Source organism: Macrotis lagotis, chromosome 1, assembly GCF_037893015.1.
Source record: "Macrotis lagotis isolate mMagLag1 chromosome 1, bilby.v1.9.chrom.fasta, whole genome shotgun sequence".
Lineage (NCBI taxonomy): Eukaryota > Metazoa > Chordata > Mammalia > Peramelemorphia > Peramelidae > Macrotis > Macrotis lagotis.
Window position 1 is genome coordinate 490,474,987 of NC_133658.1, and position 144,179 is coordinate 490,619,165.

General features: G+C 34.1%; 1 protein-coding gene across 2 annotated transcripts; it reads right to left on the reverse strand.

Moving 5' to 3' along the window:
* Positions 1-37,400: 37,400 nt before the first annotated feature.
* SAMSN1 (SAM domain, SH3 domain and nuclear localization signals 1) lies at positions 37,401-99,301 on the reverse strand. Of its 2 annotated transcripts, none has more exons than XM_074213821.1 (8): positions 99,150-99,301; positions 66,587-66,658; positions 60,595-60,750; positions 58,699-58,828; positions 56,267-56,418; positions 49,957-50,163; positions 44,437-44,587; positions 37,401-38,424 (listed from the first exon to the last, which is right to left on the reverse strand). In XM_074213821.1, the coding sequence occupies exons 1-8, from the start codon at positions 99,204-99,206 to the stop codon at positions 38,234-38,236; spliced, it is 1,116 nt and encodes a 371-aa protein (XP_074069922.1). In that variant the 5' UTR covers positions 99,207-99,301; the 3' UTR covers positions 37,401-38,233. The 2 variants fall into 2 exon arrangements, with proteins under 2 accessions (XP_074069922.1, XP_074069923.1); XM_074213822.1 differs by having other exon boundaries at positions 38,360-38,424; positions 44,399-44,587.
* Between the last annotated feature and the right edge of the window lie 44,878 nt (positions 99,302-144,179).

A 144,179-nucleotide genomic window follows, 5' to 3' on the forward strand; every position in this document is an offset into this window, starting at 1 on the left:
TGCTTTAATTTCTTCGTTTGAAAACTATTCATTTGCTTTGACCATTTATCAATTGGGGAATGATTTGCAACCTTATAAATTTGATGTAGTTCCCTTTATATTTTAGAAATGAGACCTTTATCAGAACTCCTAGTTGTGAAGATTGTTTCCCAGCTTTTTGCTTTCCTTCTAATTTTAGCAGCATTGATTATTTTAGGGCAAAATCTTTTCAATTTAATGTAGTTCAAAATCGTTTGTTTATATTGTACTCTGTTTCTTGTTTGGCCATAAATTTGTCTCTTTTCTGTAGATGGATAGATAGATAGATAGATAGATAGATAGATAGATAGATATAGATAGACAGATAAATAGACAGAGTCTATTGATTTATGTATGGTATCACCTTTATGACTAAATCTTGTACCCATTTTGACCTTATTTTGGATTAGGGTGTGAAATGTAAATCTCAGCCTAATATTTGCCATGCTATTTTCCATTTTCCCCAATAAATTTTGTCAAATAGTGAGTTCTTATCCCAGAAGCTAATGTCTTTGGGTTTGTCAAATAGTAAATTACTGTATTCATTTATTACTGTTGCTTTTAAACCTATACTAATTCACTGGTCTTTTACTCTATTTCTTAATCAATGCCAGGCAATTTTAATGACTGACACTGTATAGTATAGTTTTAGATCTGGTAGGGATAGGCTATCTTCTTTTACATTTTTTTCATAAGTTCCCTTGCTTTCTTGACTTTTTGTTGCTCCAGATGAACTTTGTTAATGATTTTTCAAGCTCAGTAAAATAGCTATCTGGTAGTTTGATTGTATGGCATTCAATATGTAATTTAATTTGAGCAGAATTGTCATTTTTAATATATTAGCTTGACCTAACCATGAGCATTTGACATTTTCCCAATTATTTAGATCTGACTTTATTTGGGTGAAGAGTGCTTTATAAATGTGTTCATACAGTTTCTGGATTTGTCTTGGTAGGTAGATGCCCAAGATTTTAAATGGAATGTCTCTTTCTATCTCTTGCTCTTGGGCTTTGTTGTTCATATATAGAAATACTGATAATTTATGTGGGTTTATTTCATAACCTCCTACTTTGCTGAATTTGTTAATTGTTTCAAGGAATTTTTAAGATGATTTTCTTGGGTTCTCTAAGTATACCATCATATCATCTGCAAAGAGTGAAAGCATTATTTCTTCATTGCCAATTCTGATTCCTTTAATTTCTTTTTTCTTCTCTTATTGCTAAAGATATTTCTAAAAGTACACTGAATAGTAATGGTGATAATGGGCATTCTTGTTTCACCCTGATTGTATTGGAAATGCTCTGAGTTTATCTCCATTACATATATTTGTTGATAGTTTTAGATAGATACTATTTATTATTTTAAGGAAAACTCCATTTATTCCTAAACTTTCGTGGATGTTGTATTTTATCATGGACTTTTTCAGCATCTATTGAGATAATCATCTGATTTCTGTTGGTTTCAATTATTTTGAGTATAAATCCTTCCTGATCATGGTGTATTATCCTACTAATAACTTGACGTAATCTCATTACTAAAATTATATGTTAAGATCTTTGCATCAATGTTCATTAGAGAGATTGATCTATAATTTTCTTTGTTTTGGATCTTCCTGCTTTAGGTATCAGCACAATTTTGGTGTCATAAAAGGAATTTGGCAAAAATCCTTCTTCTATTTTTTAATAGTTTAGAATTAACTATTCCTTAAATGCTTGGTAGAATTCACCTGTAAATCAATCTCGGCCAGGAGACTTTTCCTTAGGGAGTTATTTATGGTTTCTTCAATTTCTTTTTCTGAAATGGGATTATTTAAATATGTTATTTTCTCTTATGTTAATCTGGGCTATTTTTATTTTTGTAAATATTGATACATTTCATTCATGTTATCAGATTTATTGGCATACAGTTGGGCAAAGTAGCTCTGAATTATCTCTTTAATTCCCTTCTTATTGGTGGTTAGTTCACCCTTTTTATTTATGATACTGGTAATTTGGTTATCTTCTTTCTTTTTTAAATCTATTTTATTGCCTTTTTCATAAAATCAACTCAGTTTTATTTTATTAGATCAATGATTTTCTTGCTTTCAATTTTATTTTTCAAATGTGGAATTTAATTGAAGATCTTTAATTTGTTCTTTTCCTACCTTCATATAAACATTTAGAGATATAAAGTTTCCCCTCAAAATTACTTTGACTACATCCCATAAATTTTGGTATGATATCTCATTATTATCATTTTATTGAATATAATTATTGATTATTTCAATTATTTGATTGACTCATTATTTAAAATTAAGTCATTCAATTTCCAATTAGTTTTTGTTTTATCTTTCCATGACCCTTTATTAATGTATTTTTTATTGTATGGTGGTCTAAGAAGTGTGAATTTTTTATTTCTGTTTTTTTTACATTTGATTAGTACATGGTCAATTTGGTATAGGTGCCATGTACTTCCAAGAAAAAGGTATATTCTTTTCTATCCCCATTAAGTTTTCTCCAGAGGTTTATCATATCTAGCTTTTAAAAGATTTCATTCATCTTCTTATCTTCCTTCTTGTTCATTTTATGTTAGATTTATATAGTTCTAGGAGAAGGAAGTTGAGGTTTCCCATTATTATAGTTTTGCTGTCTATGTTTCCTTGTAATTCACTCAAATTTTTCTCTAGGTATTTGGATGTTATACCACTAGGTGCATACATGTTTAATTATGTGGTGCCTTTTAAGAAGAAGTAGTTTCTACACCCAAAGGGCATATGCAAAAATCTGCATACCCTTTGATCTAACAATACCACTACTGGGTCTATACCCTGAAGAGATGAGGAAAAAGGGTAAAAACATCACTTGTACAAAAATATTCCTAGCAGCCCTGTTTGTGGTGGCAAAGAATTGGAAATCAAGTAAATGTCCTTCAATTGGGGAATGGCTTAGCAAACTGTGGTATATGTATGTCATGGAACACTATTGTTCTATTAGAAACTAGGAGGGATGGGAATTCAGGGAAGCCTGGAGGGATTTGCATGAACTGATACTGAATGAGATGAGCAGAATCAGTAAAACATTGTACACCCTAACAGCAACATAGGGGTGATGATCAACCTTGATAGACTTGCTCATTCCATCACTGCAACAATCAGGGACAATTTGGGGCTGTCTGCGATGAAGAATACCATCTGTATACAGAGAAAGAATTGTGGAGTTTGAACAAAGACCAAGGACTATTACCTTAAATTAAAAAAAAACAACTGAAATCTTATTGTCTGATCTTGCTATCTCTTATACTTTATGTTTCTTCCTTAAGGATATGATTTCTCTCTTTCATCACATTCAATTTGGATCAATGTATACCATGGAAACAATGTAAAGACTGGCATTGTGGGGAGGTAGGGGGAGGAAAGCAAGATTGGAGAAAAGTTGTAAAACTCAAAATAAATAAAATCTTTAATTTATAAAGAAAGTAGTTTCCTTCCTTAGCCCTTTTAATGATAACTCTTTTTGCTTTTACTTTATCTGAGATCAGGATTGCTACCCCTGATTTTTCTATTTCACCTCAATTATAGTATATTTTGATCCATCCTTTACCCTGTGTGTATCATTCTGCTTCCAATATGTTTCTTGTAAACAACATATTGTAAGATTCTGGTTTTTAATCCATTCTACTATCTGCTTCTGTTTTATGGGACTACTCATCCCATTCACATTTACAATTAAGATTATTAATTCTGTATTTCTCTTCATACTATCTTTTTCCATTTATATTTTTCTCCTTTCTTTTCTCTTATTCCTTCTTACCAAAATTTTACTATCTTTTCCCTTTGACTTTTTTTTAGGTTTTTGCAAGGCAAATGGGGTTAAGTGGCTTGCCCAAGGCCACACAGCTAGGTAATTACTAAGTGTCTGAGACTGGATTTGAACCCAGGTACTCCTGACTACAAGGCCAGTGCTTTATCCATTATGCCACCTAGCCACCCCTCCCTTTGACTTTTCTTTTAAAATTTTAGCTTTCACTTTATTTTCACTTATACTTTTACCTTCCCCTTTATCAGTCCCTTCTTCCCTTATCTTTCTCTATGCTTGCTCCCCTGCCCTTCCCTATAGAAGATGATATATTTTTTAAGTGGGAATGTATATCATTCCCTCTCTGGGTCAAATCTATTGAATAGCATTTACTCAGTGTTCACACCCTCCCTTCTTTCCCTCTACAATTATAAATCTTTGTACCTCTTCACTTATTATTTATCACTCTGGTACTGCTAATCAGGTATAATCACATATTGCTTGATTAATTTATTGATAAGATCATAGTGTTATCAAAGTATCATCAGATATTGATTGATTGATTACTTGATTGTTTGATAAGCAGCATTGCCTCAAAGTCACTAAGTACCCTCCTCTCTTCTCTCAATAGAATTTCAAAAGTCTTGAATTCTGTTAAATTATAATAATTTTTTTCCTTACCCCCTTTTCAAGTACCCTCAAGGACACATAATTCTCATAAACCAAAATATAATCCAAAGTCAAATCATTTCATGAACTATTTGTCCCTTTCCCCTAAGCATACTTTCTTCCACACTTCCCCCGCTTCCCCTCCCAGGGTACTTAACCCTTTGTTAAGTAAAGTATGAATTAAGTCCAACCATGATTTAATTATTATTTTTTTTAATTTTAGAAAGGTTTTATTTATTTTGAGTTTTACAATTTACCCCCAATCTTGCTCCCCTCCCCCCACTCCCCACAGAAGGCACTTTGTTAGTATTTACATTGTTCCCATAGTATGCATTGATCTAAATTGAATGTGATGAGAGAGAAATCATATCCTTAAGGAAGAAACATATGGTATGAGATATAACAGAATTGCATAATAAGAAAACTTTTTTTTTTTAAAACTAAAGGTCATAATCTTTGGTCTTTGTTCAAATTCCACAATTCTTTCTCAGGATACAGATGGCACTCTCCAACACAGATATCCCAAAATTGTGCCTGATTTTTGCTCTGTTGGTATGAGCAAGTCCATTAAGGTTGATCATCACTCCCATGTTGCTGTAGGGTGTACAATGTTCTTCTGGTTCTGCTCATTTGGCTCAGCATCAGTTCTTGCAAATCCTTCCAGGCTTCCCTGAATTCCCATCCTTCCTGGTTTCTAATAGAAGCATGCAGCTTCCTCTCCCTTCCCATTCAGGGTACTTAACCCTTTGTTAAAATAATTTTATTACTATATTTAATTAACTATAAGAATCTCAAAGGGCTCTAAAGGTACTTGGTCTCTCTTAATATCTCACTTAAGAACCTTACAATTGATAGTATGTTATGGGAGACACTGCCTCAGGACTAACCAGCTTATTATGCCTTTATCAGAGAAAGTGCTAAACTTTGTGAGCACAGCAGAATTAGAGTAGATCAAAGGAAGCTGAGATACAAGTTTAAATACCCCTGCTTTTCATCAGGGTTTTTTGACTCAAGCATAATGGTGCCATATTGGTCCTCTTCAATAGAGAGACAAGATCCAAGTATGCCCTTATCCTTTAAGTCCAATCTTTTCAATTATATTCTACCTTTTAGTTATCCTAACAGAAGTACAATTTTCAAGAGTTACAAATGTTATATCTTCCCTTTTAGGTACAATACAAATTAATGGTCTTAACTAACTTGTTTTATTTTCTCCTTCCCATTTCCATTTAACTTTTTATGTATCTCTTGGGTTGTGTATTTGGCAATTGAATTCTTTGATCAGTTCTAGGATTTTGGCAGTAAATTTTGGCAGTCCTCCATTTTATTGAATATCCAATTTTTCCCTTGATGGTATATGCTGAATTTTGCAGGATAGTAAATTCTTAGTTGTAATCCTGGGTCATTTACTCTCTGATATATGGTTTTCCAGATCCTCTAGTCCTTCAGTGTTGAGGCTGATAAATCCTGTGTGAGTCTAATTTGTTACCTTTGTATTTAAATTGTTTCCTTTTTTTTTCTGTTTACAGTATTTTCTCCTTTATTTGAGAGTTCTGGAATTTGACAATCACAAACTCTTGGAGTTTTTTCCCTGGGGTCTCTTTCTGGAGGGGTTCTATATATTCTTTCAAAGGTTATATTGTATTATTCTTGCAGATTTGTACAGTTTCCCCCTGATAATTTCTTTTCTTGATCTAGGCTTTCTAGTAGTACAATGATTCATAAATTATCTCTTCTGGATCTATTTTCTGAATCATTTGTTTTTCCTAAAAGGTACTTTACATTTTCTTAAATTTTTTCAGCCTTTTAATTTTGTTTGATGGAATCTTATCGTATCCTATATTCATTGGTATCTATTTGTTCAATTCTAATTTTTCCAGTTTTATTTTCATTCATTAGTTTTTGTGTTTCTTTTTCCAATTGAATATTTTTAGTTTTAATGGAGTTGATTCCTTGGCCAATTTTTCATAATTTTCCTGCGTGGTTCTCATTTCTGTTTTCCTTTTTTTCCTTCCTCTCTTCTTTGATTTAAAAATTTTTTTTTAATCTATTCTATGAGCTTTTGGATTTGAGTTCAATTCATAGACTCGTTTGAGACTTTCCCTATGAGTAATTTTTCACTGATTTCTTCTTCCAAAATAGCACTGTTATCATCTTTGTGTGGAATAAAAATCCATTGTAAAAAATATACAGGACTTCAGGCCAAGATGGCGGAGAGAAGACAGGCACAGTTCTAAAGTCTCCTGATCTGTTCCCCATCTATCACATGAAACAAACCTCTTAAAAGAAATCCGAACCAGGAAACCCAGAAAGAAAAGCAAGGAGAGGAAAATCTAGCTCAGGATTTGTCTACCGCAGCAACCTTGGTGGAGTACCAGCAGGTGAGTTTGAGCTCCAAGGGAAGTTCAGGCCAGGATAAGCCAGATGAACAGCTGAATTGGAATCAGGAGTCTGAGGGCCCGAGAGCCAGACCTGCTGGATCAACAGTAGGTTTGTATGAAGGGAGCTTGGGTCTGTGGGGAAGCAGAGGCTCTGGTGTAGGTGCTGTCCCCCTGGAGCTTGGGGAAGGGGCTACAGGGAGAGGTCTGGTGCAGGAGAGCTGTGGACACCATCCCTGGGCTCCTCAGGTGTGAGAAACTCTGACCCCACACCTCCCTTGCACTGAGGCCTCCTCTCAAACAAATACAAATTACTTCTGCCTCAGGCCCAGGTGTGTGAGCAAAAGAACCAGCCCAGCTGAGGAATGACCTCAGGCCAGGGTAAAGCCCACCATTGATTGAAGGCAAAAGAACTCAATAGCTCCAATTCCCTCCCTCAAGCAAAGGGAGAAGTCCTCCCAACCAAGGTCAAAGACACTCCAGAGAAAGCAACCAGCACCTCCTACTGGCCATCCAGAGAAACTGCACTCAGTAAAGCCTTTAGAGATTGCAAGCTCAGGTGAACCAGCCCCACCCAACTCAAGCTCTTAGCATAATGAAGAAGGGTCAGCAGAAAGGTGGATCCATAGAAAAATTCCTGGAAAGGAAAGACCCCAACCCAGAGAGACCTGGAACATCTGAGGAGAATACAATCTGGTCTCTAGCACAGAAAGACTTCCTTGAAGAAATAAGGAAGGAGTTTAAAAATCAACTGGAAAATTTGGGGGAGACAATTAATACCTTGCAACAAGAAAACAAAACCTTAGAAAGTAGAATTAGACAATTATAAAATGAGAATAATTCTCTCAGATCCTCAAATGAGCAAATGCAAAAAGAAATTAATTCTCTCAAAACCTCAATTGGTCAAATGGAAAGCTCTTTCAAAAGTAGAATTGACCAATTGGAAAAGGTTAATGAAGAAAACTCCTCCCGCCCAAAAATAATGGAGTATACAGAAACTAATGACTCCACAAGACACCAAGAGTCAGTTAAACAAAATCAAAAAATAGAAAAAATAGAAGCAAATGTGAAATACCTCATCAACAAAACCACTGACCTTGAGAATAGATCGAGGAGGGGCAACCTGAAAATTATAGGACTTCCTGAAAACATTGAAGAGGAAAAAAAGCCTGGACTTAATATCACAGGATCTAGTGATGGAAAACTGCCCTGACATCTTGGAATCGGAGGGCAAAGTAGTTACTGAAAGAGTACATCGATCCTGACCAGAAAAAGATGCTAAAATGAAAACACCAAGGAATGTTGTGGCCAAACTGCAGAACTATCAGATAAAAGAGAAAATCCTGCAAGCAGCCAGAAAGAAACAATTTAAATATCAAGGAGCCACAGTAGGGATCACGCAGGACCTGGCTGCATCAACTTTAAGGGATCAAAGGGCCTGGAACAAGATACTTCGAAGAGCACGGGAGCTTGGAATGCAGCCAAGAATCTACTTTCCTGCAAAGCTGAGCCTTCTCTTCCAGGGAAAAAGATGGACATTTATCGAAATGGAAGAATTCCAAAAATTTCTGATGAAAAGACCAGAGCTAAACAGAAAATTTGGATATCAAACAGGAGGTTCAAGAGACACATGAAAAGGTAAAAAAAAGGGGGGGGCGGTAAAAGGAAAAAAATGCAATCCACTAAGTTGAAACTGGCTATATCCCAGCATGGGGGGGGGAAAGAGACTCTCATAAATCCTGAGAAATGTAACTCTAACAGAGAGAATATACCTAGCCAGAAATGATGGACATCCATGACCTATCCATGAGACTGATATCTAATGGGATATAACTGGCTTTAACTCCACTGGGGAGAAAGACTCTAATAAGTGTCAGGAATTTTGACTCTATTGAACAGAATATACTGAACTAGAAGGGAAAGACACTCAGAATTTTCTATGACTTAGATAGAATGATCTAAAAAAAATACACTACCTCCCTAAAAAGGGGAACAGGAAAGAGACGGGAGGAGGGAGGGGGACTGAATGGGGGTAAATCGCATTACACTAAGAGGTACCAAAAAACCTATGGTAATAGAGGGGAAGAAGGGAGCAGAGGCGGAAACACCTCTTCTCATCAGATTTGGCTTAAAGTCAACCTACACATACTCAGTTAACGTATAAAACATCTAACCTTTCAAGTATTAAAAGGGGAAAAGGGGAGGGGGGACAGAGAAAGGAAAGGGGAGTAGAGGAAATAAGGGGAAATAACAAAAGGAAGGGAAGGGAACAGGGAAAGGGGAAAGAAACGGGAGGGTGTGATATAGGAGGGCAAACACACTGAAGGGGGTGGTATTCAAAAAAAATACTAGGGAATATGGATAAAAGGGGGAGAAGGGGAAAAAATACAAACAGAGGGAAGACAGCACAGAGGGCAATAAAGAATTAGTAATCATAACCTTGAATGTGAATGGGATGAACTCTCCCTTAAAACGTAAGCAAATAGCAGAGTGGATTAAAAACCAGAATCCTACAATATGCTGCTTACAAGAAACTCATTTGAAGCAGAGAGATACATATAGAGTAAAGGTAAAAGGTTGGAGCAAAATATATTTTGCTTCAGCTGAAGTAAAAAAAGCAGGGGTAGCAATCCTTATCTCAGACAAAGCAGCAGCAAAAATCCATAGCTTTAAAAGAGATAAGGAATGAAACTTTATCCTCCTAAAAGGTACCATAGACAATAAAGTCATTTCAATATTGACTGTATATGCACCCAGTGGAACAGCACCCAAATTCTTAGAGGAGAAACTGAAAGAACTACAGGAAGACATAGACAGCAAGACTCTACTAGTAGGAGACCTCAAACTCCCACTATCAGATCTCAATAAATCAAATCATAAAACAAACAAGGAAAGAAATTAGGGAGGTAAATAGATTGTTAGAAAAATTAGATATGGTAGACTTATGGAGGAAACTGAATGGGGATAGAAAGGAAAATACCTTTTTCTCTTCAGTACATGAAACTTATACAAAAATTGACCATGTACTATGACATAAAAACCTAATGATCAACTGCAGAAAGGCAGAAATAGTGAATACATCTTTCTCAGCTCACAATGCAATAAAAGTCATATGCAATACTGGGCCAAGGTGATATAGACCCAGAGCAAATTGGAAACTGAATAACCTCATCTTAAAAAATGAGTGGACCAAAAAACAAATTATATAAAGAATTAACAATTTTATTCTAGGTAATGATAATAATGAAACAACATACCAAAACCTATGGGATTCATTCAAAGCAACTCTCAGGGGATATATTATAGCTCTAAATGCTTATATGAATAAATTGGAGAAAGAGGAAATCAATGAACTAAACATGCAACTAAAAAAATTAGAGAAAGAACAAATCAAAAATCCCCAATCAAATACCAAATTAGAAATTTTAAAAATTGAAGGAGAAATTAATAAAATCAAAACCAAAAGAACTATTGAATTAATAAATAAAACCAAAAGTTGGTATTATGAAAAAACCAATAAAATTGATAAACCTCTCATCAATTTGATTAAAAAAAGAAAGAAGAAACCCAAATTGCTAGTATTATAAATGAAAAAGGTGAACTCACCACCTATGAGGAGGAAATTAAAGTAATAATTTGAAATTATTTTTCCCAACTCTATTCCAATAAATTTGATAATCTAAGTGAAATGGATGAATATTTACAAAAATATAAGTTGCCCAGGTTAAATGAAGAATAGATTAAATACCTGAACAACCCTATATCAGAAAAAGAAGTTCAACAAGCCATTATTGAACTCCCTAAAAAAATATCTCCAAGGCCTGATGGATTCACAAGTAAATTCTACCAAACATTTAAGGAACAATTGGTTCCAATCCTACATAAACTCTGTGGAAAAATAGGGAAAGATGGAACTCTGACTAACTCTTTCTATGAAACCAGTATGGTTCTGTTACCTAAACCAGGAAGAGTTAATACAGACAAAGAAAATTATAGACCTATTTCCCTAATGAATATAGATGCAAAAATCCTAAATAAAATCTTAGCAAAATGACTACAACAAGTCATCACTAGGATAATACATTATGATCAAGTAGGCTTTATTCCAGGAATGCAGGGTTGGTTCAATATTAGGAAATCTGTTAGTATACTCAATTATATCAATAACAAACCTATCAGAAACCATATGATCATATCAATAGATGCTGAAAAAGCTTTTGACAAAATACAGCATCCATTCCTATTAAAAACACTAGAGAGTGTAGGAATAAATGGACTGTTCCTTAAAATAATTAGCAGTATCTATCTGAAACCATCAACAAGCATTATACTCAATGGGGAGAGGCTAGAGGCATTCCCAATAAGATCAGGGGTGAAACAAGAGTGCCCATTATTACCACTACTATTCAATATTGTATTAGAATTGTTAGCATCAGCAATTAGAGAAGAAAAAGAAATTGAAGGAATTAGAATTGGGAAGGAAGAGACAAAACTGTCACTCTTCACAGATGACATGATGGTCTACCTAGAGAATCCCAAGAAATCATCTAAAAAACTACTGGAAACAATTAGCAATTTTAGCAAAGTTGCAGGTTATAAAATAACCCCCCAGAAATCCTCAATTTTCCTATGTATGTCTAGCAAGAAACAGCAGGAAGAGGTAGAAAGAGAAATCCCATTCAAAGTGACCTCAGACAGTGTAAAATACTTGGGAGTCTGTTTGCCAAGACAGACTCAGAATCTTTTTGAAAATAATTATAAAACACTTCTCACACTAATTAAATCAGATTTAAATAACTGGGCAAATATCAACAGCTCATGGATAGGGAGAACTAATGTAATAAAAATGACAATTCTACCAAAACTAAACTAGTGCCCTACCAATCAAAATTCCAAAAAATTACTTTAAGGAGTTAGAAAAAATTGATATGGAGAAATAAAAAGTCAAGAATTGCCAGGAGCTTAATGAAAAAAATGCAAATGAAGGTGGCTTAGTACTACCCGATCTAAAATTATATTATAAAGCATCAGTCATCAAAACTGTTTGGTATTGGCTAAGAAATAGAGTGGTGGACCAGTGGAATAGAATAGGTGTAAAGGCAGGAGAGGATTATAGCAATCTGCTGTTTGAGAAACCCAAAGAGTCCAGCCAATGGGATAAAAACTCCCCCTTTGATAAAAACTGCTGGGATAATTGGAAGTTAGTATGGAAGAAACTTAGATTAGACCAACACCTCACACCCTTTACCAAGATAAGATCCAAATGGTTACAGGACATAGACATAAAAAACAATACTATAAGCAAATTAGAAGATCAAGGACTAGTCTACCTGTCAGATCTATGGAAAGGGGAACAGTTTATGACTAAGGAAGAGTTGGAGAACATCACTAAAAACCAATTAGATGATTTTGATTACATTAAATTAAAAAGCTTTTGCACAGATAAAACCAATGTAATCAAGATCAAAAGAAAAGTAGTAAATTGGGAAAAAATCTTTACAACTAATGATTCTGACAAAGGACTCATTTCTAAAATATACAGAAAACTGAGTCATATTCTTAAAACAAAAAGCCATTCCCCAATTGACAAATGGTCAAAGGATATGCAAAGGCAATTTACAGATGAGGAGATCAAAGCAATTCATAGCCATATGATAAAAAGCTCTAAATCATTAATTATTAGAGAAATGCAAATTAAAGCTTCACTGGGGTACCACCTCACACCTGTCAGATTGGCCAGTATGACCAGGAAAGATAATGATCATTGTTGGAAGGGATGTGGGAAATCTGGGACACTATTACACTGTTGGTGGAGCTGTGACCTCATCCAACCCTTCTGGAGAGCTATTTGGAACTATGCACAAAGGGCAACAAAAATGTGCATACCCTTTGACCCAGCAAATACCACTACTGAGTCTATACCCTGAAGAGATGAGGAAAAAGGGTAAAAACATTACTTTTAGAAAAATATTTATAGCAGCCCTGTTTGTGGTGGCAAAGAGTTAGAAATCCAGTAAATGTCCTTCAGTTGGGGAATGGTTTAGCAAACTGTGGTATATGTATGTCATGGAACACTATTGTTCTATTAGAAACCAGGAGGGATGGGATTTCAGGGAAATCTGGAGGGATGTGCATGAATTGATGCTGAGTGAGATGAGCAGAGCCAGAAAAACACTGTACACCCTAACAGCAACATGGGAGTGATGTTCAACCTTGAAGGACTTGCTCATTCCATCAGTGCAACAATTGGGAACAATTTTGTGCTGTCTGCAAAGGAGAGTACCATCTGTATCCAGATAAGGAGCTGTGGAGTTTGAACAAAGTACAAGGACTATTCCCTTTAATTTGGAAAAAAAAAACAGATGTCGTATTGTTTGATCTGGTTACCTCTGAGAATTCTGTTGTCTTTAAGGATATGATTTCTCTCTCATCACACCCAATTTGGATCAAGGCACAACATGGAAACAAAGTAAAGACTGAAGGAGTGGTATCTGTGGGGTGAGGGTGGGGGGAGGGAAGCAAGATTGGTGGAAAATTGTAAAACTCAAATAATATCTTTAATAAAAAAAAGAGTTAAAAAATAGAGAAAGAGAGTCCTCTGGGCAAAATGAAAGTTTATTTTGTCTTTTCTCAAGCAAAGGGCACACTCCAAGTTTCACAAAGGTAGTGAAAATCAAGGAGCTGCCCCTAATTGACAGTCAAGCAAGATTATATGGCCTAACTGAATCCTCTTCTCCTCCCTATTGTCCCTGTCTGTCGATTCATTGTTTAGTCTTTAGAGTTACATTCTACTTGTAAAAATCTACCCCAACAACAAAGGAAAGAATGAAAAGTTTTCATAAAATATTATCTCACCATCCAGGTGGTGAGAATAACCTTCAGGACTATAACTATCTTATTGAAGTAATGTTTCTTGTCTTGGAATGCAAGGTCTAGGAAGAGTTTACTTATCATCGATGGAAAGGAGTCTTATAAGCTTCTTTAGAATGCAAAATATTTCTCCTGGGAATATTCCATTCATCTTTATCTGCAAAGTAGTTTTCTCTAGTGTGTGTTCTTTTCGCTTTTTGGGTCATCGTTGTTTTAGTTCTGCTTCTTGGATTTAGGAAATATGGATCCAAGGTTTTTATGCTGGAACTTGCATCTGATCCTTGGCTTTTTGTTGATCACCATGTTGCCTATGCAGTCTAGGACTTGCCTTTGCAGAGGTTTATTTCCTCCTTTATGTCCAGGTTCTACCTATGCAGTGATTTATTCCCAAACAAATCCTGTCTTTTGCCATGGTGTTCCCAGGGTTCAGATTTTGTTGGGGTTGGGACCCTTCTTTCTGGCTTGCAATCTAGCTTCTGGGACTTCTGCTATAAACAAGCTCTTGGGAACTAGACTGCATTGTGGCTTAAAGCCTCCCTCTGGCTTCCCCTCACCTCTAGCTTCACTTGACTTTACTTATTCTTTTCCCCCAAAGAGACAGATTTTCACTCCTCCATGATGTCCACTGGTGAAAATTTCTTTGGAACTTCTCTTTTTCTTGGTAGAATCTGTAGCTTTAAAGTCTGTGCAGAGGTTTCATTTATCTTTGGTAGGAAAAAACTCTGGGAGCATATTAGTTTCCTGCTGTCATCTTGGCTCCAACTCAGAAGTCCAATCCAATAATTCTTAAATTATTTCTTCTGGTTCTATTTTCCAGGTCATATTTCTTTTTCCAATGAAGTATTTTACATAATCTTGCATTTTTTCATTCTTTTGAATTAGTTTGTCAGATTCTTGATGTTTCATAGAGTCATTAACTTCTACTTGTCCAATTATAATTTTTAAGGAATTATTTTCTTCAGTTATCTTTTGTACTTCCATTTCCATTCAATTATATTTTAAGGAGTTTTCTTGATTTGATTTTTCACCCCATTTGGCCAATTGTATTATTTTAAGGAATTGTTTTCAGTAAATATTTGCCCAAGCTATTGACTCTCTCTTGTATTACTTTCTTTCCTTTTCCTAATTTTTCTTTTACCACTCTAACTTGATATTTGAAATCCTTTTTTAGTTCTTCTAATAAAGCTTCTTGGGTTTGAGATCAATTCATATTTCCCTTTGACATTTCACAGGTAAGCATTTGACATTGTTGTCCTCTTTTGAATTCTTGTTTTTATTTTTCCTCTTGCCATAATGTCAGGGTTCTTTTCTGTTATTTGCTCATTTTTAGCCTATTTCAAGACTTTTAAAGTTGAGGTATGCTGCTGTGGCAGAGGCAGTACTGTACCAAACTTCTTGCACTGGGGCTGAGAGAACCAGTCACTGGATTTTTGTGCCAGGGCCTGTAGAACTCATGGTTTATTTACTCCACTGGGGTAGCCTGGCTAGTCACACCTTTTTGGATGGGGTTCTGTGACTTTTTCACTGGGATTGGAAGCCTCACAGGTGGTCTGGTGTGTCATTAGCTTGCTGAGCTAGGATGAGGAGTCTTAGTTGCTGATCTGCACAGTGGCTAAGAACTTCCCACAAGATGGCCTGCACACCTTCTGGGCTGAGCTGTGCTATCCTTTTACTAAAGTGAGACAGACCTTTTCTGAAGTCCTTCTAAGTTATCATAAGCTGTAAAATTGTTTCACTCTGATTTTTTTTGTGATTTCTTTCCCTACAGAATCCATTTAGAGACTTGATTTAATATTGTTTCCAAGGGAAATTGGACAGAATTCAGAAAACTTCCTGGTTTCTCTCTGTCATCTTGATTCTACTTCTAGAATTCATTACCTGATGCATTGTTCATCTGACCATTCTGGAAAGCAATTTGAAATATTACCCCAATAGTCAAGGTATCAGTAGGTTAATGACAATTGCAGTAATATTTCTTTGAGGTAGATTTTATAATATATGTCAAAAAGATGAATTTGGATAAAACTGGAGAGACTTTATGAAATAAAACTGAGTGAAATAAGTAGGGCAAGGAGAACAATATATACAATGACTATAATAAAGTAAGGGGAAATAATTTCAAAGGACTTAAGAATTCTGATTAATGAAATGACCAATTATGAGCGAAAAAACTGACAATCAAACTTTCCACTTTTTTAGCAAAGAGATGATGGATTAGAGGTGCAGAATTAGTTATATATTGTCAGACATAGAAAATGTGTAAATCTGTTTTGCTTGACTAAATTCATTTATTTATTTTATGAAGGATAACTTCTCTTGGGGGAAGAAGCTATTAGAGAGTAGTAATAGTGACAAAAAAGGAGCAAAGGGTTAAAAACATCAATGAGATATTAAAAATAAACAGAAGTGAACTAAGGAAGTTCAGAATGGTACAGAAAACAGGACTGATTTGATGCTACAATGTTAATATGAAATATACTTTACTTTTAAAACTCAGTATGGGGGCAGCTAGGTGGCACAATGGATAGAGCACCAGCCCTGGAGTCAGGAGTACCTGAGTTCAAATCCAACCTCAGGCACTTAATAATTACCTAGCTGTGTGGCCTTGGGCAAGCCACCTAACCCCATTTGCCTTGCAAAAACCTAAAAAAAACCCTCAGTATGCAATAGGACTTCATAGTTTCATATATAATCATCTTTTTCTGTTCTTTGTATATTGAAATGTTCATGTTTATCAAATTCACAATAAAAAAGAAAAAGTTTCAATTGATAATATAGTCTTTCATGGATTGTAATTATAATACATTAGCAGTGTAATATAGCAGCCAGAAAAGCCAATAAGATCTTGGACTTCATAAAGAGATGAATAGATTTCAAGAATAAGGAGGTAATCGCTCTCTTTGCTCTGCTCCAAGCAGACTACAATAGGAGTGTTGTGCTCATTTCTGGTTACCACAGTTTAAGAAAGATATTTATAAGCTGGAAACTGTCCAAAAAGCTACAACCAGAATAATGAAGTACATTCTATTTTCCATATCCATAATTTTGCAACCATTCTAGTGATACACTCTCAAATAACTTTTGCCTTATGGAATCCTTAGCCTCTTTCAAAGTTCAAGTCAAGTGCCATCCTCCATAGACAACCCATCCTGATCTGCTCAGCTATAATATATGTCAAAAAGATGAATTTGGAGAAAACTGGAGAGCTCAGTTTAGCTGCTAATTACCATTTCCTAGTCCCCAGAAACTGGTATTTATTGTGTGTGTATATATCTATATTTATTTATCTAAATAGATATACATCTTTCTATTCATCTATCTATATATCTATCTACCTATCTATCTATCTATCTATCTATCTATCTATCTATCTATATCTATATTGCTTTCCCTCAATAAAATTAAGCATAACAATAGAATGGATGAGAAAGGGGCTCTCTTGTTTTTCTCTGCATTCTTAGCACTGAGCTAAATGATTGATTCACAGTAAAGTACTTAATAAATGCATATTGAATGAACACCAATTGTTGGTTATTTTCATCAAAAAATATTACTGGCTGTCTGTGCTTCATTTGTTTTGATATTGCTTGGATTTATCCCACAGAGAAAAGAAACTCATTTTCAGCAAGTGTTTCTAGGTTCTCCCACCCATGAATGTGATTAAGAGAGGAGATTGATAATGGAGCAGCCCTCATTCTAATAAATGTTGTACTAATAGACAGAACAGAAGTCTTTAATGATGTTACTTACTTCCCTTCCATTCCCCAGTCTGCAGAGATGCTCCATGTGGCTCCATTTCTGAATGGCTTAGAAAATAGCTTCCACTCTAGGTCATGGAAATAAATTAATATGGATAAGCAGAAAGGACTATTTTTGGACAAATTTTCTATTTCACTTTACTAGAGGGTTGTCTCTTGAAGGAAAGTAATTTTGTTCACAAATTCAGGTGGCTCATGAAGCAGTTATAACCATTAAGAATTTTCTATTAAGTTTGAGTTTAATTTGAAGACAGAAAGTTAGAACATTTTTTAGGCCCTATGCATTTTTTAATTATAAGTGATCCAGGATTAGAGTTTAATTTTTTAAAAACACAAGAGGATTTAGAAGGTACATAAATGTCCTCCAGCACAGTCAGTGCTCTGAGTATTAATGTACTGTGTAACACATTCATTAGTCATTCTAATAGTCTTCTAACTTCTATCAGGAAATGTACTGAATGCTAACATCTTCAGTGTTTGATATTCTAAAACATTTCCATCAATCTTGGAAATTATTTGGGCACACAATTTTCTAACAAATTCTTTAGAGAGTAAAGAGTTAAAGGATTATGCAGCAAGGACAACTATTAGAACATTCTACATATTTGAGAGATTTGAGCATAAAGATTTAGGATCAGAAATTCAAAGAACTTTAGAGCTGGACAAAAAGAACACACACACAGGAGTCATGTTGCCAAATCCACATGTCTACAAGATGGCAAATAGCTAGGAAAAAAGGTCAGTCAATATTCTTATTTTCACAGCCAAGAAGAGAAAGGAGCAGTTGAAGTATTTGTTTCTATTGGCCTGGGTGTCATTGCAATGTAAGTATCATGAGCACCAGCTGGCAGGGGTACAGGCTTTGAAGACAGTAGAGAAAGACAATAAAACTTATTTTTTTCTTTTTCTTTTGCATCAGATAGAGTGGAGCTATGCAGTCTGAGTGTGGATCTGCAATAAATTAGATCAACCTGATTTTCAGCCCTTTTTCCCCCCTTACTCAGCATAGGAGCAAAGTAAGTAAAAAATGGGGATGATACATGGCTGGACATATGAAATTGAAAGCTAGGAAAATAAAGAATTTCAGGAGATAATATTAATAGGTGTGACGTTACATAAAATGATAGACTTTGGAGTTTGTCCTAGATGGGAAATCTTGAAACCAAGGAAAAGAAGTCTATGAGACCTCTTGATACCAGAGATTGTGATAGACATAGGACTATAGGTAATGGGGCAAGAAATCTTAATTCTTAATGACAAGATCTTTTTTTCTAAAGGTCAGAGGTTTCTGACAGTAACTAATTAAATTTTGGAGTATCCTTGTTCTCATATTTATGCCTGTTTTTCTCTTCTAGTGTTTTTTCTTTTTTTTCTTTTTAGGTTTTTTTTGCTAGGCAATGGGGTTAAGTGTCTTGCCCAAGGCCACGCAGCTAGGTAATTATTAAGTGTCTGAGGCTGGATTTGAACTCAGGTTCTCCTGACTCCAGGGCCAGTGCTCTATCCACTGCACCACCCAGCTGCCCTTTCTAGTGCTTTTGCAAGCAAATAAGTCTTCATTCCCTCAGTAGTTTTCTTAATGTTGGCCCCTATACAGCTAGATTGACTTTCTGTCATTGCCACATTCCTTCTCTTAAAGAAACATTGTCTAATATCACTTGGATTCTCCATTTTGATATCAACTGATAGAACATTATACCTTTAATAGGCCATAGGTCATAATAACAAAAACAGCAATGAAGTCCTTGCTTTTCCAAATTGTTTTCCATTTAATTACTTGTTCAAGGTAAGAGATGTGATTTCTAGAAACATATTTTTTTAAAGTGCAAAGTATAAAAAATTATATTTGTTGATAGAAATGAAATCAGAAATAGAAATTTCTTTTGTAGGAGTAAATGATTTAAGATTTCAAGAATCAATGGTTGCGAAATATCAGCAGTACATTAAGTCCATAATATCTCCCTCCTATAAAAATCTTTACCTCTCCTTTTGAAGAGTTCTCTCCAACTCTTTTTTCTTTCTCTGTCTCTGTCTCTGTCTATCTCTCTCTGTTTCTGTCTGTCTCCTATGTCTGTCTGTCTGTCTCTCTCTCTTTCTATTTCACGCTTTCTAGTAATATGGATATTGAGGGGGGGAAAACCTGTCCTCTTTTCAGCTGATTCTATCATACTTTTGAGCTGAGCATAATTATGGAGCTAGGAGAAGATGATCATTTACATTGCATATGGACATAAAAGAAGGAAGAAGTGATGAATTGCAAACAAGTATAATTTATATGGACACAGAGAGCCAGAAGTGCTTTCCCCTCTGTTTTACATTGCAAATGGAATGATTCTAGCCCACTCACTTGGCCTAGAGCCTAAGAACTGAAGGGAGAAGCTATTCTATTAGCTTTATGAATCAGCCTTCCTTCCACCTGTTCCCCGTATAGAAATTGTGCCTCACACAGTAGCACACTAGAGGTCTCTGAAGGCCATAAAGGTTACTGACTACACTAAAACAGACACTATATTCAGATTCCAACAACATAGCTTCTTACTATATAAATTTCAGTACACAGTTATACTGACATCTTAAATAGTGTAGCCCAAATGCATGAAAGGAGGGGAAAATAAAAAGGAGATTCTATACAGCTAATATCAATCACTTTGTTTTTCCTGTATCTCTTTAGATTTTTTTCTGTATAAATCTTTTAAAGATGTAAGAATCCACATAAAATATTTCTGTACCCTAAAGTCCCTCAGTTGCTTATGATTTTGAAAGGATTAGACCTGGATGAAATATCGGATCAGTTTAATTCAGTGTTACAGTGATGATTGGCCCAAGGAATGGTAGACCTCACTGAGACCTTTGATCAAAGGTCTCAGTTGGTTTCATTTTCATGCTTTCTGAATAACTGAGGCAGGTTTTACTTTAAGAAACCATTTGTCAAATTGGATTACTCTAAACTGAAATTCAGATAGTCTTTCTTCTATAATATGAGCACAAATATACTGTTAACAATTTTTGTTTGAAAGGATTAGGTAAAGTACTGAGAAATGCAGTACAGGTTTTTTTATTCGGTCCTATCATCTAAGTAGTTGGCAAAAGAAGAATGTGTCTGAATTTCTTATTTCAGAATCTAATACCCCAGATGAAAACTAGGAAATCTCATCTCATTTTGATTTTGTTATTAAAAACAAAAAAATAAAAAGGACATACATTTGACTTTTCAAAGAATATTGCAAAAGACCTGAGTATATGACTAGTGAATTTGACACTACTTTGCAGCCTCTGTTTCTCCACTCTAGACATTTTCTCTGGCTGGCCCTGGAAAGTTCTCTACTCTGACTACTGAACTCCCCAGCATGCTCTAAATCCCAACTGAAATCCCACCTCCTACAAGAAACCTTCCCCAGAGCCTCTTAATTCCAGTTCTTTCCCTCTGTTAATTATTTCTTATTTACTCTGCATATAGTTTACTTTTATATATCTGTGAATATTTGCTTGAATGTTGACTCCCAGATTAGATTGTAAGCTTCTTGAGGGTGGGGACTGTCTTGCCTCTTATTTATAACCTCAGAGCTTAGCATTATGCCTGGCAAACACTAAGACTACTGAGCATTAATAAATGCTTATTTAATTGAATTTATTGAAAATTTTGACTATATAATTAGGAGTGCATAGATATATAATACAAAAATACATCAATATTCAATACATAAATATGTGTAAATAAATATTTGCAAATAAATATAAATATATATGCATTCATATGTATGTATTGGTTTCTAGTGTGCCCCAAAATTCTTAGTTTAGTTTTAAACCTGAATAACTTAGTAAAATTTCACTAAGACTTGATGTTCACACTTGTTTATGCATAGAGAGAATGAGAAAAATTATAGGTACTTTTTCAGGTATTTCTTCTTTTCCTCTCTAACTTTCCTGATGGTGTAATCTACAAAAATACACAAATGTGTGGATTTACATTTAACACACACACACACACACACACACACACATATAAATATACTCACATATACATGAATACATTTGTTTATATAAATTGCCCCCTAAATTTTAATGCAGTTTTAAGTAATAGTAGCTTAATTGATTAATACTACACTAAGACTTAAGGTATACCCTTTATAAGCATAGAGAATTAGAGGAAGAGCATTTAGCTTTTGAATTATTTCTGGTTTTCCCATCTATGGTTTTTAGGTGTTTTTTTTTTTTTGTAATATAGCATATTAAAAAAATAAGTCCAGAGAGACTTTTGGGACAGCTTGGGAGAGGAACCCCATTTTGACTTGAAAAACACTGAAATTAATTCTTTCCTGTAAGAAATTAGAGGAGAAATAGGAAAATCCCTGTATTCTTTCAAGAAAGAAACAGCATACAAATATAAACAATCATGCCTTACAATACTTAGAAAGACTATTAAAGCAATTATTAACCCATATAGGGAAAAAATCACTCTCAGGTTGAATACTGGAAGTTTTGGCACTGAAGATGCTAAAACTGGTTTCCGTTTTTAACCTTGCCTCAGATTCTATATATTTTTGGTGTCTGACCTGAGTGATCGGTGGTGGTGATAGTGTTGGTGCTACGCATCTGGCTTTTAGTTAAGAATTTTAAGTTTGCTTAGTAATAGTTTTATATGTGGACTTTATCCTTGGGAATTAATTTTTGAAATATTATCCTTTCTGAAAACTCCATTTTTCTCTTTTTTTGGAACTGATTGCTATTTTATATATATATATATATGTATATATATATATATATATATATACATATTTATATGTATATATGCGTGTGTGTATATGTAAAGATAGATCACTAGAGCTATCTAGCTAGAGATAAATATTTTATATTTTTGAATTTAAAATTGATTTTTAATCTAATTTTTGTTGCTCACATTTAAATGATTGTGTTTATCTACTGACTTTTCAATTATTGTATTGTTTTATATTTTACTTTGTTTTATTTTTCAGGTGATTTCTTTTTTCTCTTGTTTTAGTAATTTCATTTGGTTTTGTGTGTATTTTTTAGATCTGCATTGAAGATTATTATTTCAGCACCTTTTGAATGCATTTTCTATCTTTTTGCTTTCATATTTTTATATACACTTTTTAGTCTATCTCATATTTTATAGATTTTATCTCAGAAAAGGCTTTTATTTTTTTTGACTTCCAGCCAAGATGGCGGAGAGAAGACAGGCACAGTTCTAAAGTCTCCTGATCTCTTCCCCATCTATCACATAAAACAAAATCTCTTAAAAGAATTCCGAACCAGGAAACCCAGAAAGAAAAGCCAGGAGAGGAAAATCTACCTCAGGATTTGTCTCCTGCAGCAGCCTTGGCTGAGTGCCGGCAGGTGAGTCTGGGCTCCGCGGGAAGATCAGCCCGGGATCAGCCAGATTAACAGCTGAATTGGAACCAGGAGTCTGAGGGCTGGAGAGCCGGACCTGTTGGATCAGTGGTAGGGCTGTATGAACAGGGCTTGGGTCCATGGGGAAGCAGAGGCGCTGGTGTTGGTGCTGTCCCCCTGGAGATTGGGGAAGGGACTGAAGGGAGAGGTCTGGTGCAGGACAGCTGTGGACACCATCCCTGGGCTCCTCGGGTCTGAGAAACTCTGAGACCACGCCTCCATTGCAAGGAAGCCTCCTCCAAAACAAACAATTGCAAACTATTTCTGCCTCAGGCCCGGGTGTGTGAGCAGAAGAACCAGCCCAGCTGAGGAATGACCTCAGGCCAGGGTAAAGCCCACCATTTATTGAAGGCAAAAGAATTAGTTCCAACTTCTCCCTTCCTGCAAAGGGAGAAGGCCTCCCAACCAAGGTCACAGATACTCCAGAGAGGGCAACCACCACCTCCTACTGGCCAGCCAGAGAAAGTGCATTCAGTAAAGCCTTCAGCGATCCCAAGCCCAGGTGAACCAGCCCCCCCCCCCCCAACTCAAGGTCTTAGCATAATGAAGAAGGGTCAGCAGAAAGGTGAATCCATAGAAAAATTCCTGGAAGGGAAAGACCCCAACTCAGAGATACCTGGAACCTCTGAGGAAAATACAATCTGGTCTCCAGCACAGAAAGACTTCCTTGAAGAAATAAGGAAGGAGCTTAAAAATTTGGGAGAGGCAATTAATACCTTGCAACAAGAAAACAAAACCTTAGAAAGTACAATTGGACAAACACAAAAGGAGAATAAATTTCTCAGATCCTCAAATGAGCAAATGCAAAAAGAAATTAATTCTCTCAAAACCTCAATTGGTCAAATGGAAAGCTCTTTCAAAAGTTGAATTGACCAATTGGAAAAGGAGTTGCAAAAGGTTAATGAAAACTCCTCCCCCAAAAAAAGAACAGAGTCTACTGAAACTAATGACTCCACAAGACAGCAAGAGTCAGTTAAACAAAATCAAAAAATAGAAAAAATAGAAGCAAATGTGAAATACCTCATCAACAAAACCACTGACCTTCAGAATAGATCAAGAAGGGGCAACCTGAAAATTATAAGACTTCCTGAAAACATTGAAGAGAAAAAAGCCTGGACTTAATATCACAGGATCTAGTGATAGAAAACTGCCCTGATATCATGGAATCGGAGGGCAAATTAGTCATTGAAAGAGTACATTGATCCCCACCAGAAAAAGATCCTAAAATGAAAACACCAAGGAATGTTGTGGCCAAACTGCAGAACTATCAGATAAAAGAGAAAATCCTGCAAGCAGCCAGAAAGAAGGAATTTAAATATTGACAGTAAGGATCACGTAGGACCTGGCTGCATCAACTTTAAAGGGTTGTAGGGCCTGGAACGAGATATTTCTAAGAGCATGGGAGCTTGGAATGCAGCGAAGAATCTACTTTCCTGCAAAGCTGAGCCTTCTCTTCCAGGGGAAAAAGATGGACATTTAACAAAATGGAAGAGTTCCAAAAATGTCTGATGAAAAGACAAGAGCTAAACAGAAAATTTGGATATCAAACAGGAGGTTCAAGAGACATATAAAAAGGTTAAAAAAAGGGGGGGGTAAAAGGAAAAAAATGCAATCCAGTAACTTGAAACTGGCTATATTCCAGCGTGGGGGGGAAGAGAATATCATAAATCCTGAGAAATGTAACTCTAGCAGAGAGAATACACCTAGCCAGAAATGATGAACATCCATGACCTATCCATGAGACTGCTATCTAATGGGATATAACTGCTTTTAACCCCTCTTGGGAGAAAGACTCTAATAACTCTCAGGAATTTTGACTCTATCCAATAGAATATACTGAACTAGAAGGGAGAGACACTCAAAATTTTCTATGACCTAGATAGAATGATCTAAAAAAATACATTACCTCCCTTAAAAGGGGGACAGGAAAGAGATGGGAGGAGGGAGGGGATTGAATGGGGGTAAATTGCATTACACTAAGAGGTACAAAAAACCTATTGTAATAGAGGGGAAGAAGGGAGCAGAGGAGAAACACCTGAATCTTCTTGTCATCAGACTTGGCTTAAAGTCAACCTACACATACTCAGTTAATTTATAAAACACCTAACCTTTCAAGTATTGAAAGGGGAAAAGGGGAGGGGGGAAGAGAAAGGGAAGGGGAGTGGAGGAAATAAGGGGAAATAACAAAAGGAATGGAAGAGAAAAGGGAAAAAGGGGAAGGAGAAAGAAAGGGGAGGGTGTGATATAGGAGGGCAAACATACTGAAAGGGGTGGTATTCAAAAACAAAATACTGGGGAATATGGATAAATGTGGAGAAAGGGGGAAAAATAAAAAAAGAGGGAAGATGGCACAGAAGGCAATAAAGAATTAGTAATCATAACCTTGAATGTGAATGGGATGAACTCTCCCTTAAAACATAAGCAAATAGCAGAGTGGATTAAAAACCAGAATCCTACAATATGCTGCTTACAAGAAACTCATTTGAAGCAGAGAGATACATATAGAGTAAAGGTAAAAGGTTGGAGCAAAATATATTTTGCTTCAGCTGAAGTAAAAAAAGGAGGGGGTATCAATCCTTACCTCAGACAAAGCAGCAGCAAAAATAGATAGTGTTAAAAGAGATAAGGAACGAAACTTTATCCTCCTAAAAGGTACCGTAGACAATAAAGTCATTTGAATATTGACTATATATCCACCCAGTGGGACAGCACCCAAATTCTTAGAGGAGAAGCTGAAAGAATTACAGGAAGACAATAGACAGCAAAGCTCTACTATTAGGAGACCTCAACCTCCTGCTATCAGATCTCGATAAATCAAATCATAAAACAAACAAGAAAGAAATCAAGGAGGTAAATAGATTGTTAGAAAAATTAGATATGGTAGACTTATGGAGGATACTGAATGGGGATAGAAAGGAATATACCTTTTTCTCTGCAGTACATGGAACTTATACAAAAATTGACCATGTACTATGACATAAAAACCTAATGATCAACTGCAGAAAGGCAGAAATAGTGAATACATCTTTCTCAGATCACAATGCAAGGATAGAAATACCTCCCCTTTAAGGGAGGTAATGTATTTTTTTAGATCATTCTATCTAGGGCCAAGGAGATATAGACCCAGAGCAAATTGGAAACTGAATAACCTCATTTTAAAAAATGAGTGGAACAAAAAACAAATTATAGAAAGAATTAACCATTTTATCCTAGATAATGATAATAATGAAACAACATACCAAAACCTATGGGATTCATTCAAAGCAACTCTCAGGGGATATATTATAGCTCTAAATGCTTATGTGAATAAATTGGAGAAAGAGGAAATCAATGAACTAAACATGCTACTAAAAAAATTAGAGAAAGAGCAAATTAAAAATCCTCAATCAAATACCAAACTAGAAATTTATAAATTGAAGGAGAAATTAATAAAATCGAAACCAAAAAAACTATTGAATTAATAAATAACACCAAACATTGGTATTATGAAAAAATGAATAAAATTGAGAAACCTATGGTCAATTTGATTAAAAAAAGAAAGTAGAAAACCAAATTGCTAGCATTATGAATGAAAAAGGTGAACTCACTACCAATGAGGAGGAAATTAAAGTAATAATTTGAAATTATTTTTCCCAACTCTATTCCAATAAATTTGATAATCTAAGTGAAATGGATGAATATTTACAAAAATATAAATTGCCCAGGTTAAATGAAGAAGAGGTTTAAATACCTAAACAACCCTATCTCAGAAAAAGTAATTCAACAAGCCATTATTGAACTTCCTAAAAAAAAATCTCCAGGGCCTGATAGATTCACAAGGGAATTCTACCAAACATTTAAGGAACAATTGGTTCCAATCCTATATAAACTCTTTGGAAAAATAGGGAAAGATGGAACTCTGCCTAACTCTTTCTATGAAACCAATATGGTACTGTTACCTAAACCAGGAAGAGTTAAAACAGAGAAAGAAAATTATAGACCTATTTCCCTGATGAATATAGATGCAAAAATCCTAAATAAAATCTTAGCAAAACGACTACAACAAGTCATCACTAGGATAATACATTATGATCAAGTAGGATTTATTCCAGGAATGCAGGGATGGTTCAATATTAGGAAAACTGTTAGTATACTCAATTATATCAATAACAAATCTATCAGAAATCATATGATCATATCAATAGGTGATGAAAAATCTTTTGACAAAATACAGCATCCGTTCTTATTAAAAAACACTAGAGAGTGTAGGAATAAATGGACTGTTCCTTAAAATAATTAGCAGTATCTATCTGAAACCATCAACAAGCATTATATTCAATGGGGAGAGGCTAGAAGCATTCCCAATAAGAACAGGGGTCAAACAAGGGAGTCCATTATCACCACTACTATTCAATATTGTATTAGAATTGTTAGCATCAGCAATTAGAGAAGAAAAAGAAATTGAAAGAATTAGAATTGGGAAGGAAGAGACAAAACTCTCTTTGCAGATGGCATGATGGTCTACCTAGGGAATCCCAGGAAATCATCTAAAAAACTACTGGAAACAATTAGCAATTTTAGCAAAGTTGCAGGTTATAAAATAAACCCCCATAAATCCTCAACTTTTCTATATATGTCTAGCAAGAAACAGCAGGAAGAGGTAGAAAGAGAAATCCCATTCAAAGTAACCTCAGACTGTGTAAAATATTTGGGAGTCTATTTACCAAGACAGACTCAGAATCTTTTTTGAAACAATTATAAAACACTACTCACACAAATTAAATCAGATTTAAATAACTGGGCAAATATGAACTGCTCATGCATAGGGAGAGCTAATATAATAAAAATGACAATTCTACCAAAACTAAACTAGTGCCCTACCAATCAAAATTCCAAAAAATTACTTTAAGGAGTTAGAAAAAATTGTAAGTAAATTCATATGGAGAAATAAAAAGTCAAGAATTGCCAGGAGCTTAAAACAAAAAGCTAATCCCCAAGTGACAAATGGTCAAAGGATATGCAAAGGCAATTTACAGATGAGGAGATCAAAGCAATCCATAGCCATATGAAAAAAATGCTCTAAATCATTAATTATTAGAGAAATTCAAATTAAAGCTTCTCTGAGGTAACACCTCACACCTGTCAGATTGGCCAATATGACCAGGAAGGATAATGATCATTGTTGGAAGGGTTGTGGGAAATGTGGGACACTATTACACTGTTGGTGGAGCTGTGAACTCATCCAACCCTTCTGGAGAGCTATTTGGAACTATGCACAAAGGGCAACAAAAATGTGCATACTCTTTGACTCAGCAATACCACTACTGGGTCTATACCCTGAAGAGATGAGGAAAAAGGGTAAAAACATTACTTGTAGAAAAATATTTATAGCAGCCCTTTTTGTGGTGGCAAAGAATTGGAAATCCAGTAAATGTCCTTCAATTGGGGAATGGCTTAGCAAAATGTTTTATATGTATGTCATGGAACACTATTGTTCTATTAGAAAGCAGGAGGGACAGGATTTCAGGGAGACCTGGAGGGATTTGCATGAACTGATGCTGAGTGAGATGAGCAGAACCAGAAAAACACTGTACATCCTAACCGCAACATGGGAGTGATGTTCAAACTTGAAGGACTTGCTCATTCCATCAGTGCAACAATTGGGAACAATTTTGGGCTGTCTGCAAAGGAGAGTACCATCTGTATCCAGATAAGGAGCTGTGGAGTTTGAACAAAGTACAAGGACTATTCCCTTTAATTTGGGGAAAAAAACGGATATCTTATTGTCTGATCTGGTTACCTCTGAGAATTCTGTTCTCTTTAAGGATATGATTTCTCTCTCATCACACCCAATTTGGAACAAGGTACAACATGGAAACAAAGTAAAGACTGACAGAGTGCTATCTGTGGGGTGGTGGTGGGGGGAGGGAAGCAAGATTTGGAGAAAATTGTAAAACTCAAATAATATCTTTAATAAAAAGCACAACAAAAAAAGAAATGGCTTTTTTTAATTACAAATTTCATTTTAATTTAATTTTGTCCTGTTCTTATCTTCACAGAGAGTTCTTCATGCTATAATCCATCTATTCTTATATTGTTTATGTCCTTGGGCAAGTTATTTAACTCTGCCTTGCATTGAGGGCCATCTCCAGTCATCCTGATTCATATCTTGACCCCTGGACCCAGATGACTTTGGAGGAGAAAGTGAGGCTTGTGACTTAGTACAGCATCCCCTCACTCAAATCAAATTCATGTGCTTTTCATGGCATCACCTCCCTGATGTCATGGTCTTCTTTGGAATTGAAGTGCAAATATTATTCATGCTAAATATTTACTTTGATTCTTATATTGGTGAGGTCATGAGCATGAGTGAATGTTTTGATTTAAATGCATACTGTTTCATATTTACTTGCTACTTGAATAGTACATGGAGAGTAGTAAAACCTATTTCGTGATCTGAAAATTTTTATTTCTATAGCATTGGTAACAATTCACATATTTGTCTTTTGTATTAAAGAAGTATTAATTATTCAGAGATTTGCCTTCAATGGTACTATGGTTTAACTTTTCAACTTTAGTACTTATACTAAATTACTGGTTTGCTGAACATTTTACACAAATTTACTTCTTGATAAGTCATATGCTGCATTGATTGAAAAGTGTTGAAGTGTTATGGAAGTCAAAGTGCTTTGAGATCACCTTGTATTAGAATCAAATATTTTAAAAGTCATTTAAAATGATTTGGAGATTATAAAATGCTTAGTATAATCAAACTAGTGGAGATCTAGAAAGATTTTAATGGAAGACCTAAATGAAAAAAATATCTTAAAGAATTTCTGGAAATTGAGGGAATGCCCAACAATTGGGAAATGCCTGAACAAGTTGTGGTATATGAATATTATAGAATACTATTGTTCTATAAGAAATTAAAAGCAGGTAGATTTCAGAAAAAAAAACCAAGAAAGGCTTATTTGAATTGATGCTAAGTGAAATAAGCAGAACCAGGAGAGCATTGTACTCATTAATAGTAACACTATGTTATGATCAACTATAATAGACTTAGCTCTTCTCAACAATACAGTGATCAAAGAAAATTCCAAAAGATTTCTGATGGAAAATGCCATCCACATGCAGAGAAAGAACTATGGAGTCTAATTGCATACCAATGCATACTATTTTAACTTTTCAAATTTGTTGTTTTCTCTTTTCATGTTTTTTCCCCTTTTGTTCTGATTCTTCTTTCACAACATGACTAATATGGAAATATGTTTAATATGATTGTACATATATAACCTATATCAGATTATTTGCTATCTTGGAGAAAGGGAAAGGATGACAGAAAAGAGAAAAAGCAAGATGTGTGCTTTTCTCTCATGCTAGTTAGTACTTCCCAAAAGATCACTGGTCTGTCAAGTTGCCCTGGGCATCATAAATTCTCCTTACTGGCTAGTTGAGGTAATCCATTGTCTGGTTTCCCTGTGCAAAGGGGGAACTCTAGCATATTTAATTTGTTAGCATGCTTACACAACCCTCCCTGCAAATTGTCATATTTTTGCTACCTTGGGGAGAAATTGAGGTGCAAGGACTCAACCTCTATGTAGACTGTCTTAAAATTATCTATAAAAGCTGGTCCCATCTTGAAATCATTGCTGATCTTCAGTGATCAACCTGTTAATGTGTTGCTGCCATGACATGCTTATAATAAGCTCCTTTTAATTTTTGACTCCCCATTGACTTCAGAATCAAACATAAAATCCTGTTTCCTAGCCCAAGATGGCTAATTTTATAACCTAATTCCCATTCCCTACTTTTGCAGTCTTTTTTTTTACAACCTGTATTCCATCACCTTCTCTTTGATTCAATGTCATTGGCCTTCATGCTATTCCTTGGATAAGTTGCTCCATTTCCTGACTCCGGGCAGTTTTGCTGCTTGTCCTCCATGGTAAATGGGGTAATGAATCACTTTGGGATATATTAAAGAATTGAATTACTTCAGCAAAGGCTTAAGTTGAAATCACGTAACAAAAAAATGTGATGGACCAAGTCAGCATATTTTCAGACTCTCATTTCTAACTACCTTTCAAATATCTCATATTGTATATCTAGTAGACTTCTTAAAATTAGAATGTTCAAAATTTCATTCATTATCTTCCCTCCTTTCAAACTGCACTATTTCTGTCCATGTCATTACCATTCTTCCAGTCCCCCAGGCTTGTAATCTCTGTGTCATTCTCAACTCTTCACTTGCTCTCATTTTCCCCATATTCAATTTGATGAAAACCTGTCATTTTCACCTTTGTATCATTTTTTGGTAATACTTCCCCTCAAATCCCTTGATATTGTCAACATCCTGAGGCAGGCCCTTCCCCCCATTTTATTATTGAAATAGCTTGCTGGTAGTCTCCTTCCTTTTAAGAGTCCATCCTTCATTCAGTTGCCAAAGTGATTTTTTTTTCTAAAATATACTCTTTGTCCTCCTACTCAGTAAACTCCAGTAACTCTCCATTACCTTTGGGATCAAATATAATATTATCTGTTTGGATTCAGAGTCCTTCATAATGTAGGAGTGATCGAACTCATAGAGGAAGGAAAAAGAGTTCTGAAGGACTAGAATAGTTACCATAATCACAAGTGGATGGTAAAAATGGAATGAATGAACTTTAGAAGAGAAATTATTGAGTGATAGTGGATAAGGGTCAAAAAGTGGCAATTAGAAGCAAGAAATATTGCAATTCCTCTATTACAACCAGTGAATGAAAGGGTATGAACAAAAATGTGACTAGTGTTGAAAAAAGATTGTCAGGGATACTATTCTTTAAGAATATATCTCTCAATACCAGAATATGGAAGAAATGAGAAAAAAAAGTTTCATTATGAAAGCAGGTTTCTTAACTGAAAAGAAAGCCTTTCAGAGAGCATAATGAAAAGGATAGCTCTGAAATGAGGGGAGGTGAGTTATGAAGAACGGGAAGTAGAGAGCAATTAATGGGGGATAGGGAACAGAGTTCATACCAGGGTTAAGAATCACTGGAATTGGGGCAGCTAGGTGGCGCAGTGGGTAAAGCACCGGCCCTGGAGTCAGGAGTACCTGGGTTCAAATCCGGTCTCAGACACAATAATTACCTAGCCGTGTGGCCTTGGGCAAGCCACTTAACCCCATTTGCCTTGCAAAAACCTTAAAAAAAAAAGAATCACTGGAATGAAGAGAGCATTATAGAGTTGGAGTATGAGGAATGAATTCAGGCAAATTATTAGTGACAAGAAAGAGTAATAATTAGCATTGCCACTTCTAAAGGCATTGAGTTAGTTTGACTGAATCTTATAGTTGACCACTTGTCTGGAATTCTCCAAGCATTTTTATAACTCAGCTCTAAATTACATTTGCATAGACTCTGTTTACTTATGTATACTCTCCTTCTTGTCATTTACAATAACAGAAAAAAAGGTTAGAGTAGCTACCTCACATGAATTCAGATATATATATATATATATATATATATATGTTCTTTTACTTGAAAAGGCATTATGGATATTGCTCCTTACCTGTTTCCATACCTACTCTACAAAAAAAGCAAATCAACAACCAATCAGTCCCTGCCCTGCTACATACTTGTCCTCATCTGTGCTCAAAATATTTTTCTTTTTTTAACATTTAATTTTTTTCTCTTCCTGATTTAGATATCAGAATAATATTTGTGTCATTAAAGGAATTGGAAAGGATTCCTTTGCCTGTTTTTCTATATGGCTTATGTAATATTGTAATCAATTATTATTTTTTAATTATTTAATTATAATTAATTATTCTTAGCACTCTTTTACTTAGGGAATTCATTGATGGCTTTTTCAATTTTTTTTCCTAAGACAGGATTATTTAAGTGTTCTCTCTTCTATTAACCTGGGTATTTTATATTTTTTGTAATTATTCATCCTTTTCACTTAAATTATTAGATTTATTGGCATATAATTGGACAAAAATTTTCTAATAATTCCTTTAGCCTAATCTTCATTAGTGTTGAATTCTTCCTTTTTCATTTTTTTTTTTTTAGATTTTTCAAGGCAATGGGGTTAAGTGGCTTGCCCAAGGCCATACGGCTAGGTAATTATTAAGTGTCTGAGCTTTTTCATTTTTAATGCTGGCAATTTGGTTTTCTTTATTTTTCAAAATCATATTAAGAAAGGGTTTATCTATTTCATTATTTTTAGAAATTTCTTAGTTTTATTCATTAGTTCAAAAGGTTTTTAATTTTAATTTTATTAATATCTTCATTGATTTTCAGGATTTCCAATTTGGTGCTTAACTAGGAATTTTAAATTTTTTTCTAGTTTTTGTTTAGTTATATGCTCAATTTAATGATTTGTTCTTTTTCTTTGTTATTGATGTAAGCATTTGGAGATATAAATATTATTCAAGTACTCTGAATCCCCAAAATTATTCTTGTTGTCTCATTGTTGTCATTCTCTTTAGAAAAAGTATTGACTGTTTATATGATTTGCTCACTGGCCCACTTATTTTTAGGATTAGATTAATTTCCAATGAGTTTTTAATCTAAGCTTTCGTGGCCCTTTATGAAATGTAATCTTATTACATTATGGTCTGAAAAGAAGTACATTTAACAATTGTGCCTTTCTGCATTTGGTATGAAGTTTTTATGACCTAATACATATTCAAATTTTGTGAAGGTGCCATATACAACTGAGAAAAAGGTATACTCCTTTCATTTCCTATTCAATTTTCTCCAGATGCTAATCATATCTAACTTTTAAAAAATTCATCTCCTTGATTTGTTATTAATTTTATGATTAGATTTATCTAGCTTTGAGAAAAGAAAACTGAGGACCCCCACAAGTATAATTTTATTACCTGCTTCCTTCTGAAATTCATTTAACTTCTCCTGTGAGAATTTGAATTCTATGCCATTTGGTGCATATGTTTAATACTGATATGATTTCATTGTCTATAGTTACTTTTAGCAAGATGTAGCTTTCCTACTTGTCTGTTTTAAATAGGCCTATTTTTTGCTTTTGTTTTGTCTGAAATCATGATAGCTATCCCTCCATTTTTTTTTACCCTTCAGCTGATGCCTAATTGATTCTGCTCTTTTCCCCTCTTTTAACTCTCTCTCTTTCAAGAGTATTTCTTGGGTGGCTAGGTGGCATAGTGGAGGGTGGCTAGGTGGCACAGTGGATAAAGCACCGGCCCTGGAGTCAGGAGTACCTGGATTGAAATCCGGTCTCAGACATTTAATAATTACCTAGCTGTGTGGCCTTGGGCAAACCACTTAACCCTGTTTGCCTTGCAAAAACCTAAAAAAAAAAAGAGTATTTCTTATAAACAATACATTGTTGGATTCTTGCTTTTAATCTATTCTGCTCTCTCTTTCTATTTTATAGGTGAATTCATCACATTCCCATACATAGTTTTGATTCCTAACTGTACATTTCCCTCTGTCCTATTTTCTTCTATTTAACCCCTCTCTTTTTTATCCTGTCTCCTCTCTAAAGTCTGTTTTACTTCTAACCACTGCCTTCTTTTACTCACCCTCCCTTTTATCACTCTTCCCATCCCCTTCCCTTTCGATATCACTTTGGGTAAGAAAGATTTCTTTACTAGTTGAATATGTATGTGTCTGTGTATATACATATACAAATTCATACAAACACACACACACACACATTTTTCCTTTTTGAACCAATTTAGATCTGAGTGAAGTTCAAGCACTGACTGCCTCTCCCCCCGCCCCCAACAAAATTTTCTCTCTTTCTTGCATGGTTGTTTATTTCAAGAAAATTTTCCCCATTCTTCTTCTCCCTTCTCTTTTCTCCCAGGGAATTCTCACTTATTCATTTTTTCCATATTATCCCAAAATAACTACTCATTCTCACAACCTCTTTCTAGGTAGAATATTTCTAACTGTTCTAATAGTAATAAAATTCTTAAAAGATATATGTATCATTTTCCCTTATGGAAAAGTATGTAATTTTATGTTATTGAGTCCCTAAATGATAACTCTTTTATGTTTATTTGTTTATGCTTCTCTTGAATCTTGTTGTTGAAAGTTAAATTTTCTATTCAACTTGGATCTTTTCATTAAAAATAAAGTCTTCCATTTAATTCTTCATTGAGCTTTGTAATTCTTTTTCTATTTGACCAAATGTTTTTAAAGTGCTATTTTCTAAGCATTTTTGTGCTTCTTTTAACAATTCATTGTTTTTTTCATAATTTTCTTCCTTTTCTTTCATTACTTTACCCAATTTTTCCTCTACCACTCTTATTTGATTTTGAAACTCATATTTTAGCTCTTCCAGAAATGTTTGTTGGGGTTATGTCCAATACACAATTTTTTTTTCCTTTGACACTGCTTGTACTTGTTTTGACATTGTTGTCTTCTGAGTTTCTGTCTTGATCTTCCCTGTCACTATAGTAACTTTTTTGGTTAGGTTTTTTTGTTGTTGTTGATGATGATTCATTTTCCCATTCTATTTCTTGATTTGGAACTTTATGTTCCTGGTGGTGAGAGGTATGCTCACTGCTCTCTTGATCTGTACTCTGATACTTCTCCAGAAAGACCCCTGCCCCATCCCTTGGGATTGCATTCTACACAGCTCCACAAACCCCTCATCCCTTGAAGCCAGAAGTAATACTGACCTTTAGGACTTCTACTCTCTCCACTGAAAGTGCTCCACTTTTCTTTTGAATTGTGACCCAGGAGTGAGTATAGGCAATGGAGTTGTCAAACAACTTTGTCCTGAATTCAATGTTAACGCAGGTGTATATTATAATCTCTTTCTAATCAGTTCCCAGGTCTTTTTACCACCATCTCTGACTTGACATCCCCCAAAACTGCTTCTGCTTCTACCAACTGCAACTACCAACTAGTTCCATCACTAGTGTTTTATTCACATAGGTTGTGGGTCTGCCTACTCCTCCATGTTACAGACCTTTCTGAATTCATCATCTGGTGCTGGAAAAATGTCTCACTTTGAATTTTTGTTAACTCGGTCATTCTAGAATTTGAGATGAAGTGTTATTTTAAATATGTTTGGAAGGGAATATTAGAAGAGCTTGGCTAAGCACTTTTCCACTTCACTATCTTGGCGCCTTAAATATTTTAAAAGAAAAGAATTTCTTGAATAATAAATTTGCAGTTTTATCCTTTAATTTTCTTTGTTTCCTCTCTCATTTTTTTTCTTGTTAAATTCACTACTAACATGTGAAAGTATAATCTCCTTCAAGGCAAGAGTTTATTTTTTGTTTTCATACTTTGATGTTTTGTACATTGTAGGCAGTTAAAAGGTTTTTGAATTTAATCCTGATTATCTGGTTAATACTGGGGTGTAATGAAAGTAGAATAGGAAGCATAGCAGAGGTGGAGGAAAAGTAGTGAGTGTATTTTCCCTTCCCCTTTTGTACTTTAAGGATGGTCAAATCATTTTCTCTTTGTGAAAGGTACAAGAAAAAAGGTGCTATGTGTCCCATGTATACCTCCCAAAAATGTCTTTATAAGTGGTTAGTCCTATTTGCTTTTGAATAGATTATCAAAGCAGAACACAGGGAAATAATGTATCCTTTTGCCACCTTGGACTTAAAGGTTATGTTCTTTGGGACAGGAAAGCCTAGAATGACACCCAGGTACACTGAGTACTACCTAGGCACTCCTATGGCAAACACTTTGGAGCCATTCCCCAAGCACCACCCTTGTCCCACCCTCCATGGAAATGCAATTAAGCAAAGATCCACTGGGGATGGTAGTCTCTTCTCTGGATTTCTGGCAGGGCCCCCCCTCTTTCTCTCTCTCTTTAGGCTAGAACCAGGTGCTCCAGCCTCCACTGCTGGAACAATATGCCTCAGCTCCATTTGGTTGGATCTATCTTGAACTGAGCTTTTCTTCTCTTTTCCTCTCCCAGGCTCTCTGTCATTTCTTTTTCCCTTTTTTTCTTCTAAGTTTCTTCCCCAGACCTATGTTGATCTAAGTTTCTCTCTCTTTCTCTAATAAGACTACTTCTTTCCAGCTTGTAATTAACAATATGGGCCCAGCTGTAGGTTGGACTCACTTGATCTAAGTCCAGTGATTTTTTTCTGGAGGTTTTCCTTTCTTTTCTCTCTTTTCTTAAGGCAATCTTGTCTCAACCATAGTTATTCAGTCTGTCCTCAAGTAACTTGCTGTCTCCTCAGATGAATTAAATCTGTGAACTGCTTGTGGTCTGTAATATATGTGAACTTTGCAAGCCTGTGAGTTAAAAATCTGAGCTTTTACACCTCTGTGGTCAATTGTGATTTTTTTTCATTTGAAGAACCTTGATCAATATAGACCTTTTCAAAGGTCTTATTTTGATATATCTATATCTATATCTATATACATATATAGATGTATATATATATATATTATATATATATATATAAAACTTTCTACTAAATGTTGAAGGAAGTCTTGTGGAATCTTCTTATAGGATAAACACAATAGCTTAGATATTAAAGTAGAAATAAGAATGCATGACAGAAAACAATCACTAAATTGATTTCACACTCATATTACTATAAAAAAATCTCTCTGCATGTCTCAAAACATTATACAGCCTTTTATAAAGAACACAGCTAGGAAAGCACTACAAAGTTCTATTTATTATCAGCATTAAGACATTTTGAGACAAAAGTACATAATGTAAATATTTTAGGGCAAAATAAATGGTATTTACATTATAAAGTATTCTATTAAATGCTCACAAGACCTCTTTTAGTTCTTTTTAAAAAATAATGTTAAATATTTAACCATTAAAAAACACTAAAAATCATTTAAAAATATAAACCACACCTGATAAAATGCTTTAACAACTTGCTTGAGGTAGGGGTAGGGAAAGGGGAGATATTGACAAGAGATAATAGTTAAGTTAATGGACAGTTTTCTGAGACACAGCTATTCATCATTCTAATTGCTCACACAAATTTCTAACAAGTAGGCATGGAGGTTGTGCTGCTTTTTCTTAAGGGTCAAATATTAAGTGATGAACTTTCAATGCTTCTAAGTTTCATGTAAATTAGGGACATGAAGAGAATGAAATGAGTTATTAACATTTAGCATTTAAAATAATAAATACATTATTTACAACAATTAGGAATGCATAAAGGACAATAGCTTTTTCGTTTCAGAAGGTTTTTTACAAACACATATTTTTGTCTTATTTGTTCTTCCAAATATTATGTTCAAATAATTTAACAATGAAAATTTTGAAATAAGAATTTTGAAACATAAAGACAAGCAAATCTGTGTGCCATCAAGAATTATTAAATATAAAAATGTTGCAATTCCACTATTGCATTTCCATCTTGACTAGCTGACTACTAGTCTCATCTTTGAATCTGCTTATAATGTTGAAAAACATAGGCTCAATCATTTGGCTCTGTGATAGTAATTTTTTCCACCATGTTAGACAGATTTTCAGATTCCAGGTCTTCTTTGCTATTATCTGAACTTTCAGATGAGATATAACAACCAGAATCTCTTGGACAGTCATTACTTTTAAAAGTGATATCTGGTTTTAAAGATAGGGATACAGGTTCACTTTCTTCTTCTAAAGCTGTAAATAGAAGAGAAGACAAGAATTAGACAATGGTGAGCCTTTGGTGGAACTCAAGGATGAGTGATCATTATTTATTTTAACACTATTAAAAAGGGAAATTAGAGGTAGCTAGGTGGCCCAGTGGATAGAGTACCAGCCCTGGAGTCAGGAGTACCTGAGTTCAAATCCAACCTCAGACACTTAATAATTACCTAGCTGTGTGGCCTTGGGCAAGCCACTTAACCCCATTGACTTGCAAAAATCTAAAAAAAAAAGAGGGGAAATTATAGGAATCAAACAATGCATTTAATTAACACAATAAAAATGTTTGAGACCAAACTGTGAGAAGGTTTTTCTATAAAAAAAGGACAGATTTTTGTCCTTGTTCACACATTTACAATCCTGAATATGATACAAACTATATGAGTATTATTTGGGATTTTGTTTTTCATTATTACAAAACAGTAAAACTCTATGTAAATAGATGTTATCAAAGAGCTTTCAATGTCCTAACTCATTTAACAACTTTATAAAACAGTTACTACAAGTATTATTGTTGTTTTTATTTTGCAGATGAGGAAAGTGACATGCAGAAAGATTAAATGACTTGACCAGTATAATGCTAGAGGTCAAATTTGAATCTGAGTCTTCCTGACTTCAAATCCAACAAGGTAGCCCCTTAAGTCAAAGAAAGCAGATTATATACATTGCAATTAATTGCTTATCCAAATGCCTCTGCATACCACCAGAGAAAGGCATTTGTAATTTTACTGAACCTTGACAAAAATTCTATTGTTAATTCTTTAGCTCAAAAGCATATATATGGTACAAAAACTTTAAAATAGCAGGAGTTTTAAAAATAATATCTTCTAAAATTGAAAGATTACATATACTTCTCACAATTATCACTCAGAATCAAGCAATTCTAGGAAAGTTTGTTTCTTTTGCCTTTATGCCACAATGGAGAGAATCTCTTCAAGTTTATACAATAAGAAAATGTAAGTTGAATGTGGCATTGTTTTTTTTAAAATTTTTGCAAGGCAATGGGGTTAAGTGACTTGCCCAAGGCCACACAGTCAGGTAATTATTAAGTGTCTGAGGCTGGATTTGAACTCAGGTCCTCTGGACTCCAGAACCAGTGCACTATTCACTGCACCACCCTAGCTGCCCTTGAACATAGTGTTGTTATGTAATATCTTTTAGGTCAAATTTTGAGTTTTCTTTCCCAAAATCTTTCCCTCACATTAGTGTCCAGTACTTGGTAGCTATACATGTCACTACCAATTTTAAGACATGTGCTTTAGGAGATTTTTCCAGGAAAAGTGATGGTTTCACATGATTCTGTCCAAAGTTTTCTCTATATTTTTATTCTGGCTACCTGTGCTGGACACTGTTCCTTACCAACAATAGCAGCATACACTATATAACAGAAGCAGATATATAATGAATATAAGAAAATTTAACCAATGTAATTCAAAGTCCCCTAGTTACATATGAATATTGAAAATTTTTCTTTTTAATAATGTATAGACAGTTGTACTTTGAAAAAATATCAACTAAAATTTCAAAAATCTAATTTTTTCCTAACATCTACTAAAATTCTAAAATTAATTAAAGCATATATTGAATATTTCTTCTATATAAAGCATTATGCCAGGTCCTTAAAATAAAAAACTTAGAAGACTTCCAATTTTGTTAAGGAAACTGTTTCCAAAGGAAATTAGTTTTTGTATGCTTTAAGGTTTAGATTTAACTTTTTAAAATTGTATAAAATTATATAAAGATAATGAATTCTCTATGTATTTGTATTTGTATATACACATACACGTACATATATATGTAAATATATGAGTTCATAACTAAACAACAACACATATACTTGCACACATATTTGGAGAAAGCAGGCCAATAGAGACTACAGTGAAAGAAACACCACTCCTTACAAGTCTTCAGAGCATACCCATAAAATCTTGAGTGGGAAATCATAGGTACCTTTTGGTAAACAACCCTGCCACTGGTGTAGAATTTCAAGTTTATGCATATACTTATAAGTATATGTGTATATTTATATATATATATATATATGCATTCTTGTGTATATGTAATAAATAAATATATATTATATATTGGACCATCAGAGGGCATATTCAGAGAGGTAAAGGTTTCCTGTTTCAAGTCCCTCCATTTCCCTATTTATCCTCCCAACAGTTTGCCAAAGTGAATTTTTTTTCTAAACCATACACCTAACCATGTCATATCCCCACTCCAATTATTCTATCATGTCTAGGATCAAATATGAACTTTGTTTTTTTAATAATCTTAACATTCTTTCCAGTCTTCTTTCATATTACTCTGCTTCTCACATTCTATAGTCCAGTTATATTGACCTATTGACTTTTCCTTGTAATCCATTTCTGATTTTTGTGACTTTGTATTAAAGGTCTTCCATTCCTAGAATGGACTCTCTGCCTCTTAGAATCCCTGGCTTAGAGTCTTGACTCTACTCAAATATCCCTCTTCTTGGTCCCCAGAAACTACATATATTCTTCCCCTCTAAGGTTACTTTGTATCTTGGGCTTCTCTGGGTACCCAATTCTCCTAACTCAGGCACATCATTGAGGAGTCTTTTGACCATGCCCAGTTTGTCTAATGTTGCATCTCATACCACTATGAGGGGTGGGGAAGTATTACATGTCTGCATCTCTAAAACTAGAGAACCTGAGTCATTCCCTTTTCTACTAGACTCAGTCACTCTTATTGATTTGTGTGGAAGATAATGATCCCAGATATCAAATATTGAAAACTATGAACTGAATTGGTGGCAGTGAGTTCCCCAGAGGCAGGCAGTCAATCAAAGAAGGTTACCAAACCCGTAAGGAAAAACCCGCAACAGGTTTCATGTAAGGAAAACTGGGCATTCTCAGAAAATCCTGGGTAATATGACTTTTGATTTGTCTTGCATATGTCTATTTATGCACATTGTCTACCCCATTAGAATGTAAGCTCCTTAAAGTTAAGATCATTTTTGCATTTTCTTTGTATTCCTAATGCTCAGCATAAAACATGGCAAATATTGTTATTCCTACAGGAAGGACTTCTGTGACCCCATTTGGAGTTTTCTTGGCAAAAATAGTGGAGAGTTTGCTATTTTCTTCTTCTCCAGCTCATTTAACAGATGATGAAACTGGGGTAAACAGGGTTGAGTGACTAGACCAAGGTCATACAACTAGTAAGTACCTGAGGCTAGATTTGAATTCAGGAAGAGTCTTCCTGACTTCAAGCCTGGTACTCTATCCACTGATCCACCTAATGCTAAATAAATGCTGAGTGAATGGATTATCTTTGATCACATAATCAATAAGTGAAAAAACTAGAACTTAAACTTAGATCTCCTGCCTCTAAGTGTAGCTCTTTTTTTCCTGCCACATCATATTGCCTGAAAATAGCCCTAATTATAAAATGACAAGGATATTTATGAGATGCTTTTAGTGCTATCAAAGCAAGTGAATCATTCACCAGTTTAAATGAAAAACTGGTATTAGTGAGTAATATAAAATAAACCAGATCTCTACTAAATTTTGAGCATCATTTAATGCTCAAATTCTTTTTTGACCTTTCCTAGCTTCCTTGATGAGATAGACAATGAATAAAATGTGTTAATATTATTCAATACTGGAGCAAAATTCAGAATTTCACACAGTTAATCCTTTCTCCAGGAAGCTGACAGAAGTCTTCCTCTCTTGTAACTCTATCCTGCAATCAGCTCTAACACCATGTTAAATGCTCTTATCAACTAATATATAATCATCAGTTCTACCTGCCAAGCAATAACACCCCCCCAAAGTGTTCATCCTGCTTACATGCTCAAAGTTAAAGTGAAGGAGAGGTTTATTTATTTTAGCTGAGTAGGATAAGAAAAACGGATTATTCTGAATCTCAAATTTCCCTTTATTCTACCATACATGCATACACACACACACACACACACACACACACACACACACACACACACACACACCATAATCATCTTCCTTGCTAGTCATCTTAGCTGAGATCATTAATGAAATATTTTTCTACCCTTTCTGAAAGCTTCTACTATTATCGTTAAGGCTAAAAAGAAGGCTTTTCAGTTCTTTGTTTTGAATGAACCAAAGATGAACTTAACCAACAACAAAAGACGTATGTTCAGTAAGTATTACTCAACTGTCAGATAAAATAAATAAGCAAAATTTTGAGCCATGCTTCCCCAAATTCTTTATTTTTAGCTTTAAAAATGTCTTCTCAATTTTATGCAGTCATATATTCAGGACCCTTATCACTAGTCACACTGACAGTGTATATTTAAACTTTAGCATAGTAGCAGAAGATATATATACAGTAAAATAATAGATAAAAATAAACTACTGTTACATAGAGTACAATCATCAAATCTCAGCATCTTATCAGCAAATGAAAGTTATTCTTTATTTCTTAAGCAAAGTACAATTTTATATAAGACAAATGATATTTTATAGGAATGGTCTAATATATATAACATACTTTTTGACATGCATATTCTAAGACTCCAGATTATCTGATAAATGTCAAAGAAATGTTAGCTCATTGGCTTATATTTTGACCATAAATAGGAGTTACATCTGATTTTTTGCTTTATTTTTCCTCTTTAAGCTTGATTTCATGTATATTAGTATATTCATATACCAATTCATAGAGATAGTATATATTTAATAATAAGTGTTAGACTTCTTTTTACTGACTTCTCAAAGCAATTATTTAGGACTTTATAAATCAATGAAAGTTGGAATTTCCTATTTTCAGACATAGATAGTCACTATATTTTAGAAGGAGATACATTGCTGTTATTTACTATAAACAGAATCCTTGTTCAGGAATCAAAATAGAAACTACATGAAGAATGAAGGGAATAGTGGAAAGAAAACTGATTATATTGAATATATTATTTTGCACAAGAGTTATCATTATAAAACTTCAAGTAATTCATATTACAGTAGTGTATTTAGGTGAACACTGTTATAGCAATTAATTCAATTTAATATGTATATATTAAGCTCCCTGTTAGATTCTGAGGGAGATACAAAGTTGAGATAATAGCCTCTACCACTGAGGAATTTTAGGAGAAATAAGATACCAACATAGAAAGGCATAAAATATACTTTTACATGAGATGTGTGTTACAGAAGTCCAACATAAAGAATTATGTAAGGTTTCAGGTAGAAGTTCATTACCAAGTAAGAGTTTTATAATGGAAGGTTTCGAGTTGGATTTTAAAGGATGGATAGAAATTTAGCAAGTTAAAAACAAAAGGAAAAAGTCCATGGAAAAATGAGCAAAGGTATGGAGGTGATTTAAGCACAAGACATGTTTGTGAACCATTGTTGGACAAGTTAGAAAAGAAGATCTCATTTGTACTCATTTCTATACCACTGTGAATAAAGTTATCATAAAATTTAATTTCTGATGTGTATATTATTTAGTTGTGAAAAGACAGATCAGCATTTGAAAAACATCCCAAAGTAGAAGGAAACTATATTCTGATTATTTCTTAAACTGTATTATTTAATTTTATTTTTAATATATGAAAAAACAAGCATTTCCAAAACATAATATAATAAAAAGTTATTGCATGTAAAAATATCAATTGTATACAAATTGCTATTCCTTTTAAATATATAATAATGTTATTATGCAAATTTATTATTTTTCTTCCCTCCTCCCTTGCCCTGCCCTAAGGTTATCAATGGACTCAAATAGGTAAATATGTATATATTATATATATGTGTATATATGGGACACAGATAGAAGTATAATGGTAATAAGTTTTAGGGTATAATGAATTAGTGATATATCAGCAAAGACACAGTGATTTTTGCTATGAAATGTCTTTTTATGTTTGGATTTTAGGGGAAAGATTAATGTGTAATATTCTTGTGAAGATAATTATGACTTTATGTGTAATAATTTCCTCATTTACCTTGAAATGATTATCTTTTTCAGTTAAATGAAACTTACTGTCATCATCAAATAGGTTTTCAACTGCTGATAGCAACCTCATCCTGTCTTCTGGGTTTTCAATGTTCAGTTCAATCAAATGACTTTCCTTTAGATCTTTTAAATCTTCCAGTGTCTCATAACCATTTAGTAAAAGTGTTGAAGTATATTCCTAGATCAAAAAAGTAATAATTTAACTAAATGTTTACACTTCTGCATATGTGCACACTTCAATTATAAAGAGACATAGCTTTTAACATCCTAGAACCTGCAGAATCTGATTATAGGTTATATAAAAAATGATTTATTGGAGTTTGGTAAGAGTCATAAAACTGACATCCAAAAGAGTGTTTTTCCTCCTCAACTTATTCCAGAACCTCAAAGTATTATGTTTGTTCCTACCTCTAGAAGGGTAGTGGAAGAAAGTCAACTCCAGAAGAGGATCATTAGGTAGAAAAAATGGTCTAGTGGAAGTTAAAGGAAAGGGAGTGAGCTACAGGACTAATGAAGTCTTTCTAGGGACTTAAATTTTCAGTTCACTTCAATGAACATTTATTTAGTACCTACTATGTGCCAGAACTGTCCTAAGTTCTGAGATTCTTGGTTATAGCTCTCTAGTGGTCTCATAGCTTCATTTTCCAAAGTCAGATAAAGATCCATGGCCTCAGTAAGAAAGATGTCTATTTGCTTTTCATTCTTTTTATGTGAATGTTCCATTTGTAGATTTCATTTTATAAGAGAGTTGAGGTGAAAACATCTCATTTTATGATCTGTATAGTTTCCCAAGGGATAAACTCAATTACCTCATTTTGGATATCACTCTTTCAGATCAAGGATTGTTTAAAGTTAATAATATGAATGCTAGGCTAAAGAATTTGATTCTATATTTTTTGTACCAAAAGAGATTTTATAACTCCCCCCCCCCGACCATCTATGACACAAGGAGTATTTTATGATCAAAGGGAAATGGCAGAGATGGTAGATGCCAGTAGACTTATTAGAAACAATTATATATTGCAAAGAAAACAAACAAAATATGCATAAATTCATTAAATATATTGCAAATATCATTGAGATAAGGGGTGAGGTTGGCCTCTTTTAGTAATAATTAGTAAACTCTCAGCTTGTATTTGAATGAGCTTAAAGAATTTAAGAATTTTCTGTTATATTAGAAGAATTTTCTTTTAAGAGACATTAATAGTATCTGAAAAATCTATAAGTGAGAATGATATTTACAAGCTCTGGTAGACAAACTTTATTTAAAAAGAGAGCTAAAAATTCAAGAGAACAGAAAAAGAGTGAAAAGATGATATCTAAAATAAATATTTTAACTATTTATGCCTGTTATTTAATTTAAATAGTAAATACATGAAATTTAATATTAGAAAGTGTCAATTTATTTTTCTATTTTTGTTCAACATGGAGGGAAAAGTCCAGTATAAGATTAATCATGGAAGATTTTTACATTTGCAAGTTTATCTATATGAAGAATTTTTCTTGGTTTAGGGAACTAAGTGTAAAATTTACTCTCTCTTTCCATTTCATTTCTATTTGAATATTAATAGGAAAGAATATTTTATTCAATTTGAATTTGTTGAATTATAAATAGCATGGTGATAGGCATTTAATAAATGCTTGTTGACTGCCTTATTGACTAATTAGACAAAAATTGGAACCTTTGATATGTTTTTATTATAAACTATTTGATGATTAGAATAAGCCTGTGACCTTCCCTTCTAGGCAAGAAATTAGTAAGAGCAATAAAGAAGCTAAGTTTCAATCTAATAAATATACCTTGTTTAAATAGGACTAAACTCTGCTTCCAAACAGCAGAAGACTAGATCTTCTTGAGTGTGGTGATTAAAAAGGTTCAACAAGCATAATTTCTGGGTAATTTAATGATTTTATTAATAAGGTCAACATATTATTAATAAAAACATGGTTATTTGACTGCCTTTCTTAGTCTAAAGTCCCTCAATATCAGTGGACTCACAGTTTTTATGCCCTTTGAAGAATATGACTGGTTAATATAATGGGAGTTAGGTTATATCAAAATAAGGGTCTTGAGATTTTTGGTTTAGCTCACCCAAATCTTTGTCAGAGATATCAATCTCCATATAACTTTTTAGGACAATAGGAAGAATCAACATTTTCCCAGAAGTTTTTGAACCAACTCAATGAGTAGAAATATACTTATTAGCCCAAACTTAGAATTTCTTTTACTGTCTGAATAGATCTTAGTCTGGGTAAATGTTTAAAAGAGATTTTTCACACTGGCTGGCTTCTGGATGAGAAAGTAGGAAAGAGAAAAATCCTACTACAATAATTCTTCAACATAGGAGAAATATTCATTTCTCAAATGGGAAATTAATTAAAATAAAGACTGAACTCAATCAGAATTATACTTCCTTATGTGAGGATGATTTTTCTAGTAGTTTATCCAATAATAACTTTCATTGTTAAAGAAGCTTCAACTAGGGGAATTTTATTTAAAAGTCCTTTTAATATGGCACTTTCCTGAACAACAGCAACATAACTAGATTAAAAAGGTAACTGGTCATTATTTCCTTAAAAATAATGGAAGCTGGGATGGCTAGGTGGTGCAGTGGATAGAGAACCGGCCCTGGCATCAGGAGTACCTGAGTTCAAATCCAGCCTCCAACACTTAACAATTACCTAGCTGTGTGGCCTTGGGTAAGCCACTTAACCCTATTGCCTTGCAAAAACCTAAAAAAACCCAAAACAATGGAAGCTAAATATGTTTGTAAGCAACAGAGAAATAAAAAAGGAGAGAAAAGGTGGAATAAGGAAAAATGAGAATAAAAGTATCAGTACTGACCTGGAATGAGAGCAAGTTTTTAATAAAAAAACCAGGTATATGTGACTCAACCATGTGATTCCAGTATTGTACACAATGTACTTTCTCCCTCCCTTCCTTTCTCGCTCTCTCATTCTCTCTCTCTCTCTCTCTCTCTCTCTCTCTCTCTCTCTCTAGCACTCTCTCTCTCTCTCTCTCTAGCTCTCTTTCTCTCTCCGTTTAATTTTTGGACTCTACCTTCTGGTAGAACAGTGAATGAGTGAATGAAATTTTACCTAAAACTTTATGCTTAGCTGGTTGGTCTTACATCTTAGACTATACTTCCAACCAACCACCTTCCACGAACCATCCAACTATTCACTGGGAAATCAGGGTTTATGTGGACATTTTTGCCACCTGCTTTCATTTATTTTCCTTCCCTTTCTCACTTCTCCTTTCTATCTATTATTTTTTGGGGGGGCGGGGTAGAAGGCAATGGGATTAAATGACTTGTCCAAGGTCACACAACTAGGTAATTATTAAGTAGCTGAGGCTGGATTTGAACTCAGGTCCTCCTGACTCCAGGCCTAGTGCTTTATCCACTGTGCCACCTAGCTACCCCTCCACCTATTACTCTTGTTCTGGTAACAGTAATCAAATAAATAATACAGCCATTGTTACTGGGAAAGAGCATGAGTTTAATAACTTATTAGGATAAGAATTCCTTGAGATTAATGCCGTCTTACTTTTGAAGCACAAAATGGGTAAGAGTAGATGCTTTAAAAATTCTCTTCAGAGAAATGCTTATGATAAAGGCCATAAGTTTAGCTTTCTCTCTGCCTCTTTTAACTGAGTCAATTTTTACCATTTCCAAAATTACTTGGACTACCTACCTTCAAGAACTGAAGCAATAACTTTGTAAAACACAGTATACTATATATATGTAAGTAATAATTATTAGATTAATTTATGTTTTATTTAATTCAGAAGAATTTTTTAAGTATATAATATTTAAGCTCTTACATTAGAATTTGGGGATATAATGATAATATGAAGTTTCTGTACATTAACTTCCTTTAATTTCTTACTATTATTTGCTTTATAATTTCATAATAAGTAAAAGGAAGTACGGGGAATAAATTTGCTACCATCAGAAAAATCCCACATGAGAAAATGTAAAAATAAACAGAACTTCACAGTTTCAAAAAGAAAAAAAAAGTAGTTGAATCAAATTTAGAAAAGTAGTTCAAACAGCAGTATAAAAGTTAGTTTTCAAGAGAAAAATTTATCACCAGAACCTGAATGGTCAATAAAGGTCATTTCAGGGAATTTATTTTATAACTGAAAGAATAATAAAAGAGGGTTAGACTAAACTTGAATCAGACATTGTGGTCTAAGGCAAACTGTTTATTAGGACAATCTTCATTTGGAAGATAAAGTGATTTGACCAGATGAGTTTTAAGATCTCAATCAATTTCACATTCTAAGAGCTGCATTTTTCATATACTTGCTCTAATTTTAGTAACTTTTTGCTCAATAGATAACAAAGTATAAGGTTTACTCAATTCAGTGCTAGTTTCTCTCTTTAGGGAAAAATTGTGTAAATTAAGTAAACCTAAAAAATTAAAGTTTGAAGACAAAAGGTGAATACACAAGAAATCAACAAGAAAAATTTACTAATTTCTGGTTAAAACAATTGCAAAGGCTAGTAATTGCTATTATTGAATATTAAACACATTTGGTAGTTATAAGTTTATATATATCTAACATATAGAAAATACAATGATGTCTATATTTATTATCAAAAAGTTCAATGGATGTCTATCAAACAAGAATTCTGAAATTAACTTGGAAATATAGATAAAGCAATGGTTAACAGAAGGGATTACAATTGTTTCCATATGATGTCAAGAGTCCTAGAGAAGGTCCCCTACATTTTTGATGGACCCTGTTTGTAGAATTTACTGTAAGACATAGAGAAGAGTTACATAGAGAAGTAGATCGATTAAGACCTAGAAATTGGGGGGAAAATACCCATATTATTGAGAATATAGATGTATCAAAGAAATATCTATCTCAATCTATAAAAATTGAAATAAAGTATATATACAATATATATATATATATTTTATGTATGTACTTGTATTAAGTGTTTTGTAAATCTTAACCTAATCAAGAAATATCAGTTATTCTAAATAGCAATTGCCTTTATATATTTTGTGTTTTATTCTAAGTATTTATGATGTTCAGTAAGTCCTCTAGAATCATTTAGTATTATATCAATATTTAACTCAGAAACATCACATCAAGAGTCACTTATCTTTCCTTTGAATGTCTATTTTATCATATGATATCATTCTCTCTCTCTTTATATATATGCATATATATATATACAATTTATATATAAATATATATAAGCACACATACACACACACACACATATATATATACACATACATATATATATATATATCTGCCAAATTGAACCAATATTTAGAGTATGAATTTATAATGCTTTTATAAGTAGGGGTTTGAATTGACATGAATAGAATTTTCATGGCAATGTAATCATTAGGAAAATGAAAAAAAGTTGCTTTTTGTAGATTTTAGATATTATATTTGTCAGTAACTAAAATTGGGACCTAAATCACATGATTTTGATTACATTTAACAGTTACTTATAGATAAGGAACCCCCACATTACCAATAAAAAAAGAAAATTAAATGAAAATGTGTACACTGACCTGGAGTAGAATTCTTTCTAGCAATTCCTGCACAGTTTGTGGTTTGGTCCTCTCACTCTTTTGATGTGCCTTTATCTTCTTTGGTGTGGCTTCCTCTTCCAAAATTATATCGACATAAATAAATTTGAAATTACCCACTTTTTTATTCAGCATTCCTGTCCACATGCCCATTGGTGTTTTGCAGATAATGTCTATAATATCTCCTTTCTAGAAGTAAATAAAATTTCAAATAAGAATAAATAACTCTGGTTCTGAGTCAGAGTTTATTTCACTTTAGATTAGAAACTGAAGCAATAAAAATGAAATCTGAAGGAAGAGAACTAAGTTCTCTTCCAACAGTGACGGAAGAGAGCTAAAGGGAAATTTTGGGGAGTTGATGATAGTCAGGGTTGTATCATCCAATAAACATAGCTTTTTTTTTTAACTCCACAAGACCTATGAAAAAGTTTTGTTTTAAGAATGTTTATTCTAGCAATTAACAAAGACCAATCTTGAATATGTGTGTGTACATAAATGTGTTTTGTGTTTATGTGTGAGTTTGTCTGTATGCATAGTGCATACACTAAGGCACAGTGCATACAGTAAGAGGTAGAGTAATATCAATGGCTTTTTCTTTCATAAAGTGAAAGAAAACAATGAAGATTCATTTTTTGAATTTTTTTTCATTTCAAAAGTAAATTCCTATAAAAGCATATCCTATGAGGCAGAAAGACTTAGGACTCATTGATTACCTATAATGTCAGTCAGTGCAGAAAACTAAAATGGTTTTAACACATCTTCCTATGATCTAAATCACTGACTCTCAGTTTTCTCATCTGTAAAATAAAGATAATACTTTCAGTAATAATCTCACAGTGCTATTGTAAAGGTCAGATGAGATAATGTATGGAAGTGCTTTGTAAATCTTCAAGGCATTGTATATATCAGCTTTTATTACTACTGATCACCTTCTGATGTCTAATATTTATCTCCTTGCATACATAACAAAAATACCCATAGTGAAGGAAATATTGGACAGAGAAATATGATTTATAATTAATCTGTTTTCTTTGGACTGACCTTACATCTTACATTTAACATTGTTCAAGACAATACAAAGTCCCTATCCCCATGCCATTGTTCAAGTTATGAAGATGAGGACAATGAACTTTTAGTAAAGTACCTTGCCTCTTCCTGGCAAGGACAAGCCCTTCAACAAAACAATGGATCCCTGCTCAAGCCTGAAAGGATTAAATCTTTGAGTTACTACATCTCATTAAGATATCCCTCCTCTTAGGGGCAGCTAGGTGGCATAGTAGGGGCAGCTAGGTGGTGCAGTGGATAGAGCACTGGCCTTGGAGTCAGGAGTACCTGAGTTCAAATCTGGCCTCAGACACTTAATAATTACCTAGCCATGTGGCCTTGGGCAAGTCACTTGACCCCCTTGCCTTGCAAAAAAAAAAAGATATCCTTCCTCTTTATATCATCTCTACTCTCTGAGCAAAGGGCCCTCCCACCTACCCAGGATTTCAGCTAGTTTTTTACCAGTTCATTAGAACCAATATCTAATTTTATGTTCTGGGAATTGGTTGTTAAAATGGCACTCTCTTTAAGTTGGGTGCCTGGAAATCACAAATTTATATTCCTTACTCTTTTTTAATGTTTATGTGTGCAACAGTGTTTTCTAATTACCCATAGTAATGTTCATTCCATCATAAGTGAAAAGAAAATTGATGGAACTATGCTTACATTTATTTATTCATTTCTTAAAATTCATTATACATTTGATGGAATACTATATTTTAATTCCCTCATTTTTGTTACTTCAGTAAACAAACATAACATAAAGAGAAAAAGCGTTAAACAACCAGGGGGTGAGAAGTTGTCATTAGTTTCCCCTTTATGTTATGCTCAAAATTCCCCCAAGATATTATGAGTGAGCTGGTATTCCCTGAATGCTGAAAGCAATAGAAATATAGATGTCAATGGGTTATCTTATCACCCATTTTGGAAGTCGTGGAAGTAGAAGGAAAAAAAAGAGTTAGAATAGGTAAAATGAGTTCTGTTTCTGCATATGTTCCAACATTGACTGCTATAGTTGCATGGTTATTTTCACTCCATAAGGATATGTTTGCTTACTGCAAGTAATATAACATTATCTAGCTCTGTGTACCTCTTTTATTGTTCTTACTTGAGTTAAATGCATGAAATATTAAACTACTTTTCAATATACCTTTTTGTATATTTAAAATGGTCATTAGGGTGAGAACTGGTTAATTTATTTGATTCCCATCACTACACTTACATATAGGGTTCCCCATGTGTGACCCTTTAAAAACTCAGCCTCTACTCAGTTGAATTTCTCATCTTCCTGTGAAGCTAGCTCATTCCCAGATTACCTCTCATGCTTCTAATTTATCTTTCCTTTCATAATGGTTGATTTTGCTGTTCTTGCTGCTACTGCTAATCCCCTTAGGGGATCAGTGACTTCCAACTGCCTTTGCTCTTTCTCTCTCTTAGCTTCTGTTAAACACAATACTTAAATAGACTTTTGTCCTTAAATACATGTGGGATAGAGTTAGTACTTAATATGAATTCTTCACATTTGAACCCAAAACTACACTACCCTAAAATAATTTTTTAATGTTTTTTCCAAGGCAATGGGGTCAAGTGACTTGCTCAAGGTCACATAGTCAGGTAATTATTAAGTGCATGAGGCCAGATTTGATTTCAAGTCCTACTAACTCCAGGACTGATGCTCTATCCACTGTGCCACCTAGTTGTCCTTCCAAAATATTTTTTTAAACCTCATTTAAAATTTCTTCAATTGGTCGCTTCTTCATCACATTCAGTCATTCATATGAGGGTTCCTAATGAAGTAGGGGAAATTTTAAGAGAAATATGTTCTATAAATAATCTGTTCTCTCTACCACTGACCATATGCATTACATTAACACTGACTCCCCTCCCTCTATCACATTGTCCAAGTTAGGAGATGAGGTCATGAACTTTTAGTAAAGAGCCTTGCCCCTGCCTGGACTAGGACTCCAGAAATCCCTGCTCCCAGGCACAAAACAAGACTGTCAACAAAACAATGGATCCCAGCCTTAGCCTGGAAGGTTAAATCTTTGACCCACCACCTCTCATTTACATATCCCTAATTACCTCATCTCTTCTCTTGGAGTTACTGCCATCTACACATACCTAAACTGTCTTATCTTCCCATTTCTTTAAAAGCTCACTTAATTCTCGGTTGGATTGCTTCCTTTGGGAAGGCAACTCTCTCTTGGGGAGTGTGATTCCCCTAAATAACCTCTCACACCTTTTTACCCTTCCTTACAGCTTATCCCTAGTTGACCAGGCTTCTTTTGGGAGGGTAGTTCACTATTGGACTTCCCAGGTAATCTCTCATGCTTCTATACCTTTCCTGACTGCTTATCCTCTCATGGAGGTTTAGGGTGATTAAGTTATTTAGATTGCTTAGGGATCAGTAGCTTCCAACTGCCTTTATTTTTCCTTTCTCTTAGCTTGTGCTAACCACAGTGATACTTAAATAAACCTTTTGACTCTAAAATTTCTTCTGTGGGTCAAAGTCCATGTTTTACATGAATTCTTTTCATGTTTCACCCGAACTTTAAACCAACTACATGTTTCCCCAGCATCTCTCACTTTGTAGTATTGGGTTTCCCTTAAAGGAAAATTTCACTTGCTTCTTTTCAAGTTGCTCCCAACCATATGCATTTTTGGTGTTGAGAGGGGCATATGTAGTGGTGTTACGCTAGTGTTTCAAGTTCACCCAGTTCAATCTTTCCTAACTGCAAAAGAAAAATTCAAACTATCTAAACACTTTCAATTAGGCAGATGAAAATAGAATGGTTGCATGGGATGAATAAAGTATGTAAATAAAATTATGAGTATTAAATATCAGTCATTTAATTCAATACTTAATTTAGTATATATGGCATTAGAAACATTACAGTGAATATCAAGTTGATGTGTCAAATATTAAATGATGAAATTTATCCAGCTTTCAATCTGAATATGAAGGAAAACAAAACTTATGAGATTTTCATCTAGGAATCTGATTGATTTATAGTTAAAACTGATTAATAAGTGTGGCACACTTCACTGAAATAATTTTTTTTAAATTGTAAAGGGAATAAATTGCTATGCAAATATAGAGACAAATTTAGCTTAGACTGACCTCCTATAGAATTTTCTAAGTGCCCTGAGTCATTTTAAAAGATAAGAATAGGAATCAATCTTATAATTTTATTACTAAAAGAAAGTCCTGGGTGAAGAAACTTCTTTTACCAGTGTATGACAGTGATTCCTCTGCACATTAGCCTTAGATGCCTAGAGCACTGAGATTTTTAAAAATTTATTCTAGACTGTATTTGTTAGAGGTGGGGTTTGAATCTTCCTGGTTTTGTGACAGGTGGGCTTTATGTAGAGTTCTGCTAAAACACTTATTTTGAAAACATGAATTTATTTTAATGTAACTGACATATTAGGGAAATCATTTGAGCAGAATGAGAATTTTTCATTTGCTTATATCCAATGTCATGTGTGAGAAAAAAATAAGAATGTAAAAAGCTACACCCTAGGTGAATTGATTTGAGGAGGAATATACAAAATAAACACACATGCACTTCAAACATTTCTCTCAGTTAACTGAATATGTTATGTTTTGTTGTATTTTGTTCTTTCACATTTGTGAAATTTTCTATTTTAAAAAAATCCACTCTTGCATCATCTCAATATGTCTAAATATCTTGATTGAAAAACATCAAGTAGTTCTTATGAAAGGAAAACTTTACATATTAAGGAGAACCAGCACCCCTTCTGACTCTCTCTTCTAGAAGAAAACTTCAGACAGTTTTTAACATAAAGTTCCATATTTATTGTCTATCTTCAGGTGCAGTATGAGCTGTGGGTAGAAAAGGGTTGGCTACAACTATGTACTACACCTCTCTGCCTTCTTTCTACCTTTCTACTTCCTTAATTTCTACCAGTTTCTTTTCTGTGTTCCAGTTGTGGATCACTGAGACTTTCCTCCTCCCTATAGCCTTCTGCTTTTCAGTTGCAGATATGGGAATGGACATGCAGATCAAAAACCAACCTAAGGTTGTGGATGCCACCATAATTTATGGTAATATTTCTTAACTATTTAACATATAAAAAACTATGATACCACTTTTACTGTTTCTATCTTTTAAAAATTTTTTTACTGATGAAATTTGAGTGCTATGTCACTAGCTCCATTTTTCTCATAAGCACTGTATTTTTTATTGTGTGACTTAGCAAGGCATGATGATTTTTAGGAACACATATGTCTTATTATAACAGAAGCTTACTGTATGCATTGTTGCCTCCCACTTGAGATTAAAGACAATATGACTGGTCTCGGAGTGTTTGGTGTCTCTATTTAGCTCACCTCCCTCTCCCTGAAGCCCACCTCACCTAATGTGCCCCAGATGACTAGAGTGATTAGTTTATGTATTATTGAGTATTGTGCCCATAAGTGGGGAGGATTATTGCTATTAGAATTCATAAAGATTATTTAATAATTTGCTCTGTTGCAGACTTTTTCTTAAATAGAATGAGACAAAATGTAAAAAGGAAGTACACAGTATTGTGAAATGAAAGTGTGCTGATCTAACTGTGTGATAAACATTTAGTCTAAATCCATGAGAGGGAACCCCAGAATAATTAATGGAAAACAAAAGGTATTTATTAGATGGGTCTTCTGTCTCCCCCACAACAATCAACTGAAATGAAGCAGGATGAACTAAGGTAAATCTAGTTTTATTAGTGATATTTCCCCCATTCTTGCTCCTTGTTCTTCCAGAGCTGTCTTCAGTTTCAATTTCTGTTTGAAAACTTCATCTTTATTCATTCATTCAATAATCAAATATTGCAGCCATCATGTACAAGGCACTGTGCTAGGTATTTCCTCACTATTTTTTCTTAACCTCTTTAAAAGTTTAGATTTAGCAGTAGACATTGGATATTCCCTAGCAGTTAGAAGAAGCCTTCAATGGCAAAGTAAGGTAATTCTCCTCTTCCTCAAGACACATTGTATTACTTACAAAAATTATCAATAAATAATACTGAAGGCTTGTTACTAATAAGACATCTCAAAAAATATCATTCCTAGATTTGAATAGACTTGCTCCCTACAGTACATTTTGCTCAACTTTTTACTCTGACTGGTCAGTTCTGCCATATCCAAAGAACCTGGCATTACTATGCCAAACCAGATTGTGCAGACATAAGCATTATTATGATATAATAACATTACATAACAAGATTTTTACATTTCACTTACCTTAATTTTGAGTGAGTCAGTGTCATAAGGACTTGGTGTGAAATCTGTATGTACTCTGGCTCGGCCACAGAATGGTCCTGTGTATGGGACTTCATCATCCAGTCTAAAGCTATCTCTATTACTTGTGCCATCTGAACAGCTTGTGATTCCACCTGATAAAATCAGAGATAATACTTTATAAGTAGTGCTATTAATATTCTTTTTTTTGTTTTTTGCAAGGCAATGGGATTAAGTGACTTTCCCAAGGTCACACAGCTAAGTAATTATTTAGTGTTTGAGGCCACATTTGAACTCAAATCCTCTTCCTCTTAGCTGGTACTCTATCTACTATCTAGCTGCACCATATTAATATTCTTAACTATCATCTGGGAACAAATAAAAAAGACTCATATGAAAAAATCACCCACAAACTTCTTGTGGCAGTTTTCCCTAACCTATCAACATATCTGCTAACTACTAATTAGCAGATCAGTTGTTAACAATTTATACTTTTCCCACTCATCTCTTACCTTTCCTTTTTCTTGCAACAACTACCAAAATATTTATTCATGTATATGTGAAGGATTATTATTCAGAGATTTCCTTGATCAATTTGATGAATTTACACAATGGTCAGCCTTTGTTTGGGATTTTTGTTCTATTTTATATAAAGGATTTGAGCTTCCGCGAATCAACTGTGAATAGACTGGTTGTTGCCTCTTTATTGATATAGTCATATGGGGACAAAAATTCACTCTCTGGTCTTTGGTTTGTGCTAATTTCTTTTTTTCTTCCAACAAAGACTCAGAATGATATCAAGAGTTCTTTTTTATAGATGGTACACAAATGGTGATTTTTTTGACTCACAATAATCCATCAGTTTATCTCCTTCTGATTCACAATAGTCCTAGCCAGTCCTTGCAAAGACTTATTACCCTTTAAGTAAATAAAATTGTCTATTGATCACAACCTCCCATATTTTTGTCCATGTTTACATATCAGTATATACTGTATAAATATAATGGAAATAAATAAAAAGTAGTTAAATACAAGGCAGTTAGGGATGAAAGTCAGTAGAAGTGGGGGAGTGGGGAATCAAGAAAGGCTTCATGTAGAAAGTTAGTCAATAAACATTTTTAAGCACTTTCTATATACAAGGCACTATGCTGTGCACCAAGGTTATAAAGAAAGGCAAACCTATCAATCCAATTATTATTAATAATTATTAACAATAATTGGTCCAATTAGTATTAATGAGTGAAACAATATGTAAACAACTATGTACATAGTTGTTGGTTGCAAATGGGAGGTGAGGAAGATGAAAAACCTCTTCTAGAAGAAGGGCTTCAAGCTGAATCTTAATAAAACCCAGAAAGCTAGGATGTAGTTGTAAGAAGAGTATGCATTCTAGACAAACATGTCAACCAAGGAAAGGGCAAGGTATATGTAGATGGATATCTTGTTCAAGAAATAGAAGGTCAGTGCTGCTGGATAGATCTTAGACAGGAACAAAATATATTCAGACTGGAAAGGTCAGAGAGAGAGAGAGAAAGCTTTAAAAACCACAGAGAGCCTTTTATACTTGATTCTGTAGTTAATTGAATATTTGATTGACACAGTCAAATCAAAGCTATATTTAGGAAAAATCCCTTTGACAAAACCTGGAGTGGACAAATTTTTTAAAATTTTTATTTACTTAAGGCAATGGGGTTAAGTGACTTGCCCAAGGTCACACAGCTAGGCAATTATTAAGTGTCTGAGGTTGGAGCTCCTCCTGACTCTGGGGCCACTACTCTATTCACTGAGCCACCTAGCTGCCCCAGAGTGGATAAAATCTTGAGGGAGAGAGGCCTACCAGAAGGCAATAGTCCAGATGTAGGGTAATGAAGGTCTGTCACCCTTAGGTGACAATTGTTTAAATGGAAAGAAAGGGAGATATAGAGAAAGGTTTTGTGAAAATAGAAATGGCAGAACATGTTGATAAACTGGCTATGGTTCAGTTGAATCTTTAAAGGAAGAGAAGGAGTGCTTTTTTGGCAGGGGAGCAGCCAAATAAAAACTACAAAATTGGAGTGTTATGTGAGAATAATGAATAGAAGGTCAAAGTTCAAGTTAATTCTTTCCATTCTCTACTTTATTTTGTATGTAGAGATGAAAACTTATGCAACATAACTTTTTTGAATATTATTTTTCAAGACAAAATGATTTTCAAACTTTATTAAGCTTTTGAAACAACACATATCATTCATAATCTATCAGGTGTGATTTTTAACAGTAGAGACTTGATGTAGAATCAACACATTTTAATCTCTTGCTATTTTTTATTACCAAATATCTGAGATTTTTATAGCTAATTAGATAAATAAAATTATCTCCACATAAATAAGGTCATTAAAAATAAACCTCTTAAAGTTATCATGTTCAGTACTTCTTATTTGCTCCTTTGAACTTACTGGATGAACTTTGACCACTGTAGATACTGTCCATGGAGTCACTGCCTTTGAGAGGAAATTTCTCAGCATAGGCTGCAACTCCTGGGTCACTGTTTCTATATGAGTAGGCATCCTCTTCATCCTCTTCATCCTTTGTTTTTCAAATGTCACAATGTTAATACAGAGACAAGTATTTCTTTGAGATACATTTTTCCCTTTTATTTCCTCCCTCTCATACATACGCACACAGAACATGTCTGCACAAAAGGTCAAATTTTAGCATTAAGATATTTAAGAAAACAATATTAGCAGCACAGAACATCACCATAATTAATTGTTTAATTTCTTTTCCTAGAAGAAAAATTTAGAGTGCATTTGGTGGGGGGGGAACTTTTAGGTGAAACCAATGTGAAATTCTCCTTAAATCTCAGTGGTGCATAATTACAATTTAGCACTGACATTATCAAGTATTTTTAATTAGAAAGATAAATTGAATTGACAGTCATACCTCTAGTGAAACCACACTTGATTGAGCTACTTCTACTGGTTCCTTTTTGTTATTTAATCTATTTACCAATACAATCTATCATTTGGGAATTCAAAGAATGTTAAATCTTTTCCAACTGTTTCATCTCAGTTATTTACTAGTAAGAAACACTTTATCTAATACTCTTTAAATTTTTATCCCAGACATGCTACTTTGAATCTTTGACCTAAACTAGGGAAAATCAAATCTTGCATAATTGAAATTAGAAGAGATGAACTATTTCAAAATATGTTTCCTTTTTTTTCTGAAATTATCTCAAGTACTTTCCAAAGTTATGCAACTTGCATAAGCATGTCACCTTTGGGATATCTATCTAGATATAATTTCATTTTAAAGATTACAGACATGTATTTTATATAGACCTTTTGAATATATTCTTTGAGTAGTCACAGGGTGAGGGATGTTCCTTAGTGCCTTCACCCAATTCTGTTTTAACATGGATTGATTGCAGCAATATAGTCATCTGACTGAAAGACACTATTAAGTACCTGGTCAGCAAAATAACTCCCAGTTCTTAATGCACATAAAAATTATGGTCAGGGAGCCTGGCAAATGTATCACCGAGACTACAAGGTGTCCCAAAAGACTTGGTGCAGCTTTAAGTTATTAAAGCTTAAAGCTATTAAACTATTAAAGCTTAAGTGGAACTAAAGTTTTTGGGATATCACATAATAATATTAAGAGAGTGCTAATTCTTTTAATTCCTCTTTTTATAGTTCTACTTTTGTGTACTGGGCCCAGAACTTTTGTAATGAATGATAGGCAAGGCAATCAATTCATCTTATAAAGACAACAACCACCATCCTTCCAGAAAAGTAGAAAGACAAAGAGTAAAATCTGAGTACTGGATTTGGAATCAGAACACAGAAATTTTAAATATATCTCTGAAACTTACTAGCAGTATAGACAAAGGCAATATACATCACCTCTTGCAGCCTTGGTTTTTAAAATCTATAAAATTGACTAATAATACTCACACTACATAGCTATTGTGAGTAAATTTCTTCATAAAACTTGGAGCATTACATAATTATGAGTTATTATCATTAAATGAATTCATAATCTCTTGAACAGCTTGCTTCCTGGGAAGAACATTTTCACTAATAATCAGAAAACACTTGTTTTACTCTCTCTTTTACTGTGAGATTTTAGACAAGTCACTTGACTTTCCTTAGCCTTAATTACCTTGACAAAGATAATAGCAATTTTCCTATCTCTCTCTAAAAGGAGACTAAAATTAAGAAAATAGATGTGAAAGTACCTTAAAAAGCATAAGGTACTTTGTATGGTATTAATAGTAATAATCAATTACTGTAAAAAATTCCATTGAAAACTTCAGTAGTCATAACTGTTTTGTAGGCTGCACATACCTTGTCTTCAGAAAGAGCTTTGATGTACTTCTTGCCAATTCTCTTCTTCATGGTCCAGGAAATAGCCCTCATTTTTTTGCCTAGTCTTCCACCATTATTTGTAGTTTTAGTTGACTCTTGCTCTCTATCTTCATTTATCCCTTCTTCTTCACATTTCTAAATAGAATCATCATCAAATACCATAATTATAAGGCAAATAACTTTGATCTTAAAGTACTATCTAGAAATTTTAGATTGTATATATTTGTGTGTATATTTTTAAGGGTAGTCTCAAAAATTTCAAGTAATAGTCTTATATTCCAATCTATCTTAGGTCATTTAATCATAGTCATTTGTACAACAATATCAAAAATTAGAGTTTTAAGTATTAGCTTAATGGTTTGAATATCATTTAACTAATCTTTAGACTGGTTATTTCAGTTTTTTGGGCTTTTTGTTTTTTGAATTTACTTAGTATTTCATTTTCCACAGTTACAGGTAAAACCAATTTTTACCATTTGTTTTAAAACTTTGATTTCAAAATTCTCTCCCTTTCTCCTTCCCCTGTCCCCTCACTGAGAAAGCAAGTGGTTTGATATAGGGTACTCATATGTAGATGAGCAAAATATTTCCATATATTAGTCAGGTTCTAAGAGAATATAAATATCAAAAAAACCCCCTAAGACAAATAATAAAGTTTAAATGAGTATGCTTTAATCTGTATTCATATGCTTCAGTTTTTTTTCCTCTGGAGATGGATAGCAATTTTCATTACAAGTCCTTCAGAGTTGTATTGCATTGCTGAGAATAAGTCATTCAAGGCCAATCATCCTAAAATATTGCTGTTTCTTTGTACACAGTACATTTCACTTTGTATCAGCTCATTTAAGTTTTTCCAGGTTTTTTTGAGAGCATCTTGTTCATCTCTTATAATACATCATAATTATGTATATTACATCATAATCACTTATAACAATTTGCTCAGTCATTCCCCAATTGATGAGCATCCCCTTAATTTCTAATTCTTTGCCAGAAAAGGACTGTTAGAAGTGTTTTTACATATAGGTTCTTTTTCTTTTTTAAAAATCTCTTTTGGGATACAGACCTAGTAATAGTATTGCTAGAACAAATGGTATTCATGGCTTTTATTGCCCTCTGGGCATAGTTCCAAATTACTCTAGGAAGGGTTGAATCAGGGTGCAACTCCACCAGCAGTGCATTAATATCTCATTTTCCCCACATCCCCCCAAATAATTGTCATTTTCATTTTTTCTATGATTGGTTAATCTAAGAGATATGAGGTAGTAACTCAGGGTTGCTTTAATTTGCATATCTTCACTCAATAGTAAGTTAGATTATTTTTTTCAGATGACTGTAAATAGCTTGATTATTTCACCTGAAAGCTGATCATATCTTTGGATCATTTATCAATTGGGGAATGACTTATTTTTATAAATTTGACTCAGTATTCTATATTTTGAGAAATGAGGTCTTTATGCAAAGAGACTTGCCTCAAATTTTTTTTCATAGTTACAATTACTAACTGTATTTACCTCCAATCTCTACACCCCTCCCAAAATAAGCCTAATCATCACTTTCTCCTTTCAACTTTTCCCTCCTCAAAAGGGTTTGGTTTCTGATTACCCCATACTCCAAACTGCCATCCTTTCTATTATCCCTCCCTTTTTTTATCCTCTTCCCCTCTTATTTTTTTGTGGGGCAGGATAGATTTCTTTACCAAACTGAGTTTGTATGTTATTCCCTTTTTGAGCAAATTCTGATGAGACTGAGATTCACACACTTCCCCTTATTTCCTCCATCTTCCCCTTCACTGTTAAAACTTTTTCTTGCTTCTTCTATGTGAGATCACCCCATTCTACCACTCTCTTTCCTTCTTCCAGTACAATTTCTCTCTCATCCCTTAATTTTATTTTTTTAGATATTATCTCTTCTTATTCAACTCACACCTGTGCTTTCTGTCTATATATACTCCTTCTAACTCCCCTAATAAGAAAGTTTTTATGTTACCAGTTTTATCTTCCCTTGAAGTTGTGTAAACAATCTATGACCTCATATGATATCTTTTTCCTGTTTACCCTTTGATGCTTCTTTTAGGTCTTGTACTTGAAAAATCAGATTTTTCAATTCAGTTCTGGTCTTTTCATCAACAATGCTAGAAAGTGCTCTATTTTATTGAATGCCAATATTCATCAGAAGAATTATTCTCAGGTTTGCTGAGTAGGTGATTTTTGGTAATAATTCTAGCTTCTTTGCCCTTTGGAATATCATATTTCAAATGTTCCAATCCTTTATTATAGAAGCTGCTAAATCTTTTGTTATCCTGTCTCTGGTTCCACAATACTTGAATTGTTTATTTCTGTCTGCTTGCAATATTTTCTCTTTTACCTGGGAACTCTGGAATTTGGCTCAACTATTCCTGAGTGTTTTAATTTTGTTTAAGGAGGTACTTAGCATATTCTTTAGTTTTCTATTTTATCCTCCGATTCTCAATTATTAGGGCATTTTTCCTTAATAATTTCTCGAAAAGTGATATCTAGGTTCATTTTTTAGTAGTCAATTTCAGGCAGCACAAAATTTTAAAATTATCTTTCCTGAACATATTTTCCCAGTCAATTCTTTTCCAATGAGATATCTCTTCTATTTTTAATTTTTTTGGTTTTGTTTTATTGTTTCTTGATTTCTTAGAAAATCATTAGCTTCCATTTGTTCAATTCTAATTTTTAAGGAATTATTTTCTTCAAAGAACTTTTTGGCAAATTCTACTTTTTAAAATTTTTTTCCCTTCAGTGAATTTTTGTGCCTTTTTCTTTTTGATCGATTCTGCTTTTAAGACATTCTTTTCCTCCTTTACCATTTAATGTAGTCTGTTTTTAAAATGTTCTTTTTCTTCAGTATTTTTGTTTTCTTTTCCAAGCAGTTGATTCATTTTTCATGATTTTATTGTATAACCCTCATTTCTCTCCCCAAATTTCCCTCTACTTACATAATTTTCAAAAATTTTTTTGATTTCTTCCATGGCCCAAGACCAATCCTTGCTACCATAATAACATCTTATGATCAGTTTTTTTCCTGTTGTTTCCTCATTTCCCCAGTCTATTTCTTGACTTTTAACCTTTCATTAAAGTTGGATTCTGCTTCCAGGATGGAGGGTGCACTACCCTAAGCACTGGTTTTTTTTCAGAGGTACTTCTAGGGATTGTAAGCTTTTTGGTTTTTCCAAGGTCTTCCAAGGTCTTAAGGAAAGGTGTTTTTATTACTTGGGCTGATCTGCAAATGACCACAAAAACTCTTTTCTGCCCTAGAACTATGATGGAGGAACCCATTCAACTGAGGACATAAGCTCTAGTATGCTGATGCTCCTACTCACCTGTTAACTGCCTTCCAGGACTTTGACTCAGATCTGAGTATGGTGAAAGAACAAAGTTCTGTCTCAATACTAGCAAGGAGACTTTTGTAATCTTCTTGTAAACAGTTGTTTAATCCTCTTATTAGCTGTGGACTGAGAGCTCCAGAAGCAACTGTTCACAATTCAGTGGCTTCCAAAGTCTTCTCCTGGTTGACTGGGGGCAGGTCTGTGCTGGCACAGCCTATATTGGACTGTTTCATTCTCACCCAGGTGTAATAGATCTTTCTTGTTGATTCTCTAAGTTGTATTTGTTTGGAAAATCATTTTACCCAGTCCTCTTGTGGGTTTTGCTGCTCTGGGAATTTTTTTATAGCATTATGTAAAGGTGTTCTGAGGGGACTGGAGAAGAGTTTAGATGAGCCATTGCCTTTTCTGCACCATCCTGCACCATCTTGGCTCACCCTTTCCTTTTGTGATGTTTATGTGGATAAGTTAAATTCTAGGCAGTTTAGGAAATAAAGTGTGTGTGTGTGTGTGTGTGTGTGTGTGTGTGTGTGTGTGTGTGTGTGTGAAACATGAGAGATAGTTCTAGAATTAGACTGAAAAAACTGATGTTCATTATGAAAGGGTAGCAAAATATATGGTTCTTTTTCATATAGCTCAAGATAGTCTTGGCATTCATTGATTAAAAAGTGATATTCAGCTAAAAACCTCTCACAAATCATTGCCATTTCCCCATTAACTAGCAGAAGGTGTGATGGTAGATAAGGATCTGTGGAAATGAATCTTGGAGGTGGAAGGCACATGAAGTTTATCATTTCTCCTAAGTTTAAGAATTAATTCTACCCTGACATATGGCTTCTTGTCCTTATTTGTATACCTATAGAGGCAGAGATTTTCAGCCATCTAGAGAACTAAAAGAAGAAGTTTCAAAGACATAAATAGTAACATTATTGATAGATACTAAAGTTTTCCTTATGATTTACCCTAAATTGACTCTTAAATATTATACAGGAGTAAACAAAATCCAAAAAAATAAACTGATATCAATCTTACTAATTCTTATATTCTTGATTATACTCTGAAGTTATTCTAATGGAAAGTATGCATAACCTCTTCCAGAAGCCCTGGATTAATAAAATCATAATAACAACTAGCATTTATATAGAGTAAGATCGGATAATGGGGCTTTGTTGAAAGACATTGATGGTAATTGTATCCCTCTAACACAAGAAGGCAATACCAGAGCTTAATGGCATAGCAGAACTGATGGAGAATTGGAGCTTTGTGTAGAATGGTGAAAATCACACAGAGATTTGCAAAAAGAGTGTTGATCAAATTATAGTTCCCTCATCCTTTGGCTAAGGTGGGGAGAGGGCTGAGACCTGATAGAACCTGAGGTCCAGCATTGTCTACAGAAGAGAAGAGGTTCCAATGAGCTTATGTATGTGTGGGGGTGAGGTGGGGGGGGGGGGAAGAGAGTGGATACATCTACCATTTCCCACACATGTATCCCACCTAAGACTAGGGTGAGCACAATCTCCTTTTCTTCCTGAAGTTATATTTGACTATCTTCCTTAGAAACGGTGAATTTGGAGTCAGAATGTTCCAAGGAAAAGAGATCCTCCTTCTTATTCATTCACTTTGCTAGAGTCATTGCATTCAAGAATGTCATCATTTGGAAGTCAATGAGACTTGGCTGTAACTCAAATCAAATTTCAGACAAACTGGCTAAAAGAACTTTAGACTAAGAATCAGGAACCTTGATCTATTCTCTGCTCTAAAAATAATTATGGATCTCTTTGTAAAATAAGGGGTTTGAATAAGGTAGTCTTAAAGCCGGTGCTTTATCTACTAAGCCACCTAGCCACCCCTGAATAAGGTAGTCTTTAAGATTCTTTTTATCTTTTTGCATCTAAGTGAGAATAAACAATTGAACTTATCAGTTATTCAGTTATTAAGAATAATTATTTGAAATAGAAAGTTAGAAGTCAACCAATCTCCTGGATTGGTCTAACCAAAAGCTCCCTTTGCTTTGACCAGTGGGTGCTAGAATTCTGGTATCTCTCTTTCTCATCATTACCTTTCTTCCCTGCCCTTCCACTCCTCCATTTGAGTGTGCTTTTCATGTTACTGGCTCTGGGTGTAATTTGTATTCCTTTCCTCAGATCCAGAAATTCCTAGTATCTTTTGCAATATTTATACTCCATCATCTGGCAAAGTGCCTTGCACTATGCATAGAAAATCAATACATATTTAGGTAATTAAAATTATTGTATTTTGCAGAAGCTGCCAGGTTATATATTTTAGACTTTTTAATTTTTGATTATGTGTCTCTATAACAGTCATAATATATTAAAGAATTTTTTTTTGCCAAGAGTATTTGCCATGTAGAAACATATATGATTGAAAAAGTAAGTGATCAGTTCATGAATTGAAAAGAAAAGACAATAATAGCCTGATTGCTGCATTGGTTCCAATAAATGTTCCTAGAAGCAAAGAAAGTTTAGTCTTTGGTAGATTCTCTGAAGAGGATTTACAAAATAGCATAAGCAAAATAAAAAAAAAAACATACAATGAGACATTGCAACTTGTGGTATATATTATTGAGATCATGAATTACTTGAAATATTGAATCATAATTACCTCATTTGAACCTTCTGGTTTAGAAGTGGAACTGTTCCGAAAACGGTCAAAATTCCCAAAGCTGCTACTACGCTATAAATGAGAAAGAAAAACAGAAATAAATTTATCAGCTGTAAATTTCTTTATTTGGAAAAATGATATGAAAGATAGTTATTATCAGGAATTTTTTCTCTTGCAAATACTAGTATGTTTTTCCTTCCTTTATGAATATAATGTTTTTGGATTGTGAACATTACTAATAATTAATAATTATAATGAACAAAATGTATTTATAAGTTTAGTATTAAAACATTAAATTACTTTTTTTTATCAATAATCAGGTAATTTATTCTAACTGCCTAATAGGTGAAGTCAATTCTTTGTGAGAGAATTAAAGAACAAATATATTCAATATATAAACATCTCAATCTCCCCCTTTCTGTCCCTCATAATTTTTTCAGAACCCAACAATTCAGATTTTAGTAATACATTTTGACAATTCTGCCCACACTTATCAGAAAGGATATTTTTAATATGAAAACATTTTGTTAACCTGATAATAGCTTTTTAGAGACTGCTTAATTCTCCAAATGTCTATGCCTTATAGTTACCCTAATTCCTTATGTAATTTGGAGATTTAATGACCAACTCTACCATTACAGTAACCAAAGTATGCTAGCTATACACATGTGTCCAAGTAATTTTGTGAGAATAGCTCAAGAATTTCATTATCTAATACAAACCTCAGGGTGATTCAGAGCAAAATGTGGCAGTTATTTAAAATCAAAGAATAAACTAACTTTCTCGAAGACTTGGGATAATAAGGGTATAATGTAGTATAAAGATGGAGTCAATTAGGGATAAAAGGAAGTACTGGGAGAAAGGGAAAGGAGAGGTAGAATGGGCTAAAGTATTTCACGTAAGAGTCAAGAAACAGTTTTTGTTTTACTCCACATTAAAAGTTGAGATCTTGGGGCAGCTAGGTGGCACAGTGGATAGAGAACTGGTCCTGGAGTCAGGAGTACCTGAGTTCAAATCAGGCCTCAGACACTTAATAATTACCTAGCTGTGTGGCCTTGGGCAAGCCACTTAACCCCACTGCCTTGCAAAATAAACTTAAAAAAAAGTTGAGATGTTTTGTTTCACTTTCTAGAAACCATCCCTCCGTACACACACACACACACACACACACACACACACACACCTACAAATACACGCAGATATATATATAGACACACAAAGATATATGTGAGTATGTATCTATAGTATAGAGCCTATATTTATATACACACATATATATAGATATACATAAAACTATCTTATGAGTGTATAGAATATATACCAAATAATTTTATTTATATATGAAGACTATTATCATAAATAAATGCAAAATAGTAAAATACTAGATGGAGATGGAAGGAATAGGAGTTGAAGTTAGGAAAAGTTTCATGTATAAGGTGGTATGTGAACTAGATCTTGAAGGAAGAAAGGGATTATTTGAAGTGTATTTGAGAAGAGATTACTTTGCAGGCATAGGTGATAGTGTTAAGGAACGAAGATAGGAAATGCTGCACTTTGCCTAAGGAACAAAGAGATCAGTTTATCTGGATCCGAGAGTGTTGTATATAGAGACTGTCATATATCATAAGGCTGAAAAAATAGGCAAGGATTAACTAGTGAAGGACCTTAAAAACTAAACAGAAGAGATTTTGTTGTATCCCAAAGGGAACAGGGTACTATTGGACTTCATTAAGTACTTAGTTTATTAAACTCTTCAAATCTGTGTGAAAGAAAATAACTGGTAGCAGCATTCAAAATGGATTAAAGTGATGAGAGATAAGTCAGAATAATGAATTAGGAAGCTTTTGCAATAATGTGGTTGAAGGGTGATAAGAATTTAGGTAGTGGCTTTGTGAAAGGATCAAATGAAAGATACCATGGTGATAGAAATTTGCCAACAAATCAGACATATAAGGCAGAAGAGAGTAAAGAATTGAGGATAATGCTAAAACTTGAGAGACTTAAAGAATAGAGTGCTTTTGTGAAAAACAGGGAAATTTGGAAAAGGGTTGAGGATGTATAGAACAAAAGCAAATTATGCTTGAAACTTGTTGAGTTTGACGTGTCTTTGGGACATTAATTTTGCACTGCTCAATAGGTAACTGGTTATGGAGAACTAGAACTCAGGAGAAAAACTGGGTCTGTATTCATTTGCAGAGTTAAGATAGTTAAACCTATAGAAGCTAGCAAGCATTTATTAAGTGATTATTATTTGCCAATCACTTGGGGCACAAAGAAAAACAAAGGTAGTTCCTACTTCCAAGGAATTTGCAGTCCTTAAGGAGGAGACAACATTAAAACAAATATGTACAAATAATCTATATACACAGGATAAAATGGAAATAATCAGAATAGATACTAGCATTTAAGGCTATCAGGAAAGTCTTCTTTGGAAGATGTGATTTTAGTTGAAAATTAAAGGAATTTAAGAGGTAGAAATGAGAAGGAAGAGAATTTCACGCATGGAGAAGACTCATTGAAAAGTCTGAAATTTAGAGATGAATATTATGAGTGAGGCATTGAGAGGAGGCCAAGGTGAATGGATCAAAATATAGAGGAGTAAGTAAAGAGTAAGACTACAAGAAAAGGTAGAGCAATGCCAGGTGATGGGCACATATATATATATATGTTAATATATATATATGTTAATTATTACACCATTATATTTTGTTCAGGTGGTAATGGGGAACCAGTGATATTTGTTGAATATGGGAATGAAATGCTAGAAGTTGAACTTTAGAAAAATAACTTTTGCAGACCTGAGGTGTGGAGTGAACTTGAGACAGAGAGATCACTCCACACCTAATGATAACATAGGCACAAGTCAATAAGATTTGTAGTAAGGGGGTAGCCATGTAAAAGGAGATAAGATGTACATGTGATGTCTATGTCTATGGGGCATCTAGCTCAAGATATTTGATAATCAGTTGGAAATTAATGCTTGGAAGTTAGTAGAGATTCTGGCAATAGAAGCAGTTGAGATTATCAAATAAAATAATTTATAAAGAGAAGAGGGTCCATGAGAGGATCTTTGGAGATACTGTTAGTGTATTTGAGCTAGATGTTGACCTATCAAAGGATATTAGGAAGGAGTGGTCAGACAGCTAAAAGAGGAACTGGGATAAAGTGAGGAGGGGAAAAGATTAGGCTCTCAGCAAATACTCTCTATTTTTCAATGACATATGAAGCAAGTTTCTCAGATGAAAGAATGAGGAGGGGATCTTTGAGGATAAAAGAAAAAGTTTGGAAAAGGAAATGTGGTGGTGGAATAAGGAAGGAAGATAGAAGAGTGTTGTTGCTCCATGGGTACTGATTTCAAAATATGTAAACCTCCATTTGCTCTAAACCCAGTCAGCATGGTTTTGTGATTTTCTTCACCTTAAGTTAGAAATGCTATGAATAGGGAACTAAACCTAAGACAGGGATCTAAACCTAAGTATCAGTGAGAGGATAAGAGGGCAAGGGATTATGGAAAAGAGAACAGTGTAGAGTTGAACTGGATCATCAAGATGATGAAAGAGAAAAGCATAGTCTATACAGAAGTGATGGCCTGCAGAATAACTATAGGTTAAGGAATTTGGAAGTCATTTTAAGGACAGAGATTCTAAAAGCTCAATAGACAGTGTGATGAAATAAACTGCACCAAATATTATAGTTATTTTAGACAGAATTAAGGAGATATCACAGTGGCTAGAGTGCTGACCCTAGAGTCAGCATATGAGTTCAAATCCAACCTCAGACACTTACTAACTTTGTAAATCATGGGCAAGTCACTTACCCAATCATGTCCACCTCAATTTCCTCATCTGTAAAATGAGCTGGAGAAAGAAATGACAAAGCCCTTCAGTATCTTTGCCCCCTACCCCCCAAAAAAACCCAAACAGGGCCAGAAAGGGTTGAAATGATTCAACAACACTTTTTACTGACTTCATATCCCTCCTGAATATGCTTTTTGGCTTAGTGTATGAGGGGGAAAAAAGAGTAAAATGTAGAAAAACAATGGAACTGTATATTCTCAGGTAATGTTTACTAACCTAAATATGACATTCTTAAATATTTCATCACTTTAAGTTGACAGTAGGAATGATGACAGTTCAAGGCTCTCTTTATATTGTCAACTCTCTGAAACCATGTTTGGGCAGATCTTTTTTACTATGTTCACAACATGAGAGTAGGGAAATCACTTATTCCTTTTCTGAAAGCTTGAAAAAATCCTTCCTTCTGGTTGGATCAGATGCAAAGGGCAGGTTTGTAATATACTGCCTCACATCTATTAAATATTAATAGGGGTTACAGAATTTTTTTCTACCATCCTACATAATGCACAGGAGAGCACTAAATAGGGCTACTTCAGCATTTCTCATACTAACATATTCCATTAAATAATCAATAGTTACCACCCTTTAAAATGCATTCAACCACATTATATCTATAAAGAAAAGCAGATTTAGGAGACGTGTTATGAAAGAACAGGGCTATTACTTTTGGTTTTGTCAATCATTATACTGCAAATTGTTGGACACATAATTTGCTAATCTAGAATTGTAATATGGAAAACACATTTAGTTTAAGATAAAAATTAAAGCAAATCTCAGTTGTTGAAAGCTATTATATTTATTTTTAAATAATAGTTTATAGCCTGAAAGTTATAATTTATCCATTTCTTTCATAATTTAAAGCATTATTTACCTATCTTTTGACTTAAATCTACGGATTAAGAACAATGTACACATTTTTAAAACTGTGTGCCTATTGAGTTTCATATTCAAAGTAAATTAGAGATAAGAAAATTATATTTCTGGGATTGTAGTTCAGAATAAATAACATCATAAATCTTATATTTTATATATAGATATTAGATTTAGCAAATGTATACTAATAATTTTGCTCAAAATAAAGCTTTTTTAAAGAATTTTTTGTCTTTTTAAAGAAATTTAACAAAGGAAAATTCAAAAATTTTTTAATGTATCTTTCAATTGGGATATGACAGGACATTCAACTTCTAGCTGAAATAATACAAATGTATTTTCATGCAATTCAATCAAAAATCATTAAGTGCTTATTTTGTATAATACACTGTCTTAGGTGTTGGAGTTGCAACTATGAAACAGAACATAGTACTTGACCTCAAGTAGCCTTACAATATGCACTAGTCTTAAAAAAAATTAAAACTAACAAAAATCTTCCATAGGCTTTACCATCCTCTTCAGTAAAGTGTATATGAAGAGATAGAGACTGAAGTTAGAAAGGTATGATGATTTCATATTATGGAAGATCCTGAATATCAATAAAAATAAATTAAGCTTTACTTGATGGTTGGTAAGGAGTATCTATATCTATATATGTATATATACATATATATATATATATATATATATATATATATATATATATATATATATAGAGAGAGAGAGAGAGAGAGAGAGAGGCAACAAGGTAGAGAAAGACTTAATAAATTGGAGTGATGTGATCAAACATGCTATTTAGGAAAATCCTTTTAACAGATGAGTAGAGGACACACTAATGTGGAAAGAGAGTTGTGGCAGGGAGACAAACTACCAGATTATTATTATAGTCTTAGGTGATAAATGATGAGGATCTGGACAAGGATGGTATCAGTGTCAGAGGAGAGTGGAGGGCATATGGGAAAAGAAATTGGATGTGGAAGATGAGAAAGAATGAGGAATGAAGGATGACACCTAGGTTGTGACCCTGGGGGACCAGACTTTAGGAATAGAAGAGGGCTTAAAGGGAAGATAATGAGTCCAATTTCATACATGTTAAATTAAAAGTGTCTATAGGATACCAATTTCAAAATGTAGAAGATATGGGATAGGAGATTGGTGTTTGAGAGAGAAGCTAGGGTTGTATATAAAAATTTGATCATATTCTATTTTATTAAGCATTCATCATGTGAACAAAAATGAACAAACAACAAACATTTGAGCTCTTATTTTATTTTTTTTGTTAGGCAACATTCATTGGATGGTCTGCTTCGAACCATCTAAGCAACTGTTTTAGTTGAAACACAAGCTTTCGAAAAATAGGATTTTAGAATGGAAACTCTGATTCAACTTTAACAGTGAGTATTTACTGATGTGTCATACTGTTCCACTACCCTATCATAATAAGAATAGAATCTGAACTTCCTTTAGAGATTTTGATAGCTTAGGTATTTTTCAGCCCCGCATGATTTAAGGGGCTAGGTAATTAATGAAGACTACTTAGTTGTGGGTTGTATTGAATTTGTTGCTATGGTAAAAGTTGCTATAGAAAAAAAATAGTCTAACAGGCTGTCTTTTCTCCATAAATAGCCATTCTGCTTACCTTCCCTCATCCATATCACATAATGGTGTAATCATTTAACACTGAGGCAATCCTAACACATTTTTTAATAGTTTGCTGAATTTGTCACACTGTTTAAAAGATATCTGTTCTTAAATTAGAAGAATTAGATCCTAGAATATTTTTTGAACAAAGATTCTCATGCATGTTAAGGTTTAAGATTTTAATACTATCCAAAGATGCATAAGTACTATTCTAAAGCAAAAATTTTAATTTAAAAAGTTTATGCTAATCAATGTTTTATATGAAGTATTTTAAAAGGATGAAAATCCATTTTAGGATAACTAAGACTATTTTGTTAGCATATTTCAAAACATTGGAGATGTATCTGAGTCACCTGTGTAATTTTTTTCTTTGAAACAATGCATGAACTTTTCCACAGAACATCACCCCAATATTATAATTTGAAGGTGATACTTGGAAGCTAAAAATGATTGTGGTTAGGAAAAAATGTAAGCCAAGATATTAATTTATTTAAATAAAACTCAAACTATGATTCTATTTCTATTCTTTTTAAAATTTATTTCTCTTTTGAAGGCTTTGCCTTTAGTTGTCGGCACTGGTGAAAAAACCTCTTGTGTTTGTAGAATCTTTAGTTCAATAGTCTTACTGGCCTCTTACATTTCTCTCTTTTTTCCAATTCATTTTGTAAAATACCTCCAGAAGACTAATGTTTAGACATATTTATACATGGACACATACAAACATCAATTTCATCATATGATTGTCCTGTTAAAAATTATTTACAAAAAGAAGTTTAAATTTCTCAGTATATAGTTCAGAGATTTTCCTGATGCCTATTCTTTCTATACCTCTATATTTCATTACTTTTCAACATTAACCCTTTATTCTAACTAAGACAATATCCTCTCTGTCCCGTAGTTAAGTTATTTTTCTTCATTCTAGGATAGTATTCATACTGTTCTCCCTACCTGGAATGCCCTTCTCCCCTCTCTTGTCCACTTATCCAGATCTTATACAATCTTCAAGGATCAGCTCAAGTACTAACTTTTTTAAAAGGTCATCTTCCCCATCTCAAAAGTAAACTGCTGAGAAATCTCACCTGGCTATCACTAGTCTCAGCCTTCCTGTGCTTCAAATGAGGGTATTTCAATTAGAAAGCAAAACCACAGATACCCCCAAATGTCTTTTCTAAATTCTGAACTCACACTTCTAACTACTTTTTTATATCATTTCTTTGTCCTGCAAGTTCCTCAGATTTAACATTTCAAAACAGAATTTTATCTTTCGTCCAGTTTACTAGTTTCTGTTGTGTTATACTTTTTCTCCAATTCATATTTGCTGTTTCTACAAGTAATGGTTTATCCCCCTGAACTTACCTACATAGTTTGCTTTAAATAGTTCCTGTCTACAAATAGGGAAATGAGATATCATTTCAGTGTTGCTGTGCCTTATGAAATAAAACCTGATCTAGTGACCCAAAATAAAATATATTCTACTTTGAAGTGCTTAAAAGAAAACATAAAGTGCCCATTTTTTTCAGTCTGTAATAATTTATCAGAGGTCTCAAATGGCAATAAAAACATGCCTCAATTAATATTGTTAATTTATGTAAATTCTGAGTGTGAACTATCTATCCTTTATCATACTTATGTGTCATCTCACATATGACAAAATCATCCATTTAGAGAGCATTTGCTACTAAGTGATGGAGAAAGGGAATGAGAATTTGAATACTTCTTTTAAATACTTCTCTTACATATCCTCAAAAGCTCTAACAAATCTCCTAAAAACCCCCCTTTCCTTTCCCCATTGCCAACTGCCAAGTCTTTTTGATTCTACCTCTACATTTCTCATATCTCTTCTCTCTCTTAAACTCTGACATCATTTTAGTTCAAGTCCCCATTCCCTGGACAGTATTGAAGCCTCTGAAGTCTAAATTCTCTACTCCATCCCTCATGTATCTGTCAAAATGATCTTCCAAAAATACACAGTTTTGTCATTTTTTAGTTAAAAACACCTATGATATCTAGGATTAAATACAAGCTCCTTAGTCTAGCATATAGATCCTTTCACAAGTTTATTTCAGATTATGGTTATTCATATACATTATATTACATGTCAAACTGGACTACTAGCTATTCCCTGGATTTGATCTAGAATCTCTTCTCTAAATATAAATCATTATGCATTTTAATCACCTATAATTAGAATAGTTTTTCTCCTTATCTCTCTAGCTTTCAGAATCTGCCTGTTTTCAGTTTCAGTGTCATCTTTTGTTCATCAGCTCTTTACAAATATCTCTCAGCTGAAACTCTCACCTCCAATATTACAGTAACCCATTGCACAAATCTTTCTTGGGCTCCTATACTGTTTCTGTGTGCATGTCATATCCAGCAGGTCCCTGTAGAATAGGTACTATATCATATTTATTATTCTCTGACCAGTTCCTGGTGTTTCATAGACACTAAGGATGTCTATTGAATTCAATTATACTTCACATTAATACTAATGTTGACAATTATATACTACTTTGAATTGTTATTTAACTTCATTTCAGGGTTCTTGTTTCTAGAGATTCAATCAACAAATGTAAGCAATTTATTGTTATATAAAAGTGCTCTACACCATTATTGATTAGAGAATGCAGATTAAAACATCCTTGAGATATCATTTTACATCTACTTGATTGGTTAAAATGATAGAAGGAAAAAGAGACAAATGTTGGAGAGGATGTGGAAAAATTAAGACACTAATTTATTGTTGGTGGAATTATAAAATGATCCAACCATTTTGGAGAGCTAAGAATTATTAAGATACCCATCCCTTTTGTTTCAACAATAGCACCACTTGGTCTGTTTTCAAAAATGACAAGGGAAAAAGTAAAAGAACCTTTATGTTCTAAGATGGTTCTAACAGCTCTCTATGGTAGCAAAGAACTAGAAATTATAGATTGAGGAATGTCTTAACAAGTTGTGATATATGAATGTGATAGAATACTACTGTACACATTAATAACAACATTATGAGATGATCAACCATGATGGATGCAGTTGCTCTCAGCAGTTCAGAGAGGTAGGACAACCCTGTCGGAACAGTTATGGACAATGTTATTCTCATCCAGAGGAAGAAAAACAAAGTAAAATAAAACAAAATCCTTCAGAATCTGAAGAACACTACATTCACTTTTTTTAAAAAAAAATCTCTCATATGTATTTCTTTTCCTTAATACTAATCCCTCCTACCAAAAATGACTAATCTGTAAACATGCTTAACACAAATGTGTATGAAAAATATTAACTTCTTTGCCACTGAGGGGCAGGGGGGAAGGGAGGGTGGAAGGAAATTTTGTAACTTAAAAATAAACATAGGTATATGGATGAATGTTGAAAAACTTTCATAAATATGTTTTTTGGAAAAAATAAAACATCAATAAAAAAAGAAAAGATGAGCTTAATGATTTTGGGAAAACATGGAAAGATTTGCACAAAATAATGAAAAGACTCTCAGTGAGAGAACCAATAGAACATTGTATACAGTACCAGCAACATTTTTTAAAGAACTACTTTGACTGAATTAGGTCTTTATTATTTATAAATATATAAATATTTAACTACCCAAAATAACTATAAAGGGTATATGAAAAAAGACACTATCAAGAACCAGAGAAAGAACTGATAAATAGAAGTATGTATACTTATTTGTGTCTAATGGTAGCCAACTCTAGGGGAGAGAGATGGGGAAGAAGGGAAAAAAAGGGAACTTTTACAAGATAATTTAGTTTCATATTGGAAAGTAATAGTAAGTTATGCATAGTAGATTTTCAGTTTCATGTACATCTTTTTTATTTTGTGATGTTAGGAAAATGCTTTTATCCCATAAATTAAAAATAAAATAAAAAATAAATTACTTCTTAGACACCTGCACTGTGGCAAGCCTTGTGCTAGGAGCTGAAGATATAAATAAAAGCCTCTGTTTGCAAGGACCTTTCCTTCTACTGGGCAGATGAAGTGTGTTCACAGCAAAGTAAATAAGGATACATGCAAAATAAATGGACAGTGATCTGGATTGGGGTGCACTAATAATTGGAGAAATCAGAGATGGTCTAAAAGTTACTACAAGACAGAGATCATGGGTCATTTGTTCATTTGTTTTTTGTTTTTTAATGTCACTGTAATGTATACACTATAGTAAGCAGGTACTTATTGAATAAACAATCCATTATTTATGTTATGTATATATTCCTCTGATCCATTAATTAATAATATTTTAGCCAGGCACAGTGGTGTTCATACGTGTAATTCCAACAACCAGAGGGCTAAGACTGTTTTACATTTCAGTAAAGTTAAAATTAATTGGGTGTCTTTGCTAAATCAGTCATTAATATAATGAGCCTCCTGGAGCAGAAGGCCACCAAGCTCCCTAAGGAGGAGTGCCCAGGTTGGAAAAAGAGAGGTCAAAGCTTCTGTGTTAATTAGTAATGAGTGGTCCATGAGTGACTGCTACACTTCTATTCCAGGTAAGATAGGGAGACCACATGCCAATAATAATAATGATGAAAACAAAAATAATTTAAATAATAATTTAACTATGTTCACATAATTTCAGAGTATATAAACTGTATCTTTTTTAAGGACAGGAAATATAAAATTTTATTTGATAAAGAATAACATTTTCAAATGAGGTCATTTTCAGGGCTTAGCACAGGACTTTTGAGTTGAATTTTGCTTTAGAAATGCAATTATGGAAAAATACAGAAAGGAAAAGGGAAAAGCAGGTTGTGTCAAAACCTAAAGGAGTAAAAAGAGAGTGAAGAAGCATGGAAATATTAAAGAGAGGGAGAAATGAAGACAGAAAATTTTAGTCAACTATTCTTGATTTTCTTTTAATTAGCATTTACTTTTATCACAGGCATCTTAATACAAGTCAATATCTTTGGCAATATAAAAAAAACAGTTAAGGACTGATCACAGTTTTGTGTTTTTTTTTTCTTTTTTTTTAGGTTTTTTTGCAAGGCAAATGGGGCTAAGTGACTTGCCCAAGGCCACACAGCTAGGTAATTATTAAGTGTCTGAGAACAGATTTGAACCCAGGTACTCCTGACTCCAGGGCTAGGTGCTTTATCCACTCCTCCACCTAGCTGCCCCTGTGTTTATTTTCTGAAAAAAAAAATTGGAAACTACTCAGAAAAGGTTAACCATGGCAGCCCTCCAAGGGATAAATTAATTCTCAAAGTGCAGGATAGTGATCAGATCTATATTGCCCTCAAGGGTGAAAGTTCTGCACTCATTGTTTCATCTCAGAGTTTTGGAGGAAGTCTCAGGTTTCTAGTTCTAGAAATTATTCTGAATTTTGGTGTCACTCTAGACAAGTCACTTAATTTGTCTGAGTTTCAAATTTTTATATAAAATGAAGAACACAGTTGGGCTACATTTCAGAGAATGATTGATAGATGATTTCTCATTGAGAATCCTATTTCATTGAATTCCCTTCCCCTTTTCTTTTTTTAAAATTTATTTATTTATTTTAAATTTTACAATTTTCCCCCAAATCTTGCTTCCCTCCCCCCCCCCCCCAGAGGGGGGTAAGTTAGTCTTTACATTGTTTCCATGGTACACATTGATCTAAGTTGAATGTGATGAGAGAGAAATAATATCCTTAAGGAAAACAATAAAGTATAAAAGACAGCAAAATTACATAAGATAAAAGTTTTTTAAAATTAAAGGTAAATAAACTGCATCTTGATAATATATTTGTGAAAAAATAATCGCTCTGAAGTTAGGAATCATTTTGAGTTATTTTTTTAATCTTTACATCATGAAAGTGTATAAGTTCTTTGCTCATAGAAGGAACTTAATGAACATTGAACTGAATATTAAATGTTCAGCCTTAGCCTAACATGTTCTTATATATGCTACAGTGTGTTCTTTCCTTTTGGACCACCCCTCATGCCATTATACTAAAATTTACATCATTGTCACAATTCTAATTACAAACTTGATTTTTAAAATTTTTTTTTTACTTTTTACTTTTGCAATTGGCTACTTTGTTTCCTTTTACTAACAATTTCCTAATAATTTTAATAATAATTAGTTAAAATATTTTTGGTGGGTAAGATAGAATTAACTATAAACAAATTAATGTACATAATGTACATATGCTACAAGGAGAAAATTGTTATTTAAAACGATTGTGATCGGGGTGGCTAGTTGGTGCAGTGAATAGAGCACCAGCCCTGGAGTCAGGAGTACCTGAGTTCAAATCCGGCCTCAGACACTTAATAATTACCTATTTGTGTGGTCTTGGGCAAGTCACTTAACCCCATTTGTCTTGAAAAAAAAAAGATTGTGATCAAAAAAATATGGAACTATTATTAACAACATGAATTGAGGAATATCTCCTAATATTTCAAATATAGTCTCTTCTTTTTTCCTCTCAATAGAAACAGAAAGAAAAGCCTCTAAAGAAACTGATGGAAATGGATAATGCAGAAATTATTACTTTTAAAAAAACCTGATAAATACATTTTCAAGAGCCAAAGGGGTAAGGTTACCAGAATATTAGTAGTAGCTTACATTTACACAGTACTTTATATCTAAAAAGTCAATAAATATTTATTAAATTTCAGCTATTTGCCAGGCACTAAAGTAAAGAACTCAATATACAGTTTCAAATTTGACTCTTAACAATCCTAACAGATTGCTTAAAGAATTTAGAGCTTTAGCTTATGGATTTAATACTGGAAGAAACATTAAAAGTTATTTAATCTGATCACCTCAATTTAAAGCTTTGAAATTTGCTGCTCACAGAGGTTAAGGTGACTTGCTTGGGGCTCATAGATATTATAGTAAGTATGATTCAGGATTCAAATGTTAGTTATCTGACTCTGAATATCTCTCTCTTTCCAGTGCTCTGAGTAAAGTAATAAACTGAGCAGTTTTATTATCAATATATCACAGATGAGGAAACTGAGCTGTAAGAAATATGTTCAGATTCAAATACTTAGTTCATGGCAGATCTGATACTAGAATTCCAGTTTCCAAATTCTAACTCCAAATTGGAAGTTTTCCATGATGCTTCATTACTTCCAATACAATAACCTGTCATGCCATCTCAGGATCCAGACTTGGTCTTCATGGGGAATTGTAGACACATAATCCATTGAAAACTTATGCAAGATATTGAAGATTTTTTGTCCTAATGATCACTATCAATTCAAACTTTAAGTAAATAATTAAAAGTATCTCAAAGAAGGCTATCATAGTTCATTACTAACTACTGTTTGGAAAGATATAAATAAAGGGAAAGAAAATTAAATCTCCCAAATCAGTCAATTTAATAAAATTTCTTGCCAATTAGTAAGGCAAAAGACTTTTCAGATATTTCTGTAAGAATTCAATTGTCCTCCATGTTTGCTTAGACTCTGAAAACACAAAAATCTTTCTAAAGTTCTCCTGAAGGCACATTTTAGTCATACAGTAATGCCCTTGAACACAAATAATGACAAACAATAAGCTAATTCTTTTTTTTAAAAGTTTTTTTAAAAGTAGTTTTTATTACTTTTAAATGAGTCTACTTGATGCATGATTTTGGTATCCCTGATTAATAGTCACTGAAAGCCCAGGCTCTGGAGTTGTAATGTTTCTGGAAGCTTCCTTCCAGCAAAGCTCAGCTATTAATTCAATGGCACATGTCAGCTCAGCAAAGCAAGGTCACTCTTCTGCTTCAAGGGGAACCTTTTTAGAAATAATAAAACTGACAGAAAGTCCCTTTTTGCATGCTTTATGTCACCAGAGGTTGAGTACTGCAGTTAATATCATAGAGCTTATAAACATTCCCATCTCAGGCAGCACCCAGTGCTACTAGACTTAGGGATTTAACCTTTTTTTTTTTTTACCACTAAGATTAGACATGTTTATGAGGGAAATATACAATTTGTAGTCCTAAACAAGGAAAGAATGAGTAAGAATAATAAAAATAAATCTTTTGTTAGGTTATTTAGAGGAGAAATTTAGAATCTACAACTTTTTATTATAAATAGTGCAAGTATTCTTTGTACATTATTTTATTTGGATTAAAATCTATGGATGTTTCAATTTATTGGGACTTGGTCAGAGCAATAGAATCTTCTTGCTTCAATGGATCTATTGATTTCTTACAAACAGATGATAATAGATTATACTACATTGCTTTTAGAAATAATTGGTAAAATATAAAAATTAAAATGTTTCATTGATAAATTCTTTCAATATTTTCTATGAATGAAGTTTTTACAATGGCACAGTAAAAGCCATCCAATTTTTTCTTACTGTTTTCAATGTGCTCACATAAACACAAAAAAGATAAAAAAAAGATACCCTGGGGGTGGATAGGTAGCGGTAGATAAAGCACCAGCCTTGGAGTCAGGAGTACCTGGGTTCAAATCCGGTCTCAGACACTTAATAATTACCTATCTGTGTGGCCTTGGGCAAGCCACTTAACCCCATTTGCCTTGCAAAAAACAAAACCTAAAAAAATAAAAAATAAAAAAGATACCCTGTAAGCATTATAGATCATTTAAATTTCTAGATACCATAACAGTGGTTTATCTATCATCTTCTATTTATTATATTTCTCTGTATATGTTTGTATTTCTTCTATAATAGATTGTTATCTACTTGAAAGCAGGAACTTTTTACACACACACATATACAAAAATAATGCACATATGTATCTGTATCTACATATTAAATTAGAGATATCACTGAAGAAGTGATGAGAAGTCAATCCAGGTCCATTAAAGCAAGTAATCTTACTCCATGAAATCTGTTGTCATATTCACCACTATAAATATCAGCAGTAAGTTTAGTCCCTTTATCTTATACAAAAGGTAAAGTAATTTGATACTGGTTTTTTGATGGAGGTAGAGACATCTCTTTTTATTACCTCAATTCTTCTAAGAGTTTGAGGATAATTTTGGGGACCATATCAAAAAATGAAAAGAATCACAGGGTAAGATAAAAGTGTTGAATATCTCTAATTTCTAATAGGATCTCATATTTAACATCTTCCATTGACTGAATTCATTGTGTAAGTCAACAGGATTCTTAAATAGTGATAGATATTTTCTGTCATTATTGAAATCTCTCAGTTTTGAATTCAAAATCAAGTGAGAAGTACTATCTTTTTTGCATCATCAATAACTAAGGATGCTTGATTACTCAGTTAAACTCTTTTCCTGCCCATGTGTCAAATTTGCTCATATTGTTAAGATGTATCAAAAGATATATGCCAATATCTTGCAATGTCATAGGTTTTTCACAGAACTGGCTATACAACTGATGTTATCAACTTTTTAATGAGACAAACCAAAATTGCAAAGTTGGGTCTTTTTCCTGCAGAACATAAAAAATTAAAGTTGAATTAAATCAACATGGAGATTTATAAGAATAATGGGGTAGGTAGGTGGTGGATAGAGTATTTGACCCAGAGTGAGAAAGACCTGAGTTCAAATTCAAATTTAAACAATTACTAACTGTGTCACTCTGGACCCTATTTATCTCAGTGTCCTCATCTGCAAAGAACTCAAGAAGGTGATGGTTTATTTCCTTCTCCAGCTCATTTTGCAGTTATTTGTTTTTTTTTTTTTTAAATTTACTGTGCCACTTAGTTGCCTAGCCCAATTGAGGGAGCATCAATATGTGTGCCAAATTTCCAATGGGGGAAGAAGAAATAAAGATGATAAATTTTTAAGGTTTCTACATCAGTAACTGGAGGTGCAGAATCACATGAATTTGGATTTAGAAAGTGGTAAGAATATGCTAAGCTCTAAAGAGAAAATCCAGACAACGTATTAGTGAGAAAGGAGACTGTTGAGGCACAGGATGAGACCATCTGAGGTGCTCCAAGATCTGATCTTGTGGTGATATTCCATGAAGAGCTATGGGCACTAAAGAGACACAGTTAATGAAATGAATCAAGGGGAATGGATAACACAAGGGAGTAATACAGGGCTAAATGCAAAATGCTATTTTGTTCAAATAATCAACAAACAAATTAAATGGCAAACTTGTGGAAGGCACTTTATGCAAAGTTGAGGGGGCAGCTAGGTGGCACAGTGGATAGAGCACTGGCCCTGTAGTCAGGAGTACCTGAGTTCAAATCTGGTCTCAGACACTTAATAATTACCTAGCTTTGTGACCTTGGGCAAGCCACTCAATCCCAATGTCTTCCAAAAACAAACAAAAAAGCAAAGTTGGGGATACAAAGATGAAAATGAAACTGACTTCAGGGCTTATATTTTACCTGGTCTGAGAAGGATTTAAAAATATACAGAAAGAAGTAATTACAAAGTAATTTATTAAGGATAGAGTATTAGGAATTGAGGGAATCAAGAAAGGTTTCAATTTGTCAATTGAGTTGAACCTGGGAAGGAGAGAAGAATGCTGAAGATGATATGGAAAATCATTCCAAGAATGATTGTGAATACTGTCTGTAAATACAAGAAAGAAGGAAGCAGACCTGTTATGTTCCAGGCCCTATGCTAAGGACTTTACAAATATTAGATCATTTTAGACTGACAACAACCTGGGAGGGAGGAGTTATTAGTATTTCTATTTTACCACTTGACAAAATTGAGACAGAAATTAATGCCTTCCCCATGGTCACATAGCAAGAATATATTTGAGGTTGGATTTTAACTCAGCTCTTCTTGTCTACAAGCCCAAAGTGCTATTCATCTGAGGGAGCAGGATACAGAAAAATAATAGTATATGAAAATCAGCGAAAAAAATCAGTTCAATTTGGTTGTGACATAGAGGTAGTGAAGAAAATATTATAAATAAGGTTGGAAATGGATTGAACCCATATATTATAAAGTGTCTTAAATGCCAGTCTGAAAAGTCCACATTTTATCCTAGTGGAAACAGGAAATCACAGATGATTTCTGAGAGTAGGAGTGCCATGGTGCTTAGATTATTTTAGCAGTGAAACAAGTAAGTGTTACATTACGTGACAACATAGGAACTTTCATCACCTTTCTTCCAATTAGCAAGTCTTCATAGAGGAGGTGCATTTTTTTTCAAGAAAAGTTTGAATAATGAAAGAGATAGTTCTTTGTAAGATGCAAAAATTAGTGGACCTACTCCCACAAATATCACTTTAATCTACTATATTGGTCAACTTAAAAATGTGTTTTTACAAATTCTTTCAAAAAATTTTCAATCAGTAAAACTTAACTCTTTTTACCTCAACCTTCCTCTCTTGAACCTTCTAACCTTACCATATGCAGTCAAATGAGACGAATCTTCACATTAATGATGTCTGAAAAATATATATATCATTATGCTTTGAAACCTTTACCTCTCCATCAGGAGTTGTGTAGAATCATTAGTCTTTTGGCATCTTAGTGGATTATTATACCTAATAGGTTTCCTAATTCTTCCCAAAGCTGTTTATTTTCATCATGTTGTTCTCATTGTTTAAATTGTTCTCCTGGGGTTCACTCCATTCTCTATTTGTTCATAAAAGTCTGCCCAAGTTTCTCTAAAACCATTTACGTCATCTCTTAAAACACGACAGTATTCCATCACACTTTAAAATCATAGTTTTCAGCTATTCCCAAAATTATGGACATCCCCCTCAGATTCCCATATTTTGCCATCTGAGAAAGAGCTATATGCATCTTGCACATCCTTAGAGTAAGAAAAAAATTGTTTTTGCTCAACACTAAGCCCTCCCTTAATCTAACCTTCTCAAAGTCCTTTATTCTTCCCTTTCCTTCCTGTTTCTTTATTGTATGAAACATACTTATGTATCCAACTCTGTGTGTTCTTCCCTTTAATCAGTTCAGAAGAGAGAAGGGTTCAAGTATCAGTTGCTTCTCCCACCCTTCTATCTTATTTGCATAAATGTCTACTTGTCCATCTTGATTATATCAGTTAATTTTCCTTAATCTTCCTTTACCTCTTCCCCCACCTCAGTGTATTCTTCTTCCCTTCTTTCAATTCTTCTATTTAAACCAGCAATGTATAGCAGAACTTCTCCTACACTTTGTCTAATTAGATTCCCTCCGTGGCTCCTGATCATGATACAATTCAGAGGTGACACATCTATCATTTTTGAATACAAATAGTTTATTCTTGTTTAATCCCTATGATTTTTCCTTCATTTGTTTTTGTATATTTTTCTCTTATTTTTTGTTTTGAATTTCCATAGAAACTTAAAAGTTCTTTCATCCTAAATACTTGTGCCATATTATATATCACTGAAGATCCATTTTTTACACATAAGATTATATAAGGTTTTTCTAAGGAAATTATATTTGATTTTAATACTGTATCCTTTGCCTTCTGGAATATCACATTATAAACTTTTGCTGGTGTATATGGTGCTTAGTGAGAACTAGCATTTATAATATGAGAACTTCTCAGGACTTCTCATCCATCTTTCACCCATCTCTCACAGTGTGACTAAGCATTTCTGTCAGACTCTTGTTCCCAGATTCCTGTCTCCCTGTGCTAACCTAGACGATAAAAATGACTGGGTAGAGTCTTTATATCGTTTATATAGGATATATTCCTGTATAAGAAGATTATATTGTCCAAATTACAGCAAAAGAGATTCACTGCCATTATAACTATCAGTCATTTTAGCTTTTAGATGTCTAATATAATTATCTTATAATTATGTCAGATCATAATTGATCAAAAGACTATTCTATCCCAGATTCGTATTCTGGAAACTATCAGGCATAAAGCTTTGTATGGAGGAAGTTTCAGAATAATTTTTATTAGTGCAAAGTATCATTCTTAAAGTTTAAGGCCTTTTTTTTCCCCTGAGCTTAATGTGTATAAACTCCAAATTATTTTGTTTCTTCTTTTACCTAAGATAATGATGAAATTCAGGGTTATTTTTAGTGTCATGACAGAAACATTGACCTTTGTTCTTGTTATTATAAATTTAGTGAAAATTAAATGTCCAAAATTTCTGGCATACTTTAATTCCTAATCATAATTATAAGAAATATTTGAGAGAGGGGCCAAGATGGCGGAGAGAAGACACACACAGTTCTAAAGTCTCCTGATCTCTTCCCCATCTATCACGTGAAACAAACCTCTTAAAAGAAATCCAACTCAAAAAAACCCAGAAAGAAAAGCCAAGAGAAAAAACATCTACCTCGGGATTTGTCTCCAGCAGGAGCTGTGGCTGAATTCGGGTGGGTGAGTCTGGGCCCAGAGGGAGGAGCAGCCCTGATCAACCAGTCTAGTAGATGAATTTGAACCGGGAGTCTGAGGGCCTGAGAGCTGGACCTGCTGGATCAGAGGTGGGGCTGGACCACGGAGACATGAGTCTGCCAGGGAGCAGAGGCACTGGTGTTGGAGCTGTCCCCCTGGAGATCCCAGACAGGGCTGGGGGGGAAATTCTGGAGCAGGGGAGCTGCAGACACCATCCCTGGGCTCCTCTGGTCTGAGTCCCATTACAACTCAGACTTCTCCCCTAACAAACAAATGCAAACTACTTCTGCCTCAGGCCCAGGTGTGTGAGCAGAAGAACCAGCCCAGCTGAGGAATGACCTCAGGCCAGGGTAAAGCCCACCATTGATTGAAGGTAAAGAATTCAATACCTCCAATTCCTCCCTTCAAGGAAAGGGAGAAGGCATCAATCAAGGTCACAGACACTCCAGAGAAAGCAACCAGCACCTCCTACTGGCCAGCCAGAAAAACTGCACTCAGTGAGTAAAGCCATTAGTGATCCCAAGTCCCTATGAACCAGCCCCTCCCCAACTCAGGTCTCAGCAAAATGAAGAAGGGTTAGTGGAAAGGTGGATCCATAGAAAAATTCTTGGAAGGGAAAGACACTAACTCAGAGAGACCTGGAACCTCTGAGGAGAATACAATCTGGTCTTCAGCACAGAAAGACTTCCTTGAAGAAATAAGGAAGGAGTTTAAAAATCAACTAGAAAATTTGGGGGGAGACAATTAATACCTTGTAACAAGAAAACAAATCTCTCAGATCTTGGGCAAAAAGCAAAAAGAAATTAATTCTCTCAAAACCTCAATTGGTCAAATGGAGAGCTCTTTCAAAAGTAGAATTGACCAATTAGAAAAGGAGTTGCAAAAGGTTAATGAAGAAAACTCCTCCCCACAAAAAAGAATGGAGTCTACAGAAACTAATGACTCCATGAGACAGCAAGAGTCAGTTAAACAAAATCAAAAAATAGAAAAAGTAGAAGCAAATGTAAAATACCTCATCAACAAAATCACTGACCTCGAGAATAGATCGAGCAGGGGCAACCTGAAAATTATAGGACTTCCTGAAAACATTGAAGAGAAAAAAAGCCTGGACTTAATATTACAGGATCTAGTGATGGAAAACTGCCCTGATATCATGGAATTGGAGGGCAAAGTAGTTATTGAAAGAGTACATCGATCCCCACCAGAAAAAGATCCTAAAATGAAAACACCAAGGAATGTTGTGGCCAAACTGCAGAACTATCAGATAAAAGAGAAAATCCTGCAAGCAGCCAGAAAGAAACAATTTAAATATCAAGGAGCCACAGTAGGGATCACGCAGGACCTGGCTGCATCAACTTTAAGGGATCAAAGGGCCTGGAACAAGATATTTCGAACAGCACAGGAGCTTGGAATGCAGCCAAGAATCTACTTTCCTGCAAAGCTGAGCCTTCTCTTTCAGGGAAAAAGATGGACATTTAATGAAATGGAAGAATTACAAAAATTTCTGATGAAAAGACCTGAGCTAAACAGAAAATTTGGGCATCAAACAGGAGGTTCAAGAGACACATGAAAAGGTTAAAAAAAAGGGGGGGGGCGGTAAAAGAAAAAAAATGCAATCCAGTAAGTTGAAACTGGCTATATCCCAGCATGGGGGTAAAAAAAAACCAAAACGATTTTCATTAACCTTGAAAAATGTAACTCTAACAGAGAGAATACACCTAGCCAGAAATGATGGACATTCATGACCTATCCATGAGACTACTATCTAATGCGATGTAACTGGCTTTAACCCCACTTGGGAGAAAGACTCTAATACCTTTCAGGAATTTTGACTCTATTCGATAGAATATACAGAACTAAAAGGGACAGACACTTAGAATTTTCTATGACTTAGATAGAATGATCTAAAAAAAAAAGCACTACTGCCCTAAAAAGGGGGACAGGAAAGAGATGGGAGGTGGGAGGGGATTGAATGGGGTAAATCTCATTACACTAAGAGGTACAAAAAACCTATGGTAATAGTGGGGAAGAAGGGAGCAGAGGAGAAACACCTGAATCTTCTTCTCATCAGACTTGGCTTAAAGTCAACCTGCACATACTCAGTTAACATATAAAACATCTAACCTTTCAAGTATTAAAAGGGGAAAAGGAGAGGGGGGATGGAGAAAGGGCAGGGGAGTGGGGGAAATAATGGGAAATAACAAAAGGAAGGGAAGGGAAAAGGGAAAAAGGGAAAGGGGAAAGAAAGGGGAGGGTGTGACATAGGAGGGCAAACACACTGAAGGGGGTGGTTTTTAGAAACAAAAGATTGGGGAATATGGATAAAAGGGGGAAAGGGGGAAAATACAAACAGAGGGAAGATAGCATGGAGGGCAATAGAGAAGTAGTAATCATAACCTTGAATGTAAATGGGATGAACTCTCTCTTAAAATGTAAGCAAATAGCAAAGTGGATTAAAAACCAGAATCCTACAATATGCTCCTTACAAGAAACTCATTTGAAGCAGAGAGATACATATAGAGTAAAGGTAAAAGGTTGGAGCAAAATATATTTTGCTTCAGCTGAAGTAAAAAAAGCAGGGGTAGCAATCCTTATCTCAGACAAAGCAGGAGCAAAAATAGATAGAGTTAAAAGAGATAAGGAAGGAAAATATATCCTCCTAAAAGGTACCATAGACAATAAAGTCATTTCAACATTGAATACATATGCACCCAGTGGGACAGCACCTAAATTCTTAGAGGAGAAGCTGAAAGAATTACAGGAAGACATAGACAGCAAAACTCTACTAGTGGGAGACCTCAACCTCCTGCTATCAGATCTAGATAAATCGAATCAGAAATATTTTTAAAAGAAAACCTCTATCAATTTCATATCAAAATAAAAACATTTAGTTCCTCTGGCCAACCAGATATTTTAGTAGGAAAAATCTTCTAAGATGATGGTTACTATGACTTATCATCATAGGAGGTCATGTGAAGGAATGCATCTGTCATTCAAAAGGCAGCTATAAACAATGACAAAAGCTGCAGAAATGTTGAGGAGGATAAGGATTGAGGGAAAAACCCATTACACTTAGTAGTTAAGAGATCATTGACAGCTTTGGAGAGAGAAATTTCAGGTGAATGATGAGGTCAGTAACCATATTGTAGATAAGAAAACAGTGAGAGAAAAGGAAGTAGCAGCATCAATTGTAGAAGTTCTTGGAGTTTTGCAACAAAAAAAGAGAGAGAGATAGGATGGTAGCTAGTTGGGATATGTAGATCAAAGGAATATTTTTTTGAGAATGGGAAGGTAAGTGCATGCTTGTGGGTATGATGGAGGGGGCACACTGATGAAGAAGATAGGATGGAGCAGGATCATTTATGCATGTAGAGAGGAAACTAGAGTCGAATAAACATTTCTATATTGCCAAATGTGTGTCAGACACTTTGCTAGCTCTTTTACAAATCGTAACTCATTTGAAACTAGCAATAGCTGTGAGAGGTAGGTCCTATTTATATTTACAATTTGTAGTTGAGGAAACTAATATAAATAGAAGGTAAGTAATTTACTCAGGGCCACACAGTTTATGAGTGTCTGAGGCCAAATTTGAAGTTAAGTCTTGCTGACTCTAATCTCATAGCTCTATCTATTGCACTACCAATTGCTTCAGTTGTAGAAGGATTTATTTTGACAAAGAGAAAGACCATGTCTTCATGTAAGGCAGGAGTGAAGGAGGAGATAATGGAAGAAGAATTGAGTGATGTGAGATGAGGAAAAAGGGAGAAGGAGAAGCTCTAAGCAAATGTGGACAATTTTTTCCAGTAAAATATGAGGCAAAGATCCCAACTGAGATGGTGGGGACATGTAATCTATGGGAAGTTTAATGAAGAATAAAAAGATATAAAAAAAGCTTTTGTGTGAATGGAACTGTGGGTCACACTGAAAAGTATAAAAGTCTTGTCTTGCCATACTGAGGACCCAGCTCTCATGTGGCATAGATTTGTAATGGACCCAAGTCATGCTTTTCTCATGATTCATTTAGCTGCACATAATTAGAAGCTAAGGTAGTAGATAGTGTGAGTAATACTGAAGAAATTGAAGCTAAATGTTCTTCTCATATAATATATTTAATGACATTTTTAAAAGATAAATTAAATTTATCTTCTACAATGAGTAACTGTCAGAGCTAACTTAGGGAAATTTTCTTAGTAATTATCTTTAGAACACATTGCTGGTCCCTCTCTAAAAAGTAGCCTAATTAGCCCTCCATTTTTTTCTACACTTAAAAGTTTGTATATATTTCATCTCTTTTATAAATTTACAAAGTTCTTGAAGGAAGGGATTATGTATGTTTCACCTTTTATCCTACATATATATGCACATATGCACATATATTGTGACTAATGCAAGTATTTATATATAAAAGAGGCTTGATAAATATTATTTGAATGTCAAATGAATGTATTTATGATATACAAAAGAAAAAGATATAATAATCTCTCTCCAAATAATTATCTGGAAAAGAGATAAAAAAGAAAAAATATGAAAAATAAAATTAACAACAATTATGGGTAAGACCATTGCATGCTACATATAAAAGGTATGGATTGTCATTCTTGCCAATATTTAAATATTTAAATAATTAATAAATTAAATTGAACCTCAGAATTCCCCAACAATCTTTCCTTATTTGCTATAATTACTGAATTTCTCATATCACACAACTCTTTGAAACATTTCTGATGATACCAGGGCAATATACTTTCCTTAATAATTTTCTTTCTAAATTGATGCTATAATATTTTTCATTATTTAACTTAACATTATTTACACTAAGCAAATTAAATTAGAATTACATATGAAACTATAAATAAACATGAATATTATCTAGATCCCCACTAGCAGTTCACTGGAGACAGCTATGTGACTCAACAGATATGTTGTATGAGGGTAAAATGAGACAATAGTTGTAAAGTGCTTTGGAAACTTTAAAGTGTTAATTATTATTATTATTATTATTATTATTATTATTAATTATCATCTCATGTCCTTTAAAACTGCCAGGTAAAGAAGTCTGTATTAATTATTAAGTGATAATGTTTTTATTTCCCTTACCATTCTTTAGGTATTTCATGCAATTTAAACAGGCTATCATTATATTAATCTTTCAGCCAAATATAATGAAAATTTTATGAACCTCCAAGTCAGACCTCATTCATATAGATATCACACAGAATCAAATTTGTATCATTTTGGGCAAATCACAATCTCCCTGTGTTCCAATTACTTTATTACTTTTCAAAAGAGAATAATACATGCCTGTCCTACAGCACAGAAATGTCACAAAGATACATGGAGAGAGGGACTTTACAATGATAATAATCAATAGGGTGTTTTTTTTTCTTAGGAGACTATTCATTTTGTTTCAAGTTGAGAGGAATCAGAGTTCTAAGAGGCAAATGACACCCTAAGGAGTAGCATGGAACAAAAGAAGAGATTTCATGGTAAATGGGGCAAATGTTCAAAGGGAGGGCAAAGGATAGTAAGAAACTATATAATTGGATACCTAGGAAAATTCTTATAATGGACAGCATTTCTATCCTCTCTATCAATCTTTTAGGAATTAGTATTTCTAAAAGTGAGGTTAAAATGAAAAAAGAAAAGCAGGACACAGGAATAAGGTGCCTTAGAAGCTTTAATTTTGTGAGGAATGCAGAAACTTATTTAGGGGCGCCTAGGTGGCGTAGTGGATAAAGCACCAGCCCTGGAATCAGGAGTACCTGGGTTCAAATCCAGTCTCAGACACTTAATAATTACCTAGCTGTGTGGCCTTGGGCAAGCCACTTAACCCTGTTTGCCTTGCAAAAAAAACCTAAAAGAAAGAAATAAGTAAAGGAGTCGTAAATTAAAAAATTAAAGTCTAGAATAACCAGACAAGGAAAACCAAAAAAAAATGGGGAGAAAATTAATTTTGTAAAAAAAAAATTTTAAATAAAAAGTTAAAGATGAGAGAATGGGGAATTTTACTTGAGAAAAAGTGGGAAATAATTAGTAAAAAGAACTGTAAAACTAGGGAAAGGGTAAGATGCAGGAGGAGGAACTTAAAGGTGAGAAAAAGGGAAGAATTTGGAAAGGGTTGCCTTTAAATTAAATTAAAATAAATAACTGTAATACAAAATACCATCTTTATGGAAAATTAAATTAAAAATCCCAATGTTAGAGACAAATCAAGGAAAATATAAACCAAACTCATCATTTTAAATATAAACAAATTAAACAATCCAATAAAATGAATGAATGATAGGTTGAATAAAAAAGCAAAACTCAACAATTTGTTGCTCACTAGAAACACAACTAAAAAGAGATACACAAAATAAAAGTGAGGACTGAAACAAAGTTTATTATGAATCAGGTAAATTCAGAAAAATCATGCAAATCAAAAGCCAAGTTTCAAAATATAAAAAACAAATAAGTAAACTGCATTATTCTAAAAGAAACTATAGAACAAAACAAGCATCAATATTAAATTTATATGCTCCAAATGTCTTAGCATCTAAAATACATATAGGAAAAATTAACTCAATTACAAGAAGACATAAACAGTGATACAATAGTAGCAGAAGCTTTCGATATCTTTCTCTCAGTTGGACATCTCTAACCAGTAACCAAAAAGGACAATATCCAATTGAATAAGTTGCTAGGGAAATTCAAGGACTCATTGAATCTTCTTTTAAAAAACATTACTAATAAATATGCATTTTATCAGAACTATATGAAAAGTTTTTCGATTAACTATATAGTAGGACACAGAAATATTGCAAATGAATATTAAAAGTAGGGAAAAACTTGCATCTTTAATAGACCCTTTTTCACAGTAAAAATAATAGTTTAGGGAGAACAACAAAAATACAAAATAAAATGGAAACTTAATAATGAAATCTTAAATAATTCAGTGATCAAAAACCAAACAGAAACAATTTTGTGAAGAAAATGATGACAATAAAACAACACATCAAATTTCTTATGTAACTAATGTACCCTCAAGGACAAAATTATAACTATGCAAAATAGAAAAGGAGGAAATTAATGAACTAAAAACACATTTTTTTAAAAAAAATTAGAAAGTCAACAAATAAACCTAAAATAGTAAAAAGGGTGATATTAAGAATTAGAGAAGAAATAAATAAGCTAGAAACAAAAAACTCTAGAAATTATAAATAAAAATAAAAGCTGGTTCTTTGAAAACACTAATAAAATTGAGAAAACTTTAGCCAGGCTATTAGAAAATGGAAAAAAACCAACAAGATAAAAAAGTCAAAAAACCCAAAACAAAACAAATGCACTAAGACAAAATTCATAACCAATTTAGAAGAAATAATAAGAATTATCAGAACCACACAGTTTTGCACAATTATAACTGAAAACACACAAAATGGAGAGGAAGACTCAAAAATACAAAAGGCCCAAATTAACTATTATCTGTAAGGAAACTTCCAAAGGGGGAAAAAAAATTCTGGTCCTGTTGGACAGATTCTTTCAGACTTTTAAAGGACAATTATTATTAATTCACAAAAATTATTCTCAAAAATTGAAAAAGGAAGCACTTTATGAGATTCTTTTTATGAGACAAACAATCCTTTTTTACAAGCCAGGTAAAGGCAAAAGATAGAACTAGAGATCAATATTAATTAATATCAATTAAAATTTAAATAAAACCATGTCAAATAGACTATGTAAATTCATTCAGGAAATTATTCATCATTACAAAGTTGAATTCTTGTCAGAGATGCAATGATAGGAATATAATCACATAATTATTAAATTTCATTAAAACAAAGACATAGCTCAATAGATGAAATTTTCTTTTGACAAAGAAGAATATCCATTTTTTGCTTAAAACCCCACAAAGTAAAGGCAGAAAGGGACATTTTTTAATTTCATAAAAATCATCTATGTAATCTCAAAAGCAATAATCATATACAATAGGAATACAATGTTTGCTTTCCCACTAAATATAGGAGTAAAGCAAGGATACACTTTCCCCAAAATGATGAAACAAAGAAATTAATCCACCAAGATAGGAAAAGAGGAGATAAAGCTATCATTATTTGCTGATGAAAATGATAATTTGCTTATAAAATCCTAGCAACTAAGCAACAAAATTAATTGAAATAATATCTTCAATAACTTGATGATAACAAGATAAATACCCCCAAATAAACATTTCTACATAATGATAACAAAATCCAAGAGGTAAAACAAGAAAGGGAAAACCCATTTTCTATAACTTCAAAATGTATAAAACATCTGGGATCAAAGTGCCAAGTAACACAAAATATTTGTAGAAATATCATTACAAAAACTTCCCTAAAGAAATAGGGATCACAATAGTTGGAGAAATATTTAGTGCAATGGCTGAATTGTGTCAATAGAATTAAAATGATAATACTACCCATGTGAATTTGAAATTTAATGCTGTATCTATCAAACAAATCAAATGTATTCTTTAGAGAAGGAAAGATAGAAGGAATGAAGGAAGGAAACTAAAAAGTAAAATAAAGAAAAAAATAGAAAAAGAGGAAAATATACTTCAATTGATACCCCTGAATTTACCTACTCTCCATCTAGAGGTGGACATCCTGTTTCATCATGAGTTCTTTGGAATTGTTGCTGGTCAGTGTTGTTCATCTTTACAATATTCTATTATTGAATAAATGGTTCTGGTGCTTCACTTCAATTTGCACCAGTTATTATAAATTTTCCCAAGCTTTTTCTGAAACCTTCCCTTTTATCATTTTTTAAAGAGCAATATTCCATCACATTCATCTACTATAATATATTCATGCCTTCTTCAATTGTTGAATATTCCTTCAATTTCCAATTCTTTGCCACCACAAAAAAGAACTACTATAAATATTTTTGTACTGATGGGTTCTTTTGCTATTCATTTGTTCTTTTAGGGGTATAAACTTGGTTACAGCATTGCTGCATCAAAGAACATTTATAATATAATAGTTTTGGAATCATAGTTTCAAATTGATTTTCAGAATAGTTTAATTCAGAGCTTCAACTTTGTTTTAGCATCCCTATTTTCCCATAGCCCCTCTAACATTTGTCCTTTTTTGCCATCTTAATCAATTTGATAGGTATGAGTTGGTGACTCAGAGTTGTATTAGCTTAGTTTTCTCTATTAGTGATTTTGAGTGTTTATGCATGACTATAGTTTTAATATCTTCTGATTACCTATTCAGATCATTTAACCATTTATCAATTAGGGAGCAGTTCCTTTTTTATGAATTTAACTCACTATTCTATATATATTTATATAGCCCATTTCATGAGACTTTTATCAGATAAATTTGCTGCAAAGATTCTGCTCCCCCCCCAGTTTTAGTTGCGTTGGTTTTGTTTATGCAAAACCATTAATTCTAAATAATCGAATCGAACTATTTTACCTAGGAGATGATTACTTTACCAACAAAGGATAAAGACAATTATAGATACAACAGATCATTCTGATCACATAAAAGCTATATACTGACTATTCCTTGACCCCTATTGCTATTTCTATGTTCTCCTCCCACCACCACTCATCTACTTTGATATTTACCAAACACATATGTGCCATACTATCAAAATTCTGGTAGCTATAATCTAACAAACTCCAGGATTTTCATTTTTCTTCAATGAGTTCTCTGCCTGGCTCAGTCTCTCACCTTAACTCCTGACCTCATAACATGAGGTAATCAGCATGTAAATATATATGTATATATATAAGTATATACATATATTTATGTGTGCATATATACACATATATGTATATGTATATTAATATTCATTCAAACATCCTATTATCCTAGTTTCTCAATTTACTTATTTTTAAATGACCTTCTCCAATTCACCTTAGCCACATATATATATATAGTTATTTTGTGAAGATTGCCATTACTCAGAAAAATCACCACTGAAGTTCATCAATTCAGATATATCTCACCCTATTAAAATTTATTATCATTCTACCACTCCTTCTACCCAGAAATCACAATTCTTTTTCTTCATCTATGTGACTTCTAAATCCTAGACCTCTCAGGTCCTTTTCAGTACATCAACCATGCACTAGCTATACTCTCCTCCTTTCCCCATCTGGACTCCTTGCTGAACTAATTCAACTCTATATTTCATTCATTTCCTGATTCTTTCCCCTTTATCATATTACCTATCTTACCTGGCCAAGCCTCTGACTTGGATCACTTCTACCACTTTCTGCCTTCACTCCTATACATATATTGCTGAATAAAGATAGAGAAAAATCATAAAACCATGTCAACATGTGCCACTAAAGTTTATGTTGCATAAGCATAACCTCAATTGAATCATCTTTGTTTTAACTCACTGGACAGTTAGGTGGAGTAGTGAATAGAATACCGGACCTATAGTCAAGAAGACTGTCTTAGTTTTACATCTGTAAAATGAGTTAGAGTAGAAAATATAAAACCACTCCAGTATCTTTGTCAAGAAAATCTAAAACGTGGTCATGATGAGTCAGATATGATTGAAATAACTGAACAAATTAACTCACTATTCTACTCACCAAAGCAGCTCTTGTGTACCTGTTTATCCCTTCTACAATCTCTCAGTTGAGAGATTTGCTTCATACATTCCCCCAAATAAAAATGAGACCATTTGCTAAAGACTCCTTCTCCCCCAATCCTCATCTAATATTACCCAGATTCCTTTTACAACTATTTCCTTCTTCACTCTTGTCTCATATAGTGAAATTGTCCATCTTTTTTGCCAAGACAAATCCCTTCTCATCCACAAGTGACTTCATTTGATCCAGTCTTGTTCAGAACATTGTCCCTCTTGCATCCTTTCACTTTCATTCATTTTTAATTTCTATCTACTGGCTATTCCTCTACTGTCAACAAATACCCTCTGTTTTCTTCATTCTCCAAAAGAAATCTTTTTTGCTTTATCCAAACCCATTATCTTTCATCCTATATCTCATCTTCCATTTCTGGCTAAATTTCTCAAAACATCATCTTATATCACTTTTTGTGATAGCAAAGAATTGGGAAGTGGTTAAACAACTTATAGTATATAAAGGTAATGAAACACTACTGTACTTTTAAAATTATGAATATGATAAAAATGGAGAAGCACTGAAAGATAGAAATGCATTGAAGCAAAGTGACATAAATAAGGACAAGAAAACAATGCATATGATGACCACAGGGTAAATGGAAAGAACAATCATACTATCCCCATTGTATGATGTAAAAAGAAGACATCAATAAAAACTTATTTTAAAAAGAAAATTAAGAAAGAAACTAAAAATGAAATTCAAAGAAAGTCAGCAGAAATTAAATATCACTTTAAATATAACTTTAAAAGAGTGAATTTATTGGAGAACATAAAAACAACATATGTTTATGCAGATATACAAGAACAGATCATATATATATATATATATATACACAATTTTCTAATACTCCAAATGCAAAATTCTGTAAAATTCCATTTGGATTTTTACTTATGGTAAATGTTTTTGTATATGTGTTATTTTTAAAAATTGTCATATTCCTTTATATGAAAGGAAAAATCTACATGAGAAAAATATTTCTCATAAATTAAAATAGTCCAAGTAACCAAGTAGCAAGAGCATCATTTTTCAAAATAGTCCAAGTCACCAAGTAGCAAGAGTATCATTTTTCAATTAGCTCAGATTTTTGTACACCAAAATAAGATGATGAGGCATGAGAATGACAAAATTTTGTCTTTAACTAGAACTTCTTTTTGCTGTGCTGCTTAAATATTTTATATGACAAGCCTTTTGTTATTTCCTGGTAGATTCATAAGAAAGGAGACATTGTGCTAGCATACAATATTTGAAGAGAATAACATGATCTTTTCCTATCAATTCACCAATAATGTTAATTATTTCAATGTTAGCATACCTGCTTTTGTTCTACAATAGTTCCATACTTGGAAGGACAATTATTGCTAGGAAATAATTACCCAAATGCCTTCAAACGTCTTCCATATTGTCTATAATTATTGATTTGTCAAATATTAAATAGTATGCTGTACTATCTGTTAAATCCTCAAACAAATCTTAAAAACTCTCTTACAGGACAGTTGTTAAACAATTATAATATATATAGTTAAAAATTATGATTTGAAGGACATCAGATCTCAGCATTCTTTTATTTTCAAGTCATTCAATAGAAACATCAAATTAAAATGTCAATAGAAATTATTCTTATTTTTCTTTAGACATACTATAAATTGCTTGTTTTATACCAATATTTATAAATATAATTGTGATTTAATATATAGAATCATAATTCTCAACTTATGTTTAAAATTACTTATTTACAAGATAAAACAGATAATAGTATCTCTACTTGAAAGAACTGAAATAAAACATTTTATTATGCCAAAAGCAAGGATAATACACAATCTACACTCTAATCCATATAATAAATAACTAAATTTCCCTTCAAAATGTTGAAAAAACTTTTATATTAAATGTTTCTATTATGCTGTTTAGAAGTGAGAAGAATTTTCTATTCTCATTCAGAGGCATTATCAAACTCATTGTAATGAAGAATCTAGTAGTTTCTTAACATTAACATCTTGAAAAGAGAACACCAAATCAATGTCTTTGAGGTTGAAGATCTGAATTCAATATCAGTTATAACTTCTATTGGCCAAATCATCCTAAGGGAGAAAATGTGTAGAAAGAAAGAAGTTGCCAAATGATATTTGTCTTCAGACCTTGCAATTCAGTTTTTCCATATTTACCATTAAACATTCAACCCTATGCTTCACTTGTTTTTATTATTGACAAACCTTGCAATTCAGTTTTTCCATATTTACCATTAAACATTCAACCCTATGCTTCACTTGTTTTTATTATTGACAAATAAAAGGAAAGTTTTAAAAGGAAAAAACCTTGGTAGCTCATCTTTTTTTCTTCCTGTAGTTACCATTAATTCCTTTTAGTATTATTAACTTACCTTTGGTTTCTGTGGTTTCTCCTTTTCTGAAACATTTGAAGGTTTTCTCTTCAACATTTTAAATTCCAACTTATTCCAAATTGTGTGAGTTTTGAGTATTAGAGTAGCAAATACCCCATGAAACAGTACAGCATGAATGATGTATAGTGTCAGCAAAGTTTCAACCCCAGTTAGATGTTACTTCCTCTTTTGGGTCAGGATATGACTTCATCACTTATCTGGTTAAGATTTTTTTTTCTTACGGTAACTCTTTGGTAACTATTTTCCTATCACTAAAGTTGTCTAACTTATCCTGATACATGGTGTTTCTCCTTTGAAATTAGTGGAAATGGTAAAATCCCTAAAATCCCTAAAAAGATCAACACTTATTCATATTAAACTTAAAAATAAACCATATTGGAAAACTTGGGTGGGGAGTTAATAGGAGAGGATCTGCTACAAAGCAAATAACTACAGATATTTGGAAATTTTCTGTTATGAAACCTATCTAAAAGAAAGTAATTATTATATTCAATTATAAATTTTAAAGTGATAAATATTTAATCCAAGAATCCATAGAGAACCACTGGAATTTGAGTAGGAAAAGCATATGATCAGACTTACATTTTAGGAAAGTCACTTTGGCAGCTGTTTGGAAGATGGATTAGAGAAGGTAGTGAATTGAAGCAAGTAAACCAATTGAGAGACTGTCAGACTATTGTGGTGCAGTGAAGTGAATATATTAGTCTTGCAGTGCTTTCTCAGATACTTTGCCTATATATCTGACCCCAGTCAAGTCACCTAGCTTCTCTTAGCCTCAGTTTCTTCTTCTATAAATTGGGGATAATAATGGCTTGTACCTCAGAGAGTTGTTGTGAGGATCAAATATGATAAAATATTTAAATCTTTTGTAAACATTAAAGTGCTTTATCAAAACTATCTATTATTATTTCTGTCATCTAAGAGAGAGGAGGGAGGTGGTGAGTCCTATCTGTACAAGTTAACAAAAGGGGAAAGCTGCAAGAGATGTTATGCAAGCAAAAAAATAAGATTTGATCATCAACTGAATTAAAAGGGTTGAGAAATAAAGGTGAAATTGAAGTTGTGCACCTGGATGACTGGGAAAATGGTGTTATATTTAACAAAAATAAGAAAGTATAGAAGGAGGAAAAGAATTTTTGTGGGGAAGGGGAAAAAGGGAAGAGATAATTTTAGAAGACTGTCAGAGCTGACACAATGACCTTTCATTCTTTGTACTCACTCTGCCTCTTCAAAAGAAAAAGGGATATAGGACCTCTTACTAGTCATATTTACAAGTCATTGCTTCAGAGACAGCCCTCTGAGAGCTGATGCAGAACCTTGAAAGGATCTGGTTATGGAGGTAGGAATGTTGTATTTGTATATGTGTAAGGAAGGAAGTAGACCCGTGCAGCTCCCTTTCTGGTTGTGCGTTCCTGGGTCACAACTGTTTCGAAGCCAGTCCAGCTCAACAATTTAGACAGAGGAGGAAGGGAGTAGAAAGGGGCAGTGATAGAGGAAAAGGGAGGTGTGACTTGTTGGAAGGAGTGTGTTGCTATGCTACATTGTTTGACTTGGCTATTGGTTGATCATTTACTCCTTGGTATATCCATAAAACCTCCTTAAGTGTGAATGACTACCACTTTGGAGACCATCATCCCTGATATCAAAAAGCTTGAATATATCTTTTCCCCCTTTCTTTGGTCCTCAGCTTACTTATGGAATCTGATTGAATTAAAGAAAAAGGTATTAAAATCTTGGATGAATTTGAAGGCTTCCACTTTGCAAGGTAGATGCTAAATTGTCTTCCAAATCAAATAATGAATTATTATCTTTATTTGTATGATTAGTGTATTTTTCTAGCTGTCACTTAAAGAAATTGAGGGCTAACTGAAAAACTTGAAGTTGAGCAATTTCCTCTGCACTGAAAGCATGCTGCTTCAAATATTTTTTGTTTATACTGTGCAAAATATCTAAGAATTGTAATGTGACCAATGATAACTTTCATTTTCACCTTAGAAATTGTAAATTTCAGCTATGAATTTCTTGTTCTTTTTCAGTTTTTGATTATGAATTCTTAATAAAATAATTATTTCTGTATTATGTAGTAGTATAGAGATAGTATCTTTCATGAATTTTTTAAATAGAGGTATATTTGGGGGCAGCTAGGTAGTGCAATGAATAGAGCACTGACCCTGGAGTCAGGAGGACTTGAGTCCAAACCCGGCCTCAGACACTTAATAATTGCCTAGCTGTGAGACCTTGGGCAAGTCACTTAATCCCATTGCCTTAAACAAGATTAAAAAAATAATTTAAAGAGGTATTTTCATTTACAACATACAACTTCCAAGTTAAAATATTTTTATTTCTTTTGTATAGTTTTCTGGGACTTGGAGGCAGCTATGAGGGGCAGAAAGGAGAGAGAGAGCTAAGGAGAGAGAGGGAAAGAGAAGGAGAAAGAAGGAGAGATTTGACGTCTGGAAGAACTAAGTTCAAATCTTGCTTTAGACATTAGGTATGTAAATCATCTTTCTTGGTATCATTTATTTACATGTGAAATGATAAATTTGGAAATTTGGATTCAGTCTCTTCCCTCTATAAAGCTATACTCTTATAATCCAATCCAATTTACTGAGGTAAATAATGAGCTATACTGTATATGTATAAACACTATACTGCACATGTAAAATTTTTATATTTCAGGCAATGACTCTGGACATTTAACCAGCATTAAGGAAGCATTAAACTCCCAAAATAAGTCTTCAATATTCTTCATTTTGAGCAAGTTTGGTTTCCTTGTTCCAGTCCTTTCACTTACTAAAAATACATTTTTTTTTTTGGAAATCAAACTAGAGATATAAAGTTGTATTATAGCCTAACAAATTTAAGCTCTTTGCTACTGAAAAATCTGAGGTAGTTAGATAATAAACATTACTATCTTCTAAAAGTGAGAAACCCAGATAATTAAATGACTTGCCAAAAGTCAGTCAACCAGTCTGAAAGTTAAGCTGTTAGTGAAATGCTTAGAATTAGGTAAATACTTTGAAAGCTCCTGACTCTTTATCATGCTTGACCACAGATACATGTTGTTGCTTAAGAAATTTTTTGAAACAGGAAAATTGTGAAATGACTGTATTAGGCTTCTATGTTTTGCTTTTAACATTACGTTCATATTATTCTCTCTTTTTTTTTAGGTTTTTGCAAGGCATATGGTTAAGTGACCTGCCCAAGGTCACACAGCTAGGTAAATTATTAAGTGTCTGAGGCCGGATTTGAACTAAGATACTCCTGACTCCAGGGCCGGTGCTCTATCCACTGCACCACCTAGCCACCCCTTATATTATACTTAATATGAATTTAATCAAGGCTGAGGTTTTTTTTTTCCAAACACATCTGTTAATTTGTTTCTACATAATCACATTTTAACAAAAGAATTATGCTTAATTTAAGAAAATGTAGAATTACTTTATGGAGAAGCAAAGAAAGTCAAGAAGAATCTAAGATTCTTAGGAAGGATAATGAAATTTGATTATTGGAGATTTAGAAAAATGCAAGCAATAAAACCATGTAATATGAAAAACAGAATTTTAATAAAACTCTGATCAACTGAATTTTTGAGAGCCAAGTACCTTATGAAGTCCAACATTCTCTTTTTATAGATGAATCTCAGAAAGGTGTAGTGATTTTTCCAAGGTTATATAAGTAGTGATATTTAGTAGAGCCAGAATTTAAAGCAAGTGTCTTGAATCCCAAACTAGCTCATTATTCTAATCAGTTGTTTGATTTTAAATGACACATTAATATGAAGAATAGAAATTAATGTTTCATTTTTTGTGTCTTATTCTATATTTTATTTAGTTTCATATTATTACAATGGTCTTGTGAAAATAAACATAAAACCCCCTCCCCCCAAAAGATAGAAAAATCTCAAGAGAAATGAAGTGAGAGAAAAAAAGTGTACATCAGTCTGTGTTCAGATTCTATTGTCTGTTTCTGGGATGAGTTGCCTTCTTTATCTTATGTCTACCAGAGAAGTTGCTTCAATTTCTTTTTCCACAGTCACTAATACTAACTGTATTTCCTTCCATTCTATTCCTCCCCACTCCCATTTATTCTTTTCTTTCTCCTTTCGCTGTCCCTGCTCTGAAGTGTGCTGTATCTGATTACCTTCTACCTTGATGATCTTCCCTCTCTTCGATCACCTACTCTCCCCCCCCCCCTTATACCATCCCATTCCTCTCATTTTCCTCTAGGGCATGATAGATTTCTATTCCCTATTGAGTGTGTATGTTATTTCTTCACTGAGTCATTTCCCCCTTCCCCTCCATTGCAAAAGATTTTTCTTGACCCCTTTTGTAAAATATCATAGCTGATTCTACCTCTCCTTTCCCTTCCTCCTAGTACTTTCCTTTATCACTCACTGACTCTATCTTTATACCATATTATACCATTTTATTCAGCTCCCTCTTGTGCCTTATCTTTATATGCCCCTTCTAACTGCTCTTATAAATGAGAAGGTTCATATGAATTATCAGCATCTTCCTCTCTTGCTGAAATACACACTGTTCAGCATCATTAAATCCCCCATAATTAGTCCTTCCTGTCCACCCTCTCTAAACTTCACCTGTGTCCTATACTTGGAGATCAAACTTTCTGTTCAGTTCTAGTTGCTTTCAACAGGAAAGTTTGGAAGGCCCCTGTTTCACTGAAACTTCAGTTTTTCCCCTGAAAGAGGATGTTCAGTTTTGCTGGGAAGAAGATTCTCTATTATAAACCAAGCTCTTTTGCCTTCTGGAATATTGTATTCCAAGCCCTATTGAGCCTTTAATGTAGATGCTGTCAGGATCCTGTGTAATCCTAACTATAGTGCCATGGTAATTGAATTGTTTATTTCTGAATGCTTGCAGTATTTTCTCTTTGACTTCGGAGTTTTGGAATTTGACTATAATATTCCTGGGATTTTTTCTTTTGGGATCTAGTTCAGCAGGTGATCAGTAGATTCCCTCAATGTCTATTTTACCCTCTGCTTCTAGGATCTTAGTGCAATTTTGCTATATTATTTCTGAATGATGAAGTCTAGGTTCCTTTACTAGTCATGACTTTTGGGTAGCCCAATAATTTTAAAATCATCTCTTCTGGATTTGTTTTCTAGGTTGGTTGTTTTTCCAATGAGCTATTTCACATTTTCTCCTAATTTTTCATTCTTTGGTATTGTTTTATTTTTTCTAGATTTCTCACAAAATCATTAGCTTCCTTTAGGTCCATTCTACATTTGAAGGAGTTATTCTCTTCAGAGAGCTTTTTTAATCTCCTTTTCCAGCTGGCCAATTCTATTTTGTAAGGCAGTCTTCTCATTTGCCTTTTGGGTTGCTTTTTCCAATTGACCTAAACTGGTTTTGAACATATTACTTTCTTTGGTATTTTTTTGTATTTCATTCACCAAGCTGCTGAATTAATTTTCATGATTACCTGCATTGCTCTAATTTCTCTTCCCAATTTTTCCCTGCCTCCCTTACTTGTTTTTCAAAGTCTTTTCTGAGCTTGTCCATAGCCTGAAACCATTTCCTATTTCTCTTGGAGGCTTCAGCTACAAAGGATTCAACTTTGTCATCTTTTTGATCCTCCATGGGACCAAAGTAATTTTCTATGGTCAGATTATTCTTTTTTGTGGCTTTCTCATATTCTGTCTATAATTGATTTACCATACTTCCAAAGCTTTGAGGGGTTTTGGAACATTAATTCCTTCAAGGTCTTATGAGAAACTATGACTGATCTCTTGGACTGTGCTCTGGTCTGTGGATGACAACAGGCCCTCCCCTCTGCCCTAGAGTTGTGAGGAGAATCCCTGCTACTCTTTAGTCATAGGGGTCCCAGACTTCCATGTGTATCTGAGTGAAAGCAAACAGCAGAGTCCTGCTCGAGTGATAGCCTCTGCAGTCTCTCCCTACCCCCTTCCCATCTGTAGACTGTGCATTCTGGAAGTAGCTGCTTGAAGTAGCTTGGCTCCACAGGTTCCTTGCAGGCTCCCACCACAGGGCTACTCTGAACCAGGGCTCCATGCTCACTCTGGTGTGACTGAGTTCCCTCACTATTCCTTCAAGCCATCCCAGTGGTGATCCCTAGGCCAAGAGTTCTGGAAACCACCCTACTCTGCCATGGACCCAGGTGCCCCCAGGGACCCAGGTGCCCTGCAGGCCATTTCTGGAAGGATTGAGCAGGTTTGCTCCACCTGGCTGCTCTGCAGCTCTTTCCAACCCCCAAGCTGGTGAAATAGACCTTTCCCACAGATCTTCTAAGTTGTCTTGGACTGGGAAATTGTGTAGCTCAATCTTTCTGTGGGTTCTGCCCCTCTAAATTTTGGCTAGAGTCATAGGCTTTTGGTGTTTTGGGGGCACAAGTTTCCAGGAACTCTGGCCCTCACATTGCCATCTTGACTCTGCCCCTCAATGTTTCAATTTTCTCCATATTGCTTTTACCTGATTTTAAATTATTTAATTTTGTCTTACGGATGGAAAGATTTTTAGATAAAAGTTTTGAAAATCAGATGGTGGATCAAGTTCTAAACTTGTCTTATATATTTTTTCAACTGTTATGTTAGAAGGTAGTCACAATTTTTAATATTCTCTCTTCATCACAAAAAGCTGTTATAGAAACTATAAAATAAACTGCTTCGGACCTTACTTCAAGAAAATGATCTAAACTCCATTTATATAAACCTAGATTGAGGAAGAAACTTAAAAAATAAGAATACTTAAAAGACTAGGAATACCTAAAACATAACTAAATGATAGTCAAAGGATAAAATAGAAACTGTACAAAAGAAGGAAACACGAATTTGATAGTTTTAGTGGACAGTTAGGTGACATAGAAGATCAAGTGTTGAATTTAAGAATCAAAAAGACTCATCTTCCTAATTTCAAATCTAGCCTCCAAAAATAGCTAACTCTGTGAGTCTTGGCAAGTCATTTAACCCTATTTATCTCAGTTTCCTCATCTGTTCGAGAGTTCAAGAAGGAAATGACAAATCACGCCAGAATCTTTGCCAAAAAAAAAAAAAAAACAAATGGAATCCTGAAGAGTCAGACGTGACTAAAAATAACTGACCAACAAAAGTGGATTAATAAATTGTGAAATAAATTGTATTGATAAGTTTTGTTAAATTAGGGAAGGGGGGACTGTTTCATTAACAGGTAGAAAATCATTTGATCTGATATTGCCAAGGTCAATAAAGTTAGGAGCTACTTAGGGGTGAATTCATTAAATATTTGACTAAATTTAGTAGACTAATTTTTAAGATGATATTTTTGTATGACTCAAGAATGATGTTATAAATATCCAAATGGTCCTGGCATAAAAAAGGTTCCCTAGTCCTATGTTAAATCATTCAAAGATTGAGTACCAGTCTCAAAGCACTTAAGCTCAGAGAATCCTTATTATAATTCCCCCTCTTGTAAGCAAGTCTCTGAGTAATACTATACCACTCTGTTTTAATTCTAGGGATACCACTAAGGAATTTTAAAATTATTTTATGTTATCATATTAATTCCCTTAATAATACAGTTCACCTCAGTATTATAAGTTGAGAATTACTTTAGTAATTCAGCAGAATTTTTAGTTTATATAATTAAAAACAATTCAGTTCAAATGGAAGAGCATCCAAATTCTTAAAGACACAAAACCAATGAAGCAAAATTAGAAGGAATGCAAGGAACTGGGGGAGAAGAATTGCTTTAAATTCTTGCCTTAAAGTTTCTCTGATAAATATCTCTTTTCTCAAATATGTAGGGAATTGATTCTAATTTATAAAAATAAGAGACAGTCCTCAATAGATATAGTCAAAAGAATGGGAACAGGCCGTTTTTGGAAAAATAAATAGAAGCTATCTATAGTATAAAAATGCTACAAATCTCTATTGATTATTGAAATACAAATTAAAACAACTCTGAGATATCACCTGGTGTGTGGAAAAAATGGGACATTAATACATTGTTGATAAAGTTGCGAATTGATCCACCCATTTGACCCAGCAATACCACTTGAGATCTTTATTATAAAGAAATAAAAGAAGAAAAAATACCTATAGGGATGTAGCAGCTCTTTTTGTGGTAGCAAAGAATTGAAAATTGTGGGGAAATGCTTCAACTAGACAATGTCTGAACAAGTTGTGGTGGGTTTGATGGAATTGTGATGATGATTGTAATGGAATACAATTATACTATAAGAAATGACAAGTAGAATGGTTCAGAAAAAACTGAGGAGACTTATTAGAAATGAATAACAATCAGGTAAATAGAATCAGGTCATTGTATATAGCAACAGTAATATAATCAGAATGATCAATTCTGAAAGATTTAAAGCACTGATCGATACAATGATTCAGAAAATTCTGAAGAACTCATGATGAAAATGTTTTCCATGCTCATAGAGAGTATAGACAAATTCTGAGTAGGTGAGTATATATATTTTTCATTTTATTTTTCTTTCTTTTTTGCAACATTATTAATGTAGATATATGTTTTATATGACTTCATATATATTTATATAAAAATTCCTTCACAATGAATGGGGAAAAGGCTGGAGATAGGTAGTAAATTTGGAATTCAACATTTAAAACAATGAATGTTAAAAATAAAAATTTTTAGGCATTTTTTTTTGCCAGGCAATGGGGTTCAGTGACTTGCCCAAGGCCACATAGCTAGGTAATTATTAAGTGTCTGAGGTCAGATTTGGACTCAGGTACTCCTGACTCCAGGGCCAGTGCTCTATCTACTGCGCCACCTAGCTGCCCCTAAAATACAATTTTGGGAGATAAGAAGTTAGTTTTTACTAAGATGGTAACTAATATTTATACTTTGTGCCACATCCTATGCAAAACACTCTAAAATATGTCATTTGCTCCTCACAAGAACCCATGGAAGTAAGTATTATTTTATTATTCCCATTTTATAGATGAGGAAACTGTGACAAGTAGAAGTTGCTCAAAATCATACAACTACTAAATTCTGATATTGGATTTGAATTCAGGTCTTGCTGACTCGGGGATTATTCTCTATCCACTGCCCCAACTAGCTGTAATAATAATTGGCATGACACAAATGTCCATGAGAACCTCTCCCACAAATGCATACAGAGTCCAAGAGGAAGGTGGACTCAAATTTAGAGAATACATGTCACAGAGCTAAGTTTTTGGTTAAGGGAAATATTTTTCTAACATTCATATCTTGATCAAGAAGCTCTTCCTAGGTAGAATAAAGTTTTATTGTTCATTTTTGTTTTTATTTTGTTGTACATTCTGTAGAAACATGAATCTATATCTACAGGGCTTTGTCTGTCATGTCATAGATATCTTTTTATCTTGGAAGCTCACAATACCCCTGGAATACTCATTGGAAATTCCCTCTACCCTAGTGTCCTTTTTTAATGATAGTGTGCTTCCTCTCAGACTCTTTATTTAAAAAGGGGGTTCAAGCCAATCATGACATCATTGCTCTTCGGGTTTCACTTCTGACTCATTTCACAGGATTTTGTTTAATATTCCCTTCTACTAGGTACCTCAAATTTTCTTCTCCCAACACTTTTTATCTTCCTTTTTATGCATAATCTTACAACAGAATGAAATGAGCTACTTGAAGGCAAAGACTGCCTTCCTTTCTATGTTTATTAATATGTCTTTCATTTAGCATAGTTCCTGGCAAATAATGAGTCCATAATAAATGCCTGTTGATTGACTGGATATGTCTTGTATGTCCTTGAGTCCCAAAAGTAGACACTACTGTCAGCTCATCCAATGATGATACTAAGGCAGTGGGAGGGGGTTGTTGGGAAAAATATACATGGTCTTACTCCAGCCAAGGGTAAGATGGATAGGGAGAAGAAAATCTTGATTAAAGCTGAAGCCAAGGATTTTTTGTTCTCTTTCTCTCCTCCCCCACCCCCAACCACCCTGTACTCTCCCTTCCAACCATCAGATAGTTCCTCCTCAGAGATTTCAATGGAAAACTATATATAGACTAACCTCTCAGAGAACTTTTGTTTTTACTAGCTTGATATTTAATAGATGACTCCTGGTGTATTATTATAACTGATCAAGAATTAACTAAACTAAACCAGAAGATGATTGTATATAGCAACAATAATATCATCAGGTGATCAATTGTGGAAGATTTAGCTATTCTGATTAATACAATATGTCTCTAGACAAGTCAATTAACTTCTTGTCTCAGTACTATAGTACCTATGATGCAACACTACTTTGAACTAGATTAAAATATAACTGAGAAATATTAACAAAATAAACAAAAATATAATAGAGCATAATCACCATTAATTAACATGTGGTCAATATGTGACTACCATGTTTCTATTTGAATTTGACATTATCGATTTAGTCCCCTTTTTATTGATGAGAAAATTTGGCCACAAAGAGATTAGATGACTTTTCAAGATCATCCAAACAATAGTAGGGCTGCAGAATTGGGATCTGAACATAGATCCTCTAACTTTTCATTCTTATGTCTGAGTTTCCCAGGCAACTTTCAGGGATATTTGTTTCCCATCACTGAACTTTGAGGTAAGAAAGCAATTTCCTTATTGGCACTTTAGCTGGAAGAGTCACCAAGTTAGATGACGGTGATCCTGCTCTAGCAACATATTTTTTTCTAGATCTTTCCCTAAGCTGCTATAGGAGAAAGGTGTCAATCATTATTCAGGCAGCATGACAACTGTTCTCATATGGCCATTAAAGCAAAGACTCAGCCAGATAAGTTTATACTAATCATTGGGGAAATTGACTGCTTTTTTTGTTTTTGTGTTTCCTTCCCCACTCATGGAACATAGACTCTGAGACAAATGTATCCTAGGAGGTAGTAGCCTTGTACTGTCATAATTTTTTAGTTTCCCAGCCTGTTGGGTACATTTTGGGAGATGCTTCCTATATCCACTATAGAAAAATAAACCATTAGCAGTAGGATGGGCTCAAATTCTGGCCTCCTTTGCCAAAAGACAAGGAACTGAAATGAATTGGCAAAAATGTAAAATGTAAAATACTTACTTAGAAGACCCACCCACTGCATTATGTCTTAATATTTTAGGAATCAACCTCCCAGGAGAGCATAACATGAGTAATTATTCTGTTTCTTTTTATTTTAGCATTTTTCTCGAGTCCTATGTGTAGTAAGCATTTATTTTGTTCAGATAAAATAAATAATTATTCTATGTAACCTCACCTACATGGTACATTCATTACCTTTCTTTTTCCGCTTTTGAGGGAGACCTAATACATTAGCCAAAAATCTCTATAGCTTCTAGAAGGAAACAGAGTCAAAGATTTCACAGATAACACTGAATATTCTTTTCACTGGCCTGGATCTCATATATATACATATATATATATATATATATATATATATATATATATATATATATATATATATGGAGCCAAAGTGGAATTTGAATCTCAAATATAGACCTACTTGCTATGTGACCATAGTCATGTCACTTAACATCCTTTGGCTTCATTTTCTTCATATGAGAAAGAAAAAGTGGATCTAGGTAACTCATGAGGCTGGGTGAGAATTTGAGCCATAATTGCACAATACAAAATACTTTATAAACTGTACATTTTTACCTAGAATATTTCTTTATAAAGATTTTTAAAATCATCTCTCAATTCTGGTTATCCTATTAAGTTAAACTTTCTTTCACTATAGGTTTTTCCCTTAACCATTGAATGAAATCATGGCAATGTAATTAATAGACATGATTTCCTATTTTTATTGACTATAAATTGAGTGTGTTTGTGTGTATGTATGCACGTGTCAGATAATTAATATACTATTCCTAAAGAGTTATGAATATTTTATTTCCCCAGAATAATTTTTCTTAGACAAGGAAAAAGTGTTTTTCCTTTTCTTATTCAATCACCAGAAAAATTAATGTCAAGTTTAAGAATGGCCAAAGAATTGACTGTAAAAATTTTAGATCACATTTAAGTTGAAAGTTTTAAAAATAAACTTGCTTACTCATTGAAAAAGAGGAGGGGGGCAAGCCCTCATAAAATAGGCACTATATGTGTGTGAGTGTGTATATAGTTGTGTTTGGAGGTTCAAAAATTAACTCTAATAAATGCTATGTTGCTATAAAATTATACATTCCATAAATCATTAATATGCAACAACATAATATACCATGTTTTTACATATTCTATTGATTGGTTGGTTCTTGTCCTTCGTTATGAAAGAAGACCAAAATGATATTACTATGTTAGAGACAAGTTATCATGTGTCCAGCTATGAGAGAGCTCAGAATGCTCTATTACAGGTTGGGCACAAATAATTCATTATGAGCACCTGTGGTGCTTACTCTAAACTTGCATGTACTATATTTCCTTTGAGCTGTTTCAATTCTGCCTTGCTCACAGAGCTCAGTACCCTCTCTGATGAATGTATGCTATGCCAGCAATCCTATGCCAGTCTCTCCTATGATGAATAAAAAAATGGAATTGTCCAAAGGTCTTAAAGAGGCCTTTAGTAAGTATTTTAGTAAGTATTTTACATTTTACATTTTATGTGGCCCAAATTCTCACCTGTATTGAGTCTTCTGATCCCCTGTGATCTTTTGCTCTGTGTGCTCAACATAAAATAGAACACTTGGCATTCTAACAACATGACCAGTCCCTCATAGTTACATTCTCTGTAGTCAAATTTGAATGCTTGTCAGTTTTAGATCAAGAGAGGATCTCAGTGTGTTCTCCTGCCAGGTGATCTTCAAAGTTTTCCTTAAGACAATTTAAATAGAAGAAATTCAGTATTCTGACTTGGGCCTGGTAGGTTGTCCAGATTTCACAGACACACAGCAACAATGAGGTCAGTACAATGACTCTGTAGACCCTTCAGTTTGGTAGTCAGTTCAATATTTCTTTTCTCCCACACTCTCAGAGCTCCCAAATACTGTTAGTTTTGACAATGCAGGTGTCAAATTCATTATCAATGTATACTTCCCTCAAAAGTACATGGCTTTTCCAAGGGATTCAATGGAAAAAAGTGCAAAAAGAAGGTTGCTTAGCCCTACCAGATCTAAAATTATTATAAAGCATCAGCCTTGACTAAAATATAGAGAGGTGGACCAGTGGAATAGACTAGGTGCAATAGCAGGAAATGATTATAGTAATCTGCTCTTTGATAAACCCACAGAATCCAGCTATTGGGATAAAAACTCTCTTTGATTAAAAACTGCTGGGGAAATTGGAAGTTAGTATGGAAGAAGCTTAGATTAGACAAACACCTCACACCCTATACCAAGATAAGATCAAAATGGATACAGGATTTGGACATAAAAAAAGCAAGATTATAAGCAAATTAGAAGATCAAGGGTTTACCTGTCAGATCTATGGAAAGGGAAGCAGTGCATGACTAAGGAAGAGATGGAGAACATCACTAAAAACAAACTAGATGATTTTTGATTACATTAAATTAAAAAGCTTTTGCACAGACAGAACCAGTGTAACCAAGATCAAAAGAAAGTAGTAAATTGGGAAACAATCTTTACTAGTATTTCTGACAAAGGACTCATTTCTGAAATATACAGAGAACTGAGTCAATTATTTTTTTTAACAAAAAGCCATTCCCCAATTGACAAATAGTCAAAGGATATGCAAAGGCAATTTCCATATGAGATCAAAGCAATCCATAGTCATATGAAAAATTGCTCTAAATCATTACTTATTAGAGAAATGCAAATTAAAGCATCCCTGAGGTACCACCTCACACCTCTCAGACTGGCCAATATGACCAGAAAGGACAATGATCAGTGTTGGAAGGGTTGTGGGAAATTTAGGGCACTGATACATTGTTGGTGGAGTTGTGAACTCATCCAGCCTTTCTGGAAAGCAGTCTGAAACTATGCCCAAGAGGCAACAAAAATGGACATACCCTTTGATTCAACAATTCCACTACTGGACTTATACCCTGAAGTGATGATGAAAAAGAGTAAAAACATTACCTGTACAAAAATATTCATAGCAGCCCTGTGTGTGGTGGCAAAGAATTGGAAATCAACTAAATGTCCTTTAATTGGGGAATGGCTTAGCAAACTGTGGCATATGGATGTCATGGAACACTATTGTTCTAATAGAAACCAGGATGGACGGGAATTCAGGGAAGCCTGGAGGGATTTTGCATGAACTAATGCTGAGCAAGATGAGCAGAACCAGAAAAACACTGTACACCCTAACAGTAATATGGGGGTGATGATCCACCTTGAGGGACTCGCTCATTCTATCAGTGCAACAATCAGGGACAATTTGGGAATCTCTGAGATGGTAAATACCATCTATATTCAGAGAAAGAACTGTGGAGTTTGAACAAAGACCAAGGACTATTACCTTTAATTTAGGAAAAAAAAGCTGATATCTTATTGTCTGATTTTGCTACCTCTTTTACTTTATGTTTCTTCCTTAAGGATATGATTTCTCTCTCATCACATTCAATTTGGATCAATGTATAGCATGGAAACAATATAAGGACTGGCAAATTGCCTTCTGCAGGGGGTGGTGGGAGGGAAGTAAGATTAGGGAAAAAATTGTAAAACTCAAAATAAATAAAATCTTTAAATAAAAAAAAGTACATGGCAAAAATAAGAGAACTTATTCTTAGTATTCAAAACTTCCCCATTTGTTATAACCAAAGGTTCCACATATGAATGGTGTGGTGCTAACTGATACTGCACCTGTGTTTTATTGCTGTTAATTTTTAGGCTAAAAAATTATCACACATACTATCCATAAACACAGCTCCACCCACCAATTGTTATGATTTGGCATTTTAACTTTATATACCTTTAGTACTCAAAATTAACTCCAAAAGCAGAAGGTCAAGCTTATATTAAGAGAAAAATTCCAGTATGTAACATTCTATTAGAAAAATAAGTCATAACTTGAAATTTTTATACCTGATGAAGTAGCATAAATAATTCTCTTAATTCAGCTTTTGAGTTCTTAATGTGAAACTAATACATTGGTAATCAAGACAAATTCAGTTGAGAGTAGAGGGGTTATTAGTATAATAGATTTTATACTAGAAAAGGAGTGTGTTATTTTTTTACCCTCTAAATTTTAATGCCCTGGAATAAAGTTCTAGTTGACTCATTTTATTATGCTTCTTAGGAAAGGATACATTATACAGGTATTTAAATTTAAGAAAAAATGTCAAAGTAGAATTATTTATCTAGGTACTCACATGAGAACCTAGAAATATTATCTCAGTTTGCCTAATATATAAAATACTGTCATATGGGGTACAGGACCAGAATGGGTCCCAGTTTCCCAGAAACATAAAAAGCTTCAATTTCTAAAATGTGTAAATGCAATTTGTGAGAATGAAGTGACAGAAGATTTAACTCATCTATTTCTAGTTACTTTTATAAAAGCTTTGTCTATAGTGTACATTTGCACTAAAGAGGAGCAAAAGGAAAAACTGACTTCCCTAATATAATTAAATACAATATGAAAATAATATATAGTAATAATCTGGAGTATAACATATACAATGATACCTAGATATTCATCAGTTTTATAACTTGGCAAACTAGTTACTCATCACATTTTTTGTTTTGTTTTGTTTTGTTTTTACAATGCAATGGGGTTAAGTGACTTGCCCAAGGTCATACAACTAGGTTCTTATTAAGTGTCTGAGGTAGAATTTGAATTCAGGTCCTCTTGATTCCAGGGTCAGTGCTCTATCCAGTGTGCCACCTATCTGTCTCTACTTATCACATTTGGACAAGGGCAGCTAAGTGGCACAGTGAATAGAGCACCAGTCCTGGAGTCAGGAGGACCTGAGTTCAAATCTGGCCTCAGACACTTACTAATTACCTAGCTATGTGACCTTGGGTAAGTCACTTAACCCCATTGCCTTGCAAAAAAAACTAAAAAAAAAGAAAAAGCATTCCATTTTTGCTTAAAATACTTGTTGAACTTGTTAGAATTTGTATAAATTATGAGGTCCCCCTCCCCACCAAGAGAAAATGCTTTGTCACTTGTCCCTTACACTGGAGGCCCTCTTTCATGAAGAAACAGAGGTCAACCATCAGTCTCACAATATTTCAAGAAGAGTGCAGAACCCCAAGGTAAGCTTACTTGCTCATTGGGCCTAGATTGGTTCAGAGAGTGTATATATTTAATTGCTGCTGTTTTGGCCAGAAACTCCGAGTGCCACCCCACTCCCCAGACTGATTTTTTTTTTTGGCTTTGAAAAAAGGCTATTCTTTGCTTCATTTCTTATTTACCTTGTCCTCTTGGCATCATCTCTCCCTTACCTAATTTTAATCACTGAATAGACTTTCCCTCAATCAAACTGTGACCTGGGAAAAACCTCAGCTTTAAAAATCCGAGTTCTCCAACTGCATCCAATGGCCATCTCCAATTGTCCTGATGCATATCTGGCTGCTGGACCCAGATGGCTCTAGAGAAAGTGAGACTGGTGACTTTGTCCAGCACCTTCTCCCTTAAATCCAACTCAATTGTATGTCATATCATCACCTCCCTAATGTCATGGTCTTCTTTGAGAGTAAAGAATTACATTTACATTACACCAGGAACTCCACTCAGTACAGGTTAAGTAAAGTTACATTTTATTTTATTTTTATGTAATTAATTGCTTTTTTATCTATGTCTATTTAGTTTTAAGGTTCTGTATTATAAAACAACTTCATTACTTAATATTAATCCGGTCCAGTAAAATATGAAAGTTCTGGGGAACTCTCACAAGTTATTTCTAATTTTATTATTTTTTATGGAAAAAAATTATTCCATTCTTGTCAGCTTCATCACTCATCAAGAGTTCCAGATCAAATTAATAATGATTATCAAGGTACTATTGTATAACTATGATATAACCATGTAGAAATTACAATAAAACTGAATGAAATCACAATCATACTGGGATTAAGGTTTATAATTGACATCAAAGTTCTCAGTGCACATAAGTATTATTTAATGGGTTATCTATAAGTATCAAAAAGTATCAATAAGAAATAAGGAATTGAAATGTAACTTAGATATACTTATACTTTGAGAAAAAGTATCAATAAGCATTAAGAAATTGAAATGTAATATAGCCATAGTTATACTTTGAGAAGTATAGCACTATTCTAGCACTATGACACCTGGCTAGTGACATTTTATTTCCTTCTAAATTTTTGCCTGACAACTTTAAATTTACAATGGCAAATTCACACACACACACACACACACACACACACACACACACACACACACAAACACAGAAAACGCCTTGCTCAAGGATGTGGTCACTGTGTGGCAAAACTTCCCAGTACTAAGCTAAGCTTCAGATTACCAAAGCAAGTATAGATGTCATTAGTGGTTTTAGCTTTCGTTGCTCTTTGTTAGATTTGAATACCTTGTCCACCCCCCAGTCAATAGCTAGGGGAAGTTAAATTATAAGGGAAATCCCATTCTTCCTTTATTTAAACTTAGTTATAAGCATCTAACTACTTTGAAAATCTCACTATCTTTAAACTCTTTATGATTAGTTTAATAGTTTTTATTTTCTGTATTGTATATGGCTGTATGATATGGAGATCACAATTCAGTTCAATAATAATTTAATAATATCCCCTGATTTGTGCCAGGTATTTCTGCTAGTCTAGGGATACAAAGACAAAAATGAAACAACTTCTATCTCCCCTCCCTAGTGGGGTGGTGGTGGAGGAGAATACTATGTAGAAAGATGGGTCAATAGATCATAATAACAATAACTGAAATTTGTGTCATGCTTATGTGTTCAAGGTCAAGTGCTATGCCCTTTATAATGTTAACAACCTTCTAAGGTAGGTGATATTATTATTATTCCCTTTGTACAAATGAGGAAACTGAGGCAAAAAAAGGTTAAGTGACTTATCAGGATCACACAACTAGTGAGTGTCTAAGGCTGTAAATTTTTGCCAGAGAGAGAGAGAGATAGCTGTAGCTCATTTGGATGAGGGAAATCATCAAACTCTCTGACTCGGGGAGGTAAGAAAGGCTTAGACTTTAATTCAAAGATGGCACAAATGGTTTTCAAAAAGGTCACGAGTTAGATTCTTTCAAGAAACAACAAGATAGAAGTTTCAGTATTGCTGTGAGCTAAATGGAAAGAGCTAATGGGAAGGTTGATTAGCAGAAGTTGAGGAGAGAAAAAGTTGAAGTGAAGGCAGGAAATCACTGATCCCTAACCAGGGATCACATGGGAATGAAGTTTAGGCACTCTAACAAGGTAAAGAGGGTGAGTTTCTAAGAAGGTAACAAAGTTAAGCAAAAATAGACAGTTGAGGGAGAAAAGCAAAGAGGATAATCATGTTAAGAAAGGGAAAAGGAAAAAGAAAGGGAACTCCCATTAGATAGTGTCTGGGCTTAGATCAACATAGATACAGACGTATGAAGCTGGGATCACATTGGTTCAACAGCATGGAACTGGAATCACATGGATCCAGCCTGGAGAAAGGAAGGAGGGAAGAAACCAGCTCAGTAGGGAGTTGAGTAGAAAAAGAGAGCAATGAGGAATGATGACTGGGTGGAGCAAGGGTAGCATTTAAGGAGTGACCTAAAACTTGGTCTAGATGTAGTTTACCAAAGTTCACGCCACAAGGGTGTCCCCAAGGAGTGGTTAATGCCTGCATACTCTGCACACAATGATGGGATTCAGCCGGTTCTCACAGGTTCTGTAGAACTGATACTTAATTTTATGATGAGTTTGATAAATAATTTGTTAAAATGACATTTGTAATTAGGGTTCTCTCTAAGGTAGGTGCCTGGGCAATAACCCAATGTGGAAATCACAAATTTATATTTCTTACTCTTTTATAACATCCATCTGCACAAACAGTATTTTCTGTCTGTAGTATAATATTCATTCTGTCCATAGGTGAAAAAAAATTGATGGAACTATACTTTAATATTTATTTGTTGATTTCTTAAAACTCATTATACCTTTGATGAAATTTTAATTCCCTCATTTTTGTTAACATCAGTAAATGAACATATAAGGTTGTGGGAACACAGGCTATTCTAACGGCCTGCCACCTGGACAGTCTCAGGAGCTGGCATGCCGTGCCTCCCTGAGAAATAAGGTGCCCCTGAGTCCTTGGGAGCTGGTCATTCCACCCCACAGCCCAAGGGCACAGGACACAGCTGTGTTTTACCACCTCCCTTCTAATGTACCCCCTTATCCTGTAACACAAGATGCTGCACGTGCACTGCTTGTGTATCCCCTCATTCCCTCATTTTCTTTGTTCTACCCTGGAAGACCTAACAGTATATATCTTAGAAGCTAAGCAGTAATAAAATTGAGCTGGAGGCATAAGGCAGTGTGGCTTGACTCATTCTCAGCTCCCCTCCGGGAGGGAGGTTGTCACTGTTAGAGCCCCAAGGTGAAGCAAGCTGCAGCATAAGGTAAAGAGAAAAAAGTGTCAAACAACTAGGGGTTGACACGAAGTCATTTGTTTTTGCTCTGTATTAGACCCCAAATCCCCCCACAATATTATGAGTGTGCTGGTGTTTCATGAATGTTGAAATCAAAGGGAAGCTGGGAATACAATAAAGTATATAGATTTCAAGGGTTATCTTATTGCCCATTTTGGAAACCTGGAAGTAGATGGGGAAAAAAGAGTAAGAATAGGTAGAATGAGCTTTGGTTCTGCATATGTTCCAATACTGGCTGCTGTTATGCGGCTGCTTTTGCTCCATAAGTTTATATTTCCTTACTGTGAGCATTATAACATAATCTAGTTTTTGTGTACCTCTTTTCTTGTTCTTATTTGAACATTAAATGCATGAAATATTAAGCTACTTTTTGGTATACCTTTTTTACACTTAAAATGGTCCTGAGGATAGAGAACAAGTTATTAATTTATTTGAATATCATCACTGTCTTCACATTGAGTAGCATTTATTACCTATTGAGTATTCCTGGTGTAACTTGGTATTGTGTATGCTACTGTCCCAACTGTGTGACCAAGGTCAGATATGTGACCACTCACCAAGTCAATTCAGAACAGTATAGTAAAGTACTTTAACAGTACATAAAAAGCTACAAAATTTGTTCCCAACCCATAAAGATCACACTATTTCTCTGACTCCAGAACTCCTTGCTACAATTTGAATTCTCATCTTCCTTGGTCAGATTCCAAAACTCTTTCCACTATGCCATCTGTCTGCTAAATAGATAGATAGAGAGATAGAGAGAGAGAGAGAGAGAGAGAGACAGAGAGAGAGACAGAGAGACAGAGAGACAGAGACAGAGACAGAGACAGAGAGATAGAAAGATAGAGGAGATAGAGAGATAGGGATTAAAAAAGTAGGTAGATAGGTGAATAGATATAAAAACACAGATATGAAAACAACACTGTTAGACTTTTCAGGACACTATATATGAATGTGCAAGTGTGAATATAGATCTTTACAGCTAAACTTTGTTTAAGGCTATGTGACTATTATTTATTTGTCTATGTACATTTTTTCCTGTAGACTATATCTTTGTTTCTTTGCATATATGTTTTTTCCTTAACTTGTGATTTAACCAGTGTGGAAAATTACCAACACTAAAGTAGATCAGAGACTCTTTCTCATTCCTAAGAGAGTTTTCCTCATACACCCAGAGGTTAAATGATAAATAAAAAGTCATTTCAACAAGTTGATGATAGGATGAAATGAAAAAAACTAATAATTGGAGGGATCAAAAGAAAAGACTGCACTAGTGTTAAACCTGAAAGGCATTCCAGTCCTCTTCACTCAACTGAACTTCAGCTCTACATTTCCATCTGCCTGGGGACATATCTTTCAGGATGTCCCATAGGCTTCTCAATTTAACGTTATCTAAAACTTTTATATTTCTGTTGAAGGTTACAGCATTTTCCCACTTATTCAGGTTCACAATGTAGAAATAGTCCTTTATTCTATTCTTTCACTTAGCTCTACTCATATCCAATCAATTTTTTCAGTCAATTTTCTTTTCCTTACTTTCTGGGATACTTGTGTTTTACCTTAAGCATGGGGTCTCTTTTGTGCTGGGGTCCTTGTAGAGTCTTGAATTTGCATTTACATAGTGTCTAGTTTGACTTTAGCTCTCAAGACAGATCCTGTATCAAATAATGCAGAAAGATCTCTAGAACGGAAGCCAGTGGGAAACACAAAATATTCTGATCTTTAATAGTTCCCAAGGTCCTTGTTAAAGTGGGGGGCAGGTTCTCCTAAAAGAGACCAAGGCTACCTTACCTCCTCATTGCCAAACAATTACCTCTCTCAGAGGTTTGGTTGGGACAATTATACTTCTAAGTGGATAGAGAAGCTTTCTATTTGAGGTGGATGAATTTATGCCAAGGCACAAGGGTCACTAGAAAATAGGCACAACCTAAGTACTAGTTTGGTGGATCATTTAACATGTGAGGGTAGCATTTTTTGAAGCTATATTTTTGATGACAAAGTTATAAGGGGAATAAATTGCTCCCATAATATTCATGTCAAATAAATAAAGCTCTTGATTTGAAGGCAAAAAATAATTTGATTTCCCATTCTTTAGATTATTGGGAGATGATTGAAAAACACCTGGATATGATCAACTTAATTTTGGAATCCTGTTCTTGCAACAGTTAAGCAAAAATTGTCAGAAAATACAATATTGTATGCTTCAATCAGAAATAAATATGAATTGCACCATAGAATATTATAAAGTGAAAAATGTCCCTTTAAAATTTTGTAATCCTGTTATTTTTACTCAGAATTATTTGTGGACTCATCAAGATCTAATTATTTTATAAGACTTAATATTTAAAAAGTAAAATAACTTCCAAGTAAGAGGAACAGGTGGCACATTAGATTGAGCACCTGCCCTGATATCAGGAGGACCTGATTTCAAATGTGGCCTCAGACACTTAAAAATTACCTAGCTGTGTGATCTTGGGCAAGTCACTTAACCCCATTTCCTTGCAACTCCCCACCCCAAATAAAGATAACCATAAAATAGTAAGAGGAGTAGCTTCTGAAATGGAGAGTCACCTTTTTTTATTTCAAAATTTTTTGGAGGGTGGATTTGTGGACCTATGTCTCCTACCAAATTAAGATTTACTCTTCAATCTAAATGACAGTTTGCTTGTTTTCTATTATATTACTTTAGTTTCTTTAAATAGAAATAAAATATTACCTTAAACTGAATTCTATTTTAAAAGTACTTTGACATATATTAAAAGTACATTGAAAAACAATGTGGTGAGGCAAGCAGGGGAGATGAACAACTGAGGTTTAAATAGGTCAAATGATTTCTACAAGTTAACTTGATAACAAATGGTAAAGCTAGGCCCAGATGGAACTACATTCTAAGTGCAGTGTTCTTTCCAATGTTATAAAAATAATAAATATTTTTATTTGCTCTCTCATTTAAGATAGTAGTTTAAAATCAGAGTCATATGCTTAGATGTATTTCCCCTCCTAGTTAACTTTTGTCGTTTGTCTTTACATTTGTAAGATTTTATCTACAATTCTAGTCATTTATCCAAAATATTTGAAAATTTTTTTTATGTTAATGTTTCATTTTTTTGACCTTGAATATTATGGTTTTGGGGGAGGGTTAGTTACTCTTGATTGTTATCTTTATATCTTTTGCCTTTTGTAATAATATTTTACAAGACTTTTTCTTCCTGAAAGTAACTGTAGCATAGTTTTGTGTGATCCTAACTTTAGTTTCTTGATACTTGAACCTCTTTCCCCAAACCATTTAATCTTACATCTACTTGCAGTGTTTTCTTTAACCAGGAATCTTTTGATGATTGCTATGACATTTTGGGTTATCTTTCAGGAGGTGACCGTTAAATGCTTATATTTGGATTTAGTTCACTGGCTATAAAAGATATAGACAAGTTTCTTTTATTTTTGGAAATATTGCACCCAAACATTATATTTCCTCATTTTTAAAGTAGCTTAATGATAATTGCTTATTTTGACATGTAAATATTTTTTATTTTATTGTAATATTTCTTGTTCTTTCATGAAGCAACTGAATTCTAGTTGCCTCATTCTATTTTTCAGTGTGACTACTGCTTGCATAAGTTTTTCTATTTTCTGTTTTAAGTACCTTATTCTCTTTTTTTAAACTTCTCTCCCTGCCTGGGTTGTTTTTTTTAAACTTGTTTCATTTCCTCCAGTCACTTTTATAATCTTTGTGACCAACTCATCACTTTATCTTAGGTTCCATTTGAATTTATGGAGTTTCTCCTTTATTCTGAGTTTATCCCTTGGATTTTTTCCATACAAAATATGTCTGCAACATAATTGGTGCCTTCTTTTGTTTATCTTCTATATTCTTTTTTATTTAGTGTTTTATTTTCCCCCATTTCATAGCATTCATTTTTAAACTTTGAATTCCAAATCCTTTCTCTTTGTGCCTCCTCTCACTTAAGAAGGTAAGCAATTGATATAGATTATATATGTATAACCATGCAAAACATTTTCATATTAGTCATAAAAAAGAAAACAGGCAAAAATCTTTAGGAAAAATAAAATAAAAATATACTTCAATCCATATTCAGACACCTTTAGTTCTTTCTCTGGGAGTAAATAGTATTTTTCATTATAAATACTTCAGAGTTGTCTTGAATCATATTGCAGAGACATTTAGAGCTGATTATCTTAAAATATTTTTGTTACTTTCTACACAGTACATTTCACCATGCCTCAATTCATGTAAGTCTTTTAAGGCTTTTGTGAGAGCATCCTGCTCATCATTTCTTATAGCAGAATAATATCCCATCATAATCATATAGCCATAATTTGTTTGGATATTCCCCATTTGATAGAAATCCCCTCAATTTCCAATTTCTTGTACAAGAAAAGAGCTGCTATAAATATTTTCATAATACATACAGGTTCTTTCCTTTTTCTTTTTAACTCTTTTGGGAAAAAGACTAGTAGCAGTATTGCTGGGTCAAAGGCTATGCATGCTTTTATAGCCTTTTGGGAATAGTTTCAAATTGCTCTACAGAATGCTTGAATTAGTTCACAATTATACCAGCAATACATTGATGTTTCTTTTTCACCACATCCTCTCCAACATCTGTCATTTCCCAATCTAATTGGGATGAAGTAGTGCCTCAGAATTGTGTCCAATTGCATTTCTACAATCAACAGTTAGAGTACTTTTTAATATGGCTATGGATATCTGATTACTTCATCTGAAAACTGGTCATATCATTTGATCACTTATCAATTGGAAAATAGCTCTTAATTTTATAAATATAACTCAGTTCCCTATATGTTAGAGAAAAGAGACTTTTATTAGAGAAACTTGCTTCAAATTTTTTTCAGTTACCATTACTAGCTATATTTCCTTCAACCAACCCCTCCTCTCCATTTATTCTGTTCTTTCTCACCTTTCACCCTGTCTCTCCTCAAAAGAATTTTGCTTCTGAGTAGCCCTTCCTCCAATCTACCCTATTTTCTATCATACTCCTCTCTCTCATCCCCTTCCCCTCCTACTTTGTTATAAGGTAAAATAGATTTATATACTAATTGAATGTGTATGTTTTTTCCCTCTTTGAGCCAATTCTGATGACAGTAAGGTTCATTTACTCTCCTTACCTCCCCCACTTCCCCTCTACTGCAAAAATTGTTTCTTGCCTCTTTTATGTGAGATAATTTACCCCATTCTATCGTTCCTTTTCCATTTCTCCCAGTATATACATATATATATATATATATATATGTATATTCCTCTCCTATTTACTTTTTTAGATATTATCCTTTAATATTCAGCTCACCCCTGTGTGCTCTATGAATAATCCTTCTAACTACCCTAATAATGAGAAAGTTCTATCTTCTTCTATAGAAATGTAAATAGTTAACCTTGTTAAGTCCTTTATGATTTCCCTTTCCTCTTTACTTTTTTATGCTTTTTTTGACTCTTGTATTTGAAATTCAGATTTTCTGTTCAACTTTGGTCTTTTCATCAACAATTGAAAGTCCTTTTTTCATTGAATATCTATTTTTTTCCTAAAGGATTATTCTCAGTTTTGCTGGGTAGGTGATTCTTGGTTGTAGTTCTGGCTTCTTTGCCCTCCAGAATATGAATTCCATGGCCTCTAATCCTTTAATGTACAAGTTACTAAATCTTTTGTTATCCTGATAGTGGCTCCACAGTACTTGAATGGTTTCCTTCTGGTTGCCTGTAATATTTTCACCATTACCTGAAAGCTCTGGAATTTGACTATAATATTCCTGAAAGTTTTCATTTGGAATCTCTTTCAGGAGGTGATTGGCGGATCCTTTCCATTTCTATTTTACCCTTCTTTGATAATTTCTTAATATGGATCTATATTTAGCTTGATTATGCATGTATGGCATACTGTTTTCTGTCAGGGAGAGAGGGAAGATGAGGGAGAAACTGTAAAACTCAAGAAAAGTAAAAACCTTGATAATTTCTTGAAAAATGATGTCTAGACCATTTTTTATCATGGCCTTTAGGTTGTTCAGTAATTTTTAACTTATCGCTCCCGAAGTTATATCCCAGTTATTTATCCAAAGAGATATTTCACATTGACTTCTATGTTTTTCATTCTTTTAGTTTTGCTTTATTGTTTTTTTTTTCATTTCTTATAAAGTCAGCTTCCAATTGGCTTTATACCCATTTTTCCATTGGTCAATTTTACTTTTAAAGCTATCCATTTTTTCAGTGAACTTTTGTTTCTCTTTTCATTTGGTTAATTATGCTTTTCTAAGCATTCTCCTTACTGGGCTTTTGTACAGCTTTTACCATTTAAGGTGTTATTTTCTTCAACATTGTTTTGTCTACTTTACCAAGCAGTTAACTCATTTTTCGTATTTTTCTTGCATCACTCTTATTTCTTCATATTTTTTTTTCTCCATCTCTCTTACTTGATTTTCAAAAATCTTTTTTGAACCCTTCCATGGCCCAAGACCAATTCATATTTTTCTTGGAGGCTAATGTAGGAACTTTATCTTTTTGTTTTGTTTTGTTTTTGAATATGTGTTTTGATCTTCCCTGTCACCATAGTAACTTTCTATGGTCAAAATTTTTTTGTGTTGTTTACTGATTTTCTCAACATATTTCTAGACTTTTAATTCTTTTTTATAGTGGGTCTCTGCTTCTAAGATTGAGTCTCAAACTTCAGGGGTAGTCCAGTTGGTTTTGGAGATACTTCTAGTGTCCTATACTTTTTCAGTTTTTTTCCTAGGTAATGTGATCTAAGGAAAAGTGTATTTACTACTCTCCTAGCCTTTTCTCTAGTCTGTGAGAGACCACAGGCTCTATTTTTCCATTGTATCTATGATGAGGATCCTCACTCTACTGAGGTCACAAGCTCTGATTTACTGGTTCTACTCCTTGCCCTGGACTGCCATCTAGGACTGCAATCTGGATTGGAATAAGGGCAAGGCAACAGAGTCAATGCAAGCAGAGACCCCTGTAATCTCCTTCTGATTAGATTTTTGACCCTTTACTGTCTGTGATCTGAGAGCTCTGGAAGCAGCTGCAGTTATTACTGAAAAGGCTCTCAAGGCCTTTTCCTGGTCGACTGGGGCTGGATCTGCATTAGCTTAACCTGAACTGGTCTGTGCTTCACTCTTCTTACCTGGGTATGATAGACTTAAAAGTTTTGACCTTCTAAGTTGTCCTTGGTTGAAAATTATTTCACCTTGTCCTCTTGTGGGTTCTGCTTCTCCAGGAATTTTTAAAAGCATTACCTAAAAGTATTGGGGGGGGGTAGATAGAGTGCAAATTCCTGCCTTTTCTCACTTTCTTCCCTCTGCCTCCTAACTCCTATATTCTTGCATATTGTAGTCAGGCCTAACTTTGATTCTATCTTCTGCTTCCTTTATATGCTGCTTCCTTTGTCATTCTGTTTTTTTTTTTTTTATATTTTTTTGCAAGGCAATGGGGTTAAGTAGCATGCCTAAGGCCACACAGCTAGGTAATTATTAAGTGTCTGAGGCCAATTTGAACCCAGGTACTCCTGACTCCAGGGCCGGTGCTCTATCCACTATGCCACCTAGCCGCCTCCTTCCTGTCATTCTGGACACATTGTTTAGGAATTGGGTTCCAAACTCTTCAGGATTCCCTGAATTCTACTTGGTTTCCTTATGTTTTGATCCAAGTTTTGAACTTGGTCTTTTTCCTTTTCTCTTTCTTCTTATATAATCTTCAAACAAGAGTTGGTTTCCTCATTTGCAGTGATTCTGACAAACTCTACATTGGTATTATTGATTGCTTTAGAAGGCCTCCTACAAGATGTCAGGTGCTATTTATCAATTAATTATTATAAATTGTTATTATTAATTGTTGTAAATGTTGCATTGGCCCTGCTTCTTGCCATGGCTCTGATGTAGGCTACTTAGGAGTTGTACTATCTGTGATTTGTGCTCTGACTCTGTGTTTTGATGCAGTTCTCAAGTTGGCTGTCTGGTCACTTTGACTCTCTCAACTCCTTAGCTTTTGCTCATTCAGAATATCAGAAGATTTCTGGTAGGCTTCTTGGGTAGTCATGGACTAGATGGGGAAAATATAGCCATTTATCTTTACTTTTCTTTTCTTTTATTTTTTTGAATTTTATTGAAGTATTTGTAAAAGAACTGGGTTCCTCTAGGCCTTTCCATAGAAATGACATGACTTTTATATTTAGTTTGAATAACTATTTTAGTTCACTATTGTATATACTGTATAAGATATTGGAGGAAACATTTTCTGCAAAGTTTATTATCCAGAAGTTTTTGTCAAAACCAGGAGTCTTTCCTCTAGTCATTTGAACTACATTGAGTTTATCTAAAACTTCTTTCAAATGTTTTTTCTCTTTTTGCTTTACTGCTCTGTTCATCTTTATCACTATATTATAATATGACTTGACATATGACAAAAGAACCACAGAATAATGGAATTGGAAAGGACTACTTTATCTATCTACTCTGACATATGCACCATATACTTCATACTGTAACATAACAATTGATTATTCATCATCTGTTTGCAAAACTTCCAAGAAGGGGCACTTCCTCCTGCAATAATAAGCCATTCCAGGGGCGGCTAGGTGGTGCAGTGGATGAAGCACTGGCCCTAGAGTCAGGAGTACCTGGGTTCAAATCCGGTCTCAGACACTTAATAATTACCTGGCTGTGTGGCCTTGGGCAAGCCACTTAACCCCATTTGCCTTGCAAAAAAAAACCCCCTAAAAATAATAATAAGCCATTCCACTCTTTTTTAATAACTCTAATTATTAAGAGGTTCTTCCTAATAGCAAGCTTAAATTTACCATTTCTTTCTGGTTTTGCTCTCTAGCACAAAACAATGAGTTTAATCCTTCTTCCATTATGTTATGCCAGCTTCCATATATTTCACCTCCTCTGGAATACTTACCCCTTAATTCTCACTCATGAATAGATCCTCCAGGCTATGGGTACAAGAGGTTCAAGCCATTTTGTAGGTCTGCAGTTCTAAATCTATAGCTTACAACCTTCCATCAGTGAACTTACCTTCAAGGTTCATCCAGTTATAATTGCCTAGCTGTGTGACTTTGGGCAAGTCATTGAACTCCATTGCCTTAAATAATTTTTTTTAAAAAGAGTCATCCAATTGGCATAATTACCTTAAAGCAAAGGCATTTACTAAAATGTCATATTAAGAAAAGTAATTACAAATCATTTCTCCTGAAAACTTTAGGTTAAGTCTCTCAGAAATACATAAAGTACAGTGTCTTCCTTCCCAAGAGCTGAATGCCTCCTCTGTCAACTCTCTTCTCAGTTGTTTGAGAAGACACTTCTCTTGACTGATTGAATATCTTGAATGTGTCTTGCTTTTCGAGACTTCAGAGGCACAGCTGATACTTAAGTCTATCAGTAACTAGCAAGCCTATTATCTAATCAAGAAATTAATTTCTTTACTCCTCTTAAAAGAATAACAAACCCTTTATCAAATCACCAGTTTTGAACCCTTATAATTTTTTTTTAAGGTTTTTGCAAGGCCACACAGCCAGGTAATTATTAAGTGTCTAAGGCTGGATTTGAACTCAGGTACTCCTGACTCTAGGGCCAATGCTCTATCCACTGTGCAACCTAGCCACCCAAAACCCTTATAATTTTTAAAAGAGACTACTTCAAGTATAAATAAGGAAAAAGTTTAACACAATATCATCTCTGTTATCTTCTCTTTATTTCTTTCAATATTGTCAAGTAAATTTAGGGGACTCCATTCATCAGATAGTACCTTAATAAGCCCTCTTTATAGTTGCTTTTTCTCATTATGTCTCTTTGTATTATAAATGTTTTGTTCCTATAAAATACACTGTTAATTGCTTTCTCAAGTTCTATAAAGTATCCTTTTCAAAATTTGATTACTACTAAATAACAGTAAATGCATAAATTAATTTCAGTGGCATCATATTTCAATAGTATTGTAAAAAAGGATCTAAAATAAAACTGTCCTAGTTATTTAAATCTTAAAAATTTTATTGAGTATTTTAAGGATGGTTTTATATAAATATAAAATTTTGTCATGGTAGATTAATTTTCAAATATTTTATGCAATTTGTTATTATTTTAAATGAAATTTCCTTTATCATGATGTTATTTTATGTTTATATATTATATATATGTGTGTGTGTGTGTGTGTGTGTGTGTGTGTGTGTGTGTGTATGTACGAATTCAAATACCTTGCTAGAACTATTAATCATCTCAATTAGTTTCTTCAATGATTCTCTGTTTTTCCACATACAAATCATAACATCTGCAAATGGGAATTCTTAGCCAGTGCTTAAACATTTAATATTTTGTCTCATGTTACTGACAACCATTTGTAGAACTAAGTCAAAATGGTAGTAGGAAGAGAATCCATTCTTCCCCCCCACCCCATTTGCACTGGAAAAGCTTCTAAAGTTCTGCTTTTGCAAATAATGCTTGCTTTTATTCATAGACATACCCTACTTTTGACCATGTTAAAAAAGGTCACCTATCCCCTTTTTAAGCATTTTAATATGAATGAATACAGTCTTTTAAATGATTTTTGCTTCTTTTGGAGTAATGCATTAACATAATAGATTATATCAAAAATAAAAGTAAAATATGATTATATTGATAGATGCAGAAAAAGTTTCTGATAAAATATAACCCTCATTTTTGTCAAAAATACTTTAAAGTAAGATATAAATGATTTTTAAATATTGATAAAGAAATATTTATTTAAGACCATCAACAAGCATTATTTGTAATAGAAAAAAGTTGGAAGCTGGTAAGAGCTTTGAAACTAAGATGCCCACTGTCACAAATATTATTCAATTTGAATTGGAATTCCTAGCAATAACAATAAAAGAAGAAAAAGAAATAGAATGATATGATGGTAAACTCAGAAAATCTGACTCAACTAAAAAGTTAATTGCAACAAATAACAGAGTATAAGTAAAGTAACAGAGTATGAGTAAAATATAAATATAAAATATTTAAAACAAATCCACAGAAGTTATCCGCAATCATATACACTACAAACAAAATCCTAAAAGAAGAGATGCAGGAGATAACCCACTTAAAATAAATCTGGAAGGTTTAAAACATCTGGGAGTACACATTCCAAAACAAATTCCAGGAACAATAGTCATGTAAAAGTAAATAAAATCCCCCCCCCTACTTCCAAAGAAAGAGAAACCCATGTTTCTGTCTGGATTCAGATACCATCAGCTGTCTTTGGAAAGGATTGCATTCTTTATCATAATTCCATCAGAGAAAATGTTTCAGTATTTGCCCCCACAATTGCTATTGTTAGCTATATTTCCCTACATCTTATTTCCCCTACCCCTTTTTTTTTCTATTTTCCTTCTCCTTTCACCCTATACCTCCTCAAAAAATGTGTTGTATCTAACTACCCTCTCCCACAATCTTCCCTCTCTCTTTTATCATCTACACCTCTCCTTCCCCCTCTCCCTGTTCCCTTTCTCCCATCACTTTTCTCTCCTATTTTCCTCTACAATAAGATAAATTTCTATTCCCAATTGAGTGTGTAAGTTATTTCCTCTCTGAGTCACTTCCAATGAAAATAAAAACTCACTCAATTGTCCTTAGCTTCCTCCTCTTCCACACCATTGTAAAAAACTTTTTCTTGCCTCTTTTATGTGAAATAATCCATTCTTCCTCCCCTTTCCCTTTCTTCCATTCCTTTTCTCATTCCATCTTTTTAATTAATATACCTTTAAATTCAATTCTGTCCTATGCCTTATAAATGAGAAGGATCTTGTGACTTATCAGGATCATCTTACCATGTGGGAATGCAAGCAGGTCAACATCATTAAATCCCTCATAATTAGCCCTTCCTGTCACCTTCTCTATGCTTCGCTTGAGTTCTGTACTTACAGATCAAACTTTCTGTTCAGCTCTGGCCTTTTCATCAGGAAAGTTTGAAATTTCCCAATTTCATTGAATGTTCAACTTTTCCCCTGAAAGAGGAAGGTCAGCTTTATTGGGTAGTTGATTCTCAGTTGTAATCCAAGCTCTTTTGCCTTTCAGAATATCATATTCCAAGTCCCTAATGGACCCTTAAATGGGTCCTTAATATAGATGCTGCTAAATCTAGTGTTATCCTTTCTGTAGTTACATGATATTTGAATTATTTCGTTCTAGCTGTTTAAATATTTTCTCCATAACTTAGAAGTTCTGGAATTTGGCTATGATATTCCTGGCAGCTTTCATTTTGGGATCTCTTTCAGGAGGTGATTGGTACATTCCCTCAATTTCTATTTTACCTGTTGCTTCTAGGATAGCAGGGCAGTTTTCCTGGATTTTTTTTGTTTGTTTTTGAAAGGCATTGGGATTAAGTGACTTGCTCAAGGTCACACAGTTAGGTAATTATTTTTTTAGGTTTTTTTGCAAGGCAAATGGGGTTAAGTGGCTTGCCCAAGGCCACACAGCTAGGTAATTATTAAGTGTCTGAGACCGGATTTGAACCCAGGTACTCCTGACTCCAAAGCCGATGCTTTATCCACTATGCCATCTAGCCGCCCCCATAGTTAGGTAATTATTAAGTGTCTGAGGTCACATTTGAACTCAGGTTCTCCTGATTCCAGTGCCAATGCTTTAGATACTGTACCACCTGGCTGCCCCCACGGATCATTTCTTGAAAAATGAAGTCTAGACTCTTTTCTTGGTCTTGACTTTCAGAGAGTTCAATAATTAGTAAATTATTTCTCCTGGATCTATTTTCCAGGTCTATTGCTTTTCCAATGAGATAATTCACATTTTTTCTAGTTTTTCATTCTTTTGTTTTATTTTCTTTTATTTTTCACAAAGTTTTTCACAAAATTTTTTATTTTTCACAAAATCATATGCTTCCTTTAGCTCCTGTCCACATTGGAAGGAATTATTTTCTTCAGAGAGCTTTTGTATCTCCTTTTCCATCTGGCCAATTCTGCTTTTAAAGTCATTCTTCTACTCACTGATTCTTGTACTTTCTTTTATATTTGATCTAAACTGGTTCTTAAAAATATTATTTTCTTCAGTATTTTTTGGTAATTCCTTCACCAAGTTGCTGACTTTCATGATTTTTCCACATCACTCTCATTTCTCTTACCAATTTTTCCTTTGACTCCCTTACTTCATTTTCAAAATCTTGAGTTCTTTCATGACCTGAAACCAATTCATATTTTTTTGGAGGTTTTGCATATAGAAACTTTGACTTTGTTATCTTCTGAGTTTGTATTTTGGTCGTCCATAACAACAAAGTAATTGTCTATGATCAATTTTTTTTTTCTTCTGTTGTTTGCTCATCCCCAACCTACGACTTGATTTTAACTCTTTGTTAAAGTGGGGCTCTGCTTCCAGGGTGGAGTATGCATTGTCCTAAGTTTTTGAAGATTTTTATTGCTGTTTTCAGAACATTCCGCCAGGGACCTCAATTCTTCCAAGATCTTATGAGAGACACTGACTGCTTTCCTGGCCTGTGCTCTGGGCTGTGGATCATTCCCCCTACTTCACTATGGTCTTATGGGGCCCCAGACTGCTACCTGGATCTGGGTATGGGCAAAACCATAGAGTCCTACCTCAAAGATTGCATAGAGACCTCTGCAATCTCCCCAGTCTTCTTACTATCCATTGGTCTGAGTTCTCTGGAAGCAGCTCCCAGGTGGTTCCCTGCTGGGTAGCTCCCCAGGCCTGCTCCTGGGCCCCTGGGGTCAGGTCTGCAATGAGTCCTAGGCTGGCCTGGCTCTGCATTCACTCTGGTACAGCAGAGTTTTCATGCTAACCTTCCAAGTTGTCCTTGGCAATCCATGAGCTGAGAGGTCTGGAAATCACTACTGCTGCCATGGACTCAGGAGCTCCTAGGGACCCAGGTGCCCCATGGGTTGTTCTTGGATATCTGGAGCTGGTTTTCTCAGGTGGCCTGGGCTGTGTGGCTCTTTCCAACCCTGGTGTAACAGTTTCTTCACATCTGCCAAGTTGACTTGAGCTGGAAAATTGTTTTGCTTGGTGTTTCTGTGGACTCTGTCACTCTAGAATTTAGCTAGAATCATTATTTAAAAGTATTTGGAATGGCCTGGGGGAGAGCTCCCCCATAATTTCTGCCTTAACTCTACCATCTTTGCTCGACCCCCCCAAAAAAAACTCATTTAAACAAAGAAAATTAGACTTAGATAATTAGAGAAATATTTATGGATAGGAAAAGACATTATAATAAAAATAATTTACCTGAACTAATTTATATATTCAATGTCATACATCCCAATTAAATTAGCAAACATTTATTTAATGAGTTAGAAAAAATAATTAACAAAGTTTATTTAGAAGAACAAAAAGTCAAGGACATCAAAGGAACTAATGAAAAATATAAGAGGAGTTTTAGCAGTACTAGATCTTAAACTATATCATGACAGTAATTATCAAATCTATCTGGTATTGGCTAAGAAATAGAAAAGTAGATCAATGAAACAGAGAAGAGATATAATTTATAGTAGCAAATAAACATAGTAAACTTGTATCTGACATGCTTAAAGACTTAAGATTTTGGGATAGGAATTCATTCTGTGGTAAAAAAAAAATTGTTGGGAAAACTAGAAAGAAGTCTAGCAAAAATTGGGCATAGACCAATCAATATCTTACACCATTTACCAAGATAAGATCAAAATGGATTCACGATCTAGATATAGAGATGTTACAAAAAAATCTGAAGAACATATAACATATTACTTATGAGACTTAATGGTTAAATGAATAATTTATGAATATACAAGATAGTAAAGTGATGTGTAACTTGGATAATTCTATTTTTGGTATATTAATAAAATTTTGTACAAATAAAATAAATGTAGCCAAGATCAGAAGGAAAGAAGAAAATTGGAGGGGGGGTACTTTGTTGAGAGCTTCTCAGAAATGCAAAATAAAAGACCTCAAAATATAATTTTACACCTATAGATTGGCTAAAATGATAGAGAAAGTGATAATGTTGGAGAGGATATAGAAAAATTGGGATACTAATCCATTATTGTAGAATTGTGAACTGATTCAACAATTTTGGAGAGCAATCTAGAATAATGCCCAAAGTATTATTACACTATGTACATTTTTTTATTTACTTAAGGCAATGGGGTTAAGTGACTTACCTAGGGTCACACAGCTAGAAAATTATTAAGTGTCTGAGGTCATATTTGAACTCAGGTCCCTGACTTGAGGGCCAGTGCTCTATCTGGTAGGCCACCTAGCTGCCCCTACTTATACATTTTGACCCAGCAATACCACCACTTGATATATTTCCAAAGATGATTGGAGAAAAATGAAAAGAACTTATATTCCTAAAGCATTTATAGCAGCTCTTTCTAGTGGCAAAGAATTGGAAATCACATGACATCGCTCAATTGGGGAATGGTTGAACAAGTTGTGGTATATGGGTGTAATGGAATACTATTGTACTCAAAGAAATGTTGAGCTCGATGATCTTAGGATAGATGTGGATAAAATAATGAAGAATGAAATCAGAAGAACAAAGAGTAATAGTGATTAATAGTAACAGCTATTATTTTGAGAACAACTTTGAACAAATGAGCCATTCTGGTTATCATAAATAACCAAATTACCTACACAAGGCGTATGAAGGAAGATACTGTCTGTATCCAGAGGAAAAAACTGATAAATAGAAGTATGCATAAAATGATTTAAAATACATTCATACACAAATACATATTTTTGTCTAATGCTAGCCATCTCTAGCAGAGTTGGGGGAGGGGAAGAGAAGGAAAAAGAAATTTACATAATAGCTTTATTATATATTTATAAATAGGAATAGCAAGTTGTATATAATAGATCTGTAGTTTCATGTGGAATAATTTTTATTATTCTCTTATCATGTGCTCGTTGAAATAGTGACAGAGGCTTACTTGCTTTGGTCAAACAGCACCCTTCAACTTCCAACTCTAGACATTTTCACTGGATATTTCCAATTCATGGAATGCTCTCTTTCCTAATCTCTACCTCAAAGTTTTTCTAGTGTCCTTCAAGATACTAGAAGACAATTGTAATGCTTCTTTCTACAAGAAGTCTAACCAATTCTCCTTAAGTCTCATAGCTTTCTTCTTTTGCTTTTTCCTATTTCTCCTATTTAGAGATTTTACAGTTATTTACATGCTGTCTCTCTCTCCCTATAGATTTCGAGTTTAGAATTTTGAGACTGAGACTATCTTTTATCTTTCTTTGTGCCCCCATTACTTGATATAGTGCTTAGCAAATAGGAGATGCTTTTGTGTATAACTTGAACAATTTTTTGCTTATTTTGTCTGAATAAAAACATACAACGAATTTGCTCTGTCTTTCAAGCCTCATTGTGGGAATGGATAGATTGATGATAATAGGTTCATTAATTTGATTCCAATGGCATAGATAACACTACAAGAAAGTTGAATGCACTTCTGGCAAAATTTTATTTCTTTGACTGGTGCAAATAATATTTTAACAATTTACTGGGATAGAATGGCCAGGCAATTGCTCAAGTTGACAACCTGTTGGCAGAAAATGAATTTCTACTGCAGATATTTTGATTTAATTCAATCTCATTTGGGTTTTAAGTAATACTCTCACACTATTCAGTTGAACAAATTAATTTACAGTAAATAAAGCCATCAAGTCTACTAATTGCTACCAACAGAAATTTCCCAGTTTTGCAGTGTTTTCAGGGAAATTACAATATAGAAGCCAAATGTACACATTTTAAAAGTATGGGGTATAAAAACTTCTTGGTCATTTTTTTCTGTTTCTTCATTTAAACTTAGTGAATTTAGTGAAAAAATAGTTAATTTACCCATGAAAAATCTATAAGAATAATGCTAGCTTTCTGTTTTCTTTTCCAACTTTGCTCTCCAGATTCTGCTTCTGTTGAACATTATCACAACGCCTTCTCCCCTTCATTTTGTCCCTTGCTTTTCAATCCCCCTCTATATATTATCTTTCCCAGTTAGAATATAAGGGCAAGGATACATTTCTTTTTTGTTCTTTTTGAATCCCCAATGAATAGAATAGTGTCTAACACGTAGCAAACATGATGCCCATTGACTGACTTCATGTCTTAATATATTTTGTGAAGAAATGAATCAAATGCTATCACTTAAAATTTATCATGATCTATGGGGTGTAAGGTATATTCAAGGAAGATTAGTACCTCTAGTGTGAGGTTGCTGAGCCATTTTTTAATCTGATGAATGCTTTATTTTGTTAAAATTTTAGAAAGGTTTTATTTATTTTGAATTTTACAATTTTTCCCCCAATCTCTCTTCCCTCCCCCCACCCCCCACAGAAGGCAGTTTGCTAGTCTTTACATAATTCCCATAGTATGGATTGATCTAAGTTGAATGTGATGAGAGAGAAATCATATCCTTAAGGAAAAAACATATAGTATGAGATATAGCAGAATTACATAATAAGACAACATTTTTTAAAAATTAAAGGTAATAGTCCTTGGTCTTTGTTCAAACTCCACAATTCTTTCTCAGGATACAGATGGTGTTCTCAATCACAGACACCCCAAAATTGTGCCTGCTTACTGCCTTGTTGGTATGAACAAGTCCATTAAGGTTAATCATCACTCCCATGTTGCTATTAGGGTGTATAATGTTCTTCCTGTTATGCTCATCTTGCTCTTCTGGTTCTTGCTCATCTCACTCTTGCTGAGTCGTTTTCAGAGTTGCTTTCCACCTTCAATGTCCATCTAACTCTGAGCCACCTAACTCTGATCTGTGGCTCCAAGAAGCTGCAGCATTCATGGTAGCCACACCTCAGTAAACTATATCAGCAGGTTGAGGGTAACTAAGGGAATCTCAAACTCATTGGTGAGTTGTGGGAATGTCTACCTAAAGCAAGTGAAGTCTTCCGCTGGTGGAATGGGTGGATGAGAACATTTCATTCCAATGGCCATGAAAGCAACTGAAGCAGATGTTGTGGAGGCTGAGAGCTAGGTTAGCCATCAAGGATGCCAATGTCATCCACTGCATCTAGAGTTGTTACCAGCTGTCTTGACTCTGTCATGCCATTCTGGATCATGATGACTTTGGAGAAGAGAGTAAGGCAGATGATTTCTTGCAACTCTTTCTCACTTAAATCCAATTTACTCATACAGCAGAAGATATTACCCATACTTTATCATTCTTCAAAGTCCTTGGCAACAGGCAAGTGATGAAGCAGCAGTTGCTGATACATTGGAAGCTGTAGTCACAACTCTGCACACAAGTGACCAAGGCCATAGGGTCATTTCCACATTGAAAGCAGCAGTGAGATTCAGCTGCCCCTTGGTTGCCTGAGCAGCCCTTTTAAGGATCACACTGCTCATCTCCTGATGTGAGGAAGGGGATAGTAAAGGTGCCCTAAAAATCATCTGTTTACCCAAATCTGGCCTGGTTACTGTGGCAAGCAGGGATCTCACAGTTGAGACATAAAAAAATCTACAAAAACTTCTTCAAAAAGATTTCATTCACCCTTGGTGTATGGAATGTGCACACACTCAGACAATACAAGATCCAAATAGACCTAAAGCTCTTGTTGCAAGAGAATTCAATAGAGAGTATATCCAAATTGCAACCCTGAGTGAAACAAAGCTGGCAAATGAATGTCAGGTTGCTGAAGTTGGAGCTGGATATGTATTTTTCAGGAGTGACCACAGTGAAAAGGAACCACCATGAAGCTGGGGTAGGTTTTGCAATCAAAAGTAATCTAGTCAACATTCTTGAATGCCTACCAAAAGAAATGAATGACAGGCTCATGACAATGAGATTGCCACTTCCAGGAAAACAGCATGCTCCCATCACCAGTGCCTATGTGCCCACCATAAAAAATCCTAATCGAGTCAAAGAAAAACATTTATGAAGCTATGGAGACCCTTATTGTCCATGAACCAAAAGAGGGTAAACTTAAAATTATGAGTGACTTTAAGGCTAGAGTAGGCTCAGATTACCAGACAAGGCAAGGAGTCTTTGGGAGGTATGGAATTAATCTAACACTAAAGACTTATGCTTCTCATCATTAATACCATCTTCTGTTTACCTAGATGCAATAAAATTTCCTGGATGCACCTTCATAGCAAACATTGGCATCTAATAGAGAGATTGTAAGGAGAAGAGACATTCAGCATGTGAAAGTTACAATGATGTATATAGAATGATGTATAGTCCAGAGTGCTGGACTGATTGAAGACTCATCCTGTCCAAGCTAAAAATTCACATTCAACCAAAGTGGCAGTCCCAAGGCAAAATGACTACTAGGTAGATTAATGTCAAGACATTAGAGCATCTCATTGAGCAGGAAAAATTTGTTGCTAACTTGGAGGGAAAACTGAGCCAAACACACAGTTTACAACAGTGGAGCAGAAAAAGGGTGGGCAGCTTTCAGAGAACTGGTGAACAGCACTGCATTTTCTCATCTGGGCTAGAACACTCATGAACACCAAGATTGGTTTTATGAAAATGAAAGTGAAATACAGAAGCTACTAAATGAAAAGTGAGAACTCCACGGGGTTTACCAGCAGGACAGTTCATCCTTTTCTAAGAAGACAACATTTAATTCCTTCAAAAGTAAGTACAAGAGGGGCAGCTAGGTGGTGCAGTGGATAAAGCACCAGCCCTGGAGTCAGGAGTACCTGGGTTCAAATCTGGTCTCAGACACTTAATAATTACCTAGCTGTGTGTCCTTGGGCAAGCCACTTAACCCCATTTGCCTTGCAAAAACCTAAAAAAAAAAGTAAGTACAAGAGAAGCTTAGAGATACAGGACTCCTGGCTCAGTAAGAAGGCAGATGAAATTCAATTTTATGCTGATAATAACAAAACAAAGTGCTTTTATAATGCCCTGAAGGCTATTTATGGGCCAGGACATATGGTGCATCTCAACTACACAGTGTTGATGGATCCACATTGATCAGCGATAAAGACAGTCTCGAGAGATGGACTGAACACTTCCATAGTGTTCTTATAAACTGTCACCAATCAATGCCAAAGTCATTGATAGTTTACCTCAAGTTGAAGACAATCAGCACCTAGTTGAAGTTACATCTGAAGAAGAGGTTTTAAATGCCATTTGGATCCTTTCAAGTGGCAAAGCACTTGGTACTGATTCTAGCTGAGATCTGCAAGTGGAGTCCATTGCTCATCCAAAAAGCTGACTGAAGAGGATATTCCCCAAGAATTCAAGGATGCCTCCACCATCCATCTCTCTAAAGGTAAAGGGAATAGATTGTCCTGTGACAATTTCTTTTAATCATTGCCGGTAAGATTATTGCCAGAGTCCTTCACCTGAAAGAAGGTCATCTCCCTGAGAGCCAGTGTGGCTTCAGAAAAGGCAGAGGAACAGTTGGTATGATGTTTTCTACTCGACAAGTCCAAGAAAAATGCCAGAAACATAACAGAGGTCTGTATACAACAATTGTAGATCTGACTAAGGACTTTGATACCATCAGTCATCATGAGAGTTTATGGAAAATTATATAAAAATTTGGTTACCTGGAGAAGCTCATCAGTATTATACATTAATTTCATAATGGCATGCCTCTCTGGGTTCTGGATAATGGGCAATGCTCTCAAGGTTTCCCAGTCTTCAATGGGGTGAAACAAGGATGTGTCCTTGCTCCCATGCTTTTTAGAATGATGTTTTTTGCATGATGCATTCACTGAGGATGTACACAGTATCAAGGTCAGCTACCACACTGATGGTAAAATTTTCAACTTGAAAAGGCTATAAGTCAAGACCAAAGTGGAGGGAGTGTTGGTGTATGTTTCTGTTTGCAGATGATTGTATACTTGATGCAGCCTCTGAAGCTGAGAAGCAACAAAGAACAGGTCCATTCTCTGCTGCCTGTGTTAATTTTGGTCTAACAACATCAAGAAAACCTTAACACCACACCATTCATATGTGGGACCATCAATTACAACAAGTGGAAAAGTTTTGAGTATTGTGGACAAGTTCACTTACCTTGGAAGTGTCCTTTCCAGGGAGGCACACATTGACAATGAGGTTGACACTCACATTGCCAGAGCTAGGTCAGTATTCCAGAGACTCCGAAAGAAAGTATGGAAGAGAAGAGCTACTAGACTGACTACCAAACTGAAGGTCTACTGAGCTGTTGTGTTGACCCCATTGTTATAATCCTGTGAAAACTAGACACTCTAACAGAGCCATGTCAGGAAACTGAATTGTTTCCATTTAAACTGACTTAGGAAGATTCTGAAGATCAACTGGCAGGAGAAGATACCAGAAACTGAGGTCCTTTCTAGAGCTAAACTTCCTAGTATTCCAACATTACTACCAAGTACAACTATGTGGGCTGGACACGTTATTAGTATACCAGATATATATACTTGCCAAAAAAGACTATTTTATGAAGAAATCACACAGGGCAAGCTCTCACAAAGGGGTCAGAAGAAGCACTAGAGGGACACCCTGAGGGTCTCTCTTAAGAATTTTAGAATTGATTGTACAGCATGGGAGGCACTGGTACAGGACCACCTGGTGTGGCATCATCAGGGAGGAAGGCAGAAATAAATTAGCTCAAAGGAAATATGGCATATATAAGTTTAGAGTAAATGCCTCAGGTGTACACATGGACTATTTGTGCCCAACCAGGGATAGAGTATTCTGAGGTCAAATTGGTCTGATCAGTCAGTTTGACACACTGCAATTTGTCTAAACATAGTGATGTCATTTTGGTCTTCTTCAATAATGAGGGACAAAAACCAAACCACCAACCACCACATAAAGTATGTATATAGGTAATGAAATTTTAGCCCCTTTCTCTAATCTCTTCTTTATATTAGTCCTAATTTATTTTGGGGATCTTCAGCACCGGTACTAAGATGCTTCTGGTATCTCCATAATATGATTACTCCTAATAATGGTACAGATCATAACCCAAGTCATGTCCATCTATCCTAAAAGACTATTGTTATGAATTTCTATAAGTTGATCAATCTCCCTACTGTCCAACATCCCTCCCAGGAGACTAAGAAGCAACAATTATCAGAAGGAAATACATGATACAGCTGAGTCATGGAAACCTAGTATGACTAAAATATCAAATAGATAATGCCACAGGTTGTGGAGAAATCAAGAAGAAAGAAAATTAAGAAAAGATTTAGCAAGTTAAGAGATCATTAATGAAATATAAAATTTATTCCCTTTCCCATAATCATTCCATTTCACCTCAACTACTCATAGAGATGGACTTGGCATCAGTCACCAGGATTTCACTTCCATCTCTACATACTCTGGAAAGGAAATAAAATACAAAATGGAGGAGAAGAAGCATGACTGTAATGTGTAAAGTATAAGAAGCAAAGACTGGAGAAGATGGTAAAAGGACTTTTCAGAGTTTGTGAAAGGAATTTAAAATTTTCTTTACCTGATTATAATCTTTAATCACTTTATTACTCCCTTATGAAGTCTGTTCTTCATTTTCCTCATGTCTTTGAATTACTCCATACTTCAGTTCTTTCCCATGATGTCACCCTTCAACTGATTGCACTTCCCCCTCTTTAAAATTTCCATCCTTAGATAAATGAATTTAACTCTGTATTGTCCTCTACACCAGTGGTATCAAACTCAAATAAAAAACCGTGTATAAGGATCCCTACGGGCTATGTATTGATGTAGGAAACCACATATTAACATCATATATATGTGTATATATATAATATATGCTTTATCATATTTTATTTATTTCTTAAGTATTTCTTAATTGCACTTTAATTTGGTTTGATCACACTTGGAAGAGTTGTGGCAGCATTTCAGACCATGGGTCTGTAATTGATACCTCTGTTCTATACTAAAGTCTACTCTTTAATCTTATCATCAGCTATGCTTGTTAAGACCCATTTTTGTACTGTTTTCACTATCTACTGCCTTTACTCCCATTGACACATCAGTGAATGGAATACAAGAAAACAGTGATACTGTCTTGAGGAGGAGGGAGGAAAGAAAAAGAAGAAAAATTTACAAAAGTGTTGAAAGTCTAATGAGGAAGATAATATGTAAATAATTATGTACAGATAAGATATATACAGGATAAATTGGAGATAATCTCAAAGGAAAAGCATGAACATAAAGGCAATTTGGGAAAGACTTTCTCAGGTTTTAGCTGATACTTGAAGGAAACTAAGGAAATCAAAAGATAACAATAAGGAGAGATCAACAGGCATAAGGGTTGGCCAGAAGAAAAAAAATCAGAGTTGGGTGATAAAGTGTCTCATGCAAAGAACAACATTAAGGTCAAGAGTCACTGATCAAAGACTAATTGGGGGTAAGGTACAATAAGATGACAAAGGTAAGAGGAGATCCACATTGCAAAGAGAACTGAATGCCATGCAGAAAAGTTTACATTCGATCATAAGGGTAAAAGGGAGCCACTGAAAATTATTGAATATGGTGATGACATGGTTGGAAATGCTTTTTAAGAAGATTACTCTGGGGTCTCATTGAAGGATGTAAATGGAATGAGAAGAGTTTAAGCCAGAGAAACAAACAGAAAGTTACTGCAATAGTTTAGTCCTTTTCAAAAGGAATAGAACAGGTAAAGAGTTGAGGTAGTAATACATATTAAGATATACACTTATGGGGGCAGCTAGGCAGTACAGTGGATAGAGTACTGGCTCTGGAGTCAGTAGGACCTGAGTTCAAATCTAACCTCAGACATTTAATACTTACCTAGCTGTGTGACCTTGAGTGAGTCACTTAACCCCATTGCCTTGCAAACCTCCCCCCAAAAGATATACATTTATGGGAAAATTCAAGTTCAGAGGGGGAAGCATGATATTGAGCATTTGTATAAAGAGTAGTAGAGACAGCAACAAAAGTATCAGAATAAATTATAGACCATAGGTGTCATATTTGTTAAAGCAGGAAACAGATAAAAATGTAATTGGGAAATACTTAACAAAATAAATAAAAATGTAATAGAATATAGATAATTTTAATGCAGTTTTCTAAGTCACTATGTGGTCTGTAGGAATATTTATAGTATGGTTTAGTGATCCCTTCAATTTGAGTTTTGCCAGAAAATAAAAATAGATAAGTTTGGGACAAAACAAAAATCTGTGATGAATGAATGAGTTATTGAAAGGAACTTCAGTTATTAAGAAATCTGATGGAGATTATCCCTCTTACAAAAGTAGATTTGATATATATTATTGGTTCACCTTAATGGTAATTATGTTGATGAATCAATGAGTTCTTCTATTATGGAAATGATTCTCAGTAATAAAAAGGAATTTATTGATGAAGTAGAAATGATGGCAATATTGGGGATAATTGACCATACCCACTCAAGGAGAAAAAACTAACCATAGTTTTTTTTTAAACCAGAGTTTTTTAAAAATGGATTCTTGAAAAAGAATTCCATGGAATAATTTGACCAAAAAGAAATGGAAAGCTCTCATAAATGAAATTTTGAAGACCTAAAGAGAAATAATCATGATGGGGTATAAACAGGAATTGTTAAATAATTGTGGATATATAAAGAACTCAAGATGCTGCTGTTTTGTTGTTTTTAGCAGTGTTTCCATTTGAGGTTTTATTGGCAAAAATAGCTCATTTCACAAATGAGGAAATTGAGGTTAAGTGACTTACCTAGAGTCACACAGCTAGTCAGTGTCTGAGGCCAGATTTGACTCAAGAAGACCCATCTTCCTGTTTCAAGGTGCAATGTTCTATCCTCTGTGCCACCCAGCTAGCCCAAAGAACTCACACACCAGCTCATATTTTTAAACTATATGTTCAGAAATTGAAAGCAAGAGAAAGGAATGAAGGATGATTATAGATATTCATTGCTATATTCTGTAAAGACAGTGTCAGAAATGTGAAAGCAGAGAATGAAATAAAACTAATGACAAATATTAGGGAGAACAAAATATATTTTGTTTCTTTAGTGAGTGTTTTTTAAAGCTATATTAGAGGAAAGAGGAGTATCAGAAAATAGAACTACTGTCAAGGTTTAACTAAATGATGATAATGAACAGTGGTGACAAGGTGGATCTATGCAACTTTAAGTTTGCTTTTGGAAAACACAGAATGCAAGTAACTGATAAATTATTGTAACTCAAAATAGCATAAATAAAAAATCTGGCAAGAGGAGTATTAGGGAATTGGACCCTTTGGTCTGACAGCTTGTTTTGTTTATAGACAAACACTGGATTTAGAGTTAAGCAAGTATTGAGTTTACATTTCTTTAACACTTATTAGCTGTGTGACTTTGAAATACCTAATTTCTTTGAGTATCAGATTCTACATCTGTGGAAAAGGATAAGAATATCTCAAATACTTCCCACACAAAGTTGATAAAAAAAGATTACATAATAAAATATATGTTAAATAGTTTGTAAAGTATAAATAAATATTAGCCATTATTGTTTTAGTGTAGTTGGAATAACATGTGACTTGAGATCAGGAGCTCAGGGTAAAAATTAACCAGTTTGGACTAAACAAGATTTTTGTTACCTACTTGCTCTGACAATCTTATTGCTCTTTTCTGATCCCTCATATTCCAGAACCTGCAAG

What these genes read in the sequence shown, in the direction of transcription:
- SAMSN1 (XM_074213821.1), bottom strand. Translation starts at nt 99,206, where the DNA reads ATGTTGAAGAGAAAACCTTCAAATGTTTCAGAAAAGGAGAAACCACAG. An exon ending in AGAAACCACAGAAACCAAAG is followed by an intron (nt 66,659 to 99,149) that starts GTAAGTTAATAA and finishes TCTCATTTATAG; the next exon opens with CGTAGTAGCAGCTTTGGGAA. An exon ending in TAGAAAGAATTCTACTCCAG is followed by an intron (nt 44,588 to 49,956) that starts GTCAGTGTACAC and finishes TTTTTGATCTAG; the next exon opens with GAATATACTTCAACACTTTT.